The 144,179-nt window shown below is 44.3% G+C and overlaps 3 protein-coding genes across 4 annotated transcripts in view; 1 reads left to right on the top strand and 2 right to left on the bottom strand.

The window, feature by feature from the left end:
* Window positions 1-17,967: 17,967 nt before the first annotated feature.
* On the bottom strand, window positions 17,968-23,330 carry LOC137562311 (uncharacterized). Its single transcript, XM_068273647.1, has 2 exons — window positions 23,274-23,330; window positions 17,968-18,826 (listed from the first exon to the last, which is right to left on the bottom strand). The coding sequence occupies exon 2, from the start codon at window positions 18,700-18,702 to the stop codon at window positions 17,968-17,970; it is 735 nt and encodes a 244-aa protein (XP_068129748.1). The 5' UTR covers window positions 18,703-18,826; window positions 23,274-23,330.
* A 28,004-nt stretch (window positions 23,331-51,334) lies between these two features.
* Window positions 51,335-94,427, top strand: CSRP2 (cysteine and glycine rich protein 2). Of its 2 annotated transcripts, none has more exons than XM_068276642.1 (6): window positions 51,335-51,433; window positions 75,419-75,537; window positions 77,579-77,747; window positions 83,014-83,143; window positions 85,794-85,887; window positions 93,468-94,427. In XM_068276642.1, the coding sequence occupies exons 2-6, from the start codon at window positions 75,426-75,428 to the stop codon at window positions 93,542-93,544; spliced, it is 582 nt and encodes a 193-aa protein (XP_068132743.1). In that variant the 5' UTR covers window positions 51,335-51,433; window positions 75,419-75,425; the 3' UTR covers window positions 93,545-94,427. The 2 variants fall into 2 exon arrangements, with proteins under 2 accessions (XP_068132743.1, XP_068132744.1); XM_068276643.1 differs by lacking the exon at window positions 51,335-51,433 and adding an exon at window positions 73,222-73,252.
* A 21,153-nt stretch (window positions 94,428-115,580) lies between these two features.
* The window catches only part of ZDHHC17 (zinc finger DHHC-type palmitoyltransferase 17), an 85,933-nt gene continuing 57,334 nt past the window's right edge, over window positions 115,581-144,179 (bottom strand). Inside the window, exons 9-17 of the mRNA XM_068276645.1 lie at window positions 142,733-142,875; window positions 135,767-135,869; window positions 128,470-128,592; window positions 127,496-127,558; window positions 126,373-126,466; window positions 124,493-124,576; window positions 123,743-123,900; window positions 120,269-120,363; window positions 115,581-117,654 (exon numbers count right to left, since the gene is read on the bottom strand). Of these exons, the coding sequence (XP_068132746.1) occupies window positions 117,516-117,654; window positions 120,269-120,363; window positions 123,743-123,900; window positions 124,493-124,576; window positions 126,373-126,466; window positions 127,496-127,558; window positions 128,470-128,592; window positions 135,767-135,869; window positions 142,733-142,875 (1,002 nt within the window). The 3' untranslated portion in view covers window positions 115,581-117,515. The remainder of the gene's footprint in view (window positions 117,655-120,268; window positions 120,364-123,742; window positions 123,901-124,492; window positions 124,577-126,372; window positions 126,467-127,495; window positions 127,559-128,469; window positions 128,593-135,766; window positions 135,870-142,732; window positions 142,876-144,179) is intronic.

The following is a 144,179-nucleotide window of genomic DNA, read 5'->3' on the forward strand; positions in this document are numbered from 1 at the left end:
ATGGAGATTATACTGTATTATGATCACTGGTGTTTTCTGTATATTTTTAAATTGACAGTTAAGGCAGAAAAAAATGAGTTTTACTCACCTGGGGCTTCTACCAGCTCCCTGCAGCAATTCTGTGCCCTTGCAGTCTTGATTGGATCCTCCTGTCCCCTCCCGGCAGCTGCTTTCAGCGACAGGCCTGGCCACGCGTCTGCTTCTACGTGTTCCTGTCTGCAATATAGCCCTTTATCCTGCTATTGTTGATAGGCAGAAGGAACGCTAAGAAGCAGATGCGTTGCCAGGCCCGTCGCCGAAAACAAAAGTAGCTACCAGTGGGGGACATGAGGATCCGATCGAGACTGCGAGGGAACAGAATGGCTGCAGGGGGCTGGTAGAAGCCCCAGGTGAGTAAAACTCATTTTTACATGTCATCACTTTCCCTTTATTACACACGTGGTAGTTGTAGTGGAACTGTTAGTGAGACCACAGAATATAAGTGGCCAACCGGTCTTCTCCAGAGAGTCACACAAGAGTAGTCAATGGATTCTTTGCTGTCAGTGGCCATCAAGTCACTGCCCCTGAATTGTCCCACTGGAGACAGGGAGAGCAGGTGACACCATGTGAAGGTCATCCTAGAGTAGCAGGGGTCTAGTTGAGTGCAGGTACTGTAGTTGTAGTAACAAACTCAAGCCAGTTGTAGTCTTGTAACAGGCTAAGTCCAGGGCAAATATGAGATGGTAGGCTGAGGTCAAATAAGAGGTACAGATCTTAGGCTGGTCAGCCAAGGCTGGTTGACAACGGGAGTACAGAAACCATAGGGCAGATGGATAGCACATTACACAGGCATAACCACTAGAGCAGTGGTTCCCAACCTTTTCCGGCCCGGGGAACACTTTTTCTGACCAAATTTTTCGACGGGGGAGGGGTTACGGGGGGGGGGGGGGGGGAGTCAGTGCCGTGCGCAGCAGGCTATGGGGGGGGCCTGGGGTGCGGCTGCATAGCTAGCATAGTTGCCCCAGTGTAGGGAGTTTAGTTGCCTCAGTATAGCCAGTATAGTGCTCTAGTATAGCCAGTATAGTGCCCCAGTATAGCCAGAATAGTGCCCCAGTATAGCCAGAATAGTGCCCCAGTATAGCTAGTATAGTGCCCCAGTATATTGCCCCAGGATAGCTAGTATAGTGCCCCAGGATAGCCAGTATAGTGCCTCGGTATAGCCATTATGGGTAGGTGGTGCCCCCCGCTGTTATTACCTTAACAGCTGCCCCTCTCCAGCGCATGTGTTTATTCAAGCAGCGTATCACCCGGCTGCTCTGTGTGATCCGGCAGGAAGCATGGCAGCGGCTTCCTGTAGCGGCGATATGTATCGCCGTTAATATGGTAACCGAGCCCTGCTTCCTGCGCATCACACACAGAGCAGCCGGGAGATACGCTGCTTGAATAAATACATGCGCTGGAGAGGGGAGATCGGCCGCTGCTAAGGTCATAACAGCGGCGGCCGACCTTAGCGGCGGCCGTGGGGATGGGCGGGAGGGGGAGAAGAGGACGGCACACCAGGCAACGTCCCGCGGAGTGTGCCGCGGAGCACTGGTTGAAAAATGCTGCACTAGAGCTAACAGTAGTGAATGCCGGTTGGAGGGGGCTCTAATCGCCACAAACCTATTTTAACCTGCATTTTCAAGTGCCAAGTCTGAAGGCACAATGTGCATGCACATACATCTGGCTATGGGTTCTAGCGAAATTCCACAGAAGCCAAGGTAAGAAGAGGAACTGTAAGTATTGGCCAACCATAAATCCAAGAAACAACTAAAGAGAGAAAAATGAGGAGTACAGAGGTTGACATAATGTGGTTATACTTTGCCATTACATTTGCCTAGCTGATGTGCAGATTGTGGGGATCTGAGCACCAAATGAATATAAAATAAAAAAAGGAACCTCTCTAAGGCCTGGAACCCACTAGAAGTACGTTACTAAGCAGTTGTTATTTGCTAATGTAATGCTATGGGTGTGATCCCACTTGAGCGATGAAATTTTATAAAAATCCCCCATAGCATTTTATTAGCAAGAGCTTTTTCAAATAACTAGCTTAGAAATGGCTGCTAGTAGGTTTGAACCCTTAGGCAGGTTTGTAAATGGTGTGGGTCATTGAGTGGGGGAGGAGGTGGCAATGAGCATTACTTACCTTCCTTTTTGAAGGACTAAATCTTCAGCATGCATTGCGGTGGCAGGGACGGCAACTTAAAACTGCTTCGTCTGTGGCAGTGAGAAAGAAGACAGGGCTAGGGATCAGCTTCCCAAAGGTAAGAAATGCCTGTCACTCCCGCAAATGTCCACATTTTTATTTTAGTTTCAGAGTACATGATATGCACATTCTGGGTCAGTGATCCACATGGTTTGAATTTCAGGACGGTTTTTGATATGTGTATACAGTGGAACATAATTTACCTTAAAGGGATACTTAAGTCAAATAAAAAAATTTAGTTTTACTCACCTGGGGCTTCCCTCAGCCCCCTGCAGCTGTCCTGTGCCCTCGCAACATCGCTCTGATCCTCCTGTCCCCACTGGCGGCTCCGTCCGGGTTCGACGACAGCCGCCAACAGGCTGGGAACGCGAGTGATTCTTTGCGTTCCCAGCCACAATAGCGCCCTCTATGCTGTTATTGCGGCAAGAAGGCCGCAATAACAGCATATAGGGTGCCACAAACAGGAAGTTATTATCACCAACCATTCCCATTTTATTAAGATGTATCCATATAAATTGTCCACCCTGTATATATCACCAGATTGGGAACACTTTGGCGCAGTTGGTGAGCTTAAACGCGTTAAAGCGTAACCAAGAACCCCTGTCACTGTTTTCCTGTCATGTGCTACAGCCCCTCTGTATTTGTATATTACTTATGGGGACTGGGGATCTCCAGTGCTGCGTGCATGCTTTGCATAGTATTGCATAAAATTTGGTTTGTGCTGCTAATGAAAAATCCGCAACGCCAGATGGATTGCGGAAATGTGGTCGCATCCAATCCGGCAAGCGGACTTTCCAATGCGGGATGCGGAAATTTGTCCGCATCCGCTGCGCAAACCCGTCCGAGCACTCTGCTCCAAACTCACCAGCATGCTGCTCACCAGGACTCTGCCATCTTGCCTCTAGGGGGCGGGCGCGCACGACAGACACGCCTTTATACTCTTAGAAAGCGTGTCAGCTGAGCTGGAGATCAGCTGACATTTTAGCCTGCTCTGATTGGTTGCTGCCTGGGGTGGAGACTTCTCTCCCAGGCAGTATATAAGGAAGTGCTTTTCAGTCACACTTCGTCTGTGTTTGCGATACCCTGTGTCAGCACTCAGTCTCCTTGTCTCTGATATTGTTTTATATATTGGTTTATCGCCAATATATACACATATTATACTGTTTGATTTATCGTGTATGATTTTGTGCCTGTCTTGACTACTCTTCTGCTTCCTGATTTTGTACTTCGCCAGCCCGTACCGTTATCGACTATTGGCTTGGTTTCTGACTATTCTCACGTTTTTGTACTGCTGCCGCCTGATCTGTTGCCGAACCTCATTTTGTCTGACCTTTCTCCCTTCAGTGGAACGTCTCTCACTGTAGGGTTCTATCAGAGGCTTGCCTCTTTGAGACGACCACCACTAGCAAACCCTTGCTGCTAGAGGCCGAGAATCCTCCACTCCGTCCTTTGGAGGATCTCACACACAGGGTTCCCATTCAGAGGTAACCACACCTTTGAGGAATTATGGTGTGGTGGATATTTCCACAGACTTGAATTTACACTGTATATTATTATTGTTGTCTGCTGTTCCAGCTTGCTGGAGGTTGTATCTCTGTGCCCTATAGAGATACTCTATTGTACCAAGCACCCTCTTGCATACGATTGTATCGTGTCACACTATACTTGCATTATTGGTGATTCTGCAGATCACCATATAATCAGGTATAGCATCTGTATTGTTGGTGATACTGCAGATCACCAATAATCAGAATAGCGGTGCTTGCTGACACCAATCGTTACAGTGCTGCTCATCCCCTGGTATATATTTTTCCCTTGTAAGCGTGCATAACCACGCCCACCTCTAGCACAGTTAAGCATATAAATGAGTGGAGCGCATAGTTCAGTCAGTAGCTAGTAGAAGGTGGGGTGTTTTTAATTTCCTTTCTCCCATTTAGTTGGGCTTTTGGCATGGTTCCCTCTAGAACGCTGATAAAAACTAGCATTTTTGCCTGGTTAGAGTAGGACTCACCAGATTGGGGACTGCAGCCCCTCTGTGTATATATGTATGTATATTTATTTTCTGTAATGTACTGATAAACATTAGACTTTCATATAATTTTAGATTCATTACACACAACTGAAGTAGTTCAAGCCTTTTATTGTTTTTTATTATTGATGATTTTGGCATACAGCTCATGAAAACCCAAAATTCCTATCTCAAAAAATTTGCATATTTCATCCGACCAATAAAACAAAAAAAAAATCAACCTTCAAATAATTATGTTCAGTTATGCACTCAATACTTGGTCGGGATTCCTTTTGCAGAAATGACTGCTTCAATGCGGCGTGGCATGGAGGCAATTAGCCTGTGGCATTGCTCAGGTGTTATGGAGGCCCAGGATGCTTCGATAGCAGCCTTAAGCTCATCCAGAGTTTTGGGTCTTGCATCTCTCAACTTTCTCTTCTCAATATCCTACAAATTCTCTATGGGGTTCAGGTCAGGAAAGTTGGCAGGCCAATTGAGCACAGTAATACCATGGTCAGTAAACCATTTACCAGTGGTTTTGGCACTGTGAGCAGGTGCCAGGTCGTGCTGAAAAATGAAATCATCTCCATAAAGCTTTTCAGCAGATGGAAGCATGAAGTGCTCCAAAATCTCCTGATAGCTAGCTGTATTGACCCTGCCCTTGATAAAACACAGTGGATCAACACCAGCAGCTGACATGGCACCCCAGACCATCTGTGACTATGGATACTTGACACTGGACTTCAGGCATTTTGGCATTTCCCTCTCCCCAGTCTTCCTCCAGACTCTGGCACCTTGATTTCCGAATGACATGCAATAGTTGCTTTCATCCGAAAAAAGTACTTTGGATCACTGAGCAACAGTCCAGTGCTGCTTCTCTGTAGCCCAGGTCAGGCGCTTCTGCCGCTGTTTCTGCACCTGTAGCCCATTTCCTGCACACGCCTGTACACAGTGGCTCTGGATGTTTTTACTCCAGACTCAGTCCACTGCTTCCGCAAGTCCCCCAAGGTCTGGAATCGGTCCTTCTCCACAATCTTCCTCAGGGTCCGGTCACCTCTTCTCCTTGTGCAGCGATTTTCTGCCACACTTTTTCCTTCCCACAGATTTCCCACTGAGGTGCCTTGATACAGCACTCTGGGAACAGCCTATTTGTTCAGAAATGTCTTTCTGTGTCTTACCCTCTTGCTTGAGGGTGTCAATGATGGCCTTCAGGTCGGCAATCTTACCCATGATTGCGGTTTTGAGTAATGAACCAGGCTGGGGTTTTTTTTAAAGCCTCAGGAATCTTTTGCAGGTGTTTAGAGTTAATTAGTTGATTCAGATGATTAGATTAATAGCTCATTTAGAGAACCTTTTGATGATATGCTAATTTTTTGAGATAGGAATTTTGGGTTTTCATGAGCGGTATGCCAAAATCATCAATATTAAAACAATAAAAGGCATTCAACTACTTCAGTTGTGTGTAATGAATCTAAAATATCTGAAAGTCTAATGTTTATCAGTACATTACAGAAAATAATGAACTTTATCACAATATGCTAATTTTTTTAAAATGACCTGTATATATTTATATACACAGTACAGCAGGGCTGTGGAGTCGGGCAATTTTGGGTGCCTGGAGTCGGGAAAAAATGCTCCGACTCCGACTCCTAATGAATTTGTAACTGTAATTAAAATAGAAAATATGATAAAATGTTCTATTTCTCAGATAAGTCATTAAAAATAATGTATATATACAGTAATAGCTGTGCTTAGTCCACAAAAATGAAATAAACCAATCAAAATTAGTTACTTGTGCTGCTTCAATAAAGCAGTCCCCGTATTTTTAAGGTCAGATATACATATCTGATTGTGACTGTATATATGATGTGTACACAGGAATCTCTTATATATACTAAATAACATCTATGCTGTAAGAATAAAGCCTGATGTGTAGCTGTGTCACTAATAGAGATGGTCAACGAGATGGAAATAATTCTGCATTGATGCTGACTTATGCAAATGTATGCACTCCCTTTGCTGATGAAATCAAATAATTTGATATGTTGTTAAAATTTGATTTGGGGACTACAAATTAAAGGGCAACTGAGACGGATGAAAAGTAAAGTTTTATACATACCTGGGGCTTCCTCCAGCCCCCTTCAGGCTAATCAGTCCCTCGCTGTGCTATGAGTCCTGGTAATTCAGCCAGTCAGCGCTGTCCGGCCGCATGCCGCTCCCACAGCCAGGAACATTCTGCACCTGCGCAATAGTGCTGCACAGGTGTAGTATGCACCTGGCGGCGGAGTGTGTGCATGCGCACTACGCCCGACTGGCTCAAGTACCTGGACTCATAGCAGAAGATCCAGGTGGTGGAGGAGGACAACGAGGGACTGATTATCCTGAAGGCGGCTGGAGGAAGCCCCAGGTATGTATAAAACTTTAATTTCATCTGTCTCAGGTTTACTTTGTTACACAGTAGTACTATACTCTACATATGCACTCCCCACAGAGCTGCAGGGAATCCACTGAGAATGCTGTTGTAACGATCGGTGAAGCACAGAGAGGACCTGATTACCGGTGATCTGCAGTATCACTGGGAATACAGATGTATACCAGATTATAAGTGATCTGCAGTATCACTGATAATCCGATATACTCGCTAACCTCTGTTCACCTGAGTAGAGTGTAGTGTTTGGTGTAACGGTAACACTTAGAGGACTAGGCCTCAGTGCAGCAAGGAGTACTGCACAGATTCCTTCCGCAGACCTGAGCTCTCCAAGACGGGAGGAGTCAGACTGACAGTAGGAAGGATGGTCTGAAAGTGACACTCAGGAGGAGGTGTCACTGACAGGACGGGGAACCGCCTCCAATAGTAAGGTCGGTTCTCGAGGTCGGACAAGCCAGGTCGTACACACACGGACAGATAAAGTACAAGATCAGGAGGCAAAGGTGGAGTCTAAGTACAGGCAGGGTATCGGCAATGGGGTATCAGAAATATCGAGGTACAAAATCAGGAGGCAGAAGCAGAGTCTAGGAACGAGCCGGGGTTCGGCAACAGAGTATCAGAAATATCGAGGTGCAAGATCAGAGTTCAGGAGGATAGTCAGGCAGGCAAAGAGTCATAACAGATAATCACAATCAAACTAGTACTTTAGCTATCAACAGAATCTAGCTAAGTGTAGGATTACAGCTCCAGCTGGTCCCGGCACACTTGCGGATCTGACTACAGATCTGGGTGCTCCCACATATGTGATCGCAACGCAAGAACAAGAGCAAGTGAACAGCCAGCAGTATATATACACAAGGACCTTTCCAGGACCTCCCTAATTGCTGGACCAATGAGAGTTGTGGAAAATGTCAGCTGACCAGCCTGGTCAGCTGACTCACTTCTGGCTGTTATATAAGCTCTGTCTCTGTGTGCGCGCGCGCGCGCGCGTTACTCTGAATCCTGGTGGACTATCAGTCCCAGCCACACTAGAACTGTCTTGCAATGTATCCAGTTCCAATGCGGATTCCGCCGTTTCCAATGCGGATTCCGCTGTTCCCAATGCGGATTCCGCCGCTCTGCCTATGCGGCATGCGGCAGTTTTTCCCGTTGTGACGCCATGCTGGACGCGGAGACAGCCGCCTCACCTTGAGAGACGGCGGCTTTTCCGTGTTTCTTCACAGTACCCCGCCGCCGAGGAGTGGACTCCGGACAACTCCTACCAGGTTTCTCGGGATGTAAGGCGTGAAACTCCCTCCTTAATTCGTCCGCATGCATGCGATTCCCCGGTACCCATTGTCTCTCCTCAAGGCCGTACCCTTTCCAATGTACGAGGTTTTGTACAATGCGTGAATCTAAAATCCTTTCTACCTCGTACTCAGGCTGATCATCTACCAACACAGGAGGAGGAGGAGTGGGACCCACATGGACCGCTGGCTTAAGGAGGGACACATGGAAGGACCTTACCCCACGCATGCTGGCGGGAAGATCAATGGAATAAGTAACGTTATTTATCTTCTTAGCCACCGCAAATGGACCCACAAACCTGGGGCCCAATTTATCTGAAGGCTGTCTCAGGGTCAAGTGACGTGTGGACACCCAGACCAAGTCTCCTGGCTGGAACTTCCACTCCAACGAGCGTTTCTTGTCAGCCTGACCCTTTTGACTCTGGAATGCTTTTTCCAGATTCCTCTTCACCGTCCCCCAGATGCCTTTCAATGCCCTCTGCCAGACTTCCAGGGTTGGAAACGGAGAAGAGGCAACTGGCAAGGGGGAAAATTTGGGCGATCTCCCCGTTACAATCTGGAACGGAGAAAAACCAGACGACGAATTTTTCAAATTGTTCTGAGCGAACTCTGCGAAGGCCAGAAATTTTACCCAGTCATTCTGCGCCTCCGCAACATAACATCTTAAGAACTGCTCCAAAGACTGATTAATCCGTTCAATCTGCCCATTGGTCTGTGGGTGGTAGCTGGACGAGAAAGACAGCTTCATGCCCATTTGGTGGCAAAATGCCCTCCAGAATCTAGAAATGAATTGGACTCCCCTATCCGACACTGTTTTTCGGAATGCCATGCAGCCGGAAAATGTGGATGATGAATAGGTCGGCCAATTCCTGGGCCGAGGGGAGTCCTTTCAAGGGCACGAAATGGGCCATCTTGCTGAAGCGGTCGACTACCACCCAAATGACCGACATGCCCTCAGACCTGGGGAGCTCACCCACGAAATCCATGGATAAGTGGGTCCATGGCCCGGGGTGTACGTAATCACGAATGTGAACCTTGAAAAAAACAGGGACCATCGAGCCTGGCGAGGGCTTAACCTCTTAGCCCTCTCCTCGATGTATTCCAGATTCTTGTGGTCGGTAAAACCCGTGATAGTATGCTCCGCTCCTTCTAACCAATGACGCCATTCTTCAAAGGCTAGTTTAATGGCTAAGAGCTCCCTGTTGCCTATATCGTAGTTTCTCTCTGCTGGAGAGAATCTCCGAGAAAAATAGGCACACGGGTGCAATCTACCCTGTAAACCTGAACGTTGAGACAGCACAGCCCCCACCCCGACTTCTGAGGCGTCTACCTCAACAATAAAAGGGAAGGAAGTGTCTACGTGTCTTAGTATGGGTGCCGTGCAGAACAGCTCCTTCAAGGTCGAAAATGCCTGTAGGGCCTCAGGCGACCAGTGAGTAGTATCTGCCCCTTTCCTAGTGAGACTGGTGAGAGGTGCAATAACTGTGGAGTACCCCTTTATGAACCTTCTATAATAGTTTGCAAAGCCCAGAAAACGTTGCAACGACTTTAACCCCACCGGCTGAGGCCACTCCAGAACAGCGGATACCTTGGCAGGGTCCATAGACAGGCCCGAGGTGGAGACTATGTACCCCAGAAAGGTGACAGATGTAACTTCAAAAATACATTTTTCCAACTTGGCGTACAGCAGATTTTGTCTCAGCTTGTTTAGCACAAATCTGACATGGACCCTGTGCTCGGAGAGGTTGTTGGAGTAGATTAGTATATCGTCAAGGTATACAAGCACAAATCTACCCAACACCTCCCTGAATACCTCGTTAATTAATTCCTGGAAGACGGCTGGTGCATTGCACAACCCGAAGGGCATCACTAAGTACTCGTAATGCCCGTCGGGTGTGTTGAAGGCCGTCTTCCATTCATCGCCCTTTCTAATGCGGATCAGGTTGTATGCACCCCTCAGATCCAATTTTGAAAAGATCTTAGCGTCTGTGACCTGCGTGAATAAATCGTCTATTAATGGCAACGGATAACGATTCTTCACCGTGATTTTATTTAGGCCCCGATAATCGATGCAAGGTCGAAGACCTCCGTCTTTTTTCTTAACAAAAAAAAAACGCCCCCCGCAGGCGAGCGGGAGGGGCGAATGAACCCCTTGGCCAGATTGTCACGGATGTACTCCTGCATAGCCACTTTCTCTGGTCCAGACAAATTATACAAGTGACCCCTAGGAGGCATACAACCGGCACGGAGATCGATGGGGCAATCGAAAGGGCGATGAGGAGGTAACCTATCAGCAGCCTTGGGGCAGAATACATCCGAGAATTCGGAGTATTGCTCGGGAATACCCTCCACATGAACCTTGGTCTGACTTTCCCTAGACACTGTTGGGAACAGAAGTCTGACCAACTGGTTAGTTGTCCTGTCGCCCAATTAATCTGTGGCGAATGAAGCTGCAGCCAGGTCATACCTAGGACAATGGTGGAGGTGGTCATATGTAACACAAAAAAACGTAAACTCTCCCTATGCAGTACCCCAGTAATGACTTCCACCTCTGGTGTCTGGGACAGCGGACGGTCCCTTTGTAACGGGGAGTCGTCCACGGCAGTAACCTGGATAGGTGGTTTTACTGGGGTGAGAGGAATGTCCAACTTCTCTGCAAATTCGGAACTCATGAAATTAGCTGCGGAGCCTGAATCAATAAAGGCCTCCGTGGCTTCAGATTTGTCCCCCCATGTAATCGTACAGGGGAGGAGCAATCGTCTTTCTTTCAGGGGTGTGAGCTGGGCGCCTAGGGTGTCACCTCTTATCACTCCTAGGCGGTAGCGTTTCCCGGCTTATCCCTATTAGGCTTAATGGGACAGTCTCGTACCCTATGCCCCCCTTCACCACAGTATAAACATAGTTGTTCCGTCAATCTCCGTCTTCTCTCCACTTGGGTCAACTTAGACCGACCGATCTGCATCGGCTCAGGTGGAGGCAAGACCGGAGGCGATGAGACAAAAGGAGACGGAGTTACTAGGGGTGCAGCGGGAGGCGCTGCGTAAGAGGTCGACCTAACCCGATGACTGCCCCTAGTCTGTCTCTGATAGCGTAGCCTACGGTCGATTCGAATGGCCGATGAGATGGCCTCGTCGACTGTTTTGGGTTCGAGTTGGCTTAACATTAGGTCAGAGACCTCATCCGACAACCCAGACAGGAAGTAATCTAACAGGGCATAGGTGTCAAATCTGGCGGTAACTGACCACCTACGAAATTCTGCCGCGTAATCCTCGACCGAGCCTCTGCCTTGCCGCAAAAGTTTGAGCTTCCGCTCAGAGGTTGCCGCAAGGTCAGGGTCGTCGTATATCACTGCCATGGCCTTAAAAAATTCCTCTACCGAGGTCAGAGCTGTATCTGTGGGAGGCAGGTTGTATGCCCAGGACTGGGAATCACCAGTTAACAAGGTTTTAATAAAAATGACCCGTTGGGTCTCAGTCCCCGAGGATCGGGTCTCAACTCGAAATATGATAACACTCTACTCTTAAAATTCCGGAAGTCAGACTTGTGGCCGGAAAATTTGTCTGGTACGGGCATACGTATGTCATCACTAGGAGGGAATCGCACCGAATCAACTGACGTCTGAAGGGTTTGCACAGAGCCTGTTAGGGCATCAATTAAAGCTTTGTGCTGGCCCAGTGCTTGATGGATAGTATCCACCGAAGTGGCGAGCACAGTCAGAGGGTCAGCGCGTGCGTCCATCTGTTTATTGGTCTGGCGTTCTGTAACGATCGGTGAAGCACAGAGAGGACCTGATTACCGGTGATCTGCAGTATCACTGGGAATACAGATGTATACCAGATTATAAGTGATCTGCAGTATCACTGATAATCCGATATACTCGCTAACCTCTGTTCACCTGAGTAGAGTGTAGTGTTTGGTGTAACGGTAACACTTAGAGGACTAGGCCTCAGTGCAGCAAGGAGTACTGCACAGATTCCTTCCGCAGACCTGAGCTCTCCAAGACGGGAGGAGTCAGACTGACAGTAGGAAGGATGGTCTGAAAGTGACACTCAGGAGGAGGTGTCACTGACAGGACGGGGAACCGCCTCCAATAGTAAGGTCGGTTCTCGAGGTCGGACAAGCCAGGTCGTACACACACAGACAGATAAAGTACAAGATCAGGAGGCAAAGGTGGAGTCTAAGTACAGGCAGGGTATCGGCAATGGGGTATCAGAAATATCGAGGTACAAAATCAGGAGGCAGAAGCAGAGTCTAGGAACGAGCCGGGGTTCGGCAACAGAGTATCAGAAATATCGAGGTGCAAGATCAGAGTTCAGGAGGATAGTCAGGCAGGCAAAGAGTCATAACAGATAATCACAATCAAACTAGTACTTTAGCTATCAACAGAATCTAGCTAAGTGTAGGATTACAGCTCCAGCTGGTCCCGGCACACTTGCGGATCTGACTACAGATCTGGGTGCTACCACATATGTGATCGCAACGCAAGAACAAGAGCAAGTGAACAGCCAGCAGTATATATACACACAAGGACCTTTCCAGGACCTCCCTAATTGCTGGACCAATGAGAGTTGTGGAAAATGTCAGCTGACCAGCCTGGTCAGCTGACTCACTTCTGGCTGTTATATAAGCTCTGTCTCTGTGCGCGCGCGCGTTACTCTGAATCCTGGTGGACTATCAGTCCCAGCCACACTAGAACTGTCTTGCAATGTATCCAGTTCCAATGCGGATTCCGCCGTTTCCAATGCGGATTCCGCTGTTCCCAATGCGGATTCCGCCGCTCTGCCTATGCGGCATGCGGCGGTTTTTCCGCGTTGTGACGCCATGCTGAACGCAGAGACAGCCGCCTCACCTTGAGAGACGGCGGCTTTTCCGTGTTTCTTCACAGCTGTGCACATTGAACACAGAGGTGTTGTCTGTTTACAATCTCCTCATTCCCCTGCAGAGTACCTGCACATCATTCAAACATGTACCCACACTTACATTGCCTAGGGCCTGATAGATGTTCTTTGTTCCGGTTTGTACCTTTTACAAGTACTCTTACCAAGGACTAGTTTTAGTCTAAAGGGAATAAATATGGCAGTCTCCATATCCTTCTCACTTCAGTTGTCTTGTAAAATTCCTAAGCGTTGGCAGTTAAGAGACGAATTTCATGTTACATACTTTTAATCAACAAAATTGTAATATGCAAATTAGAGGAGTCGGAGTCGATGGAATCATAAACTGAGGAGTCGGAGTCGGTGGATTTTTGGACCGACTCCACAGCCCTGCAGTACAGACCAAAAGTTTGGACACACCTCATCCAAAGAATTTTCTTTATTTTCATGACTATGAACATTGTAGATTCACACTGAAGGCATCCAAACCAATTAACACGTACATAACCAAAAAGTGTGAAACAACTGATGTCCTATTCTAGGTTTTATTCTAGGTCATAAGGCAATAAATCCCACTTATTAAACCTGACAGGGCACACCTGTGAAGTGAAAACCATTTCAGGTGACTACATCTTGAAGCTCATCAAGAGAATGCCAAGAGTGTGCAAAGCAGTAATCAAAGCAAATGACATATTTTCAGTTTTTTCCCACTTATATACACACAGCCAGATGAGTCACACCAGAGTCAAAACATTTGATCTGCACATTCATTTTGGACCAATGACTAATGATGGAGGCAGGTCATCAGTGTAGATGACGGGCAACTGGCATTTATTAGAGAATGAAGATGGCAGCCTCCGTATAAGTCTCACTTCAGTTTCCCTTTGATGCTATATACAGTGGAGCTGATATACTGTAGTTGACAACAAAGAACAGCATCCACATATAATATTATATTTCTTGGCAGTTGGAAACAGCTGTTACTTCTTGCAATGCAAGGAGGTTCACAGACAGAAAAATGTCTGGGACATGGACCTTAAACTGCCCCCACTGCAGAGTCCCCACCCAGAGTCCCCACTCTCCTTCACCCCTACCGCTAACGCAGAATGTGCGCAGAGCACTGAATCCACTGCGTGTTATAACTGCCTTTTAGCTCTATAGATACTTTTTTTTTTTTTTACCAAGGGGTGGACACCCCAGAACCCCCCTCCCCCTTCTTCCCCTGGGTAATCATACCAGCCTCTGTTAGTTGAGATGGGTTATTTGATATCTGTATATTTTTACTTGTTTGTTAGTTTGTTTTGCCAATAAGGTTGTACCTCTAATGTATCTTAAAGAGGAACTGTAACATGAAAAGATCCCCTGGGGGGTACTCACCTCGGGTGGGGGAAGCCTCCGGATCCTAATGAGGCTTCCCACGCCGTCCTCCATCCGTCAGGGGTCTCGCTGCAGCCCTCCGTGGAGTCCGGGCAGCGGTGACGTCAATATTTACCTTCCTGGCTCCTGCGCAGGCGCTCTGACGGCTGTTGGCTCCGAACTATACGAAAATACCCGATCGCCGTCGGGTCCGCTCTACTGCGCAGGCGCAAGTTTCCTGCGCCTGCGCAGTAGAGCGGACCCGAATGAGATCGGGTATTTCCGTGTAGTTCGGAATGGAAAGCCGCCACAGCGCCCCCGCTGGAGCCAGCAAAGGTAAATATTGAAATGACAGTCGGCACAGTCGCCGGCTGTTCGGAGGGCTGCGGCGAGACCCCCGTGGGACAGAGGACGGCGTGGGAAGCCTCATTAGGATCCGGAGGCTTCCCCCACCCGAGGTGAGTACCCCCCAGGGGATCTTTTGAATGTTACAGAGTCTCTTTAAGATTATATATATCCTTTTGATGTCTCTTACAGCACATACATTTTTATTTAGTGAATTAGACCTAAATTTCTGGACTTATACTGGAGTATATACAGTAATTATATCACTGCAATTTTAAAGTGTTGTTGTGAGGCATCGCAGGAAAGCAGCCGCCTCTACTCAGCGTGAGGCGGCTGCTTCCCTCAAGGGCATGGCGGAGCGCGGAGAAACCGCCGCGTCTGACGCGGCTAGCACGCAGGGCCCTGAGACACCGCCGAGCGGTGCTGGTGTGGCTGGGACTCATAGTCCCTCTAGATTCAGAGTGACGCGCGTGCGCGCGGAGAAGCAGAGCATATATGGCAGCCAGAAAAAGGTCAGCTGACCTGCTCGGTCAGCTGACGACTAGGCCTCTTCTCATTGGTCCAGCACTTAGGGAGGTGCTGGAGAGATGCCTGTGTATATATACTGCCGGCTGTTCAGTTGCTGGTTGTCTGGCGTTGCGAACACAACGTGGTAGCACTCAGACCCTAGTCAGATCCTAAAGTGTGCCGGGACCAGCTGGAGCTGTAATCCTACACTTAGCTAGATTCTGTTGATAGCTTAAAGTACTGGTTTGATTGTGATATTTGTTATGACCTTTTGGCTTGCCTGACTATCTCCTGAACTCTGATTCTGTACCTCGATATTTCTGATACTCTGTTGCCGAACCCCGGCTCGCCCTAAGACTCTGCATCTGTCTCCTGATTCTGTACCTCGATATTTCTGATACCCTGTTGCCGAACCCTGACTGTTTATCAAGACTCCGCATCTGCCTTCTGAATCTGTACTTTGCCTGTGTGTTTACGACCTGGCTTGTCCGACCTCGAGAACCGACCTTACTGTTAGAGGCGGTTCCCAGTCCTGTTAGTGACACCTCCCCCTGAGTGTCACTATCAGAGAGTCCTTCCTATCTTAGCTTGACTCCTCCCTCCTAGGAGAGTTCAGGCCTTCGGAAGAAATCCGTGCAGTACTCCTTACTGCCTTGAGGCCTAGGCCTCTTAGTGTTACAGTTACACCAAACACTACACTCTACTCAGGTGTCCAGAGGTTAGCTAGTATATCGGATTATCGGTGATACTGCAGATCATCTATAATCTGGTATATATCTGTATTCCCAGTGATACTGCAGATCACCGGTAATCAGATCCTATCTGTGCTACACCGATCGTTACAGTTGTGTATTATATACACACATTCTGCAATATCACATAATAATGGTGCTCACCAATGATACAATCTTGATTCTACAATTTTACCACTTCTATGTAATAAGAGGGACTACCTTTCAAAGTATATTCACTCTGTTCACCTCTATACTACATAGATTTGGCAAACTGTACAACAGAGATTGTATCAAAAGTGGGCACCCATGATATTTTCCATATATGTATAAACGAGTACTGTATAAGGCCCGGTTCACATTAGCGGCTGCTATCCGGAATCGCCGTGCCGGAGCCGGACCGCATGCGGACCGGACGAAACGGACGCACGGCATAGCAATGAAAGTCTATGCGACCGTTCACATGCGTCCGTTTCGTCCGGACCAGAGCCGGACCGGATCCGGACTCCGGCGTCCGTTCCAACATGCGCTATTTTTTGGTCCGGCTGGTCCGGCTGACGTATCCGGACCGGAGCCGGAATGTTGCATCCGGCCAATGGAAACCAATGAGAACCGGAGAGCGCACAACACACTGGCTATAAAAACCGGATGTTGTACCACACTTCCTATGCAGACTCTATGGTATGGTGGCCATTTTGGATGGGGACCACATGGCACCAGCGTTCACAGAGTGGAGCAGCAGTGACTTCATGCTGGAGCTCTTTGGCAGCAATATGGAGCAGGATCTGTCTGATAGCGAGGGGGTGAGGCCCTACACATCAGAAGACCTCATCCTACAGGTGCAGCAGGTACCAGCCCTGTGGGACAAGGGGGATGCGGACCACAGCAACATCAAAAAATGCAGAGGCCTGTGGAAAAAAATTGCCAAGCTGTATGTGGAGGACTTTGAGAACTTGAGCAAGAGACAGCAAGGCACAGAGGGTATGTTGACTAGAAGTTTTTTTGGGGGGGCTTGTGGTTTAAGCTTGTGATGTATTCAACTTTTGCTATGGATTTGTGTCACCCACGTGTTGCCCACCCACCTGTTCCCCACCCACCTGTACCCCACCCACCTGTACCCCACCTGTGCTGTATCCCACCCACCTGTGATGTATCCCACCCACCTGTACCCCACCTGTGCTGTATCCCACCCACCTGTGCTGTATCCCACCCACCTGTGCTGTATCCCACCCACCTGTGCTGTATCCCACCCACCTGTGATGTATCCCACCCACCTGTGCTGTATCCCACCCACCTCTACCCCACCTGTGATGTATCCCACCTGTGATGTATCCCACCCACCTGTACCCCACCTGTGATGTATCCCACCCACCTGTGATGTATCCCACCCACCAGTACCCCACCTGTGATGTATCCCACCCACCTGTACCCCACCTGTGCTGTATCCCACCCACCTGTGATGTATCACACCCACCTGTACCCCACCTGTGATGTATCCCACCTGTGATGTATCCCACCCACCAGTACCCCACCTGTGATGTATCCCACCCACCAGTACCCCACCTGTGATGTATCCCACCCACCAGTACCCCACCTGTGATGTATCCCACCCACCTCTACCCCACCTGTGATGTATCCCACCCACCTCTACCCCACCTGTGATGTATCCCACCCACCTCTACCCCACCTGTGATGTATCCCACCCACCTGTACCCCACCTGTGCTGTATCACACCCACCTGTACCCCACCTGTGATGTATCCCACCCACCTCTACCCCACCTGTGATGTATCCCACCCACCTCTACCCCACCTGTGATGTATCCCACCCACCAGTACCCCACCTGTGATGTATCCCACCCACCTCTACCCCACCTGTGCTGTATCACACCCACCTGTACCCCACCTGTGATGTATCCCACCCACCTCTACCCCACCTGTGATGTATCCCACCCACCTCTACCCCACCTGTGATGTATCCCACCCACCTGTACCCCACCTGTGCTGTATCCCACCCACCTGTGCTGTATCCCACCCACCTGTGATGTATCCCACCCACCTGCGATGTACCCCACCTGTGCACATATAACATACACAATGACCAATTATTTTACATCAATTTATTGTAAAAAATTAATACATTTAAATTCACTCAAACTTAAAACTCCAAAATAAACACATTTCAACAAAACATATTAAAAACCAAACATTCACCCTCGTCCAGGTGGTGTGGTAAAATAAAGTCTCAGTTGGTCCCTGTTCCGCAGTGACACTACCCTTGGCCTGGTTGCATACCTCCGCAGGGGCATTAGTGGAAGCACATTCGGGGGTTCCGGAGTCTCTCTTTCCTCCTGCCGCACAAAGTTGTGGAGGATGCATGCTGCCTTCACCACGACAACTGCGTTGCCCGGTTTCAGCAGCATGGGCGTGTGGAACACCCTCCACTTTGACACCAGGATCCCAAATGTGCACTCCACCATTCTCCTTGCACGGCTCAACCGAGCATTGAAGTGTAGCTGGCTGGCATCAAGTCCCCTGTCTGGGTACGGACGCATTACATGGTCGGACAGGGCGAAGGCCTCGTCCCCCACAAACACATAGGGGTAGGCCGGTGCCCTTGTCCCAGGCCAGGGTCTGTCACGGGGGAGACGCAGTCTGCCTTCCTCCATCAGCCGGCAAAGGGTCGTACGCTGGAAAATTCCAGAGTCATTGGAACTACCGTACGACCCCACGTCCACGTACACAAACTTGTAGTCCGCATCTGCCACTGCCATTAGAACAATGCTGAAGTATTTTTTATAGTTGAAATAATGGCTGCCACTCCCCACGGGTTTCTGAAGCCGGATGTGTTTCCCATCCAGTGCGCCAACACAATTAGGAAACTTGCACTCGGTCCAGAAGCCCTGGGCGATCTCCTCCCATTTCGTGGTGTCCGGCACAGGCATGTATCTGGCCCTCAGTCGCGTCCAAAGGATCCTCGAAGTCCTCACGACGATGCCTGCCACCGTGCTCTTCCCAATACGAAATGTGACATGTAGCGATGTATATGTTTGTCCAGTTGCGATGTACCTACAAGAGAAATAATCGAAATCAATTTTTCATGTCGTTACAGGAGAAAGGTACAAGACAAGGTGGCGCAATATACGGGATGCATATGTGAAATGGCTACGGAAGAAAAAACTTGCCGAACGAAGTGGCAGTGGCGGGGGAAGGCGCCAAAAAGACTACCAATTTGCCAAGCAATTGTCTTTCATCAATGCAAGCCTGGAACCTAGACTGTAAGTACCACTACTGTGGGCAGGAACTGAGAGCTCATTTACCATGACTTCGGCCATGTATTGCTATGGCCTCAATTCCCATGGCTAGCGAACTTTTCTCACAAGCTTTATCAAATGTTGGGTAGAAACGGGTGATAAAGTGATTGCTAGTGTTTGCTAGCTCTGTGAATTGACGCCACATGCTGTTTGGCACACCAATAAATATTTTTTTTATCTACAGGACTGAAGACAATTTGGAGCAAGAGGAACCGACCCAGGAGGCACGGTTCAGCAGTGAGGAGAGCTTGGTGGATGATGACGTCGCCGATGTAACCTATTGCCCCGAGGCGAGGAGTAGGAGGAGGGAGTCCTTAATCACAACTCCGTCCTTTGATGATGACTTGGCAGAAGAGAGCTTGGATGTTGAGGTTGCAGGACCGAGTGTGGAAGAAGCTGAACCTCCACAATCGACCGCTATGGAAGCTCCAGGGGAACAAGAACAAAGTGAGGAGCACCGAGAGACTGCAGCACAACCAGCGCGCAGGGCAACCCCGACACAGGCCAGAGGACGGGAAGATGCTGCCACACCACCAGTGAGGACCACCACACCAGTGAGGCGTCGAGGTACCCTCCCCCCAACAAGGAGAGAGACAGAGTCCGAGATGTCCGGGGCTGTCTCCGGACTTCTCGGGATTCTTCAGAGCCACCAAACTCTCATAACCCGGCAGTTGCAAGATGAGGACAGGGGCCATATCATGGAGCAGTACAAGTCCCACATCACTACACTGCAATGTGAGCTCGACGCTGTACATGGGCACTACAGGGACGAGCTTAAAATGATGCATGAGATGCACAGAGGAGAAATCGACCAACTGCGTGCGCAGCATCATCAGTCGGTGGGCCAGCTGCAGAACATGATGCAGCAAATGCATCAACAAAGCAAGGAACTACTGAAATTGCAGGCACACCCGTGTTTTCACACTGTGATGTCTCTAATACCATATCTAGAAAAGGTGCCTTCACAAAACCTGATGGCGTGCCATTCCAATTTGCTGGAGGTGATTAAACAGCACATGGACACGCCATTATTGCAACCACCAATTTTTAGACCCCCACAACCAACAGCGGTGCCCACCTGGCAATCATCACAGATGTACACCGGCTACAGAGGCAGTCAATATGGGCCACCGCTGTCAGGGTCCAGCTCATCCACGACCAGCACCCAAGAGAGTCCAGATTTCCAGGCAGCAACTCCCACCTTTTCTAGTAGTGGTGCCGATACAATTTGAAAAAAAAAGTCAAATTGTTCCTGGACATGCTCCTCTGAATACCTCCGATCCTCGGAGTAAGGATACCATCACAGGGCTTTTTAACTTTTGGTTTTGCTGGACTTGAACTTTAGGGCCTGGTGTCCCCGAAAGACACTACCTGGGTCACAACCTTGTGCCTGTTGCACAGCACCTGTAGTCCTGCACCTGTGCCTTTGATTCCTCTTGTTCCTTACTTTGTTGATCCTAATCACTTGCACAAGACCCTTGGAGCCATGGGTGAAGGACACCTTCACTGGTCGGTGAGAGGCCTAGCCTTTTCACTGACCTGTGTCCTTCATCCATGGCTCAGAGGGTCCTGTGCCAGTCGTTAGGTTTTAGAAGCACTAATAATTTAGGGCCTGGTGTCCCCGAAAGACACTACCTGGGTCACAACCTTGTGCCTGTTGCACAGCACCTGTAGTCCTGCACCTGTGCCTTTGATTCCTCTTGTTCCTTACTTTGTTGATCCTAATCACTTGCACAAGACCCTTGGAGCCATGGGTGAAGGACACCTTCACTGGTCGGTGAGAGGCCTAGCCTTTTCACTGCCCTGTGTCCTTCATCCATGGCTCAGAGGGTCCTGTGCCAGTGGTTAGGTTTTTGAAGCACTTCAATTTTAGGGCCTAGTGTCCCCGAAAGACACTACCTGGGTCACAACCTTGTGCCTGTTGCACTGCACCTGTAGTCATGCACCTCTGCCATCGGTTCCTCTTGCTCCTCACTTTGTTCTTGTTCCTAACCACTTGCACAAGACCCTTGGAGCCATGGATGAAGGACACCTTGACTGGTCGGTGAGAGGCCTAGCCTTTTCACTGCCCTGTGTCCTTCATCCATGGCTCAGAGGGTCCTGTGCCAGTGGTTAGGTTTTTGAAGCACTTCAATTTTAGGGCCTAGTGTCCCCGAAAGACACTACCTGGGTCACAACCTTGTGCCTGTTGCACTGCACCTGTAGTCATGCACCTCTGCCATCGGTTCCTCTTGCTCCTCACTTTGTTCTTGTTCCTAACCACTTGCACAAGACCCTTGGAGCCATGGATGAAGGACACCTTGACTGGTCGGTGAGAGGCCTAGCCTTTTCACTGCCCTGTGTCCTTCATCCATGGCTCAGAGGGTCATGTGCCAGTGGTTAGGTTTTTGAAGCACTTCAATTTTAGGGCCTGGTGTCCCCGAAAGACACTACCTGGGTCACAACCTTGTGCCTGTTGCACTGCACCTGTAGTCATGCACCTCTGCCATCGGTTCCTCTTGCTCCTCACTTTGTTCTTGTTCCTAACCACTTGCACAAGACCCTTGGAGCCATGGATGAAGGACACCTTGACTGGTCGGTGAGAGGCCTAGCCTTTTCACTGCCCTGTGTCCTTCATCCATGGCTCAGAGGGTCATGTGCCAGTGGTTAGGTTTTTGAAGCACTTCAATTTTAGGGCCTGGTGTCCCCGAAAGACACTACCTGGGTCACAACCTTGTGCCTGTTGCACTGCACCTGTAGTCATGCACCTCTGCCATCGGTTCCTCTTGCTCCTCACTTTGTTCTTGTTCCTAACCACTTGCACAAGACCCTTGGAGCCATGGATGAAGGACACCTTGACTGGTCGGTGAGAGGCCTAGCCTTTTCACTGCCCTGTGTCCTTCATCCATGGCTCAGAGGGTCCTGTGCCAGTGGTTAGGTTTTTGAAGCACTTCAATTTTAGGGCCTAGTGTCCCCGAAAGACACTACCTGGGTCACAACCTTGTGCCTGTTGCACTGCACCTGTAGTCATGCACCTCTGCCATCGGTTCCTCTTGCTCCTCACTTTGTTCTTGTTCCTAACCACTTGCACAAGACCCTTGGAGCCATGGATGAAGGACACCTTGACTGGTCGGTGAGAGGCCTAGCCTTTTCACTGCCCTGTGTCCTTCATCCATGGCTCAGAGGGTCATGTGCCAGTGGTTAGGTTTTTGAAGCACTTCAATTTTAGGGCCTGGTGTCCCCGAAAGACACTACCTGGGTCACAACCTTGTGCCTGTTGCACTGCACCTGTAGTCATGCACCTCTGCCATCGGTTCCTCTTGCTCCTCACTTTGTTCTTGTTCCTAACCACTTGCACAAGACCCTTGGAGCCATGGATGAAGGACACCTTGACTGGTCGGTGAGAGGCCTAGCCTTTTCACTGCCCTGTGTCCTTCATCCATGGCTCAGAGGGTCATGTGCCAGTGGTTAGGTTTTTGAAGCACTTCAATTTTAGGGCCTGGTGTCCCCGAAAGACACTACCTGGGTCACAACCTTGTGCCTGTTGCACTGCACCTGTAGTCATGCACCTCTGCCATCGGTTCCTCTTGCTCCTCACTTTGTTCTTGTTCCTAACCACTTGCACAAGACCCTTGGAGCCATGGATGAAGGACACCTTGACTGGTCGGTGAGAGGCCTAGCCTTTTCACTGCCCTGTGTCCTTCATCCATGGCTCAGAGGGTCATGTGCCAGTGGTTAGGTTTTTGAAGCACTTCAATTTTAGGGCCTGGTGTCCCCGAAAGACACTACCTGGGTCACAACCTTGTGCCTGTTGCACTGCACCTGTAGTCATGCACCTCTGCCATCGGTTCCTCTTGCTCCTCACTTTGTTCTTGTTCCTAACCACTTGCACAAGACCCTTGGAGCCATGGATGAAGGACACCTTGACTGGTCGGTGAGAGGCCTAGCCTTTTCACTGCCCTGTGTCCTTCATCCATGGCTCAGAGGGTCATGTGCCAGTGGTTAGGTTTTTGAAGCACTTCAATTTTAGGGCCTGGTGTCCCCGAAAGACACTTGGGCAGCTATGCCCTACAACTCTTCCAGCACAAAGTTGGTGGTTGGTGTTCCTTAAAACTGACCGGGCTATACCATAGATATGTTAATTTTTTGTCTTCCATGTTGGAAGAATGTTTCCATGTTGGAAAGTGGTTGTTTTTGCAATAAAAAAATTTGTTTTTACATACCTCAGTGTGATGAGTAGTTGTTCTTGTGGTGTGACTGCTCTCCTGAACGTGGTATCCTTCTTCCTAAGGTCATCCTTCACCATCTCCAAAAGGGTATCAAACCTGTCAGGAGATGTAAAGGAAGAAGCTGTAAAGTATGTTGTGGGACAAGGTGTTGGGTGGAGGATGGGGGAGGTGTGTTTACAGAGGTTTGGGAGTGTTGTGGAGGGTGGGGGTGTCGTGTATAGCTAGGTATACAGGGGTGTGGGGGTCAGGGTGGTGTGTTTAGCTAGGTATACAGGGATGAGGTGTTGTGGGGGTGAGGGTGGGGTGTTTAGGAATGGTGGGGGTTGGTGTATTTAGGCCTATACACTTACAGGGGAATAGACATCCGAGTGTAGCTGTAGAACTTCTGTGGGTGTCGTCTGAGGTCCCGGTAGAGGGCCTGGAACTCTCCCTTCCTCTGCCTCCTGGCTAGTAGAGGGTGCACCCACCATCTCCTGCGAGGAGCACGCCTTCTCCCCACATAGTAGTAGGTAAACAACAGGAAGGAGAGAATTCCCAGGTAATAAGCGTAAAAAATGACTGGATCCATGGTCCCAACTGCTGTCTCTGTATCCAAGGATGGTCTCCACACGTCCAGCTGTCTCCAACAATGACCCCAGAGCTTCTGCTGACCTCCCAGAACCCCAGGTATTTATACCGGTTGTTATCTCTTTAAGAATCCGGATCCGGACCGCAACCGTGTTCATACCGCACGGAAACCGTATGCAACCGGATCCGGACCGGATCCGGACAGGAACCGTACGGTTCAGGTCCGATCCGGATCCGGTGCGGTCCGGACATCCGGTGCGGTTTTTGCAAAACAGCAAGTGTGAACGGGGCCTAATTGTGTAACAGGAAGCTGCATGTGTCTGATCTCTGCCTCCTGAATGCTGTTTGCAATGTCTGGGCAGGAGCTTGCAACCATACTCGTTACAATATCATTTCCTATTTTTCGCCACCTGATGGCAGCACATCTCTCCTTTACACTAACTGAAACGTTACAGTATTTTAATAAACCCAATAACAACCTAACAACTGTAATACTAATTTATTGATTATACATGTGTGCGTTGTCCACACCTTCTAGTCATTTGTAGGAAATCATGGGCAAGCAAAAACTAGATAATCCACTGAAACCGTGCTGTAATATAAGCATAGAAAGGGGGTATTTCTATTTACACACCATATTGAGCATTTAAAGAGGCACCATAATGATAAATAGTGGAATGTGCTACATTATTGTAGCTGATAGCTGTGATAAATTACTTTTCTCCTACGTTGCTGTCACTTACAGTAGGTAGTAGAAATCTGACAGAAGCGACAGGTTTTGGGCTAGTTCATCTCTTCATGGGGGATTCTCAGGGATTTATTTATTTTCAAAAGCACTTAGTGAATGGCAGTTGCTCTGTCCAACTGCCAAAAAACTGTGTAGTGAGCAGGGAAGCTGGCCAGCATCATTGTTTAAATCCTTTTTAGGGAACATCTTTATAAAGAATAAAAGCCTTGCTGAGCGCCAGTTATAAGCAATGAGACACAGTTAGTTGCCTTTGGTAGCTCAGAATTTGTTTGATAAGGTGAACCTTATAGCTCAAAATGGGCATTTGCTGACGTTTACTTATAAGTACTATGTGGAAGTATATCAATGTTGTGTGCACTTGAATACAATTGAATTGTGACTTATATAGAACAAAGTTAAAACTGCATTAATGGACCGGACGGATTACTGTACCTGTTATGTTCCTTTTTTAACGGTTACTCAATAAAAAAAAAAATTATTGAAAAGCCTTGCTGAGAATCCCCCATGAAGAGATGGACTAGTCCAAAACCTGTCACTTCTGTCAGATTTCTACTACCTACTGTAAGTGACAGCAACACAGGAGAAAAGTAATTTATGGCTCTTTTTACTCTGGAAAAAATGTACTTCTTATTTGTTTATGTTTGCACATATTTTAAATTTCACAATTTTTCACCATAGTGCTTCTTTAAGTTGGGCGGAGACACCTTGAGGGCCCTACAGGCTCTGGGGCCCTAGGGCAATTGACCTCTTTGCCTCTATGGCAGCGCCGGCCCTGTTGGAGCCCCAGCAGAAGCATATTTGAATGTCCCACTGGGGCTACCCACTTATCCGCTAGGTGGACAAAACACAGCATTTATATAACGCTTTTCTCCTGGCATACTCAGAGCGCCAGAACTGCAGCACTAGGGTGCGCTATATAGGCAGTAGCAGTGTCAGGGAGTCTTGCCCAGTGTCTCCTCACTGAATAGGTGCAGGCTTGCTGAACAGTAAGAGCTGAGACTTGAACTTGAGACTTGAACCCTGGTCTTCTGTGTCAGGGGCAGGTGGACCAATGGGAATCATCCTGATTTTTATTGGACCAATGAGGAGACTATCAGTTACCTATGATGTATAACAGCATTTGCTTTAGAGCCTGCAATGGCAGACACATTGGCTTGCGCTCCTGCTTCAGCTGGGGAGAGGAGACATCAGCTGTTAGAACTGCTAAAGTGAGCATGGGAGAATGCATCAGTAAACATATAGGATCTCTGAACATAATCTGAACATTTGTATAGCACTTTTCTCCTACTGGACTCAAAGCGCCAGTGTTGCCAACTCATCCCTTTATTTACTGACACATATGAATTATACAGGTTTCGTGGCTAGGTAGATGCAGGTAAGGCACGGATTATGTGTAAGTAGCCCCAGAACCTGTATAACTTAGATGTGTCAGTAATTAAAGGGATGAGTTGGCAACACTGCAAAGCGCTCAAGAGCTGCAGCCACTGGGACGCACTCAAGAGGCCACCCTGCAGTGTTAGGGAGTCTTGCATTAAACTCCTTACTCCTGGTCTCCCATGCCGAAGGAGGTGCCCTTAACCAGTACACTATCCAGCCACTGTGAAATAACCTTGCCAGCTGCCTTCATGGCAGCATACTCATTGGATTAGCTCTGCCCCTGTGATCTTGAACTGAGTAAAATTATTTAAAATAAGCACACGATGTACATGCAAATAAATATTACATACTTAGCTTGCTGTCAGTTTCTCTCAGAAGCTCACAATTTTCTTCTAACAATGATTCCTTACAGTTTTGACAAGATTTTGTCAGAACTGAAATGTATCAGTTGATGTCAGTTATATATATCAGTTGTTGTCAGGTATAGTTGAAAGGACAACTGATGTGCAAGGTAATGTCCATTTTCCCTATGGCTCAAGTGGGTGATATTACAGTTTAACAGTGTGCTGACCAAGAAGCTGTTACAGGGTCATTGCCATTTTTAAAATGGAGGACAGAGAATTCCATCAATCACATTGGACAAACAAGACGCAGAAGAGGAGAAAGAGATTTATGAGCAGACTACATGGGAGGTAAGTAGGACGTGTAAGTATGTTTATTTTGACTTTTAAGTCTCAGTTCAGGTATGCTTTAACTATTAAAGCCTCTGGACCTTAGTCCTCCATCCTATTTTTGTTCTCGGTCAGGACAGATTCACTATTTAGGCTCAATTTCTGAATTTCCATACTTTATTCCCACTCCATCCAAGTTTATCCCTTTTCTGGACAAGGTCACAGGCCTCAATTCACTAAGCTTTATCAAACAGTTTATCAAACGTTTGAGAATTTACCTCATTAGTAAAATCTAATTTGGAACTCACTAAGGTGTTATGGATTTATTAAACATTTTATCGATAATACATTCGACAAATTAATAACACCTTAGTGAATTCAAAATTAGATTTTACCCATGAGGTAAATGATCAAACTTTTGATAAAGTGTTTGATAAAGCTTAGTGAATTGAAGCCTGTGTTTAGAGAAATAGGCTAAATAGTAAATAGGAGCTGGCACTGAATTGCAATAATTGTTCATATTTGCCCTGATACTGTAACGATTGTGGAATTCTCTCCGTGATCAGCGCACAAGATGTGCGCTGACACTGCGGAAATCCTCCACAAGCTTATAATTTGAGGGAACCCAGCAAAAGGTGCAATGCACCTGTAGAGGGAAATTCCTGTCGGCAGGTGGAGCTGTGGAGTGCAGAGGAACAGCTCCTCTGCCCTGCCACAGACGCAAGACAGGAATTGCACGAAGGGAAGGAACGCAGGGCAAGATAGCCCTGAAAGAGAGAGATCAAAGCGACAGAGGGTATGTGTGTTCACCAATCTAGTCGCCACCCTGCGACGATGAACACACAACCAGGAAGATAAAGTGAGAAGGCTATCGCCGGAGATGGCGGTTGCTAACAGCGACACAAGACCGAATAAGCACAGATGAGGAATGTATGTATGTCCACCAATCTAGCCGCCCATCTGCGACGGCGGACACACAACAAAGGAAACCGAGTGAGAACGCAATCGCCTGAGAAGCGAATGAGATTGAGCAAAGGGACAGATTGTATGCGTGTGCACCAAACTAGTCGCCAACCCGCGACGGTGCACACACAACAGCAGATATGAAGTAGGAACGCAATCGCGAGAGAGGCGATTGCCAGAGGTGACACAAGGCTACAGCAAGGCAGAGCACGAGAGTAGCAAAGGCACGGCAAATCATACAATGAGAAGATAAGAAAAATAACAAACGCTAACTAAACGCGAACACCGCACTCATTCGCAACAGTGCATGCATTTATGCGCGGTCTCCGCGTGTTAAGCACAACAGAGACAAGCACGCCTAACTAACCACCGACAGACAAACATGAAACAGAGGACGCGAGCGCTTGCTTAACGGTTACCTCACCGAGCCTTCAGCAATCGTTCATAGCAGACAAGACAGATACACGAAAACAGGAATAAGTGAGAGATACGATCCACTGCTCTTTCCGCCAGAGCGAGTGCGATCCAAGTATAGAAACAGAGCGAGCTGGATCCACTGCTCTTTCCGCCAGAGCAAGTGCGATCCAAGTACAGCAAGAGAGATGGAGATCAGACGGATCCACAGCACTAGCGCAAGGCGAGTGCGATCCAGGCAAAACAGATTAGATGAGATAGCTGGTAGCAACCGCTGCTCCAGCTATACTCCAAGAACAAAGATCAGAACGACTTCCTGTCGACCACCGCTGGGACAGAACAATCGCAACAGACAAACAAAACAGATATGCAATCCTAACTGCACTAGGGAATCTGCCTAGTGCAGTCCCAGAAATTACTCTAAGCTAATCTTTAAACAATGAGCAAGGCTGACACTCCAGGAGTGTTTCACAGGACTAACCCTTATGACCAGCCCAGGTCTGTGATATCACATGGTATTTATAGTACAAACCTCCAGAGGACGTGGCTAGGCAATTTGCATGACAAACGTATGCAAATTCCTCAGCAGCAGCAAGCTGCAAAACTGACAAAAGGTCTCTCTTCCAGAGACCTGCAGAATGCAGACCTGAACAGTGGTCAAAAAACTGCCTGCCTGCGCAGGCAGCTGAGCGGTTCATTACAGATACTATGAGAGTCAGTCTACATGCAGAAATTGTTTAGGAATCAGCCTGCTGTGTATGGGCAGCCAATAAATCTCTCTGCAGTCAGAAAGATCTGCCCATACATCGCTAGATGTATAAGCACCTTAAAGAGAACCCGAGGTGGATCTGCGGAGGGCAGATAGGACAAGATTTGTCACTATCTCTGAGGTAACCATTAAGGAAAGGAATTCCCTGTTTAAAACACCCATCAGGGGCATTCCTACAGAGTTTCCAGTGCTGCGATTGGGCATCTCTCTCTCCTTGGCCATGCCCCCTGCCGCTGCCCCACCTTCCTGCACGCTGCGAGACACACTATTTCTCATTGCAGCATCTCATTGCACCTGCAGGTTACGAAAATGAAAGTGGGCCATAGCGGCCCACGGGAGCGGCGGTTTTTGCGGCTGCCTGATCAGCTCAGCCTAACGGATCAGGTAGCCTACTTTTTTTTGTTTTTTTTTAGCCCACCTCGGGTTCTTTTTAAGTCTTCACCTAGGAGATGTGGCGTAGCTAAGGAGCTGTGGGCCCCGATGCAAGTTTTACAATGGGGCCCCCAAGCACTTTATACATAACAATTGATACAGTGCACCAGAACCTGCCAATGGCAACTACAGTGTCAGAGGTACAAGAAGGGGATGGGGAACAGCTTGTTAATGATTACCACTATTCAAAGTATCTATAGAAGTGATTATTATGAGCACAGGACCAATAGGGAGCTAATACTGTAATTGAGGAAGGGCCCTTCGGGGCCCCTCTGTCCCAAGGGCCCCGATGCGGTCGCTACCTCTGCAACCCCTATTGCTACGCCCCTGGAGATAATTGTTCAGTTTCTGTTGAGCTATTTCAGCGCCAATGGTCTCTGGTCCCTTAAAAAGAAACCGTAACCAAGAATTGAACTTCATCCCAATTAGTAGCTGATACCCCCATTCCCATGAGAAATCTTTTCCATTTCTCAAACGGATCATCAGGGGGCTCTGTATGACTGATATTGTGGTGAAACCCCTCTCACAGTGTGATGTCAGGGCCATGGTTCTGACATCACACTGAGGGAGCCTTGTTGCATTGTGGGAAATAACAGCTGTTCACAGCTGTTTTTAACTGCCAAAAAAGCAAGCAGCATCTCCTTCCACTGACATCACCTGCTAGCAGTAGATTGTCACCATGTGATAAATGTCAGTATGTAAATCGGTGAGAGGAAAGATTTTACAATGGGCAAACACTGACTAAATCATTTATACATAATTATTGTAAAAATTAAGCACTTTTGTTCACTACATTATTTTCACTGGAGTTTCTCTTTAGGGACCAGAGACTGCTGGTACAAAAAAACAAAACAGGGCCTAGCAATGTCACGCCGCATGGACCCACCGCTACCGCCAATCACGGCGCTCACCCGTCGTTGCTCACTTGCTCTGTTGTTGCTATGACAGCAGAGCTCTGAGACAGTCAGGTGGCTCCTGACTCCTGATCCTTTGATCAATGTGAGCCCATGAGATCGGCTCACATTTATCATGGGGTGAGGAGTCAATGCAATCGGCTCACTGAGCTCTGCTGTCATAGCGACGTCAGAGTGTGTAGGCTGCAGGGATGAGAGAGTAGTGAATGGCGGGCTAATTGAAAACTACATCCTGGCTGGGGTAACAGGTCCCAAACGGCGTAGATTTCAATAAGCGCTGTCCGTAACCAGTTAAAATAACTTTTCAGCGCTCTGCAATTGAAACAATACAAGTAGGTAAAAAAGTACTGTCAAATTATTTTGAGCATTTTTTTTTGCTGGCTGGTGGTTTAAAATAAGTCAAATTTTAATGACAAGGTGTGAGAATATCACCTAGGAGAAAACTCAGGAGAAAAAGTTAATTGCATACGGACCTATGTGTTAATCTGTGATACTTACCAAGCTGATTATTTTGCCGTCTTGGCTCAGAATGTTAACTTAAACAGAAAAGTCATTTTTCTCAAAAAGAATAGTCCACAAGTGATCCACTAGCTACACAACATACGTCTGTTGTCAGGCAATAATGAAAAACCCTTCTGATCACAAAGAAGGCCTCATCTTCATCCTTCAGTTGTCTGGATGGGCAGTGAATAGGAAGAAAACTACGCACATCCTACATTTTCCACTCGCCACAATTGTGCCCTGAACCATTGGGAACAGAGTGTGATCACCCCAAAAATAGTGCAGCAAGATGACTGCGATTCAGGGTAAATGGTAACTGAGTAATAGAAAATAAGCACTGCGATTTACATGTAAACTGTGGTGTTGTTGCGATCAGCAATATGGCTGCAATCCACTTTTTGGAGCAAGTGGAAAAGCCATCTTACGTCTACTGCACACCAAAATTGCTATTGCTAGCACATACCGGTTTGCCATTTTCAGAGCAATTTTTGAATAATTGAGCGTTTTTGCACATTTATTCAAGCTGAATCTCTCCGAAAAATGCTACATGCAGTATGTTTGCAATTTAAAGAAAACATCACAAGGCTGCTGTGGGAACATCCTCATAGGGTTACAGTAAGCAAGTGCTTTTCAAAGCACTGGCGATTTGAAAAGCACTCTTGGTGCTTTCCAGCACTCACTTCCTAGCAGCTTTTGGATCTGGCAGCCCACCTCAGTACTATCAATAGGGCTGTGTTCTTTTCCCAAAGAGAAGACTTTTTTAATCATCCATTTGGCAAATCCTCTTCATGCAGATCTCTTTTTGCATCTCAAATTGTAAAACTGTTGGTGTCAATGTATTCAGTGATTCTGGTAGTGAAGTGGGATCATAGACACCTCAGTCTGTGTATCTGTGAAAATGAAATAAATAAGAACTTCTGCATTGAATGTGTTTATACAGGAAATTGTAGCGTTAAAAGGATACCTTTCAAGGGGATTGCCTAGTAAAAAGGCTTAGGGCCCGTTCAGACTGCAAAATGCGGACGGCCACGCATGCGGACCGCAACGCGTACGAACGCACACCATCCGCATTCGTATGCGTTGCGTGGCTGATCCCATCACTGAAAAGTGAATGGGACAGCAGCGCGTTTTTGTAAAATCTGCGTGCAGCATGCGTTCCCGGACCGCACAGGTCCGGAACGCATGCAGTGTGAACATCAGACATTGCACTCTATGCAATGTCTGATGTCCTGCGTGTCGGCCACCTGCATGCGTTTCCAAAACGCGGCTGGAAACGCGTGCAGTGTGAACGGGCCCTTAAGCTTGCTTGTTGTAATCTATCTACTTACTCTCTCTGATAAAATGTATTAATCAAATCAACATTTTTCTGCTTCCTCCATTGACTTACACAGTGAAGCACTCTACAGTATTTATATATTTTTATATGTAAAATGCAGATTTAAAAGTTTGTAAAATCTTTTAAACTTTCGATATTTCGGTATAAAGGACCTAAAACTTGGACTGCTTTTCTACATAGTATCTAAGACTAGCTAATTAGAAGAAGGAGCTGCTGTACATGAAAGAGATGGGTTTCTGTATATGGACATTACATGTGAAAGAATTGAGAGGGGGGCTTCTGCACATGGAAAATGGGCCTTGGGGTATGAAATGTATACATTTGGCCTTGCTAATCACCTGACCTATAAATACTGTGCTTCCCACTACCACCACTATCCCAACACCACCTGCTGTGTACTTTCACCCACTCTACTGAGTTGCCTTACCACCCCTACTGTCTCCACCCGTGTCAGTCTTCTGCACCTGTTCTAGCTCTCCTTCTGTTTGTCTCCCCCAAACATCATTTGCTAACCATCCACTGTATGTCTCTCTCCCGCCTCTCCTGCCAACTTCCCCCTTAATCAACTCCTCTTCACTTGACCAACCATCACAACTGTCATGTCTACTGTGTACCCCTCCATCTTTTCTACCATCCTCAGTATATGGTACAGTAGAATCTCGTTATAGTAAACTGACATAGTAAACCTCTGGATATAGTAAACTCAGTCCTCAGGTCCCAGCAACTGCATTTGTATAAGTGTAGAAGGTATGGCCAATTCTGATATAGTAGACTCCTGATAAAGTAAACTATATTTCCTGGTCCCTTGGAGTTTACTATAAAAAGGGATTATACTGTATCTTCATCATTGCTGATCTGTTCAAAAGATCCCTTCATCCAAAGTTCCATTTCAGTCTTGTGATAACTGCCTGGACCTCCCCATGGCTCCTTGTAACAGTGTCACTCAGTGGTCCATGCAGAGATTGCAGGGCTCACACCCTCTTAGTTCCAGTTTTATATCTAGGCTTTGCATATGTTCCTCGCATCATTTTAGCTTAGCTTTGTATTAGGCTGAGTAGTGCAGACCAAAATCAGCTGTGGATTCTGTGCTATCATCTATCCATTGTTCATTTATGTAAGCACATCCCACCTATCTTTAAATATGCAAAGGGTTCCTGTCTATACAGATAATGAAAATATTGTTTCTTCACTTTCAAAAGTCATGAAAATGTTATACATATTGTTAACAGTACAGCATTTACCTGATTATACAGCAGCCTATGCTATGTAATCTGCAATACTATACAATGCTAAACAAATTAGCAAAGCAAAAATATACTAAATGTAAAAAACACACAGTAAACCATTGTATGATCCACGGAGGTCATTATAAATGATGGCTATTGTTGCCTGCATGGGAGTAAACCCACAACTTGGAAACTTTTATTCTTCTCTTTTGAAAGAATGAATCCCCTTTGTCACTCACTGTTCAGTGGTATTCTCATACATACTTGCAAAGCATAAACATGTTTGCTAAATAGAGGTCATATCACTGCCACGTAATCTGGAATATGCATCGGTTATGATTCTGTTAATTCAATGTACACAAAAAGCATCTGACTCTCAGCTGGGCCGAGCAGTATGAACTGTCCACAAGCAACCATCCAGAAACGCAATGTTCTTTGCAAAATGTAGAATATGCAATACTGCCAACAACTGACTAAAACTGGTGTTTGGATGCACCAACGTGCATCTCCAGTTATATAGGACAGTACTGATTTATGGCCAGGTTTAAATCCAATAACCTATTAGAAACTGTTTTTATTACATCCTGAAGATCTGATGTACAAATTACAGTTAGGGCTGGTTCACACTTGCTTTAAAAACGTATCCGCGGCATACATTTTTAAAGCTCCGCTTAAAAACGCAGGAACCGGATCACTTGTTAAAAATTGGATCCGGTATATTTTCCAGACCGGACAGGACCGGAGAATGTGTCCAATGAAAGCATTTGAGAACGGGCACTGTCGCTGCATGTCATACGCATCCTATCGCCACCGCTCGGTCCCTGGGCTGCAAAAGGCCAATGGGAATCTTCAGCAGCATGGAGAATCATCATTGGTTCATGTTGGATCAATGAAAATTCTCCCGTTGCTAGGGAGAATTGGCCTGCTGCAGCCTATGGAGAGCCACATGCATCTGCCGGCCTCTAGGCTGTTGAAGGGACCGAGCAGTGATGCCTACAGCCAACATGATCAACACTGCTGATGCGAAACAGATGGGGGCGAATTGTTGCATGCGGATGCAGCATGGACGGTACGCATTCGGATGGTTTCCGTGCTGCATCTGCACAAGTGTGAACCAACCCTTTCTCTAGGATTATCTTTCTCCATCTGCCTGGACTGGATTGGAGCACTTGAGCCAGCTCAATGTATTTCTAAAGCCATCTCAGGACAGAAGGTGGTACGAGCTTAGCATATGGTACCGTTGTTTTGGCACCACAGATATGTGGGATAGGTTAACACCAGTGTGGGATTTTACGCATCTATATAGATGCCTCTAAAGAAGCCGCCTCTAACTGATTGTAAAAGAAATGCATTTGTGCCATTAATGTTGTGGTTAAGGTTTTTATGTGACTCAAGAACAATTTGTATGAATTAAATATACTTTTGTAACGATTGTGGAACTTTCTCCGTGATCAGCGCACAACGCGTGCGCTGATACAGCGGAAACCCTCCACAAGCGTATATTTGCAGGCACCCAGCAAAAGGTGCTACGCACCAGTAGAGGGAAAATTCCTGTCGGCAGATGGCGCTGGGGAGTGCAGAGGGACCAATCCTCTGTACCTCCACAAATGCCAGACAGGAATTTGTACGAAGCGCAGAACGCAATCGCAAGAGAGGCGATTGCGAATGAGAACGAGCAAAGGGACAGGTTGTATGTGTGTGCGCCAACCTAGTCGCCACCCCGCGACAGTGCACACACAACAGCAGATATGAAACAGGAACGCGATCGCGAGAGGTGCGATCGCCAGACGTGACACAAGGCAGATCAGAATAGAATACAAGGGTAGCAAAGGCACAGCAAATACAATGAGAAGATGTGGAAAATAACAAACGCTAGCTAACCGCGAACACCGCACTCATTCGCAACAGTGCACGCGGTTATGTGCGGTCTCCACGTGATAAGCACAATAGAGACAAGCACGCCTAACTAACCATCGACAGACAAACATGAAACAGAGGACGCGAACGCTTGCTTAACGGTTACCTCCCCGAGCCTCCAACAAGCGGTCGTAGCAGACAAGACAGACACACGAAAACAGGGACAAGCGAGAGATAGGATCCACAGCACTAGCGAAAAGTGGCTAGCGCGATCCCAGGAGACAGAACAGAAGGATCCACAGCGCTAGCGAAAGTGGCTAGCGCGATCCCAGGAGACAGAACAGAAGGATCCACAGCGCTAGCGAAAAGTGGCTAGCGCGATCCCAGGAGACAGAACAGAAGGATCCACAGCGCTAGTGAAAAGTGGCTAGCGCGATCCAAAGAGGCAGAACAGCAGAGATAGCTGGTAGCAACCGCTACACCAACTATGTTCCAAGAACAGAGATCAGAACGACTTCCTATCGACCACCGCTGGGACAGGACAATCGCAACAGACAAACAAAACAGATAAACAATCCTAACTGCACTAGGGAAATCTGCCTAGCACAGTTTCCAGGAATTACTCTATGCTGATCTTCAGAGAGTAAGGCTGACACCCCACCAGGAGTGTTACATAGGACGAAATCCTTATGACCAGCGAAGCATTGTGGGAAAGACATAGTACTTATAGTACACGCCTCCAATGAATGTGGCCAGGCAATTTGCATGACAACGTATGCAAATTCCTCTGCAAGCACAAGCTGCAAAACTGAAAGAAGCTCTTCTTTCCAGAGTCCTGCAGCATGCAAACCTACACAATGGTCAAAAGGCTGCCTGCCTGCACAGGCAGCTGAGCAAATCATCACAGTACCCCCCCCCCCCCCTCCAGGGTCGAATTCCAGATGACCCTCAAAACTGCTATTAGCAACAGACTCAAACTGAAGACTCATGAAGGTCAGGACAGCCCGACAAGGTCCAATTCCAGAGTCAGTCAACCCGAAACCGACCTCATCGGAAACAGAAGCCACCGAAACATGCCCATCAGCACTACAAGTCTCAGCGCAACACCCATCAGGACTGTGGATACCAGAGAAAAAGCCATCGACACCCTCCAGACAATACCCACCACCTTCCAAGGAGCGTCCGAAAATACCAAACCTGCCACAATACCTGTTCGAAGTGTCCCTTACAACACAAAAGCCACCGTTGAGCTTATCCAGGGGACCAAGCTAAATTTCTCCCGGAATCTCCCAGAACCTTTTGAAGCTCCACAGAGATCCCAAGAGGGCAGAACAATCACCAGGCTCACATGGAGAATTACCAAGAACCCCCATGGAACCAATGACAATTCCGGATTCAGAATTATGAGGACACCCATCAAGATCAAGACTTTCAGGGACCACTTCTGGGCATGCAAACAGGCAGGCTAAATCAGAACATGTCTCCACCGAGGAAGCATCTGAGTATGCTGGTAACCGAGTCACACTTGGGCTTTCTGGGTCACAGAGCACATTGGGGTACACCAGCACAGGAGAAACCCCAGGACATGTTGGGGAACTGCAGTGCCAACCTCAGAGTCCGACACGAGGAAACCAAAACCAGGACCGGGCAGAGAATCATCACGAGCAATGGTCTCAAGCACTGGACTTTCAAAAGAAGACTCGGATTCAAATTCGGAAATTTCTGTGACTGCAATATCATCATTGACTACACATGACTGAAGCTCCACCAGAGCTGAAAAGGTAGCCAGCAAGGCAGCAATGCCTACGGAAGAGGGCAACACCTCAGAAGGACTTGGGGGGCAGGAGACATCTCCTACAAGTTCTGCACCCTTTGGGAGGAACTCGGAGACCTCCAGAACATCAAACAAGACCTCAAGAACATCATTTTTCAAGTTTTCTAAGAAGGATTCTGAACTATCCATGTTACAGGGCAAAACTGGAACTTTATTTTGTGGACAGGGCAGATGTCCCAGGAATGGTTCCACCATAACCTGAGACTGGATCTCATCATCATGAGGGGAATGTACAGGTACATTTACTGGAACACACACGGACTCCCTAACTTCTTTCTCACTGTACCCAGAATTCTGTGTGGCAGTCAAACTAGCTTGTAACTCCAAAACTGCAGAAAAACAGGTAAAAATAGCAGCAATACCTAGATGAGCCTCTAGGGGCAGGCCAGGAGATATAGTACAAGGCAATATTGACTCATCCAGAGTACAGGGTGGAAAGTCAGAACCTCCCTCAGAGCAAGAAAGGGGCTCACAAACGTCAGTGTGAAAGGAAAACATGTTTTTATTCATGGTACAGGGCAGGTTCAGAGAAAGCGTCTCTGAATAAGGCAAAGAGGGTTCAGCATCAGATTCGCAAAACCGAAGCGCTGTCTCACTCTTAGATTCGGCTAACAATGTCGAATCCGAGGAATCAGAACGCAAAACCTGCGAATCAAAATTCACTTTAGGTTGTGAAACTGACGCTTCTATAGCGCAAACCTCCGCAATCAGCGGAGCAGACTGCAAGGCATCTAGGACCGAAACGCTGGAGCAACTGTCCCCAGGCAACGGGCCCTCACAGGTGAGAACAGGGTGAGACAGAGACTCATTTGCAGAAGAAATAGCGACATCAACAGGATAAACTTTATTAGGCATAATAATTTTACTTTTGACGCTGCATAGTCGAGAAATTTTCCCCATAGCAGGATCACAGACGGAAGATCTGAAAGATCTGTTTCTAAATGACAAAGGATCCCACACATCCTTGAGGAAACCGGCAGACTCATGCCGATCACAATCTGCAGGAACATCCGAGAAACAGGCATCAGATCGCACAGATTCAAACTGCACACTGTCAGGAGCGAATCCTTCAGGATTCGCACAGGAATCAACCACAGCGGCACACTCATTCATTTCAGATTGCACAAAGTCAAGACTCACATGCTTTACCCCACAAAGGCAGGAACAATCATCCGACAACGATGTCTCTTTATTGGAATCAATTGGTTGGTGTGTGTGCAACTCATCCAAAATCGTCTGCCATACATAGATCACCAGATCCACATCATCCTTGTCACATTCATCGGAATCAATCAGAAGGTACATTGAATCGAGACAAGCATTCAAGACATTTTCGCTTATTGCGATGTAAAAATCGCAAAAGGCTTTCCAATCAAAATCGAATTCTTCCAGCAAGGCCCCAATATCCCAGGAAGCAATTGGGGGTTCAAACAGGCCAGTATCCAAATAATCTCCATAGGGGTGGAGTTCAGGAACAAGAACAGATTTTTTAACTGCTTTAATATAGTGTGCGATCCTACCTATAGCAGGATCTACATGAGCTTTGGATTGGGGCAAAAAAGCCGGAGATGGAACAACATCATTACAAACATCAATAGGGAGTGTTTTATTCCGATGCTTGCGTTTTTTAGTTTTTCTCTTTTTAGCCACTTTGCATGTCTGCTGTTTAAAACCTGAAATGGCAACAGACACATTGAACTGATTGTCATACTGAAAAGTTTTGCATGGAAGGGAAAGATCAGCTGACTTAGCAGCTACACACTCAATCAGAGCAGGTGGTAAGCCAGGCAGTTTAAACCAGTGAGGGCTGGTGCACACCAAAACCCGCTAGCAGATCCGCAAAACGCTAGCAGATTTTTAAACGCTTTTTTTTATTTTTATGAGGCGTTTTGCTAGCGTTTTGCGGATTGCTGCTGCGGTTTTCAGTATAGTAGATTTCATATATTGTTACAGTAAAGCTGTTACTGAACAGCTTCGGTAACAAAAACGCCTGCAAAACCGCTCTGAAGTGCCGTTTTTCAGAGCGGTTTGCGTTTTTCCTATACTTAACATTGAGGCAGAAACGCATCCGCAATCCAAAAAATGCCTCACCCAGGCATTTTTCGTTTCTGCAAAACGCCTGCCGCTCTGGTGTGCACCACCCCATTGAGATACATTGACCAAGCAGATCCGCAGCCGCAAGCGGATCTGAAAACGCCCAAAAAGCCGCTCGGTGTGCACCAGCCCTGAGAGAATATCACTGCAAGCAACTGATACAGATTACCATTCCAAGAATTGATTTTTAACAGATTATATGCCCAGGTGAACAAATCGTCTTTTAAGAGCACATAGGCAAACAGAAGAGCCGACGTGGACGGATCAGAAATCTGAAAGGTGGGATTCAGGCAAAACCTCACACATTCAGAAAGAAATTCCGCCTTGGTCTCTGAATTAAGCCTTTTAAAGCTCTTAAAGACACAGGACCCAAACTCGACAAAATCGTACAAATCGGAATTTCCGTCTACACTGGGGTTTTGGGTTGGGCTGGTCATACTGTAACGATTGTGGAACTTTCTCCGTGATCAGCACACAACGCGTGCGCTGATACGGCGGAAACCCTCCACAAGCGTATATTTGCAGGCACCCAGCAAAAGGTGCTATGCACCCGTAGAGGGAAAATTCCTGTCGGCAGATGGCGCTGGGGAGTGCAGAGGAACCGATCCTCTGTACCTCCACAAATGCCAGACAGGAATTTGTACGAAGCGCAAAACGCAATCGCAAGAGAGGCGATTGCGAATGAGAACGAGCAAAGGGACAGGTTGTATGTGTGTGCGCCAACCTAGTCGCCACCCCGCGACAGTGCACACACAACAGCAGATATGAAACAGGAACGCAATCGCGAGAGGTGCGATCGCCAGACGTGACACAAGGCAGATCAGAATAGAATACGAGGGTAGCAAAGGCACAGCAAATAATACAATGAGAAGATGCGGGAAAAAACAAACGCTAGCTAACCGCGAACACCGCACTCATTCGCAACAGTGCACGCGGTTATGCGCGGTCTCCACGTGATAAGCACAATAGAGACAAGCACGCCTAACTAACCACCGACAGACAAACATGAAACAGAGGACGCGAACGCTTGCTTAACGGTTACCTCATCGAGCCTCCAACAAGCGGTCGTAGCAGACAAGACAGACACACGAAAACAGGGACAAGCGAGAGATAGGATCCACAGCACTAGCGAAAAGTGGCTAGCGCGATCCCAGGAGACAGAACAGAAGGATCCACAGCGCTAGCGAAAAGTGGCTAGCGCGATCCCAGGAGACAGAACAGAAGGATCCACAGCGCTAGCGAAAAGTGGCTAGCGCGATCCCAGGAGACAGAACAGAAGGATCCACAGCGCTAGCGAAAAGTGGCTAGCGCGATCCAGAGAGGCAGAACAGAAGAGATAGCTGGTAGCAACCGCTGCACCAGCTATGCTCCAAGAACAGAGATCAGAACGACTTCCTATCGACCACCGCTGGGACAGGACAATCGCAACAGACAAACAAAACAGATAAACAATCCTAACTGCACTAGGGAAATCTGCCTAGCACAGTTTCCAGGAATTACTCTAAGCTGATCTTCAAACAGAGAGTAAGGCTGACACCCCACCAGGAGTGTTACATAGGACGAAATCCTTATGACCAGCGAAGCATTGTGGGAAAGACATAGTACTTATAGTACACGCCTCCAATGAATGTGGCCAGGCAATTTGCATGACAACGTATGCAAATTCCTCTGCAAGCACAAGCTGCAAAACTGAAAGAAGCTCTTCTTTCCAGAGTCCTGCAGCATGCAAACCTACACAATGGTCAAAAGGCTGCCTGCCTGCACAGGCAGCTGAGCAAATCATCACAACTTTTATTCAAAATAAAAGTAACTAAAGTAAATAGAAGTACCCAAAGAAGCTTGTGTTGTCCGAATGTTCTTTCCAGTCAAAGTGTGGTTGGTTTTAATGTTTCAAAGTAGAATATCAGACACAGCTATTGATCTATACTCTGTTGGCATCACCTGGTGACCTAACTAACAGACATAGGAATCACACTTTGACAGGCCAGGAAATATATGAAGAAAAAAAAAACTATCCACACACTAGATATCAAAGCATTTTTGAAAGTTTTGTCCATATCTGCTAACAAAATAAGGTGACTTCTTTAATGGATAACTTAGCTCTCAAGTTCCTCACAATGCGATCAAGTTCCTCAATGGGACATGGCACATTCCGGTGATGCGATGCAAGTGCTCCAGCTGATGCAGAGTCTGCAGTGCATTGCTGCCTGTGGGCTGCGGCATTGCAAGCAATTAAAGTCAATAGCAACGCACAACATTTTACATTTTGGCGTATCTATGGTGCGCAGATGCAGATATTTAGATGACATACTTCCTGTCCAGTATAATACACATGACTGAACAGTGCGACTGGGAGTAAAGATTCTTGCTTTTGTGGATGACCAGAGATAAGCAATCTTCTACTCTGCAGTGAAAATATTTATTTAACCACTGGTTGACCTAAGCTCGTTTAAAACCGGGCTCTAGGTCTCTCTCTCACTGCTGCAGGTCAGTGTGCATGCGTGCGCTCCCGTCCGCCACGCGCACTACGGCTACAAATGCACAGCAGCCAAAAAACAAGGACAGGAGGATGACGCAGGGACAGCTAGGTTTTATTATATAGGACGGTATGACTTTTCATGGCAGGTGCCTAGTTTGTGTACAAGGAGAATATTGTGTCCGATTGGACAGTCCCATGGGAAGGAAGGTAGCTGCCAAGAGACGTTATATGTTCAGGCAGACTCCCAGACTCTACGATGTTTACTCCCATTACCCTTAGTAAGAGCATATTTTTAATTAATCTAGGGCAGCCTGTAACTAGTTTAACCTATTAATGGCCACTTGACATCCTGTTTGACCCTGTTAATGGCAACAGGACGTTTTAATAAGTCGCTCGCTCTCGCTGTGGCTCCGCATGTGTGCGCGCCGCTCCCACCGCCGTTTAACATCGGGTATCCGTGTTCAGTGCCACACAATGCCTGGAATGAATGGACGTGACCGCGATCAGCGGCCGCGTCCATTCATAAAACAGGAAGTCATCACAGTTTAGCAAAATGTAAAAAAAACAAAAGTGAACACTTCCTATGAAACGGGAATGTGTTCACTAGTGCCATCTTGTGGCCAAAAAGTAAAATTACACATACAGGCACATACATACACTTATACACAATATTAATAAAATTAATAACTTACACTTCCAAAGCCCCCTCCCCCCCGGAAAAAAAACACTTAAATAAAATAAGTTTAAAAAAATAAAAAAAAACATAAATAGTTGTTTTAGGGACTCAGCTTTTATATTTTATGAGGGAATATTACTATAACTTTACTACATAGGGGCTTGTAATTACGGACTGGACAGAAAACAGAAAAAGAACACCTATATTTCAAAATAATATATTGTCTCCATACATTGTGATAGGGACATAATTTAAACGGTTTACTAATCGGGACAACTGGGCAAACAAAATGAGTCAGAATTAACCACAGAAGAACATTTAATTTTAAAACTATAATGGCCGAAAACTGAGACATAATGATTTTTTCCATTATTTTCTTATTTTTCCTGTTAAAACACATTTAGAATGAAAAAAAATTCTTAGCAAAATGTACTACCCACAGAAAGCCTAATTGGTGGCAAAAAAAAAACGAGGTATAAATAATTTTTTTGTAAAAAGTAGTAATAAAGTTATTAGGGAATAAAAGGAAGGAGCACTGACAGGTGAAATTATCTCTGGTCCACTTTGGGGTGAACTGGTTAAAGATGTTGCAACGGTATTTGTCATTAATTCTCCCCTCCCGATATGCAGAGAAGTAGCTATGGGTGGGCAAGAGGGGACACATGTCCCCGGGCACAGCACTGTAAGGGGGCTTAGCACGGCCACTGCACCCAGGAGGGCCGGCCCTAGACTTTTTGCCGCCTGAGGCAAATTTTAAAAAAATTGCCACCGCCGCCCCTTCCCCCCCCCCCCCCCCCCGAGAGGGGGGGGGCACGCTCTGGGGGGCCGCCGAACTGGAGGGGTAGCTGGCAGGACGGGGGTATTGGGCCAGCGGCGGGGAGGGGGGGGGGGGTCGGACCCCCCCCTCCCTCGCCTGGGTCCCCCCGTCCTCCGCTCCCTTCCAGCCTAAATAGACGCAGCCGAAGTGTAAGAGGCACGGGCGGGGAAGACACTCACCTCTTCCTAGCGTGCGCTCCACTGACGTCACTTCCTGCAGCGTCCTGCAGGAAGTGATGTCAATGGAGCGCACGCTGGAGCGAGGAGGAGGTGAGTGTCCTCCCCGCCCGTGCCTCTTACACTTCGGCTGCGTCTATTTAGGCTGGAAGGGAGCGGAGGACGGGGACTCAGGCGAGGGAGGGGGGGGTCCGACGCCCCTCCCCGCCGCTGGCCCAATACCCCCGTCCTGCCAGCTACCCCTCCAGCTCGGCGGGCCGGCTCCCCGCACCCACGGACGGGCGGGTGCCGCACTGCCGCCCCTGGAAATTTGCCGCCTGAGGCAAAAGTTTCACCCCGCCTCATGAGCGGGCCGGCCCTGACTGCACCTCCACATGCATGAGAGGCGGCTCGCTGGCTGCCCGCTTATCTGCCACCCTATGCAGAGAAGCGCAGAAGCGTTAACAGCAGCAGAAAAAGCAGGGCATGTCTGCATATCTAAAGAGGGGCACATCTGACTATGTATATGGGGCACACCTCACTATCTAAATGGGGTATGGGGGGCACATCTGGCTATATATATATATATATATATATATATATATAATATGCACATCTGTCTATCTAAATGGGGGCACACCTGGCTATTTGAAGAGTGGCACATCTAGGTATCTGAACAGGGGAAGGGGGCACATTTGGGTATCTAAACAGAATTTGTACATTTGACTTCACCCATGACCACGTCCACATTCTGATGTGTGGTCATGCACATTTTGTCCAGGTGTGGGCGCAAAACGGTCTTTGTCCCTGGGCGCTGAAAACCCTAGCTACGCCTCTGCCAATATGCTGCATTTGCCTTCTTCATTTGATATTATAGGAGAGATGGAAAGCTTTGGGTCACCAAATACACCAAAACTGCTTATAAAGGTAAAAAAAAAAAAAAGAAAACACAAAAGAAACTTCTTTGTACAAGATACTAAGCCTTTTTAATAAAGGCCTTCTAGTTGTACAAAAGTGAAAAAACTGAGAAATGTCAACCAGTGGAAAAGTCATTTCCCAGCATGTTAACATCACTAGCAAGCAATGCCCAGTAGCACAGTAATGAAAGGAACAGGAGCAGCTTGTGGCTTGGCGCTTTCTTCTGAATGAAATACTATGACTCATGCAAACACTATTGTATGGAATTCCAGAAAATATGACACACTCACATTATAGACACTAAGACAATGTCAAGCTAGGAAAATGTTAACATGCACATCATTACACAAAGTAAGTAGAATAATTGGGCCTGATGCCCTAATCAGTGGTAACATTGCTCTGTGCAGGCAGCACACAGAAATGTTACCATTACTACTGCCAGGCTTGGATTTACCTCAGAGGAGCCTATAGGCACAGATGTTCTGGCACCTTAGACTCCGCCCTCTAGGAATAAACAAACCCCTGCTGAACCGCACCGCAAGTGTGCTGGCTGGCCCAGCTGTCACTTCTCCCTTACTTCCCTTGCCTATAATAGGTAGCTACAGGTACCCCTTAGTATTAAGTAGCCAGACATAGCCTCAACATTAAGTAGCTAGGGTTACCCCCAAGAATAAAGTCGCTAAAGGATTAAGTAGCTAGAGGTGCCCCTGACTGAAGGGAGATCTCATCAGTTGAATGCCGAGAGCAGGCTGAGTAATCTCGTATTTACTATCTCATCAGGACTCTTCATAGGGAAGGAGGGAGGGAGACACTCGGGGAGGGGAGTGAGCCGCTTTACCATCATCAGGCGCCTATAGGCACTTGCCTACAGTGCCGTATGTTAAATCCGGCCCTGACTACTGCTGACAATGTAGTGCGAGTTGCCCGATTCGCGTGAGCCGCGTTACCTGAGTAATTTCGCACTATGCTGCCAGCAGTAGTAATGGTAAAATTCCTCAGAACAACCAATTATCGCTACCTTTAGGTTTGTTGGCATTCTTTGCTTAAAAATCACTCCAGTTATATCAAACGCCTATTTCAATATGTTTGTAGTTGTGGAGAACTCCATATTATATGCCAGAAATCAGCATTACGTGGGTGACACTTAGGGAATTGGGATTGGGAAAAATAAGCCTTCTCAGGTAATGTGATTGGAGTCAGATAGGTCTCATGAGCAATATTCAGGTATAGTAGTACCAGAAGTGCTGTCCTATTAGTAACACACTCTGTTTAATAATCATCATGTATGCATAAGGTGCATACACACATCCAGTCTGGATTGGCCAATATTAACACTTCCATGTGGTATGAGAACTTGCCTGCACAATCAGTTCATAGTATTCAAAAACCTGACTGCATACTACATGGAAGTGGTAAAATTAGCCAATCAACACTGGATGTGTGAATGAGGCTTTAGGCCCCGATCATAGTGATGCTTTGCAGTGTGGTGTAACGGGTTCCTGCACTGTAATGCTACGCCTATGCGACATTCTCAGTGTGGCAGGTGTGTTGCAGTATCATCTGTTGTGATATGATAACACACTGCATTCAGGCATATTTTTCCTTGACTATATACTTGTAAGGATCCCTCCTGTGGCGTGTTCTGTCAGTTGCGGTGGAAACGGACAGTTCTGGCTTGTCTGCCTGCATTCGGTTGTGCATTTGCAATGAGTCACATTGTCATTTGCAATCACTCTGCAGTTCTGGGATGCTGTCATCATTCCACCAATGGCATACTACAGCTGAGATGCGGCCAGATGGCCCTGGATTTCCTGCATGCATGTTGTTACATAATACTGCATGTATTTCCTATGGGAGTTCTTTGCATTCACAACCAGCTAGCAAATGGTAATCAAGCCAGCTCAGGATTGAATGATAACCATTCAGCTGTGTGGAGATTTGCATGCTTGCATCCATTGGTCGATGCCCGCATAAAAGTCTGTCTCCCCTTTTAGACATCGCCTATCATAGCGATCGCTATGCTGGTCTGCTGGGCACCGTGCTACTCTGTATAGTTCTGTAATTGTAGTTCAATGCGACCTTATTACTTGTGCTTTAGCTAGTTCTTGATAAATATATATGCAGACTTGCTAATATATATTTATCTGTTAGTTGAGCCGTTTATTATTTTTCTTATTATTGTGTATTGCCTAGTTTCCATGTCTGATGGATGTTCATTGCATCCGCGGTGGGTCAGTGAAGTCCAATATCCTGATAGCTTGGATTCTGCCATCACCACGTTGGTGACTAGTAGTATTCCTGCTACTCTAGTTCTGGGAACATAACTATAGGCTGCGGTTGCTATTAGTTATGTTCTTTCCTGTAGTTTTGTCTGTGTAGGATGCTTGCTGGTGACTGTTGTTAGCCTGCTTGCTCTGCTTCTGTGGACGTGACTGTGAGCTGTGGTTGCTACTAGTTACGCTCCAATCTACTCCTGTCTTGTACCTGTCTGAATATCTGCTATCGCTAAGGCAGTGCTGCCATTGTGTCTTACTTGTCTAGTTACACTACAATCTATAGTCCTGTCTTGTACCTGTCTGAGTGCTTGCTATCGCTAAGGCAGCGCAACATCGCACTGCGCTGCCACTGTGTCTTATTTGTAGCGATATCGGAAACCCAGAGCTGCAGTTGCTCTGGGCAGCCTGTGTAGCCTCTACCATTAATCAGCTAACAGTCTTGTTGCTCTGGGTGGTCAAAGTTTAACCCCCAAGCATTACACTTGTGATTTGTAAACAGACAGTATTGCTTATGCACACAAGCATTACAATACTTCACTGTATGCAATGCAGCTGTAATATGCTGTGACTTTTTTGCTCTGTTATACAGGGAGCGCAACACAATAAGGGCTTGTTCACACCTAGAGTGTTTTGGGGTTTTTTAAGCGCCAGCGATTTTTAAAAACACCTTTAAGTGTAACTGTCGGGCATAAAATCAAAAATCAATTTTTTATTTCTATCTGGTAAATAAGTAATACGGATGCTAACCAGGCAATCCAAAAGTTAAAATCTCTATTACTTTTCTTGTTTATAAATGATCATTCCCCAGTTTACCTGACTCTTATTTGGCACTTTTCCGCACAAAGGAAGTTGCAGGGCATGCTGGGTTGTCCTTTTTTGCTTCTGTACTGTAATGAATGCGGAATCGTCTCCGTGGTCAGCGCACCAGACGTGCGCTGACGCAGCGGATTTCCTCCACAAGCGTATAATTGAGGACACCCAGGCTAGGTGCTATGCACCTGCAGAGGGAAATTCCTGTCGGCAGGTGGAGCTGTGGAGTGCAGAGGAACAGCTCCTCTGCCCTACCACACACGCCAGACAGGAATTGTACGAAGGAAAGAAACGCAATCGCAAGAGAAGCGATTGAGAGTGAGCACAGAGACAGATTGTGTGTGGGTGCATAAAATTAGTCGCCAACCCGCGACTGTGCACACACCACAGCAGATAAGAAGCAGGAACGCGATCGCGAGAGGTGCGATCGCCAGACGTGACACAAGGTTACAGCAAGGCGGAGCACGAGAGTAGCAAAGGCACAGCAAATAATACAATAAGGAGATACGGAAAATAACAAACGCTAGCTAACCGCGAACACCGCACTCATTCGCAACAGTGCACGCGGTTATGCGCGGTCTCCACGTGATAAGCACAATAGAGACAAGCATACCTAACTAACCATTAACAGACAAACATGAAACAGAGGACGCGAGCGCTTGCTTAACGGTTACCTCACCGAGCCTCCAGCAAGCGCAGCAGACAAGACAGACACACGAAAACAGGGACAAGCGACAGAAGGATCCCCAGCGCTAGCGAAAAGTGGCTAGCGCGATCCCAGAAGACAGAACAGAAGGATCCCCAGCGCTAGCGAAAAGTAGCTAGCGCGATCCCAGGAGACAGAGTAACAGAACAGAAGGATCCCCAGCGCTAGCGAAAAGTGGCTAGCGCGATCCCAGAAGGCAGAACAGAAGGATCCCCAGCGCTAGCGAAAAGTAGTTAGTGCGATCCCAGAAGACAGAACAGAAGGATCCCCAGCGCTAGCGAAAAGTGGCTAGCGCGATCCCAGAAGACAGAACAGAAGGATCCACAGCACTAGTGCAAAGAGACTAGTGCGATCCATAGAAGATAATAACAGAACAGAAGGGCCTACCAGTAGCAACCGCTGCTCTGGTTAGCACCCCACAGACAGACAGAACAGGCAATACAAACAATACAACCTGACTGGGCTAGAAGGGGAGCCTAAAGCAACCCCCAGGAATTAACTAAACTAGATAGCAATGGCTGACACTCCAGCAGTGTCCACCAGGAACAGACCATGGAAGGGAAATGTCCAGCAAAGCATTCTAGGAGCAGAATGCTTTTATAGTGCCAGTCATCAAAAGAAGGCAGGTAACGGATTTGCATGACTAATGTATGCAAATCCCTCAGCAACACAAGCTGCACAACTGACAGAAGGTCTCCTTTCCAGAGTCCTGCAGCAAGCAAACCTAAACAATGGTCAAAAGGCTGCCTGCCTGCGCAGGCAGCTGAGCGGATTCTCACATGTACATTAGTTAAATCTGAGGGGAAATAAAGAAGCAAAAAAAAAAAGACAACCCAGCATTCCCTGCAACTTCCTTTGTGTGGCAATGTACCAAATAAGAGTCAGGTAAACTGGGGAATGATCATTTATAAACAAGAAAAGTAATAGAGATTTTAACTTTTGGATTACCTGGTTAGGATCCGTATTACTTGTTTACCTGATAAAAATAAAGAATTGATTTTTTATTTTATGCCCGACAGTTACACTTTAAAGAGAGTTTGAAGCCAGAATAAATCTCGCTTCAGACCTCATAGATAGCAGGGGCATGTGTGCCCCTGCTAAAACGCCGCTATCCCGCGGCTTAACGAGGGTCCCTTCACCCCCAAATCCCCTCCGTACAGCGGGGGGAGCGCTTCCGCATTGGGGCAGGGCTAACCGCCGCAGCCCTGCCCCACGCGCGTCTGCCAGACGCGTATCTCCGCCTCTCCCCCGCCCCTCTCAGTCTTGCTTCACTGAGAGGGGCGGGGGAGAGGCAGCGATGCGCGTCTGATAGACGGCACTGAGAGGCAGGGCTGCAGCCATTAGCCCTGCCTCCAGGAGGAGCAAAATCACAGACCAAGTTGGTCGTGAATTTTGCAAGGGGGGGACTTGGGGGTGAAGGGACCCCCGTTTAGCCGCGGGATAGCGGCGGTTTAGCAGGGGCACACATGCCCCTGCTAACTATGAGCTCTGAAGCGAGATTTATTCTCGCTTCAGAGTCTCTTTAAGGCTCCCTGCACATTGCAAATCCAATTTGCGATTCCGATTTTGATTCAGATTTGCAATTCCGATTTTCCCTGAATGCTATCAACATAAAGATGCAGCATGCAGTAACGATTAAAAATCTGAATCGCATGTAAAAAATTATTTTTAAAAAAAATCGGAATCGCTTGCAGTGTGCAGGGAGCTTTAAAGCGGTTGTGCAATGATTTCCTATGAGAGTGTTCACATCTGAGAGGATTGATTCCGATCCGCTCACCAAAGCGCTGCCTGTACCATTTTCGGGACAATTTGCTTCAATGGAAGGTATAGAGAAATCGTTAAACGCTTGAAAAAGCGATTTGTATAGCAATTTCTCCAGCACTTTAATGAATAAATACATGGCTATCATTCATAAAGCATTTCCGCATGCGGAGATGCTTAATACCGGTGACTTTACCGACCACTCTGCAAAATCCCCATTCATAAAGGCTCTTTCCGCATGAAAAGCTGACAGAGCGATACATTTCCGCCTTGTGCGGAGTTTTTCTAGATTTATCTAGAAAAAGTTACAAACACGTCCATTCATAAAGATTAGAGCAAGCGGTATGCAGAAGGAAAATACCGCTTGCTCGACAGTAGCGATAGGCGGGCGGATTACGTGTAAATGAATGGGACGGACCTCCCAAGCAGCATCAGACAGAGGAGCGCACGGAGGGAATCGGGCAGCTTTTATCTTTCCGCATGTCTTCCGCCACGCTACCGCCAGCTTCCTCCAGAAAACCTCCGCACTTCTACCGCAACAGGCAACTTCTTTATGAATGACCACCCAGAAGTCTTAAGTACCGGTTGCGGAGAAGAACGGTGTTTTCCCGCACTACCGACTGCACCTTTATGAATGATAGCCATTGTATTTATTCATTTCCGGGCAAAAAAGTTCACTTCCTGACTAATGTCAGGATGTGAAAAAACAGAATCACTCTGCAAAAGCGCTTAGAAAAGCGATTTACAAAAAAATTGCTAACGTACAGGGAAGTGTCGGGAGGCACTAAAAAAAAAAAAAAAAATCACGCACAAAAATGCAAAACGCAAGTGCTGTCGATTTATGTTGTGAACAAGGTCTAAATGTCCCTCTGTGAACATGGCCTAAGACTTTTGTCATCGGACAGGATTGTTCATGATCACTACAGGTGACGATCCAGTGTATGCACTGGTGTCCCCTGACCAGGCCCACCATCAAAATTCATAAATATTGTGGGCTCCATAAAAAGTACACTTCAAGATCCAGCTGAAAGATGAAATTCTATGCCTACCTCCCCTTGGGCTCAGTACCAGAGTAAAATATGTTCCCACTGACAGCACCTCTGCACTTTTTGCCCACACTAGTCAATGGCAATCAGACCTGCTGGAAAATCATGCTCAACTGCTATTTACCACTGAAGCTTGCTCCTGCCCATCCTCACCTATCATAGGGCCAGGGCTGGAGCTACCATAGGTACCTCCCCAGGGACTCTGCAAAGTCTGTTAAGTTGGGAGGTGATTGGGGGAGGGTCAGCAGCCAGCTCAGGGGCCCAGGGGGGAAGTTTGGCTGCAACAAAGGGCCTCTAATGATGCTTTTTGGTCGAGGGGGGGGGGGGGGGGGGGGGGGCCAGGCTAATTTTGCCCTAGGGCCCCATTGTTACTTGAACCGGCCCTGCATAGGGCAAAACAGATTGCCTGGCAGAGGTCTAAGCAGCCAGGTTGTACAGTGATGTTCACCCAAAACGAACAATAATGGTGGTATTGTGCCATCAAAGATGTGTGCCAAGCTTGACTGCTAAAAAAACATTTCTAACTTGTGCAGCAGGAGCCAGTGTAGATATCAGCTGCAGTTAGAACAGGAGAGGTCAGGGTGTGGGAGACAAGGTGATGATCAGTGATGTCACGCTGAAGCTTGGAATGGGGACTATGTGGCAGTGCTGGAGCTTCCACTTCTCCCTCCACCTCTTCTAGCAGAAATGCTGAGTTCTGACTTGTTGTCAGGCTCCTCCCAGCCTAGCTTATTGTACTGAGTGATCTGCAGTAGGAGGCCAGTGCTCACTCTGCTGCCTGCGCTGCTCGGACCCTGCTCTCATCTGGTAAGTGGGACACCTTCCTTCATCGTTCCCAATCATCTGATTACAGGCGTCATTTGCATGCAGATTTACGTAAGATCTGGTGTGACACAGTGACAGTGCTTTGCAAGGTGCTGGTTACTAATTAGTAGTGCCAGTGTAAACATTAAACGTTACGAGAGATGAAAGTCTGCTTTGTGCTGAGGATGGCCCCGGTGATCGGGGGATGGTCTGTGCTGTTTGTTGTTGGAGAGCAGAGCAGTGAACTGTAACAACCTGAGCGTGTAGTGCGCTCCTTGCATCCTGCAATGGGATTAATGAATGACTGCTTTGCAGCGCATCACGCGTTCACCTACTGACTGCTCTGTCGCAGCTATTCATTCACATGGGAACCTTACCATGCTTTGTGTCATTATGAGAGTGCACTGTCCTATGCTAGTCATAGTCTGGTCGATAACAGCAAGATAAAACAAAGAAGGTATAAAAGGAATTGCTGTAGGCAGAACAGGGTATTTTGCACAGCTGATTAATCTGCCTAATCATTGGCCTTCTGATTAGTTATCTGCAAAGTGAAGGTATGTACACACATCCAATTCTGATTGGCCAATTTTATCACTTCCATGGCATGTGGCCTTTATACTACATGGAGGTGGTAAAATTAGTCAATCAAATTTGGATGTGTGTATGTTCACTTGTGTTCAAGTCAGGACAATTGATGCTCTTTGGTTCAAGAGAAACTAAACTATCCTGTCAGATTTCACATCACTAATGGGAAGTAATTGGCCGCTAGTCTAGTTTAGGGGACCCAGCAGATAACATCATAGGGAACAGCTGTCTAATCACAGTACCATCTTACAGCACAAAGCATTGTGATTGGCCAAATAGTGTGGGCGTATTTTACTAGTACAACCTATTGGAAACCAGCAGTTCGAGAGGGTGCCGTCCACCTAATCATGTTAGCTGAATTTCCCTATTGTGAGATTTCCTGCTTGGTCCCCATAAAGGAAACCAGTAAAATAAAAAAATGTATTACCTAGGGCTTGCTCCAGCCCTCTTCAGGCTGATCAACCCCTCGCCGTCTTCCCAAGCCATCAGGATCCTCAGCTAGACGGCCCGGTAAGTCCGTCAGTTGGAGAGTACCGCTCATGCACGCCATCACGCTCACGTCGCCGGGAGAGGCCTGTGCAGAACGCTCCTGATTTACAGGAGCACAACTCATGGTTTTCTGCACAGCCTAATGTGCTCCTAGCTTCAGTTGAACTGCTAATACTGTCCTGCCTGATGGACCACAACGCTATGCAACATCTCTCCTCCTCCTCATGGACGTATCCCAATATGCCAAATCACCTGTTCAATCTATAGACTGCCCAGAACTGATCAAAAGCTAATCAAACTGGTATTTAGCAAATTGAATAAAGTTTATTGGATGGGCTAGAAAGGAATGGGCTCTATTCTCAATGATTTTCTGCATGTGGAAATGCACTTGCGGTAAATTCCCGACTGAGAAAAAAAATCTTGACATTCACAAATGTTTACACATTACCCGCATGCGTAAAAAATGCGGTAAAAGTCGGTAGTTTCCGCAAAAAAAAGAGGCGCCCTATTTCTGACTTAACTACTGAATTTTTATCACCTGCTAGTACTTTGTGATATATTTCGCTTCCCATTGACTTAAATGGAGTCTGAAGCCTTGAGTGCTGTGTTTGCTGGACTTTAATTTTTTAATTTTTTTTTTGGACAAGTTTTTTTTTTTTTTATGCAACTTTTTTTCCGCATGATTTCCGGATGTTTACTATGTCATTACGCATGTTTCCCAAAAATGTTTACGCATTGTTCCTGCATGCGGGAAACATGCGGAACATTTTTAGTGTATGTGGAAATTTTTTGGTGTTTTCCGGAGGCGGTAAGTTTACGACCAAAAAAACATTACCGCACATGGTTTTGTGAATAGAGCCCGTTGTGTTTAACCAACCCAAATTAATTGAAGGTGACTGTACTGTGGATAGAAAAGTGTGTATGACCAACTTTTTTAGCGTATGTATTCCTTCTGTTGTTTTCCAGTGAAATGTAGGAGGAGTTTTGCACATCTTGAGAATACCTGCTATTTTTAAACTTTCTCTAAACTTTAGTTCTTTGGACAGGGTAATATTTAGTAAGGTTACACCTTGGTGAGTCAGATGTATCGTTTTGTTTTTTTTCTTTGTATGTATACATTATTCTGTAGTGTACAATAGAAACAAAGTAACTCATGTAACCTTTCTTGTAAATACATGCTTAGATAATAACTGGAAAAGCAGTATCCACTGTAGGATTTTTGTTGTGTTCTTAGTCAGATGATGATTCAAATAAAACAGTTAAGTCAAGGAAAAATCTTTATAAGAACATGGGTGTTTTTTCAGTATATTTTAAAAATCAAATCATTGTTCTTAAAGCAATCCTGAAGTGGTTAAAACAATGTATAAGGCCTCATTCACATTGTTAACGCAGAATAGCCGTGTGATTGGAATGCAACACATGATCGCAAGCCATCTGCACTGCTGATCTCATTCACTACAGTGATTATTGGTCAGCACAGTGCTTGGCTGAAAAATGCATGCAGCAGTACTATAGCGAATTGCACTGCTGCGCAGCACATATGAGCTAAACTTCAGAAGGGCTGTCTATGCACTTCTGACGTTTTTGCATGTCGCACAGCAACGCGTATAGTATGAACGAGGCCTAAAAGCTAGATACTTAACTTGCCTCATTAGTGGGAAGACTCTGATCCAGCACTAGGCCCCTCTATACCTATTTGATCTAGCAGGTTGTATAGGCTTCCTCTAGCCAGGAGCGTCCACACTGGGCATGTGTGAGTAAGATCTGTGTATGCCCAGTAGAGGGAAGTAACCATGCAGGGAGGAGAAAAATATGCACAAGAGCCTCCTTATACTGGGTGTGCACAGACCATTCTCGTGCATGCCCAGTCTGGATGCGCTCATTCACAGCTGCACTCCCAGCCAGAAGAAAAGGATTATAGATTATCCAGAGGCTTCTCACTAATGATCATTTTTTTTGTTTTTTTAAAGTACTTTCCTTTTTTTTCTTTTGTTTTGTTTAAAGAGACACTGAAGCGAAAAAAAAATGATGACATTATGATTTGTATGTGTAGTACAGCTAAGAAAAAAAACATTAAGATCAGATACATCAGTCTAATTGTTTCCAGTACAGGAAGAGTTGAGAAACTCCAGTTGTTATCTCTATGCAAAAAAGCCATTAAGCTCTCTGACTGATGCTACGTACACACATGCGACAACGATCGTTCGTTGAGAACGACGAACGAACTTTTAATTGATGAAAGAACGACCTAAGTAAAGATAGTTTTAAAAGGTGTGTAACGATCTGATCGTTAGAACGAACGTTACATTACGTAAAGCAACTATTGCGCCTGCGCATAAAAATGAGAAGTTTCACAGAGAAATAGTGAAATGCGCATGTCAAGCCTAGTACGAACGACCGTTTTCAACGATGTACTACTTTTGCAAACGATCGTCGTTGGTTAAAATCCGCCGAGACAGAACTTTCTTTTGTAGCGATTTGGCTCGTTCGTCGTTTGCCTTAATAGTCGGTGGTTCGTTTTTTGTAACGATCGTCTTTGGTAAAGATCGGGGAACGATCGTTACAAACGACTATAGTCGCATGTGTGTACGCACCTTAACTTGGTCGTGGAGAGGGCTGTTATCTGACTTTTATTATCTCAACTGTAATTGAACTGTTTACTTTTTCTCTGCTAGAGGAGAGTTAATTACTTCACAGACTGCTCTGAAAGACTCATTTTGAATGCTGAGTGTTGTGTAATCTGCACATATTATAGAGTGATGCAATGTTAGAAAAAACACTATATACCTGAAAATAAAAAATGAGAATATTTTCTTTGCTGCTAATCTTCTAGTAATTCTTCATAGTACACAACCAATTCACTATATCATATTTTTTTTCCCGCTTCAGTGTCTCTTTAAAGGGAACCTAAACTGAGAGGGAAATGGATGTTTCCTTTTAAACAATACCAGTTGCCTGGCAGTCCTGATGATCTCTTGAACTGCAGTAGTGGCTGAATCACACACCAGAACCAAGCATGCAGTCTGACTTTAGTCAGAGCACCTGATCTGCATGCTTGTTGAGGGGCTGTGGCTAAACGTATGAGAGACACAGGATCAGCAGGAGAGTCAGGCAACTGGCATTATTTTAAAAGTAAAAATCCATATCCTTTTCAGTTTGTTTCCTTTAAAGGACAACTGTAGTAAGAGGGCTATGGAGGCTGCCATATTTCCTTTTAAGCAATACAAGTTGCCCGGCTGTCCTGCTGATCCTCTGCCTCTAATACTTTTAGCCATGGACCCTGAACAAGCATGCAGCAGATCAGGTCTTTCTGACTTTTTTTGTCAGATCTGATGAGATAAGCTGCATGCTTGTTTCAGGCATTATTCAGCCACTACGGCAGCCAAATACATCAGCAGGGCTGCCAGGCAACTGGTATTGTTTAAAAGGAAATAAACATTTTCCTCTCACTTCAGTTGTCCTTGGAGAGGAGATCGTATATTTCGTATTTTTCAATATAGAGTTTTAGATCCCGGGAATAAAATGGTTCAGAGTGGTGCGGCATCATGGCAGTTTTGTAAGACGACTTGCTGCACAGCAGTGCACCACCTAGGGGACATTCACAGTGGGCTGCGTGTATTGCAGTTTACTGGCATGTAGCATCATAACATGCTGCATGCAATGCATTACTGCAAAACACACATGGTAACAGAGCCATACTTTTCAATGACTGTATGCTTCACTGCCTCTGACGCAACATACCGGTAAAGTTCCAGGCCGTTTTCCCTTTCTGTTGCATTCCTGCTGTTACAGGAAATGCAATGCAATGGCTACTGTGAACGTAGCCTAAAGCCTGGCACACACTTTCAATTTTGATTGGCCAATCACTGACCAATTTTACCACCTCCACGTAGCATGAGGTTCAACAGATGTTGAATACTATGAGGAGATTGAGTAGGTAAACCCTCATATCACATGGAGGTGGTAAAATTGGTCAGTAATCGGCCAAACATAATTGAAAGTGTGTACCAAGCTTTAGGCTAAAACCTGGTATAAGCATCCAGTGTTGATTGGCCTATGACTGCCAAATTTTACCACTTCCATGTAGCATGAGTAGGGATGATCACTGAGATGCAAATTTTTCCCAAAGTTATGCAAATTTTTATGCAAATGTATGAATTTGAAAACGGACCAATCAATTTTTGCCTAGGTTTAAATTGATTGGTCCATTTTCAAACTGCATATATTTGCATACATTTGCATCAACTCTGAAAATGTGCATATCTGTGATCATCCCTAAGCGTGAGGGCCAACAGATTAAAGGTGGGTACACACGTCAGATAAAAGTCTTTGGAAAATGAAAGATCACAGATTAATTTTACCCCCTTCCATGTAGTATGGGAGCCATACTCTACACAGTCTATTCTATGGAGCTGAACTCCCCATCAGATAAAATCTTTGCAAGATGCTGCACACAAAGATGCTGTACACATGAAACAGATCATTATCTGCAAAAGATCAGTTCCTGCAAAAGATCCATTCCTGCAAAATGCATTCATAGTCTATGATATCTGCAGATCTCATACACACCTTGTTTAACGGACATTCATCTGCAGATCAGATCCATCAGGTTGGATCTTCAGATCTGCAGATAATGGTCTGAAAGAAGGAGAAGGAGCAGGAATGATCGGCACTGCAACGTACATTTATTCTTCAAAAAGTACATTTATTCTTCTCATACTACATGGAAGGGGGTAAAATTGGTTTGTGATCTTTCATTTTCCAAAGACTTTTATCTGACGTGTGTACGCACCTTTAGAATACCATGAAAAGAATTTGTAGGTAAACTCTCATACTACATGATCAAATTGGCTTAGTGACTAATTTGGGTGTCGTTACAACAACTCGGAGGGGGAATAACATTACCACCACCTCCAAGTTTTCTAGCCTATTTGTGGCTAGATTGATCTAGCCACAAGTAGCCTTGCAACTATTATTGTTATTATTTAGTATTTTTATATAGCACCATCATTTTCTGCAGCACTGTACAGAGTATACGGTCTTGTCACTTAACTGTTCCTCAGAGGGGCTTACAATCTAGTCCCTACCATAGTCATTTGTCTATGTATGCATCGTGTAGTGCATGTATCATAGTCTAGGGACAATTAAGGGGGAAGCCAATTAACTTGTCTGTATGTTTTTGCCTTTTCCTACAAGTCCTCTTTCAATAAATAATTATTGAGCCAGCCCAGAGAGGTCGAGCAGCAGAGCACAGTGTAATTTTAAAAGGCATTTTTATTGGCCCGAGGAAGCGGGCTCAGACCCGTGAAACGCGTTGCCTGTGCTTTATTAAAAATTCTTAGTCTAAGAATTCCGTCTCTGAGCCAGGAAGCGCCGCTGCTGCCTTCACTGCCATTGGGACGGAGCTACTGTTGGAGCGCAAGGAAGCCAGTAACAGGAAGTTCGGGCATCAGCTGACCAGGGGATCACATGGTCAGTTCCCATCCACGCTGAGCAGAGCATTATCGCGCTCCTGGATATCGGGATTACAGCAAGATTGTATTTTGCACAGAGAGAGAGGTACTAACCACACGCATGGCTGGAAGAGGTACTGTATTGCTCCTTATTCTCATTACATCGGCTGGCCTGGCCTGTTGAGGTGACAGCACAGTTGCAGGAAATGCCATTTCATATTTACTGTCACCGGTGCGCTGAGGTATTACTGTTTTTTACCTTCCTCCACTTAGCCGTACCTGCCGGTGGTAAGTAAATAAACAACAACAAAAAAAGTGCAGTTTTCGAGAACAGCATCCTAGGGGCCAATTGTACTTATTGGCAAGCAGGGGGAATTAATTCTGGGCATCAGGGCTGCCCAAATGGAGGTTTGTATACTTGCCATCAGCAGCGCAACTTTGAGAGGGAGTGTTGAGTTTGGGAAACAATGGGCTCAGCCAGTGCTCCAGACTGGCTTGGCTTTCCTGTCCCTCAGAGAAGCTCCAGTTTGGAGGAGGGATAATCTAAACTACCTTATCTGTACATTTTTGGGATGTGCTAGGAAACAGGAGATCTGAACCAGGGACCTCAGGACAAGAGTACCATCATCTATGCCACCTTAATACTCTGATTCCCTGCTCCAGAATAAGTATGCTAATTCATTGTACTGACTGCTGTATTCAGGTTTCAGGTGTGTTACTTGGACAATTCTGAAGCCAAAAGCTGGGTGCAAATATAAAAAGGGGGAGGAGAGATATCAACCTTTTATAGGATTTTAGATGCCAATAAATGTATATAATTTTAATGTAGGATTTGTGTGTGTAGATGACCAGAAGAATTTTTGATAATGACTACCTCGTGAGTTCGGAAAATCATACATCTGCAGTGTGGATGCAGGAAGGCGTTGGCCAGAGAGATTGTAAACATTAGCTTTTTTTTTTCTTTTCTTTTAGATCAAAATAAGTAGAGTATTGGAGTATTGTGAGTCTGCCCCCCTCCCAACAAAAAAATACCCTTCTCTTTTAAATTTGTAAAGTTTTGAAGTACATATGAAAATCCATTTCCCACGGCCGTCTAAGTACTGGATTTGAAAATTAGAGGGAGGATTAAACCACTGGCTGGGTGTGCATGGATGAGACAAATCCCTCACACACATTACAGCTTGTGAGAGGTTAAGTAGCTTCAAGCTCATAGAGTTAATTAGGCTTTGGTTCAGTTCCATTGTTCTGGCTTGTGGATCTTGTTGAGCCTTGTCAGTGTTGCAAGGCCCTCACGTATTTTAAAACAAACTTATCGCTAAAGTCAGACTATACAGACTTCAATAGGATATAGTCCATAGCAGGACTTTCTGGTGCAATATTCTGGGTACCTAAACTGTTGTGTGCACGCAGTTGTACTACTGCATGCCAGATAGTATGGAGACAGCAGAAGGATAAAGAGAGATGGGGAGGGGTTAAGGGTCAGGGATGCATGAAAGAGTAAAGGTACATTTTAAGGTTCATACATAAGGTACTCTTGACTAATGGTGGTCAAGTAGATGCAAATTTTATGCAGCTTGAAAATGAACCAATTGAATTTTACCTCAGCAGGATTTGATTGGATCATTTTTAAGCTGCATACATTTGCATAAAAATGTGTGTCACGGACGGTTGCGGGGCCGCAGGCGCGTCCTGTAACCGCCCGTGAAGAAAAGCGATCGCACTCGATTCTCTGCATCGATTGCGCTTCAAATCGATACAATCTGGGTTGAGTGTGTAGGGGCAGCTGGAGTCTTTTCCCAGCAGAGAGGTAGCATCAGCCGAACTGCAGGATGGCTCTTTTGATATGCTAATGAGCCTGGGCCCAGAGAGTCCCTGGCTTCAAGCTGTGCTGATGGCCCATCCATCAGGTATAGACCATGACAGAAGCAATCTAGTTGGGAGAAAAGTCAGACCCTCCGGCTCCCTCCCAGCAGGGGAGCTGACACCTAGCTAGCTGCCCAAACTTCAAAGAGCCTTTGCCTGGAAATGACCTGCTATCAATCCCAAATGTAGATCATATTCCATAAACGGCTATATGTATCATATTTTCTGTGTTGCCAGGCTGGCAGACCCTCCAAACTAACAGAGCATGTAGGGCCCGGTCTGGCGTTGGTTCTGAGAACATTTCAGAACCTTCTGAGGTAAAGACTGCCCGTTAGGCAGTTCAACAGTGCCCTAATGATACCACAGGGGTCCCACCCCTCAAGTTTGGTATCGGGCTGCTGGGTACATCGAGGCAGACCTGAAAATATTAGTAAATCTGCCCTGACCTGTACGGTTCTGTGAGATAGAGCCCATATATGGTTAAGGCATGATTTCTGGTCCCCTAGGACAAGGGGAGGACTCATCTCATGTTCTAAGGGGGTGTGTGGGCCCGCCCTCACTCCCTCCTACTGAATCAGGGGCATAAGAATGGCAGAGGAGCCAAACTCAGTGTCCTCCACCCTGAAAACATCTTGAACTCATCGGTGCCAGCTTGAGGATATGCTGGCATCCACCTGGTCTGAACTCTGAACTTTGATTGAAACCCAGAACTCTGATTTTTCCCACAAAAAGGACATCTTTCCAGGAACTAAGTATTTTTCTCCCTTCTTTTATTTTTTATACTGGCTATTACTGTTTTTAATAATTGTTGATTTTAATAATTGTCTGTATATATTAATTATTTATATTGCGTGAATAAACGACTTTCTCCAAGTCATTCACTGTCCGCTACCCTGCTTATCAGCACACACAGAACTGATCCCGGGTCTCTGAAGATACGCTACTGTTTGTTTGTTGTTGGCTAGACAGAATACCGTGTGTTTAACCGTTTTATTCGCAGGACTAGTCAGTCAGTAAATCGGGTCCACTGGCCCATACCAGTGGTGGTGGCAGATACCGTGGAATCGTGTGTACGTTGTAATTACCCGTGTCTCACAGGCGCCCTTCTGGGTTGTCTGCGGCTAATTCTTAACGGTTCCTGCGCATTGACTGCGACCAGAGTTCGCACGATCTGTGCGCTGACACAGTTTAGAAGGCTAAGTGCGGTCAGCCACTAGGGCTCCTGTGACAATGTGCATACATTTGTATCAACTTGAAGTTATTTGCATCTACTTGACCATCACTACGCTTGACTAAAGTAGGCTGAGGTGGCCGATAAGAACTGTACTCCTTTTTTTTTTTTTTTTATTTTAACCCTCACTGATAAGTAATTACAGCCATAAACACTTTCCTGGCAGTACATGACTTCTGTGAGCAATAAAAAGGGTCAATAGTTCATACATGTTAGCTCTGGCATACTTCATTGTAGGTGTCATTGAGCAGAGACAATGAAACAGTAAAAACTAGATTTAAATATAACATAAAACTGTGGGATATATAAAAGTCATTTTTAGGAAGAGGAGGATAGATACTATTGTTTATCTTATCAGTTTATTTTCACATTGAATGTCCTTTAACCACTTAATGACATGCTGACTTATAAAAACGTCCTGCTAGAGCCTCTTAATGGCTCCAGGACATTTTTATAAGTCAGACAGTGCTGCTGCTGCCGCTGTGCGCGTGCACACTTCCGTGGGTGCACATGCGCGTTCCTGCGGGTGCACGTGCACGTGAAAATTGTGGGGGGAAAAAAAAGCCACACAAAAAAAAATGCACCTTTATTTCCAAACGATATATTGCCACCATACTTTGTACTAGGAACATAATTAAAATCTTGTCATAACCAGGACAAATGGGCAGAAAAAATATGTGGGTTTTATGTACAGTAGCAGTGTTTTATATTAAAACCATAGGGGATGAAATTGGAGAAATAGTGTGTTTTTTTTTTTTTTTTTTTTTTTCGTTTTTTTTTCCCTTGTATTTCCCTTTAAAATGCATAGAAAAGAAAGTAATTACTGAAAACAAATATTAACCCCAAAAAGCCCAAATTGTGGTGAAAAAAACAAGATATAGATCATTTCATTGTGATTAGGAGTGATTAAGCTATTGGCAAATGAAAGGGATGAGCACTGAAAGGTGAAAATCGCTCTTGTCCGTTAGGGTAAAAACCGCCTTGGGGTGAAGGGGTTAAAGGAAACCTAAACCATTCTTATGGTATGTCAGTGCTTACCTTTTTAAATATGAAATTATTAAACATGTTCGTCTGTTTCTCCTCTCCTCATCCTTTCTTTCATCTGTTCGGCCAATGTTGTTTTTGCCTAACGGTCCCTAAGATGGCGCTGCAGCCATTCTGCTTTCATTTCCAGAGCGGCTGACAGAGCGCAAATTCCCTTTCCCCTGCCCGTGCACTGTTTGAAGTGCACAAGCTTCTTGTAGTAGTGCACACGTCCGTCCAAACCTTCCATGCGCAGCCTGCGCATGACCACAAATTACAGGGGGATGGCTTTATTTACTGAAGCACGAACGCCTGGGGCGGGCAGAAGGAAGCGTGCAGTGACTGCCGCGATCACGTGAGCACGCGCGCATGTGACGCAAGAGGTGACGTGCGCGTAGGAGAAACAGCCGCGTGTCTGAATTTTGAAATAAAGGACACACATCGGCACTTAGACCCAGGAGGGTCATGCTGAAAGTCAGAGACTAGCACATCAACTGGCCAATCGGTGAAAAATGCTGAGGGGGCACCAAAGAGGGAGAAAGCAAGGACGGCACAAAAAAAAGAAATGATCAGATAACAAAGTTAGTGCCTATTTAACAACTACAATAAAGGGGCTGTGATTATTTTGGGGGAAATGATTGGTTTAGGTTTCCTTTAAGGACTGGGACCCACTACAAATCACAATCACTAATCATTAGTATTTGTAGTCTTTCACAGCAATTTTTGAGGGAATGTGATTTTTTTTTTCCTACATTCCCTAAAACTAAATCACTTTGAAAATGCTGCATGCAGCGCAAATGTGATTTGCTTGAAATCGCAAGCATTGTGATTTCCTTAATGGAACCACCCTCATAGGGTCCCACCGTTGCAGCATTGCAAAAGTGCTTGTAGTGGGCCCTGCTTTTCAAACACCTGAAAATAAGGAAAACAGAAGGAGACTATTGGAGTTTGGATGTAGGCACTATTTTAGGAGATAGGTGTATGCTATAATCCTTGGGGCGTTGTATGTAGCAACTACAGTTAGGATATTGGGCTTAGATGGAGGGGGGTTAGGCATTGGGCAACAATTAATTTTGAAGATATGGGGGAGGTAGGGTTAGACATTAAGAGGTGGTCGTTTACATTTGGGGTGAGATTACTAAGTTTGAAGGAGAACTACATCATTTAGGTATTGCCGATCAACAGGCAAGGGTACCGGGTGGGGCAGGGCCTTAGGGCACGCAGAATGGATGCAGAAAAACTGATTCCAATTAATCCCTATGGGCCTGTTTCCACTAAATGCAATTTTTCTGATGCAGATTTTCCAATAGGCATTCATTGGAATCAGTTTTTCTGCATCCAATCTGCGTGTAGTAGAAACAGGCCCTTAGTGTTAAGGTCCGTATACATGCTCAATCAAACCGCCTGATTGTCGTCTGATTTTGGTCTGTTGGACGACAATCAGGCTTGTGTATGTGTGGCATAATTACGACTAGACGAGCAACTGGATTGCCCGATCCATTCGGTGGATAAACTTACACTATTGTTATGCTGATATCATGCAGTTGGCCGTGTGTGTACAACCTAATTTGCCTGATGCACTTGTTTTTAATGCTGCCATATTGTGCAGTCCATCATTTCACTTGTGTGTGCAGTATGTTAATGAGTTTGTCATTCATTTGGTCATTGTGCGCAAAATACAAGATGTGTAAACAGTTTTTCGTGGGTTTGGTCATGTCATGGTGTTGGTCATGCACTTTGTTGGATGTGTGTATGTACATTTAGGCATGGGGGTGTTTTAAAGTTAGGCACCACCAGGGGAGTTTTAGGGTTTGGCATTGGCAGGAAGGGGGGGTCCTTAGGGTTGGGGAGCATCAGGGGGAACCATATTAGGCACCACCAGGGGAGTTTTAGGGTTTGGCATTGGCAGGAAGGGGGGGGGGGGTCCTTAGGGTTGGGGAGCATCAGGGGGAACCATATTAGGTACCACCAGAGTGGTTTTAGGGTTTGGCAGTGCCAACAGGGATTGGTTAGCTTTAGGCATCAACAGGAAGGGCTAGTGTTAAAGTAAGGTTAGGTCATAGTAAAATATCAGTAAAGATTACCAATATTTTTACTGCTGAAATTAACTGGTAGAATATCAGTAATTTTACCGATATTCTACTAGTGGCTATCTCTGGAGTCCTTTTTATCGGGAGCCCTTTTAACATGTACGCTAAATTCCCTACAGAATTCAGTGTACCTGAGAGTGATGTGTGACGAGATTATTTTTGTATATATACAATCTCCAACAGTTTTATTTGAGGTTTAAAAATGTAAAATGTAGATCTGTTTAATTTTCTCTGCTCAATGGCACAGTCTTTCAAGTGTCCCAGAGCTAAAATTATATAAGCTACAGGTAGTCCCCGACTTACGAACAACCCGCCGATACGAACGGCATGGATTCTGTGTTTCCATGGGAACAAGTTTAAAAAAAATTTAAAATTGGAATTGTAGTTTTTTAGAAAACCGATTTTTAAAAATTCAAAGAAAAAATGGCTTTTAAACTTATATAAACGGGCACAGAGTGCAGAGGTGTCACAGAGGGGGACACTGGAGGAACAGGGGGCACAGAACAGATTCAGGTTAAGAACGAACCTATAGTCCCTATGTCGTTCGTTAACCGGGAGCTATTTGAATTGATGTGTTATCTAGGAGGATTTATACAATTATCTTTAAGTTTATTTTTACCTCAGGTTTACTTTATTCGAAACATTCAGGAAGTACAGCGTGTGCTCAGATGCTCAGAACACCCAGCTCTGTCTCATTAGGCAATATCGTGTATGTCAGAATCCAGGAATCCCTCAGGAGCGTGACTGCTGTATTGTCAGACCTGGATTGTGTGATTAACATAAACCAGCTAAATGCATCTCTACAAACCTTCCCACTGATGGTGTCCTATTACAGATTCCTGTCTTGTTCCAGTTTCCCATTCATATTTACATGTGTAGTCACCATCCATCACCTAATTTACAAAGCAAAGTGAGAATGGTACTTCTTCCCTTGGCACCAGCAGTCCTTGTACCATTCTGGGAAGTAAGGCAGTCTGTCTCCTCCTATTAAACCTTCCCTATTTTTTTAGTATGTGCACTGCTACTGCTGTTCCGGTCTTTAGAGCTTGGAGAGGAACACTGCTGCCTTCTGGAAAACAAAGTTAGTGCTTACTTAACATGCATGGCATGACTTCTTTACCACGGTCAGATTGCAAAATAATTCAGCAGGCCTATGCTTGGTGTTTTCCATTACTTGGTTTACCACAGTTTAGTATCGCTGCCATTTATGATAGAGCAATCTATACCATAGCAATGTTAGTTTTGATTCCATTTCATAGAGACAGTTCAAGGCATCAAAGTACAGGGGGTTCTTGTTTTATAGATTTATATTAATTCCCCTATAGCATACATGTCAAACTCCGGCCCATGGGCTAAATCTGGCCCTCAGAGCCATTAAATTTGGCCCTCAAGTGGTTACCCCACTTTGCATTAAGTTTGGCCCAATCTAGACCACCAGGCAAGTTATATTGGAGGTGAAGCCCTGGAACAGCTGGGAAGCCATATGGGTGATGGAAGGGGAAAGCACTAGACACCAGGGAACTGTGCAGGGGAGGGAGAGGGGCCACCTAAGAACTTTATAAGGGAGGAAGGTGGCCAGTAGAAATTAAGGTTGGCCCGTGACTAGGTCCCAGTGTAACATTTTGGCCCACTTTGTATTTGAGTTAGACACCCCTGCCCTATAGTAACAGTATCACATTGCTGGTGATCTGGTGAAATGTGCACTTATGTTACATCTGACCTGATTATAACTTGCAGATCTTGTCTGTTCAAGCTGCAGCCGTACTCTAGTCACAGAGAAACCTACCAGGATTAAAATGGATTTGGAACTAATGGCTATTAATGAAGGTCTATTTTAAGATTGCTTGGTTTTTATAAGTGGTTACCGTAAATAGGATTTTAGTGTTTAGGTCCATTTCACACAAGCAGATGGGAGGCTGAACTGCCCAACAAGCCTGTAGTTCCCACGTGAAAGAGGCCTTAGGGCCAGTTCGCATGGATGGCTCCCAGCGGCTCATTTTGTCACAACCAAACGCTTTTCTTCTACTGCCCGACCTCACATATTTTTGGCACAGCTCAAATTAATTGATGGAACTAAATCAGGAAAGATGTGGTTCTTCAAGTAGGACACATTTTGCTATTTCTCCGTCCATGCTAAACACTGGCATGGATATGACCCCCGAGGACAGGGGTTGGTGCAGCCCTGCAATAGGTGAAACAAAAGTGTGTTTCTTCCATCATGGAGGAGTCACAAGTTCATTTTCATGTTTGCAGGCCTCCACTGAGGGAATTCTATGTACCAGTTTCTTTTCACTTTTTATTAGACTTAGTTTTTTTCCCCCCTCGCAAAAAAAAGAATTTGCTTTAAATATTATTTATGGCTGATAAATCAAGCTGGTGCCTCGCTGGATGTTTTCCAGCCATCTTATTTAGCCGAGTTGCTCCAAACTCTGTAATGAAAATGTGGGGACACAACCTACTTTGTCTGTGGTGAGTCCAAGCTGAAGTGGGGTTGTCCAGTAAGACTAAGGGCCATGACACACTAGAGAGAGTTTTGTGGGTAGTCTTTCATTAACTTGCATTAAAATCGCAGCGCCATCGTGGCTATTTTGCTGCGACTTTACGGTTATTTAAAAAACAAAAACGACCCGCAAAATGACCCTCTGCCTACTTACATTGACTCCGGCAGCTAGCTATAGACTGGTATGGGAGCTACCTATACAGGGCTTTCTCTCTTTCTACGTACACTGGGGCTCTCTGGCTACCTATACTGAGGGGGGTACTTCTGGCTACCTATATGGTGGTCATTACTGGCTACCTAACTATACTGGTGGGGGGGGGGGGGCACAAAGGTGCCTTATAACTCTTTCTTTGGTGGAGGGGGCACCACAATTTTGCCATGGGGCCCCATGATCTCCAGCTTAGCCCCTGACTCAACAATAAAGTATGTCATGTACTTTATTTATCAAAGTATTACAAAGCAGAGACGTAGGAGGCAGCATCATTTAAAGCAAGCTCCTTTGCTCCTCCACTCCTCCACCCCATTTTCATCAGGCAATCTTGCAGAACCCCGGGTAATGAATTGCGTACCACCTTCTGCTTGCTGACTGTTTCACTCCTATTATGCTGTTCCATCTGGCATCATCTATGAGAAGCACCTTTAAGTGGACCCAAATTAAAAATACAAGATTTCAGAAATAAAATCTATTTTCTGAATTATTATAATAAATAGCAGCCTTTTTTCAGCTGCACGATGACAAATATAAAATATTTTACATTTATTGGAGGAACCCCTCCCTTCCTTTCATATTGCAGGGACAGAATCCGGCAAACTGGTGGAGTAGGTGGTGTCCGGCAAAGGAGGAATTGCTAATGGCTGCCACCTGTATAACCCTAGTTATGAAAAGAGAAGGGTGAAAAGCATGCACTGAAATGCTCATAGGCTTGGAGTGTTTATTTATCCTTGTATGTGTCAGAGTGGTGCAACTAAATATTTTGAATTAAAAAAAGTTTAGTTTGGGTCCGCTTTAAACAGTATGTGGTTTGTTAATGTATTGCTCATACAGCACTTGTACATGCAGTACTGTTATTGTTTCAGGTGTGTTCTTGCTTTCTTTTATTATTACACAATGTTCCCTAGCACACTCTTTTCATACTAATGTCTATTCTTTTGTTAACATTTAAACCGCTTCAGGCCTATCTCAGTATCACACAATTCTCCATAAACTTTATTCTTTTTAAAAGGAAAACCTAAAGCCCAAGGTTGAGATACGGTAACTAATTCACAGTAGGCAGCAAGACAACATTTAGGGATGTTTTGAGTGGGCGGTATATTTTTTTGTATAAAGTAAAAAAAATTGATATTTAAGTAATAATAATAGCTATTAAATATTTTAGTAATCAATGAAAGGACACCTGAAGTGAGAGAGGCATATATGATGACTGCCATAATTCTTTCTTTTTAACCAATACCACTTGTGTCTGATTCACATACCTGAAACAAGCATGCAAAAAATCCAGTCAGACTTCTGTGAGAAACCTCTCATCTGCATGTTTGTTTAGGGTCTATGACTAAAAGTATTAAGGGGCCTATACACCTAACGATTTTCCCGCCGATATACAGCAGATTCGATCACTGTGATCAAAGCTGCTGTGAAATCGTTGCGCAAGCACTGACAGAACGATTTTCCATCCGAAATCAATCGTTTCCGTCGATTCCCGTCGATCCGTCCGTGCGGAAGATTTTGCTCGATCGCCGGCGGGTCAGGAGTGTGTCGATAGCGGTGTTCGAATGCCCGACGACCGACGCAATACATTACCTGCTCCGGCCGGCACAAGTTCCCCCGGTCTCCGCTGTCTTCTTCTCTGCTCTGGGCTCCAGGGCTGCAGCTTCACTGAACTTCCTGTCTCGGCAGGAAGTTTAAACAGTAGAGAGCCCTTTACTGTTTAAGCTTCCCTGGACAGAAAGAAGTGAAGCCAGCCGGTCCGGAACCCAGCGGAGAAGACGACAGCGGAGACCGGGGGACTCGCGCCAGCCGGATCAGGTGATGCATGCAGGGGGGCGGCGGCAGCTTCACAGATTGTGATCGGTTACATGCTGAAATCGATTCACAATCTGTTTGCAGTAAAGGCAGCCATACGATCCCTCTCTGATCAGATTCGATCAGAGAGGGATCTATCTGTTGGTCGATCTGATGGCAAATCGACCAGTGTATGGCCACCTTTAGAAGCAGAGGATCAGCAGGACACCTGGGGAATTTGCATTGTGTAAAAGGAAATGTTAGCCTTTATATCCCACTCTTCAGATGAACTTTAAAGTGCACCTGAGGCGAATTACGTCTCAGGTTTTCTAATCGCCTGGAGCTTCCTCCAGCCCCCTGTAGGCCTATCGGCCCTCTGCATTTCCATGGCCTGCTGCTGTTCCCCACTGGACAGACCACTATTCTGGCCAAGTTGCGCTTTGTCGCGCATGCCTAGCAGCACACTCTTTTGTCAGGGTCCCACAGCCAGGAGTGTTCTGTGCAGGACGCTCCCAGCCACAGGAGCGCAAGGCAGGGCCATGCAAGTGCGATGAAGCGCGACTCGGCCACAGTACCGGGCCATCCAGCGGGGGACAGGAGCGGCCTGAGGAGACATCAAGGGACCAAGTGGCCTCGAGGGCTGGAGGAAGTATATAAAGGTAAACGTAGTTTGTCTCAGGTGCACTTTAATCACCTGAAGAGCAGTATATTAAAGCTGACATTTCCTTTTACACAATGCAAGTTCCACAGGTGTCCTGATAATCCTCTGCCTCTAATACTTTTAGCCATAGACCCCGAACAAGCATGCAGATCATATGTAGGAGGAAACTGGAGTGCCTGGAGAAACCCTACTGAGAAATTCTGTGCTGAGATTTGAACCAGGGACCCAGCGCTGCAAGGCGAGAGTGCTAAGAACTATGCCACCGTGCTGCAATTTTATTCATTATTATTTTACAGTTCCTCTTTAAATTACAAAAAAAAAATCCTTGTGTGGCAGACAGAAGCAAATAGCTGTTAGTCTTGTTGGTGGAGGTTCATGTTTATGCTACTGAACGAACAGTTACCAATGTTCTGAAGTCACATGACAAGTGGTGCAGAGAGAGAGAGGGACAGAGGAAGGGAGAGAGATAGATGCAAGTTGCATTACACAAAATACCTTGCGTACGCACTACTGTGAACAGGCCCATAGAAGGAATCCTAAGGGACCTGGCCAAATAGTTTTACTAAATCAGATTTTGTCATACATTGTATATTTCTACAGGCTCATAGCTGGGACCTGGTGACTGTTTACCATGACCAGAGGTTTACTAAATCAAGGTTTACTATAACGATATCCATCCCCACTGTCTATCAACTCCTTAACATGTCCATGGTGCAGCCATTGATTTCACAAGTGTTTTTACGGATTCCATCCAGTGTCCCTGTAGACATAATATAGTGTGTAAACAAGTGCCCCTGTGCTATTAATAAACATCTGCTGCTGTGCTCTGCTTTACCCCATGGTTAGACTATGGTTACATATATTTAGCAGTCAGTCCCTCACTTTGGTAGTATCATCTTTTGCTAAATACAGTATCACCCTTGTGTTTTAGCCCCTATAAATAAATTATGAAAAAACTGCCCACATGCTTTAAGGCAGGGAACTCACTTGACTGTTTTCGTGTACGTTTTCTGCACAGAAAAACTGAGAACTCATGTTAATCAATGGGGTAGTGCACACTTACTGTGTTGTTCGCGCGCAGAAAAAAAACTGACATTCTGCATGATGACTCTGCACATTTTGGCAGTTTTCTCTATCAACTACATCAGCTGCTGTGAAAAAAACGGGTGCGTTTTCCTGCATAGAAACACAATTGGTGTGCAGAAAAAGTATGCAGGAAAACGCGCGCAGAAAACTGAAAGACAAGTGTGTTCCCTGCCTGACACTGGTCTGCTGTAGTGAAAAGTAACTGACACCTCATAACGGCTGCCTTGCTGAGCATAGTTTAAAAATGCTAACAGAAGATCCCAGTATGCGCTTCATTTAGGGTAGCCGACATTATTCTAACACAAATCAATTTTCTATGATCTAGGTCAGATGCTATTTGGTAGTTTCGCCAAATAGTTGCTAAAAAGAATGTTAATCTTGCAGCTGCTCCTGCTTGCCAACAAATTCTAGAACACTGGATCACATCATTAGTAGTTGTAGACTTTCCATCCATCCTAGTTTTATGTTGTTTTTTTTCCAGACCTACAGAGAAGAGCTGATGGTGTAAAAGTAATTCACAAAAAGAAAAGTGATTCATTGCAGTGTTGCTACAACACCTAGTCCGCTATCTGCTGCAGCACAAAACGCCTAGTTTGCACTGCATAGGTTGTGCTCCTACACTTTGTCCTGTCAACAGTGCAACACTGCAGTACCAGTACTGTAATATCACTTAATTATTTAAATTAAATTAAGTTTTACTGCATTTGCCACATGCTTGTTTCAGGTGTGGGATTCAGATACCAATGCATGAAAGCAAGGCAACTGGTATTGTTTAACCACTTGCCGACTGCTCCACGCCAATTGGTGTAAGCAGTGCGGCAACCCCAGGACCACTCCACGACCATTGGCATGAACTGTCCTCTATGGGGCTAGCAGGAGATCGCGCGCTGCGCGCGCATCTCCTGCTCGGGTGAGCGGAGCTCTGCCCCGCCTTCAGTCTCCGTACGGCGATCGCCGCTCGGGAGACTACTAGACGGCGGATTCACCGTCTAACTGCTTTGTACAGCGCTGCGATCAGCAGCAGCGCTGTACTGTGGACAGCCGTGTGACACGGCTGTCCCCCTGGAGGATGAGAGCGATCGGCTCTCATAGGCAGAAGCCTATGACAGCCGATCGCGTGATTGGCCAGCAGGGGAGAGGGAGGGAGGGAAAGTTTAAAAAAAAAAATATTAAAGTTTATTGAAAAATAACAAACATAAATATGTATTAAAAAAAAATAAACAATGTGGGGACGATCAGACCCCACCAACAGAGAGCTCTGTTGGTGGGGAGAAAAGGAGGGGGGAATCACTTGTGAGCTGAGTTGTACGGGCCTGCAGCTTTGCCTTAAAGCTGCAGTGGCCCAATTAAGTAAAAATAGCCTGGTCACTAGGGGGGGTTAACACCGCAGTCCTCAAGTGGTTAAAAAGAAATAAATATACCGGTAGTAACCTTCATATACCCTTGACTTTAGTTGTCCTATAAGTTAATCACACACACTAAATTGGGATGCATACACACATCCAATTTTGATTGGTCAATGATTGGCCAATTTTACCACTTCTGTTCATAGTATTAAAAATCTGTAGGCTCTCCTACTACTTGGAAGTGGTAAAATTGTCCAATCCAAGTTGGATGTGTGTGTGCGCACCCTTAGGTTAAATGGAGGAACTAGTGTTTCATTTCAGTAACCCAAAAATAGATGTAATAATTGCCCAAAAATTATACTTTTATGATTGATTTGCAAGTGTTGGATATATTGTAGCTTTCAGTTGAGTTTGTGGAACTGATAACTTTCATTTATTTTTATTTATTTTTTTGGGTGTCTTTTTCACAAGTTCTGTTTAGTATTTTAGTTTTCAAGAACTTGACACGTTATGGGTTTATTTAGAATAAAAATATAATACAGGTTTAAACCTTGTGTAAAGTGTCCATTTGTTTTATTTTTATTACTCAGCCCAGCAGTCATGTCTGTGCAGTGTTTATGGAACATTCCATGCTGGACACTCACATGTAGTCACTGAAATGTGTGTTCAGTTGAGGGAACAGAGGGTGGTCTACACCAAATGTGAATCCCTAGCACATAAATAAACAGTGGGGAACACTGATTTAAGGGCTGGATTCAATGTAAGGAAATCCTCACATATGGCAGCATCTGCCTTCTTTTTTGGTGATAAATTTCCTGTTTTAAATATAGCTCAGTTCCTTTTCTGCTGTGGAGATGATCGGTGAGTTAGACATTAGTTCTTGAGTAGCCTAAGCGCTTTGAGTCCTATGGGAGAAAAGCGCTATAGAAATGTTATTGTATTGTATTGTATTGTATTGAGTAAATGAGATGCTTAGTACATGGGATTGTACCTTGTGCTGGCGTAATAGTCACACCAGTAACTATAGAGACAAAACATCCTAGAATAATCATTCCTATTTGATGGGTGGTGTTTTCATTTGGCTTACTTTTAACTGACTCATGGGAAGTGCTTTTGTATGTCTTGCTAATAGGCTTCTCTTTATCAATTGATATTAACTTTATCAATTGACAATCTTATCCACACTACGATGAAACCTTGCACATGCTCCACAGACTGGAGCCAAAGCTCAGGAAGCTATATTCATTACAATGAAGCTAAGGTATGTTCATTACAAGTGGCACATTTTCAAGGGAATTCAATTGATAGTTATTTCTGCAAGACGTGAGGGCAAACCTTGAGCAACACTGTAGATATTGAAGGTCATAATTCCAAGAGATTTTGTGTCAGCTCTTGCCTGCTTAGTGCTGGTTTGTATCTATAAGGTACATTTCAAGGAAAAATCAAATGTATCTTATTTTAACAGTTATCAACTGCACAGAATCAGACCAAAACAGGTAACTCAAAATAATAAGCAAAAAATTTTTTTCCAAAGGCCCCTGTATTAACTGCATAGGTTTTTGTGTGCCATGAAATGTTAACCTACCTGCCTTTTACCCAAAGCAATGTTCACCCTTGTGAAAATCATAATCCTCCAGCCTCCCAATCATCAGGCAATATACCAGAAGGTGCTATCTTGTAAAATGATATATTATCCAAGCAGTCTTGAAAATACATTAATATCACTGTAACCTGCACACAGAAATACTCTGTAGTCAGATATATAGCAAGTTAGCAACAACCTATTACAGCACCTGATAAGCCTCCAAGGAGAAAAGGAAAGTAAGCCTGTTAACCCCCTTAAGCACAATGAGTCGTTGTTTTTTTTCTAGTTCCTAGAACTTATGATAGTGTGGCTAGCCTATGTTAAGCCCCATCTACACGATGGGACATTGCAGCGATCCGGCGGCTCGATTAGCCGCCGGATCACCTCTTCCGCGTGCCCGCCGTGTCCCTGCGCGTGCATCAATACCCGCTCGATTGCCGCTCGTCGCCGCGCCGCTTATCTTCCGCTCGATTCCCTGCCATTGTCCCCTAGCGGGGAGCGAGCAGGGAATCGGCGGAAGCAAGATCCGTCCTGTCAGATCTTATCAATCAAGCCGCATCAGCGGCTCGATTGATAAGGAGCATCGCGGCCGCATCTACGCGTGTAGATGCGGCTTTAAGTCTGTAAGAAAAAAGTGCTCCTGTGGGGTACTTTCCTCTGGAGGAGGAAGCCTCAGGATCCTAATGAGGCTCTCCCCATCCTCTTGAGCCTCGGTGGATCCAGTGCTGGCTCCCACGAAACCTCCCTACCCCCCCCCCCCCCCCCCCTACAAGCTAGGAGCAGTAGCGTGCTGCAATATTTCCAATCTGCGTTCTTGCGCAGGTGTAGTATCAGCTTTCCGATCGGCTCAGGCAGAAATGGCCGTGCCCGATTGGCTGTGCTGTGCAGGTTTGAGACGAACAAGTCCAACACTTGTGCCAGGTAGTCTTGCCAAATTGATCAGGTCCCGATCCCCACTGATGACCGTTATTGTGCAGGTACACACCTACACACCTATACAGCATGCAAAACTGTTTTTTTATTTGGATAGAGTTGGAAAGATTTAGAACCTCCTTTTGGGGATAATTTGCTGTGTAAGTTTCAGTTAGAATTGCCCTTCTTACCTGATCATGACTCTGATGCACAAACGTTATTTTGTGATATCTCACATTGTGTTTTGTATTTGTATACCATCATTTAAGTGTTGAAAGAATAAAAAGGCGGGCAAAGTAATATGAGTGTTGACAGAATTAGGAACATTTCTGAAACATGCGGTGCACCGCTCTGGTCATAACACTACTAAACTAATTGACTTTACTGGATGAGTCTCCACATCCAGCAGTCAAGCACCCATGGAAAGGTGTGCAGCTGAATCTGCACACTGGCATCGTCTACTTATGTAATGAGATATGATTTTATAGATAAGATGAGCTAAAGATGAGAACTTGTGAAATAGGTAGAGCTGGATCTTTTTAAAAGTTGACACAAGAACCAACATGTTTTCTTAACTGCTGTTTCTCACACAAGCAATTTTGATTGTTCATTCATTGGCCAATTTTACCACCTCTATGTAGTATGAGAGCCAACAGATGTTGAAAGCTATGGACAGATTGTGTAGGTAAGCTCTCATACTACATGGAAGTGGTAAAATTGGCCAATCAAATTTGGTTGCGTTTTTGTACCGCCTGGTACACCTATTGTATTTTGATTAGCCAGGTTTACCATTCCATGTAGTATGAGAGTTTACCTCCACAATCTGCTCATAGTATTCAAAACCTGTTGGTCCTCCTACTACATGGAGCTGGTAAAATTGGTCATTGATTTGGCGAATCAAAATTGGATATAAGGTATAAAGGAAGAAGAAATCTTCCTGGTGGAGACTTTGACAGTAAAAAAAAAATCTCAACAGAAATTTTCTCACACTGTTCAAAACATTAAAAATGATTTGACTGGAATTTCACCTGAAACATGGAATGTGCAGAATCCATTCCGCATTACAGACTGACTGATGAGAAATGACTGTTTTCCTTGTATGTATGGTTCTAGGATCTGCCTCGTACTTCCTGATACTGACATCCAGTCTGTTTTTGCTCTATAGCTGCGAGATGCCTAACTGGGGAGGAGGTAACAAGTGTGGAGCGTGCGGCAGGACTGTGTATCATGCTGAGGAGGTGCAATGTGATGGAAGGAGTTACCACAAGTGCTGCTTCCTCTGCAGTAAGTTCTCACATCTGCTTTTTGTTAATGGAAATTTTATGAGACACGACAATCTTTTGGTAAATTGACATAATATATGATGTGTTATCCTGTTCTGAAACGTTTATATTAAGAATACTGTAAATGGGACCATTTTCCATAGCACATAGTGGAAACCGCATATGTGATTCTGCCTAGTGTGTTCCTACCCTAATACTTTTAACCACTTGAGGACCCTATGCTTACACCCCCCTAGTGACCAGGCTATTTTTTGCTATTTAGGCCACTGCAGCACACACAAGTGATTTCCCTCCCAACCCCCCCCCCCCCCCCCCCCCTTTTCTGCCCACCAACAGATATTTCTGTTGGCGGGCTCTGATTGCTCCCCCAATATTTTTCTTTTTCTATCAATATTTATTTATTTCTTTTTAAATAAATGTTACTATTTTTTTTTCTAAACCCCGCCCTCCACCCCCACCCCCACCTGCCAATCAGCGGGATCGGCTGTCATAGTCTTCAGCCTATGATAGCGCATCGCTTCCCTGCCTCCAGAGCGGACAGCCATCTCACATGGCTGTCCCCAGTACAGCGCTGTCATAGATCGCAGTGCTGTACCATGTAAAGAGACGGCGGTTGGGCATGTGTACGTGTGGCAAACTAGACGAGTGCTAAGAGGTGGTTTGCCCGATCCAAACCGGCAGATTAACTGACCAACTACCGTGCAGATTGGCCACGTGTGCAAATCATTTGAATGACTTTTTTTTTTTTTAATGTGGATATGTTGAGCGTGCAGTATTTAAATGAGTTGGTAGGGTTTTTTTTTGGCCAGCGTGCATGTATGTACTGATCATGCAAACAAATAGTCCTGTGGTTCATCGTGTTGGGCGGTTGGTTGTGCATGAAGTTGCACGTGTGTATGTACCTTAAGGTCTATAGTGTTTACATATTTTTGCCTGCTCATTTGTGAGCTGTCATGTATGTTGTATGAGACAGGATTACATTGAGAAAAGCGAGAGCTTTTTCCATTTGGTGAATGACAACGTGCTCTGGAGGCTGTTCATGCTTCTCAGCTGGTAAGAGGGATTAAGCTGCAGAGAGCCTGGGATGTGAGATCACTAATGGCCCCTGGCACTGACTTGGCACACTTGGTACAATTCTAGTTTTGTTTTAATAACTTGTAGATTTCCACTGGAAAAATTGAGCTGGAAATGTAACATTTAGTGGTATCTGTAGAAAGTTCTGTGCAGCCGCAATACGAATGAACACACATTTTCCAATGAATGAATGGTGCTATTATTCCTCTTGTTACACGGACTACAGTAAGCTGAACTAGCTTTTTTTTTTTATAAGATACTAGAATTACAGTGGGTAGAAACGCTCTTTGCTAGTATTTGAATGGTGAAAATTTATGGACTCTTACGTTATGGATGCCGAAGCTTACGTTGATTTAACAATCAATTCCGTGAACTGTTATTGGTCTAGACACTAAATAAGACTAATATTTGTAATGTCTTCTCTTAAAATAAATATTCTTTCAAAAGTAAGGGGTTTTAAATACCCCTAGTTCACTTGTCTAGCCAGATCTCGAGGTGCCACACACATGCAGTTTGTCGCCCACAGGGTTTGAGATTCAATGCCTCAGGTGATGGTTTGGAGGATAAGTGCTGTACAGACATGTCACAGCCTACAGGTTAGCAACACTTCCTGTTGCCATGAAGGAGGGGGAGGAGAGAGTGGCTTTGAGCAAGCAGGGTGAGCAAGGGAACAGTGGGCTCTGGCACTGCAAATCTTTCAGTAACTCATCAGGACCACTGTACACACGTTAGATTCTCGGCAGTGGTACCCTGCCTGAATTTTTCCTTTTTGTTCCATTAATAACATTTGCTGTGGAGTTTGACTTGTTTTGTATCGTGTGATTTGATTGGATGTAATCAATTTCAGTACAATTCAGTCCATTTTATTACCGGTTCAATTTTTTCCAGTTATCACACTGCGATAAATAACTGGTGCTTTCATGTTGGAAATTCTGATAATTGATTGCTTTATGTTTTTTGCCTGTCAGTGGTATGCAGAAAGAACCTGGACAGTACAACAGTTGCTATTCATGATGACGAGATTTACTGCCGGTCTTGCTATGGGAAGAAATATGGGCCGAAGGGCTATGGCTATGGACAAGGAGCAGGTACCCTGAACATGGATCGTGGAGAAAGACTCGGCATTAAGCCAGAAGAGTAAGCAAATGATTTTCTGCCTTGATGATTTGCTGGCATGCACCAGCACTTCCAGTCACGTGAGCATGTGTGTACAGTTGGCTTTAAAGTCTATGTGCCATTTGTTTTGGCGCAGGGACTGGCATCGCACTGCATTGTAAATGTGGACAAAAGCTGGCTATTAGTGTTATCCCCACCTCAGCCATGATCTCTTCCTGTTGTTTATTTATACAGCATTGACTTCTGCGCTTTAGTCCTGTTACTAACTGTTCCCCAGAGAACTCCCTATCATACTTCTAGGGCAATGTGCTAGGAGAACATACTAACTCCATGCAGTTTCATGGCCCAGATTTGAAGAAGGGAACCCAGTGTTTCAAGGAGAGATTGCAATCCAACTTCACTCTTCCTGGACAACCTGGCCTCCTGGCTCCCCCACATCCTGTCATCTGACCTCCCCACCATCATACTCGGGGATTTCAACTTACCTATCGATGAGCCTATCTCCACTGCTGCCAAGCAGCTACTCTCCCTCACCAAATCCCTTGGTCTCTCTCAGCACACAAATTCCACCACCCACCGCGCTGGTCATACTCTTGACCTCATATTCTCAAAGTCCACCTCCCTCAGCAACCTGGACATCGCACCTTTCCCTATCTCTGACCATCACCTCCTCACATTCACTATCTCCCCACCAACAACTTCTCTCCCCACCCCTCAGCCTGGTCGATGGCAGAGAGACCTACGTAATCTCAGCCCAAATGTCCTAGCAAGTCCCCTTCTCTCCCTCTCCTCCCACCTACCCACCCTAACATGCCCCAACGAAGCGGCTGCACAATATAACCTTGCCCTCTCATCTGCTTTAGATCAAGCTGCCCCCTCAATCTTCCGCCCTATCAAGCCCCCCAACCCCCAACCCTGGCACAACACCCACACACGTAACCTCAGGAAAGAAACTCGAGCAGCCAAACGGAAATGGAGGAAATCACATCTCAATGCTGACTTCCTAGATTACAAGGCCAAACTGTTACTCTTCCACACTGCCCTCTCCGAGGCTAAACAAAGGTACTTTGCAGCACTGATTGTAACCCAAGCTTCCAACCCTCGACAGCTTTTTGCTACCTTCAATTCCCTCCTCAACCCCACTCCTCCCCCTCCCAGCTCCTCCCTCTCAGCCAATGACCTTGCCAACCACTTCACCACTAAAATTGCAACAATACGCAATGAAATTTCCCTCCTCCATCCCTCCCTTACCAATGCGTCTCAGGTTGTCCCCTTGCCTTCCCTCCCAGCGGCTCCCTTGTCTCATCCACCCCTCGCCTCTTTTGCTCCTGCCACCATTGATGAAGTCAGCCTGCTGCTAGTGGCTTCCCCCCCCACATCCTCTCCCTGTGATCCGGTACCCGCGAATACTCTTCGTCCCCACTTCTCTGACCTGGCCCCAGTCCTCACCTCCTTGTTCAATCTCTCCCTTTCCACAGGCATCTTCCCCAAAGCATTCAAACAGGCCACTGTGCTTCCCCTGCTGAAAAAACCCTCACTCGACCCATCCCTACCCTCAAACTACCGCCCAATCTCCCTCCTTCCCTATGCTTCTAAACTCCTCGAACGCCTAGTCCACCAGCGCATTACCCAATACATCAACACCAATGCCCTACTTGACCCCCTACAGTCTGGATTCCGACCTGCGCACTCAACTGAAACAGCCCTCGCCAAGGTGGTCAACGACCTTACCCTTGCCAAGGCCAAAGGCAGTTATTCCATCCTGCTCCTCCTTGACCTCTCTGCAGCATTTGACACTGTTGACCACTCCCTCCTCCTCCAATCACTACAGTCCATGGGCATCCATGGGCTTGCCTTGGCCTGGATCTCCTCCTACCTATCCAATCGCTCCTTCACCACTTCCTTCAATGGCTCCTCCTCAACTCCTGCCCCTCTTTCAGTTGGGGTCCCCCAGGGCTCTGTTCTAGGCCCCCTTCTTTTCTCCATATACACTTCCTCAATTGGCAAGCTTATCTCCTCCCTGGGCTTCAATTACCACCTTTATGCAGATGACACTCAGATTTACCTCCATACCCCCGATCTCTCAGCCACCACCATAAACAAGGTCTCCTCGTGTCTCTCAGCAATTTCCTCCTGGATGTCAGCTAGGTTCCTAAAGCTTAACCTAGACAAAACTGAGCTCCTGATCCTTCCACCCCATGCTGCTGCACCCATCCCAGGTTTCCACCTCACAATCGACAACACAACCATTCTCCCTACCTCCCAGGCCCGCTGCCTGGGTGTCACCTTGGACTCTGACCTCTCCTTCATCCCACACATCCAAAACATCACAAGAGCCTGCAATTTCCACCTCCGTAATATCTCCAAGATCCGCCCATTCTTAACCCCGGACACGACCAAACTGCTCATCCATGCCCTCATCATCTCCCGCCTTGATTACTGTAACTCACTCCTTTCTGGCCTCCCCCTGAAACGCACTGCCCCCCTTCAATCAGTGATGAACGCGGCTGCAAGACTCATCCATTCTTCGCACCGTTCTGCATCCACATCTCCCCTTTGTGAATCCCTGCACTGGCTCCCTATCCGTCTCAGGATAAGTTTCAAGATTCTATGCCTGGCGTATAAATCTGTGCACAAAACATGCCCTACCTACATCTCGCAGCTTGTTCACAAGTATACACCAGGTCGCCCCCTCCGTTCCTCCAACGACCTTCGCCTCACCACCCCGCGCATTTCACACTCCCATGCCCGCCTGCAGGATTTCTCAAGAGCTGCCCCCACCCTCTGGAATGCCCTTCCACCACCCATCAGACTTGCTCCCTCTTTCAACACATTCAAGCAAGCCCTCAAAACCCACCTCTTTATGATGGCCTACCCACCTCCTACCACACAGTAACTCTCTAAGGAATATTTAACAGCCCCACCTAGTGTTTCCACCCCTCCCTTTAGATTGTAAGCCTCTGGCAGGGTCCTCCACTCCCTAGTGTAATCTACAGGATCATGTGCTCCTGTCCTATGACAGCCTGTACTTGTATTACTGGGCCTACCTAACCAGCCCATATTGCATGATCATGTATTTTGTACAATTTGTATGTATAACTTTGTTCTATGTGTATAACCCTATGTATGTCATCCTTGTATCATTGTATATATTTATTGTCCAGCGCTGCGTAATATGTTGGCGCTTTATAAATACAATAAATAATAATAATAATAATAATCTACCACACCACAGTACCATCCATATGCCTCCATGCTTCCTTTTACATATAAAATACTGATTCAACTCCAAGTCCTAGCAACCCTGCCCCCAACATAAGAAAAAGTATTTCCACTCCATGTGTTCTTGCAAGCCCCCTGTAATATAAACTTAGTAATAATCCGTAATCACAAGAAGCACAAGCTAATAAGCAAATTACACACTAAATCATTCACATGGCTGTAGAGATCACTGAGGAATTTACCGGTAATTGATTTAAAAATAACAAGCTTGAAGACAGCCAGCTGCTGTACAAGGTAAACAAAGCAGAGGGAGCATGTCATAGCACAGGGAGGTATTCCATTCTTTGTCACAGGGGATACATATCGCCAAGTGATGGAAGGCTGCTGTGTTTTTGCATTATGCCACTTACATTGGATTATGATTGGGTATGGGATACTATTGGACTATTGGAATTTCACGCTGTAGCTGAATTATGAGAAAACCATTAAGTTTCCTCACACATGAACATGTCCAACAAGTTAAGTTGATGTCTGACTAGATCACGCCTTCACCTTATCTTTGTATACACATGTGGGATTACACCTATCCAGAGCTGGGACAAGGTCCTCCAGAACCCCAGCCGTCACACACTTATTGCTAAGACTAAGAGGCCCCCCCCCCCCCCCCACACACACACACACACACACACACACACACACACCTCTTAATCTCTAGTTATCTGGCTTGCAGTCACTGCTATGTATCCCCTTTTCTTGTTTCTCTCTGCTTCAAACACTATAGGGGATTGATAGCTGAGTGAGATGTGCGCCCCCTCCTACACTGCGCCCTGACGCTGGAGCCTCTCTCGCCTCTGCCTTGGCCCGACCTTGCACCTATCAAAGTGGTCGTCATCCATATCAGGGCCAGTTGTAGACTTTTTGCTGCCTGAGATCAAAGAAATAGGCTTTTTTTTCCACAACAATGCCTCTTGTACATCGTCTTATTATCTTTTGCGAGACACCTATGTAATTTCCAGTCAAATTACTTGCTGCTGCTGGTTGCATAAAAGTAACTTAAGTAAAAATTTGCCAGGGGTATGAATAATTATGGGCGGCACTGTGTGTGTATGAGAATAAATATATATATATATATATATATATATATATATATATATATATATATATATATATATATATATATATATATATATATATATATATATATATATATATATATATATATATATATATATATATATATATATATATATATATATATATATATATTTATTTACACCCACCAAGGGAATACAGAGGGGCTACAGCACACAACAGGGAAGCAGTAACAGGGGCTCTTGGTTACGCTTTAACGCGTTTATGCTCACCAACTGCGCCAAAGTGTCCCCAATCTGGTGAGTCCTACTCTAACCAGGCAAAAATGCTAGTTTTTTTTTTTATCAGCGTTCTAGTGGGACCCATGCCAAAAGCCTAATTGTCAACTAAATGGGAGAAAGGAAATTAAAAACACCTCACCTTCTACTAGCTACTGACTGAGTATTGTGTGGCTAGATAGTGTAATGGTTAAGGGCTCTGCCTCTGACATGGGAGACCAGGGTTTGAATTTCGGCTCTGCCTGTTCAGTAAGCCAGCACCTATTCAGCAGGAGACCTTAGGCAAGTCTCCCTAACACTGCTACTGCCTATAGAGCACGTCCTAGTGGCTGCAGCTCTGGCGCTAAATACCAAGGGATGAGCAGCACAAACCAAATTGAATGCAATACTATGCAAAGCATGCACGCGTAACCAAGAGCCCCTGTCATGTGTATATCTGATTGTGTATGTGTATATGTGAGTGAGTGAGTGTGTGTGTGTGTGTGTGTGTGTGTGTATATATATGAGATAGACAGATTGAGAGATATATATATATATATATATATATATATATATATATAATACACACACACACCAGTTACAGCTGTACTAGGCATTATACGGTATTGTCATTGAGGTGGAGGGGATTAGAAATGTGCTGCCTTTTTTGGACCTGTATTTGGATATCTAGTGAGCCTTACCATTGTTCTTTGCAGAGCGCAGACCTACCGTTCAACTGTCAGTACAAATCCTTCTAAATTTGCCCAGAAGTTTGGAGGTGCTGAAAAGTGTCCACGTTGCGGAGAGTCAGTCTATGCTGCGGAGAAGATCATGGGCGCTGGGAAGGTAATGCCACTGTACTTGTGTATGAGCTACTGTGCAAGGCAGTTAATGGCTATACTTTGCTGTGGGGGCAAATGGACAAATCAAGTCCTGTTGAGGTGGAGTTTGATTGGTCTATTTTCAAGCTGCATACATAAGTCTGCATCAACTCGGAATTCTTTGCATCGCAATCTTGACTCTCCCTACTAAAGAGCCTATAGGCGTAGAAAACCTGATACCCTAAACTCTGCCCTTCACCCAATGCCGCACCCTAGGTCACTGCTGATAAACAGGAAAAAAATGATATACAAATACACTTTCATTTTATAGAGGAGGTTACTGTTACATGATTGTGCTGTCTTGTATAAGTTTTTTTGAGGTGAAGGAGCAGGGAGATGGCAGAGGAGGGGGAGGGCTTGCCATATTTGATGGACATTTTAGCACTTGCTTTAGGTTCCTGTTGCAGGTGGCCAATACTTTGTCCTATCATAATGCTACATAGACCAAGATCTGTGTATTGATGAAAGTCAGGCTGGAGAAAACTCAGCTGTTTGTCAGTAGTAAGTGGTAGGCAGCACTGTCCAACATTATAAAGCCTCTGACAAGAATGGGAGCTTAGTCCTTTTGCCGTTACCATTATATGGAGAATGGCTGGAGAGCCTGTTGGTTTCTGTACTAGTCCTTGGGTCACCAACGTGTAAACATCAGGCATGCTATCCTACAGATGGAGAGACAATCCAGCAAATACTTAGAAAAAAGGCATGTGGGTTATAGTGAATGTATGTGTAATACCAGTCATGTGTACAAATCCCCATCTCCTTCCTTTCACAATATATGTGGACCAAGCACCTCTTTCACCTCCATGGAGAGTGTTTAGATGTATATAGGTGTCTGCTTCATAGATCCTGCCTTTTGCTCTGTGGCTTCAGTCTTTAGAAAAGGACAGATGGAGTTGATCCTAACAGCAGGCTAAGTTCAGTACAAGAACTCCACACTGTATGAGAGATACAATTAAAGCAGGCCCAACATACAGAACCATTGCTGCTGTTTCCATGCCAAGCTTGTTATAGTCCACACAAAGACCCCCCCCCCCCCCCCCCTTCCTCTGCATTAGGTAAAGCCCTTGGGAATGTGTGGTATTAGCTATTACAAAGATTAATGTATTCAGATTTTGGATGCATTAAACCTTATCTTGAAATTGTTGGTTTGCATATATTTCTACAATCTACATTTAATTATTGGCCTCCATCTAAGCTCTGTCAACACTTAGGCCCTGTGCACACCAAAACCGCTAACAGATCGTCAAAACGCTAGCGGTTTTGGGAGCAGAGAGCAGATATTTGGCCGGGTGCACACCAAGCGGATTTTGTATGCGATCCACCAGCCGCATCAGCCAGTGAAAACGCTTGGCTATTGTATTTCAATGTGTGGTGCACACCGGCGGTTTGAGGTTTTTTAGCAAACCGCAAACGCGCAGCAGGAGGCGCGTTTGCGGCTTGGCAAAAACCTCAAACCGCCAGTGTGCACCATCCCATTGCAATACATTAGCCAAGCATTTTTTCCAGGCGGATGCGGCCGGCGGATTGCTACAAAAACCGCTCGGTGTGCACTGGGCCTTACTTATATCATTTTATTGGAAGCAGGAAATGTGGGCGCCCGCTAGCGGCAGAAAATAGTGCCCCACCATAGACCTCCAGGGCTGGGCCGAGGCAGAGGCGAGAGAGGCTCCAGCCTTAGGGCGCAGTGTAGGAGGGTGTGCAAAACTCACTCAGCTATCATTCCCCTATTGTGTTTAAAGCAGAGAGAAATAAGAAAGGAGAATACACGGCAGGCAGTGACTGCAAGACAGATAACTGGAGATTAAGGTGTTGGGGGGGGGGGGGGGGGAGCCAGTGGGGCCTCTTAGTCTAATAGCAATCAGTGTGTGACGGCTGGGGTGGGAGGGATGGAGGGGCGCACTTTGGTGTCTCAGCCTTGGGTGCTGAAGGACCCGGCTCTGTAGACCTCTCTATAAATAGTGTGACATTTAGGCACCCGCAGCACCTAACAAATTGCAGAGGATGCCACCCGCACTGCAAAACATGGCTACAAATAGTGGGCACTTGTATAGGATTTTTGCCCAATTTAATGTTTTTGTCTAATCAAATGTCTAATCCGGAAAGAAAATGTATATTGCATATCACCAGCTCAAGTGACAAACTGGGTCCCCACTTGTTCAGACTGTAAAGCAGCTGCTAGACTAGGGCTGATCAAATCCGCATCCGGCCCACCGACAGGCTGCCGGATTCCTCTTCCCCCCCCCCCCCTCCTTCCTCCCGAGTTGCGAGCGGCAGGGGATTTGAACCTCACCTCAGCGCTGATTCCAGCATTGCGTCTCCGTGGCAACAGGGCATCACATGACTCGCAGTCAGGACATGTCAGCGTATAACAGGCTGGCAACGTCCTGATGGCGAGTCATGTAATAAGCTGGAATCTGGGCTAGTGAGTTATAAATTCTGTGTTTGCCGCCCGCACGCATTCTGCAGGGAGGAAGAGGAGAAATTTTGAGGAGAGCGGTCTGCAGCATGCAGCCCAGGCCGCGAAAAGTTTGCCCAGCCCTGTGCTAGACTATTGCTCATCCTCTAAATGCATGTATTTGTTTAAGTAGTGTGCTAAAACTCTGATACTTTTACAGCCATGGCATAAAAACTGCTTCAGATGTGCAAAGTGTGGCAAGAGCTTAGAATCCACCACTCTGACTGAGAAAGAAGGGGAAATCTACTGCAAAGGTGAGCAAGCCAAGCTGTGCCTCTGTCCTATTCCCCTAATATGAGGCGACTGTGTAAGGCCTGTACAATGGTGAGGAATACAGCTGCACAATGCAGGAAATTGGAAAATAACAAGGTAAAGACAGACCAGAGCCAATATCAGGAAATGTCTGTCTGAAGGAGATACAACAAGCACAGCCATTTATTGGCGTCTAGTCGGATTCTGCTGAATGAAAACTTTTAAATGATCTCCTTATTGAGAATATAATTAGAACAGTCAGGTTGCGCATTGCAGCATCTGCAAGCAGACTTGTAAAGGAAGAGGCTCATAGCAGACAGGTTTTTGTGCAATATGTGCTGGATGGAACTGCATGAGGTAAATGTAACTTCTTTTATAGTTCCAGCTTCCTGAAAAGTTAGTGTTACTTTCCATTGTGTTCTACAAAAGGAGGCTTTCAGAACACAGCAGGATGTCTATAGACAAATGAAAAACAGGAATTGAAAAAGTAACTTCTCTGGGAACATTCTGAATTTTTTTTTCTTATTTCTGATTTGTAAAGTCAGCTTATCACGAAGGCTTTATTTCCAGTAGGGTGCTGCGTCCATTTCCGAAGTGGACGCGGCAAAAATCACATCTGCACTGGAAAAATCCAGCATGCACTATGTTTTCCCATATGCAAATTAGGAGACTTGGCCTAAAGGAGTGGGTAGACTTGCAACTTTTTATATCACAAAATAATGTACCTAGGCTAGCATTGCTGTACTATGGTATTGTAGAGTATTGGCCCAGATATAGCCAGCACTAAATGCAGCAGAAGAGTCTTATTTATCCAATAAATAAGGTCCTTGCTTTCAGTTTCTCCTAATACCTAAAATTCATTTTGAGGACCTTCCATCTCCCACTTACTTTGTCACTGGAACCATTGTGTACCATGACAGCTGGTTCTTCCCCAGCTGCACCCAATCTGTAAATTTTGTACCACTACATGCTGAACCCGAGCACCCCAGGAGACAACACTGTAAAGCATTCACGGTTTGTATACACTGTTACAGAGGCGCCAGTAGTGTAAAATATTGATAAAACATTTAAAAAACGGGGGGGCTCGTGGTGGACTTACCTCCCCAATGTAGACACAAGATAATGTCGGTTTTTCAACAAAAGAATTTACATACTCCAAAAAACTTGCAACGCGTTTCGTGGGCACATCCCACTTCATCAGGCTATAAACAGCAGTACAACAACTTGTGCTCCGGGTAAATCAGCTTAGCGCATCATTCACGGTTTTGACAAATTACCCTCTCTGTGTACCTAATAATGGAATCCCCTACCACCAGTATCTGTCTAGCTTTTGCTGCACTCCTGTTCCCATTTTCAATGCAGCGGACTGTCCCTTGGTTGCTAAGGGACACATCCAGCTGCAACATCGCTACTCCAGAATCATCCTCCACAATATTACATAAACAAGCATATTTATTAGGGAGAGACAACGTGAGACTAGCCTCCCATTTTCCCCCTATCCCTTCTAACTGTAACCCAAGTAGTAGCAACCTCAGCTTCTTGCTCCAGCTGGGCTCCACCCTCACGCATCCTCACTGGTTCCAGTCAGGGTCTGAATTGTGAGATCCAAGCTCTTTTCCCTGTTTATGCATCTTAGTGTTGCAAGGTGCTCATTTAGCTTTCTGACCTCAGCCTCTAATTGAGCAACACACACACACCAAGGGTAACAGTATGCATCCTCAATCTGCTTATCAAGGCATGTATACATGTTGCAGGATGCACACTGTGCTGCATGGTCCAACAGGAGGACCATGATATTTATTTAACGTAAACTGTGGTGGTTAAAGAGACACTGAAGCGAGAATAATTCTCGCTTCAGAGCTCATAGTTAGCAGGGGCACGTGTGCCCTGCTAAAACGCCGCTATCCCGCAGCTAAACGGGGGTCCCTTCACCCCCAAACCCCCCCCCCCCCGCAAAATCAACGACCAAATTGGTCGTAGATTTTGCTGCTCCTAGAGGCAGGGCTAACGGCTGCAGCCCTGCCTCTAGTCGCGTCTATCAGCGGCGCATTGCCGCCTCTCCCCTGCCCCTCTCAGTGAAGGAAGACTGAGAGGGGCGGGGGAGAGGCGGAGATATGCGCAGACAGACGCGCGTGGGGCAGGGCTGCGGAAGGTAGCCCTGCCTCAATCCGGAAGAGATCCCCGGCTGCTCGGAGGGGATTTGTGAGGTAAGGGACCCCCGTTTAGCGGTGCGATAGCGGCGGTTTAGTCTATGAGCTCTGAAGCGAGATTTATTCTCGCTTTAGAGTCTCTTTAAAATAAAAAAAAAAACCTATAGAAGTAAGAGGTATGAAAATTTTGAATGTAGTGAATAAAATAGAAAAGACCAGAAACGGAAGATATAGAGTGAAGTGGGGATGGAGGAGAGAATGATGGAGAGTCAGTGCAGGAAGGAGGGAAGGGAAGAGAGAAAAAAAATAGATAAAACTTACCCTACAAAGTGACTATCGCATTCTAACCAATGCAGAGAACTCCAATTTTGGGGCAACTATATATATATATATATATATATATATATATATATATATATATATATATATATATATATATATATATATATATATATATATATATATATATATATATATATATATATATATATATATATATATATATATATATATATATATATATATATTTTGGCACACTGTTTTCTTCCTCCCCTTTTGCGCCTATTCTAACACCTACTTATAACGCCTATATGCCACTTGTTGCAAGCTCAGTCCTGGACCTGACTAAATAACACCTGTACTAGCTAACCCCTCCCCCTGATTGATCCCAGCTGCAATTCAAGTTGGCAAAAAACAAACTGCAAGGAAAAATATTTGTTTAATCACATCTGCTGATCTCGGTCTTAGATGTTAAATAAACAGCAATATAAATCAATCGACCACAGTTAATTCAAGTAATCAGCTCAGCACATGCCAACCCTCTCCAGCAGTGAAATGTAGCCTTCCCACCAGAATAGGCATTTTAACCAGTTCTAGTTCTTCTCATCTATAGTTTCCTCTTTTATTTTATTTATTTTTATTTATTTAATTTTTTTTAAATTTTTTTTTTATACAGGCCAATTAGTGTTCTCTGTTTGAAGTACTTCCCTTTATGATGCCCCCTTAATTGCTACCCTCCAAAACGTTTGTGTCCCCTGAAAGGGCTCGTTTCCACTTGTGCGGCCTTTTCGTGCGAATTTTCGTGCGAATTCGCATGAAAATTCGCATGGATGACGATGTATGCGAATTTAACCATGGCTGTACTGGTGTGCTTTTCCGTTGTTTCTATGGGAATTCCTATTAACTACATTGTATGCGATTCGCATAGCGGTATGCGGTATGCGAATTCTGATGGCTCTGCCATGCAAATTTTTTCTGCACAGAAAAACGCAATGGAATCCTGACAAGTGGAAACAGTCCCATTCACTTGTATTGCTATGCGAATTTGCATGCGAAAAACGCATGCAAATTCGCGATAGTGGAAATGGGCCCTAAAACACAAGGGTGATACTGTATTTAGCAAAAGATGATACTACCAAAGTGAGGGATTGACTGCTAAATATATTTAAACATAGTCGCGATAGTGGAAATGAGCCCTGAGGGCTCTGCCATGCAGAAAAATCCTGCACAGAAAAACGCTCAGGAAAACTGACAAGTGGAAACAGGCCCATCCACTTGTATTGGCTGTGCGAATCTGCATGCAGGAAACGCATGCAGATTCGCGATAGTGGAAACGGGCCCATAGTGGTCCCCATTAGTATAGTGCTTTCCTTTAATTATTTTGGCCTTTAATTATTTTGGCCTTCATCATATTTCCCTGCCACCTCACCCACTGCAGATCTACCTGTCCTTCTGTAGCCACACTGTTACTGTTTACACTAGTCACATGGCCATCAGACCAGGGAAAATTGTAGAGGAAGGGGATTGGTGTGGGGCACTTAGAAAATTAGCGAATCAGCAGTGCATGAATGAGAAGAGGTAGATATAATACATGCCAGTGCTCTCCATATCCATGCAGGAAGAGAAGTGAAAGTAGACATCCTTGATTGGTCTTTTCTTGGGCACTGAGAGGTATGCGAGTGGGCATGTGCTATCCGCCCCCAAAAGCTCATTAAAATATTTGTTTTCATAACATTGCTGCAGTCAGAACTGGGTAAAAGCATCTACCCACTTAGCAAATGACAACTTTTGATTGCATGAAATCGTTGTGGTCAAGAATTGCTCCCCTATAGCAGCCCTAGTTAACCTCCTTGGCGGTAATCCCGAGCTGAGCTCGGGGTATGCCGCCGGAGGTCGCCGCTCAGGCCCTGCTGGGCCGATTTGAATTCTGTAAAAAGCAGCACACGCAGCCGGCACTTTGCCAGCCGCGTGTGCTGCCCGATCGCCGCCGCTCCGCGGCGATCCGCCGCGTGCAGCGGCGAAAGAGGGTCCCCCCAGCCGCCCGAGCCCAGCGCAGCCGGAACAAACAGTTCCGGCCGGCGCTAGGGGCTGGATCGGGCGGCTCTGACGTCAGGACGTCGACTGACGTCCATGACGTCACTCCGCTCGTCGCCATGGCGACGAGGAAAGCGAAACAAGATAGGCCGCTCATTGCGGCCTATCTTGTTACTTTCGATTGCCGGAGGCGATCGAAAGTACGCTTCCGGAGCGCCCTCTAGTGGGCTTTCATGCAGCCAACTTTCAGTTGGCTGCATGAAATATTTTTTTTTTTTATTAAAAAAAAACCACATTGCAGCCTCCCTGGCAAAATAATTAAACCGCCAGGGAGGTTAAAACTCAAGTTTACTAAAGCTTCTAAGGATGTACCCCTTTATAGTCTATTGGTTAAGTGCTCTGCCTTTGACATGGGAGACCAGGATTTGAATCCTGGTTAGAGTTAGTATCTATTCAGTAAGGGCCCGTTTCCACGCCGAATCCGCAGAGTCTCCCCGCAGGCAAATCGCGTGGGGTAACTCTGCCATAGGGTACAATGGCGCCACCGGCCAAATTGCTTGCGATAGCGATTCGGCCGACATTGCCATCCAAAATGGTGCAGGAGGCTCTGAATCCCATAGCCGTGCGGCTGATGGGATTCATCTGTGTAGCCGCAGACCCAGAAGTGCCGTCGTGTGTCTCGCAGACGCGTGCGGCTCAAGTGGAAATGGGCCCTAAGGAGTCCATGGGCAAAACTCCCTAACACTGCAAGGTGGCTTTTTGAGCACACCCTTAGTGGCTGCAGCTCTCGAGCGCTATGAGTCTAACAGGGGAAAAGCACTATACAATATTATGTAAATGATACTTGTGTACCTAAAAAGAAAAAAAAAAAAGCAATTCTCTTAAGTGCTCCTTGATGCACATTTTTATTAGCAAAACACTCTTCTGTTTCAAAACTAATGTTTGGAAAGTATTTCTATACAATAAAAGTACTTTACTTTATTGAAATGTAATTCATTCTTGTATGAAGCTGAAAGCTTGTGATGATGAATTAACTTTGTGAAGCAGAAGTATCATCTGCACAAATCAGAAGTGCTCCACCGGGGTACAGGTGCTTTGTGTCCTAAGGGCCCTTCATTTAAGAGCCTCATTTACTAAGGCCAGGTCCAGATTTAATAAGAAGTATACTCTCGTTATTTTACAACTCGTGTCCTCAAGCTGGCACTCCATATAAAGCACACTAGACAAAGGAGTCTAGTTCGTTTTTCTAATAATATAATCCTCCTCCTTTCTTTTTTTCTGCTCTCTTTGTGTGTGTGTGTGTTGTAGGACGAGTTTCAAGGACACTTGTGCTGTCACTAGGTATGCAGTATTCACGTGTGGGTAGATGGATGGCATAGGTTTACCGAGATGTGTATGGTTCTCCTGTTTTGAAAAAGGAACAGAAGAGCCCCAAAAATAAAATGGTTGAAATTGTATGAAGAGAACCTTACATTCCAGAATAGATCCCAGCAACATTGGCAAAGACATCCAGGCTTTATTATAATTTTTGTGTGACTTCTTCATCAGTTATTTCCACTATCCAGCTAAAAACAATACTGTATCCCAACAAAGAGGAGGGGAATAAACAGGTCCACTTGACACTTAATAAACTAAGCAAACGAAAAAAAATCTGAATGCACAATAATAGAATTATATAGAGAAAAAGGCCACAAACCCACTAGCAGTGCTTTTCTAAGCATCTGTGATTTAGAAAAGCTCTTAGGGCTGGTGCACACCGAGCAGGTTTTCTGGCGTTTTTGCAGCCGCTTGCGGCTGCAGATACGCTTGGTCAATGTATCTCAATGGGGTGGTTCACACCAGAGCGGGAGGCGTTTTGCTGAAACGCATACTCCCGGGGTAAGGCATTTTTTGGATTGCGGAGGCGTTTCTGCCTCCAATGTAAAGTATAGGAAAAAGGCAAACCGCTCTGAAAAACGGCAGTTCAGAGCGGTTTGCAGGCGTTTTTGTTACAGAAGCTGTTCAGTAACAGCTTTACTGTAACAATATATGAAATCTACTACACCAAAAACGCTTCCCAAAACCGCAAAATGCTAGCTGAAACGCTACAGAAAAACAAGAAAAAGCGTTTGAAAATCTGCTAGCATTTTGCGGATCTGCTAGCGGGTTTTGGTGTGCACCAGGCCTATCTGGCCGCATCTCAGCTGTAGTAAGCCATTGGTGGAATGATGACAGCATCCCAGAACTGCAGAGTGATTGCAAATGACAATGTGACTCATTGCAAATGCACAACCGAATGCAAGCAGATAACCCAGAACTGTCCTTTTCCACCGCAACTGACAGAACACGCCACAGGAGATTGTTATATTAAAAAAAAAAAAATCACATTCCTCAAGTGGAATCGCACACAAAGCATTACATTAGCAAAAGCTTCTCAAATCACATGTACTTAATAAAGCGCTTCTAGTGGATCCCAGGCCAAAACATAATGGTGAGATTGCAAAGCTTTTTTTTTTTTTTTTCTTTTTTTTTCTTCAGGTTTTATTCAGGTTCTAATCACTATCAAATTAACATTCAGCAATTTTATAAATAAAATATATTATATTTAACACAGAGCTAAACCTGACTGGACGTCATTTAGTGGCTATATGTTTTTCTGTGAAGGATAGCCGAAATGTAAACAAGCTTAAAGGACAGATGCAAGCTAAAAAAAACAAAAACAAACAAAAAACGAGATCTGCTTATCTTGGGATTTCTCCAGCACCTGACAGCTGATAGATCTGTCCCTCACCACAGCTCCACTCCCAGCCAGAGTCCCCTCCGTTGCAGATGATTACCATCATGCATTGCGCATGCGCGAGTGCCACTCACGATCACGTGGTCTGGAGTGTTCTGCGTAGAACGATGCTGACCTGGTGAGGTCGGCATCTGCAACAGAGGAGACACACCGGCTGGGTAAGTAGATTTTTTTTTTTTTTTTTTTTTTTTTTTTTTTTTAATCTGCTCAGACCTTCCCCTTAAGACGCCTGGAGTGAGAGGGATGTGGAAACTTCCACGTGTTTGCATTGTTGAAAAGCAAATTTCCAATCAAGTGTATAATTTGTTTTGTATAGTTTCTTACATTTCTTCTCTTCTACTAGCTTGCTATGCAAAGAATTTTGGACCTAAAGGATTTGGCTATGGCCAGGGGGCCGGTGCCCTTGTACATGCACAATGAATGGAATACGGCAGAGAAGGATTCCAGAACACTTATTGAACATTGCATCTCTTTATTGCCGAGAAGAGGGGTTTTATAAACTAATACTAATCACTGTGAAGTCCTTCTGATTTCTACTCCCTGAGTGTGTTTGGACTTTGGTTGCTTTGTTTTCATTGTACCTATTTCTGACTAGTAGAAAAATGACTTCTACGGTTAATTTTTGTTTTGTCTGTTTCCTATTTGTAACATATATTAGAGAACAAATCTACACTTACTGAGAACATATTTTCTTTGTTTAACAGTTTCTTAAAATAAAAGAAAAAAAAATGGATTTCTTTTTATTTCACTTAAGGTTTTTTTTTTAATTTACTGTATATTCCTGCGTATAAGACTACTTTTTAACCCTTGAAAATCTTCTGAAAAGTTGGGGGTCGTCTTATACGCCGGGTGTCATTGATGCCGGGTGATACGCCCTATCCTGTTACCGCCTCTCAGATCATCTCGCTGCTGAGGGAGCGCAATCTATTCTTCCATACCGCTCTGATAAACAGGTAGACAAGGAGAGCTGACCAGTCTACTTAAGGAGAGTTGACCAATGCAACAAGTCAATTGACTATATACTGTTATATACTGGGTAACACATACAGTACAGCACCAGTATCTGTTTATACATGGCACCAGGATATGATTTTTTTTTAATTTTATTTTAATTTGGTGTGCATTGGAAGAGGGGTAGTCTTATACGGCGAGTATATCCCAAACTCTATATTTTAACTGGAAAAGTTGGGGGGTCGTCTTATACGCCCAGTCGTCTTATACGCCGGAATATATGGTATTTCAGTTGTGGAATTTCTCAAACCCTGCTGTTGAATATTTTATGTATTAAAAATATACCACTAAAGCCACTATATATGTATGTATGTATGTATGTATGTGTGTGTGTGTATATATGTATATATAAATCAATTATTGAAGAGAAAGTGAAGGTATTCATTTAACTATCCTATCACAGGAAGTGAGAAACAAAAAAAACTGAGTACAACCTTACTAGTGTTCCTGTATTGGTAGATGATGGTGTTGGCAGTTCTGATGCCGATAGCAAGGTCTTGGGGAGTTAAGATTGCTCCAGGTGTCAAAATAGATGTGAGGCCCAGTGCACACCAAAACCGCTAGCAGATCCTCAAAACGCTAGAGGTTTTTGGAGCAGATTTCAGAGCGATCCTAGGCATGTTTAGAGACGTTTTCTAAACATGCCTAGGGTTTTTGGGAGCGTTTTTGTGTAGCAGATTACAAATATTGTTACAGTAAAAGCTGTTACTGAACAGCTTCTGTAACAAAAACGCCTGGAAAACCGCTCCGATGTAGCGTTTTCCAGAGCGGTTTGAGCGTTTCCTATACTTTACATTGAGGCACAAACGCTTCTGCAAACTGCAAAAGTGCTGCAGGACCCACGTTTGCGGTTTGCTAAAAACCTCAAACCGCTGGTGTGCACCATCTCATTGAAATACATCAGCCAAGCATTTTCACAGGTGGAAGCGGTTTGGAAAACGCTACAAAAACCGCTCGGTGTGCACCAGGCCTCAGTCAGGGATGGCCAATGAGATGAAAAGTGTTCTGAATTTATGCAACTTGAAAATGGACCAATGGGATGCCACCTTTGCAGAATTTGATAGATTTGAATGCAAGATCTGCATGACACTGGCCTCAATTCACTAAGATCATGCTGGAGATAAGGCAAGAGAAAACTTACCTCCACACGTGAGAGAGTTATCTTACCTCTTCATTCCTTAAGTTACCTCCTCTGTAGTTAATTTACCTCTCTGTAGTTCTTTTCACATGCAGCTAATTAACAGCCTGTCTTTAACTCTGGAGTTATTTTAAGGGTTGGAGAGTTAATTCAAAGACAGAAGAGTTAACTTTAGGTTTGCCTGAGGTAAAATGTTTCCTGAATACTACATGCCTTATCACCATGGTAACAACTCTAGAAGAGTTATTAAAGACAGGAGATAAGTTTAGTGAATTGAGGCCATTGTGTCAATGATTAGCATTTCATTGACCATCCCCAGTATCAGTAGCTTGATGGTAGTGTGTAGGACCGATAAGTTAAGCTGGCCACTAATGGTCCAATTTCTAGCAAAAAATCGTTCGAGCGATCAGAAATTCTGATCGGACGAAAAATCGTTCACTACACCACCAACTAACCAATCATTGCTTCCTATCTATCATGACCACCAAGAAAATCCAATCATTCGGGCGACATTTTTTTCACTCGTTCATAATCGATTGTGTCCACCAATAGAGATTATTTACAACCAATCCGATCAGAATTTCTGATCGCTCGAATGATTTTTCGCTAGAAATTGGACAGTTAGGGCTCGTTTCCACTGTTGCGACGCGATTTCGGCCACATTCCGACGCTTGTAAAAACGCATGCGGATGCGTTTCCACATGCGTTTTTACCCGCGATTTCGCATGCGATTTCGCATGGCAGGGTGCCATGCGAAATTAACCATGACACTGCCAGGGCTAAATAAAATTGAAAAAGGTGCGAAATCGCATGTAACAAACGCATGCGTTTTTACTATTAAATACATTAGCGGCGATTCGCACGAATTCCCGACGCAGGCGAAATCGTTGGCTCTTTTGTGCGTTTTTTTCACGCTGAAAAAAACGCACCTCAACAATGCTACAGTGGAAACAGGCCCATCCACTTGTATTACATGTGCGGATCTGCATGCGTTGGACGCATGCAGATTCGCGATAGTGGAAACGAGCCCTAAGTGGCCAGCTTTAGGATTGGGTAAATAAAAAAAAAATTAAGGTTAAGATTAGACACGGGATAAATTCATGGTTAAGCACTAGGCAGGGAAGGGGATTAAAGTGGACCTGAACGCAGAACTTCCTCTCTGCTCTAAAAGCTAAGCAACAGCATAATAACCTTTAAAGAAAAACCTTTTTGTTACAGCTGATACAAATCCTGCAGTTAATCATGGAAGCAGACATAGGGTTAACATCCTTTGTTTACAAAGTAGCTGCTCTGCCAAGGACGTCCGAGATTCCTCAGCTGACACAGCTGAGAGATCAAATTTCACTTGTGATTAATCCCAGATGACAGGGAATTAGAAAGGGCTAAACTCTCTAAATACATACAGGGTGCATTTCTCTGTTGTCCTCCTGTCCTGTGCAAGAGTTCAGGTCCACTTTTAAGGTTAGGGCTATTTGTAGGATGATAGCAGCAAGTTAAGGCTAGGGTTGGGAACAGGGCAGGGGGATAAGGTTACATGACAACTGAAGAAGAATATGGAGGCTGCCATACTTATTTCCAATAACAGTTGCCTGGCAGCCTTGCTGATCTGGCTACTGTAGTGTCTGAATAACACCAGAAACAAGTTGCGCCTAATCTTGTCAGATTTGACTAATGGCAGAAACACCTGATCTGCTGCATGCTTGTTCAGGGTCTATGGCTACAAGTATTAGAGGCAGAGGAGCAGCAGGACAGCCAGGCAACTGGTATTGCATAAAAGGAAATTAATATGGCAGCTTCCATATCCCTCTCACTTCAGTTGTCCTTTAAAGTTGGGCTATGTACTGAAGTTAGGGAAGGGAGGAACTTTACAGCCAAGTACCGTATTTTTCGGAATATAAGGCGCACCGGATTATAAAACGCACCTAGTTTTAGAGGAGGGAAAGAAAGAAAAAAAAGATTTTGAACCAAAAAGACTCCTAACATATTTCATCAGGTGCTGTCATATCCCTCATCTTAGTGTATTCAGTCTAGATACCAGTATAGTGATCTGCTGTGAGGTTACATGAAAGCTAGACTAAATAGCAGCATATTGTATATTCTCACCTCTCACTAGATGCTGCTGCTGCTGCTGCTAGTCTCATCACAGTGTGACATGGGGGTAGAGTGTATCTTCTCCCTGGGGAGCCTTCTCAGCCTATAGGAGGATTAGAAGTGGCATTTCAAAAGAAATCCCTGCATGTAGACTCTACTACATGCTATATAAAAACATTGTGCAGCACTGCTTCAATGTGTTGCCATGGTAACCTCCAGCTCTGCTATGTAAAAGCTTTACCCGCTACATAAGAAACATTTACTGTTAAATAGATATGATGAAAATCGCAGCTTACTGTGGGTTGAGCGGCATTGCATATCATCCCCCACGTGCTCTGGCCAGCTTCGGCTGGCTTTGCTGCATGTCTCCCCTGTGCTTCGGTCAGCTGCGGCAGGCTTTGCTGGGCGCAGTGTCCTCTACATGTTGCCGGCTTTGCTGGGCTTCTTGCCTGGCTTTGCGTTAGGAAAACATTGCCCCCGCTACATTGGAACGGCCCGCTGCGCTGATTTATGGCATTTCCCGTCCTCCCCCCCGGCCCGTTTTGGGGGAGAAAAAGTGTGTCTTATATTTTGAAAAATACGGTACTTAAATTGTACCATCCGTACTTATTATAATGCATTTGTGTAGTGCTGACATCTTCACCAGCACCTTATAAAGATCTTGCAGTATTGTTGGCATATAATACACACGTTTCCCCAAAACCAGGGGGGAAACGTTGGTGCGTCTTATATTCCAAAGATATGGAACAAAGTGTAGCAGAGTGCTAGGGGCGTTGCTAGCTTCAAAGATCAGTGGCACGTGCCCCGGATCTATACTGGGGTGCCCCGGATGTCCCCCAGGCCGAGTCAGCTGCAGTGCCTCAATGACGGGCATGCTGGGAGCTGTGGTACATCAGTCAGGGTTATGCTGGATTCTGTGGTGCCTCTATGTGGGCATACTAGGTGCTGTGGTGTCATGCTGGGCACTGTGATGCCTTTATGGGGGCATGCAGAGCGCTGTGATTCTTCTATGGGGGCATGCTGGGAGTTGTGGTGCCTGAATGGGAGGCCAGTGGGAGCATAGGAAGGGGGTCTACTAGATGGTCAGGGAATGCTATGGGGGACTGCCAGATAACCTGGCACCAGGCCAGCCTGCCCAGCAGAAAGCCAAACCAGCCAGCACAGAAGCTAGGTAACTCTGCCTAGTTATGTTTAAATGTTTAAGTGTGTTTACCAGACCGCTGTTCAGTTCATGTAGATTTGGCTTTACCCATGACCACACCCATATTCTGGTGCGTGGCCACACCCATTTTCCATTTGGATTGCCCAAAAGTGCCCTGGATCTCTTAGGATCCTAGCCACGCCCCCTGCAGAGTGCACAGGGAAGGGCTTACCTGATCCTGCTGCCACAATAGACTCCTCCTCTGTCTCGCTCTGGTAATCCAAGGGTGCCATCCTTCAGGACCCCAGCCACCACGCTCCTCTCCCTCTGTAGGCTACAGGTGCCATCTCCTTCCGCTGAACATGTTGAACACTGCTGTCCTTCCTGGTTACAGCCTCCTTCCTCTGCCCTCCCTAGTTACTTTTCCGCTATTACTACGTGATCTGCAGTGCCTGTGAGAAATTTTGTGGGGAAATCTAGTAACCCCGTAGTATGTTTTTGGAAATGGGGAGAGCACTGGAATACATGACTAAAAAACACCTTCAGAATGCAGAAAATGCCATGAAGATGGTGTCCTGGATGATGGTTGAACATGGGATTCTATTGCTAAATGAGTGCTAGCCACTATGCTTTTTTTGACTAACTTTTTGGATGTTCTTAGCACAGAGGTTCCTAAGTCCCTGTTCAGACTATGTGCGTTCCTAGTCGTTTTTACAGAACGCATACAGAAAGATTTTACGCATAGAAACGGCTACTAATGTTTTCTAATGGCCTCGTTCTCATGTATGCGTATGAGACGCATACGTTTCTCATCCGCATTGCTGCACCCAGTTCTGTGCGTCACGCACAGAAACGGACGCAATGAAAGTCTATGGACATGTATCAAAAACGCGTACTATTGCGTTTTAGCGTACGTTTCCCTGTGCAGTTCCCATAATTCTTTTTTTTCCCGGGTCACGTGTGTGTGCAAAACGCAATAGAAAACTCATTTGAACGCAAGAAAAACGCATGCGTTTTTCAACTTGTGTTTCTTTGAATTTATACGCGTTCTACAAACGCTGACAGTCTGAACAGGGCCTTATTCCCTTATCTGAGATTGGATATTTGCAGTTAATTCAGGAACACTTCATATGAGCTTAGTAAACCAAACAAGCAGCTTTACTTTCGCAGTAAATTGTCACTGAACATTCTGTACAGCTGGCTAACATGCATGTTTCCACTTTGAAATTAAATTCTCTGAGGTGTTTGTGTCTGAACATGTGGCTGCAGTGTGTTGAAAGACCTTTTATGTGTGGTTTTTCTGTGTTTTAATAAATTAAAAACATTTCAAAATCAGAGTAGTTCTAGTGGTAGACACTCACATGGTGAGATTACTAATAAACTGCTGATTGGCATGTATTGGAAGAGCTGTATGTGTGTTGTTTTAGGGTGGAGTATGTCTCCATTCACACTGGATTTTTTTTTTTAGGACAAACAGAATGCATGCAAACGGACCAACTTCATCTAGCAAATAGTTGCCAGGTTTACATTTAAAGGGACTCCGAGCACCTCTCATGGGCGCACTCCTTTAAGCCAGACGACTTCCAACAAAGTCATGCTATGACCCCTCTGGAGGAGCCTCTTGCAATGGCCATGTGTGTCACTTCCTCTTCCTGCTTCATTCATTAACCACCCTGGCGTTCTGATTAAATCGCCAGGGTGGCTGCGGGAGGGTTTTTTTTAAATAAAAAAAAAACTATTTCATGCAGCCAACTGAAAGTTGGCTGCATGAAAGCCCACTAGAGGGCGCTCCGGAGGCGATCTTCCGATCGCCTCCGGCGCCCAGAATAAACAAGGAAGGCCGCAATGAGCGGCCTTCCTTGTTTTGCTTATATCGTCGCCATAGCGACGAGCGGAGTGACGTCATCGACGTCAGCCGACGTCCTGACGTCAGCCGCCTCCGATCCAGCCCTTAGCGCTGGCCGGAACTTTTTGTTCCGGCTACGCTGGGCTCAGGCGGCTGGGGGGACCCTCTTTCGCCGCTGCTCGCGGCGGATCGCCGCAGAGCGGCGGCGATCAGGCAGCACACGCGGCTGGCAAAGTGCCGGCTGCGTGTGCTGCTTTTTATTTGATGTAAATCGGCCCAGCAGGGCCTGAGCGGCAGCCTCCGGCGGTGTTGGACGAGCTGAGCTCGTCCAGACCGCTCAGGTAGTTAATGCATTTCTCTAACTGAGAAGACAGGGGTGACCCGGAAGTTATAACATAGCCAAGATGTCAGCCAGGATTTTAAAATTGAACGAAAACTGTTTGGTGTAGAACGGAGATTCAGGCATCAAATGAAAGAGGAGAGCACAAGCTACAGAAAGGTATGCATCTTTAAGTACTTTGCAGTACTGGTCGGAGTCTTAAAGGCATGCCTATGAGAGGCGCTCAGTCCCTTTTGAGTAACCTTGTTTTTCACATATACAGTTAGCCCCTCACTTACGAACGGGTGACTTACGAACAACCCGCCGATACGAAAGGCATGGATTCTGTGTTTCCATGGAAACAAGTAAAAAAAAATTTCAAATTGGACTTGTAGTTTTTGACAAAATAGATTTTAGAAAATTCAAAGAAAAAATGGCTTCTAAACTTGTATAAGCAGGTACAGAGGGCAGAAGTGACACAGTGGGGGACAGAGATGGCCCAATGTTCTGACATAAGAACAGATCCAGGTTAAGAACAAACCCACAGTCCCTCTCTCGTTTGTTAACCGGGGACTACCTGTAATAGATTATTCTGATGCTAAAATGTTTTAAAATTTAATCCAAAATATCCCCGGCAGAAGAGTGTCATCCTCTAGTAAGCCTTTTATGAGATTGCATTTATAGTGGAGCATCGCAGACACTGTTAATCCACCTTCTTGTAAAAGGAAGGCTTTCATGCTGAAGAGAACAATCATTATTTCAGTATTTGGCATTTGTAAAGGCTCACAAAACTGCAATACTGAGCTTTATTTTATGACTATCTTTATGTAAGATCTTAGTCATAATATCAAATACAAAGGAGATATTTTATGAGCAAGACATTCCGTTTATTGGGGTGGGAAAACTGATACAGCTTAAGTGCTCTTCGCCAGCCATCAGTTATGTATGGAAGTAAAACAAGTGTCTTCAATAGGAAGAAAAATCCTGAGTGTTTCTTCTTTCCAGAGAATTCTGCTGACTGCCAGGGCTCTGCTATGGCTGCCCATAGGCACTCCATCATATTTGTGCTGTATACATGTCTGCTTGTTAGATGCCCCGCCTCTTATTTAGTAACCACATACACCAGTCTTCACAAATGTAGGAGGTGAAATTTCCACCCGACCCCTTTACTTGTTTTTTTTTTTTAAATTACATATAGCATGCTATACTTAAAGAGACACTGAAGCGAAAAAAAATATATGATATAATGAATTGGTTGTGTACTATGAATAATTACTAGAAGATTAGCAGCAAAGAAAATATTCTCATTTTTATTTTCAGGTATATAGTGTTTTTTCTAACATTGCATAATTCTATAATATGTGCAGATTACACAACACTCAGCATTCAAAATGATTATTTCAGAGCAGTCTGTGAACTAATGAACTCTCCTCTGGCAGAGAAAAAGTAAATAGTTCAAGAACACTTGAGATAATAAAAGTCAGATAACAGCCCTTTACACGACTTTGAAAGTCGTAGAGCTTAATTGCTTTTTTGCATAGAGATAACAACTGGAGTTTAACTCTTCCTGTACTGAAACAATTAGACTGATGTATCTGATCTTAATGTTTTATTTCTTAGCTGTACTACACATACAAATCATAATTTTTTTTCGCTTCAGTATCTCTTTAAAGGGGAACTATGGCGAGAAATTTGGAAATGTAAAGTACATATACACTTGTCCTATAGTAAGTGCACCATTCCTTTTTTACTTACTGTAAAGCGGTCACTGTAAGTATTGTAATCTACCCACTCAACCTCTTACTTACACATTTTGGATTAACCCAACTACTAATGGGGAATTCTTAAAGTTTCTTTTTATTGTTTAAAAGGCAGTTCCTGAAAAGGGAGTGTGCAAACATGCTTGCCAGCCTGCCAAATCGTGTGCCGCTATTCTGGTAGCTTGACTGTGCTACTGCCATTCAAGGAGTGCCTTGGAAAATAAAAGAAACACAGAAATTACCCTATGAGGAGATGGAATACTCCAAAACCTGACCTAAAGGGCTTGTTCACACTAAGGGCACTTTCAGGATTTTTTTTAAGCACCAGCTATTTTGAAAATTGCCCTAAAAGCACATGTGCAATGATCCCCTATGAGAGTGTTCACATTTGAGTGGTTCGATTAGGATCCTCTCACCAAAGCGCTGCCTGTACCATTTTCAGCACTTCAAGTGCTTTTAAGAATAATTACATTGTATGTATTCTTTTCCAGATCAAAGAGAGTGATGTCAGGAAGTAAGGGCTGGTTCAGACGGACGCTTGCGGAGCGTTTACTGCCAGCGTTCAGGGCTTGGCGTTAAACGCTCCCATTCAAGTGAATAAGAGCGTTTGTACCAAGATTTCACGCGCGTTTACACGAACACGGCGTTCGGGTCCCGATTTTCACTGGCGTTCAAGGAGCCCCTGGAAGCTACATGTTGCTTCCAGGGGCGGTTAACCGCGATGGGTAATGTCCCCCTAGGGGAAGAAAAACCGCGACCGCATCCAAACGCAATGCGAACGCTGCTGAAAGCACGAACGCATTGCCACCGCGACGCCTCCAAACGTCCGTCTGAACCAGCCCTAAAAAAAACAAATCCCTTAGAAAAGCGCTGTAAAAAAAAAAAAAAAAAAAGCACAGGTAAGCACCTGGTGGCGCAAAATGTTGGCGTCAGTGATTACGTTTTATGATGTGATCAAGGCCTAAGAGGTTCAGAGTCAGTAGGTTATAACAGAAGTGAATGTGAAGCTGCCCCCACCCATCCTTTGCACATACCTGTTGGTTTGCTATAGCAGTCATTTTCCAGTCTCTGGATTCACGTTGACTGACCAGAGTTCACGAATCTTTACTTCCCGGCTACTGACGGGCCGGAGATGAGGTGCCAGTGAGGCTGTGGGGTGGCCAATACTCCAGACACGCTAACGGGCCCTGAAGACCACTGCATTCGGTGATTCCCCACCTGACGGGAGATCCTGTTTTATCTTGCTGTACACCCATCAGTATAAGCACAGGCACTCATAGAAGCGCTGCTACCAAACCTGTATAGGTTATAACAGCTGCTGTGGCAGCTACATAAAAATTGAAATTATAACGCATTTACTCTGAAACAAATGACAAATCTTATTGGTATGTGTCCATATTAATATATGTTGGCGCTTTATAAAGCATAATTAAAAAAATGTAAATTTTAGTTATTGCAAGAGTGCCCCTTTAACCGATAGTCTCTCTGATTTCAGTATTTTTCTTCTGACTTAGTTTTCAAATGATACCCAAAGTTCCCAAAAAATAAAACAAAAATACCCGAATCTGTTCTTAAGTCGGAACTGTGCTCTCTGTGCCTGTGTATACATGTTTATAAGCCATTTTTTCTTTGAATTTATTAAAATTGATTTTCTCAAAAACTACAAGTCCAATTGGAAAAAAAAAAATTGGGACTTCTTCCCATGGAGACACAGAATCCATGCCGTTCATATTGGTGGGTCGTTTGTAAGTCGGGGACTACCTGTAATGTAAAATGGACAATTTCCATTACTCTTCGTTTTAGCCTGGGCTTTGCACCCGCCCACGGGTAGGATAATCAAGATCCTGCACATGCTGTATCTCCTGGAGATCCTCTAGCCAATTTTGCAGTCAGACAGAATCACGCTCACTGGCTGGATATCATGTGATGCAGGTCATTTTGTTGCCCACTCTTCCCCATGCTGCACCTGACCTGTGCGTCGCCATAGACATGATATGTTTATGTTCACGCAGCAGTGCAATTTGGGTGCCGGTGTTGTGTCTCATTACGCTGCCTGTGGATTTGCGCTGCCCCACATGCGCAGTAGGAGACTGTGCAGTCACATTTCCCATTTCATAATGCTGCTGATGGTAACATAATAAATATCTCCGCTTCCACACATCCTATACTCCTCAAATTTTCAGGGTAGGGAGAGGATCCCCCGAACTACCTCTATACCAAATTGCAGCCCCCGAGCCCCACTGGTACCCGAGATCTATCTCCTGAACCAGCGGCGCTCGGGGGCTGCAATTTGGCATATAGGTAGTTCGGGGGATCCTCTCCCTTTCCTGAAAATTTGAGGAGTGTAGGATGTGTGCAGTGGTGTAGCTAAGGAGCTGTGGGCCCCAATGCAAGTTTTACATTGGGCCCCCCAAGCACTCTATACATAACAATTACCACGGCGCGCCAAAACCTACCAATGACAACTACAGTGTCAGAGGTGCAAGAAGGGGATGGGGAACAGTTTGTTACTGATTACCACTATTCAAAGTATCTATAGAATTAATTATTATGAGCACAGGACCAATAGAGAGCTAATACTGTAGTTGAGGGAGGGCCCTTTGGGGCCCCTCTGGCCCAAGGGCCCCGATGCGGTTGCTACCTCTGCACCCCCTATTGCTACGCCCCTGGATGTGTGGAAGCAGAGATATTTATTAGGTTACCATCAGCAGCATCATTAACTTCACACTGCGCATGTGTGCTACTCAGTGTGTAGGGGAGCTTCCGGGCAACGCGATCAGACATTACACCGGCGATGGTAATGTTATACACATATCCTGTATCAAAATATGGTTATAAATCCCTGCTTGGCCAGGAATCCCTATAAAACCTCAGTTTTGTTATTAATAGACCACAAACCAGCAGCCTTCCCCTCCCAGAGCACTCTGGGAGACCAGGTGTTTCTGCTCACTTCGGAGCACCCATACATTCCTCAGTGATGCACCTTGCCAGCAGTAAAGATGTCACCATGTGATACATTTAACAATGTAAATCAGGGTGAGAAAAGGTTTTACAGTGGGCAAACACTGACTAAATTTCTAAAGTAATAGTGTACACATTTTTATCTATTTTTTACAACACGCTATATTGCGTATAAATTCCTCTCTAACTGATACCGTAATTATCAAATAATTTTAACCCTTCATGTCCGTATTTAGTACCATAGTGACTAGAAAAATGTCATTTTCTAGCACTGACATTCAACTGCTAATAAGCTTTTAACAGCTTTATTTGCGAGGGAAGACAAAGCTCTCTTTCGGGAATGCTTCACAGATATTTTAATCTCTGCATTTTCAATAAAAAAATATAGCAATAATGAGAAAATAAGCAGTTTTCTTCAATTCACCCTGCAACATTTGGTCAATAGCATCAGTTTGTGCAATGTCTAACATCTATAAATTGCACAGCTCTGGTCCATAATCTTTCATGTCAACCCCCCCACAGCATTCTCTACAGAGTCCTAGCCAGAACTTGGCAGACCAGAATGGGACAGCAGCAGCAGTTGAAGACAAGGATGAAATGGGAAAATTCTACATATTAGGCTTACCCAGCATACCTTCCAATCTCAGCGGAAAGGGAGGCTTAGACTTTAGGTAGTGCTTTACTGATTAGTCCACTCCAGGGGTGAGGCAGGCAAAAAGGGCCCCGGACATTTGGGCGCCACCATAGGCTGCAGTGTGAATTACATTACAGAGGGTAATATGGGCGCCAGCAACATACAGAGCCCAAATTATGAAAACAACACTGCAATTCAGCAACAGCTGACAACCATATTGCATCTTTCCCCTGATTCCACTGACTAGTAATTAACTGGTTCCGGACCGACGCAGTTGAAATCTACATCCTGCATGTGGCTGCACAGGATGTAGATTTCAACACTCATCGCCGTGCGGTTCGGACGCTCCCTCCCCACTGCAGATCACTCTCCCTGCAGTCTATATGACGGCAGAGCTATGCGAGTCTGTTTTCATTGGCTCCTGACCATGTCATCACTGTAAGCCAATCCCTTTGGCTTACATTGATTGACAGCATCAGGAGCCAATGAAATCAGCTCCTGACCGGCGCATAGCACACTGCCGTCATAGGGATGGCAGGGAGAGTGACCAGCGGAGGGGGGGGTTTAGGGGTTGGGTTATAGAACGGCGTGACCGGCAGGGGCGACAGGTTAACCTCCCTGGCTGTCAATTAAAACCACCAGGGGGCAGCGCAGCAGTTTACATTTTTTTTTTTTAAATCATGTAGCTAGCTACATGACAGCCGCCTCCCCCCCCCCACCCCCTCCGGTGATCAGGCCCGTCAGGAAATCCCGTTCCCATTAGATCGATGAGTTCACGCAGCTAGCAAAGTGCTAGCAACAACAAAAAAATTACGCAAATCGGCCCAGCAGGGCCTGAGAAATACTCCTGCGCGGCATAGCCCGAGCTCAGCTCGGTTAAGAGGGCAGAGACTGGTGGTGCGTAAGTAGTTAATGCTGCCGGGATTTTTGCAGAAGCAGGGAGAACTGTTGCCTCCAGGGGTAAGGAGCACAAGTGTGTGCGGGCACACCCTGTACTCATTGATAGCTACAAAGTTCCTTACATTGGGAGTTGCTTACATTGATAGACACGGCCAGGAGCCAATGAAATCGGCTCCTGACCGGCTCACAGGGCTCTGCCGTCAGAGACTGGAAGAGCAAGTGAGCGGCGCCTGCGACAGGACGTTGCAGGGATTCAGCGGCGAGATTGGCGGGAGCGACGAAAACAGTGAATGCGCGCTGCGGCTGTGATTGAAATCTACACCCTGCCAGCCAAGTAGCCAACAAAACTGCATAGATTTCAGTAGATACAGAGGCGCCAGCAGAATAAAACAAGGACCAATATAAAAAAGCAACAAAATCAGGGGGGTAAGGGTGGACTTACCTCCCCAGAAGCCAAACACAACCACTATGATTGGTTAAGGCAAATTTTAATTTTAATCTTAACCAAGCATAGTGGTTGTTTTTAGCTTCTGGGGAGGTAAGTCCACCCTTACCCCCCTGATTTTATTGCTTTTTTATATTGGCCCTTGTTTTATTCTGCTGGCGCCTCTGTATCTACTGCATATTGTTATCCACCTAGTGGATGGGTGTGAACACCCCTTCTTTTCCTACTAGAGAGAGCGACTTCTTAGCCTGATTGGGGACAGGCCTAATATCCCCATATTCGCAAAGAGTGGTTGCCTGAAACCCGGCAACCCATGTTTGTGAGTATATCTATCTGCTGTTTACATTTGTATCTTAATACCATCAATAATACACTATTGGGGGCTCCCGATTGTTTTTCTTTTTTGTTTTTGCAGGGAGTAGATTTCAATCCCCTCGGTCCTTAAGTAGTTAATTATATTGTGTCTTTGCTCTTCTGGAGTCTAAAAATGTAACAGATAAGGTGAAAACAGGTGAAAAAGCTTTGTGCATCAACCCCGATTTGTTGAAAACTTGACAGTCCTCAAAATATGAGACATGCTAAACAGAATTGTCAATATTTATTTGATTAATAACTTACAAAAAATGATGAAATTAACTTATGTAAGGAGCTAAATTGAGAAATGTACAATTTCTGTTGCTCACAATGTAGTACATCAAGACAGACAGTAGTAAAATAATACTTGGCACAGTTAAATAAATACAAAATGAAATATACATACAGTTCAATAGCTTTAAAAAAAAAAAAAAAAAAAAAAGTATTGCAGTATTTTGTGGACTTGCAAAACAAAAAACGAAAAAAAAGCAAAGGAATAAAACAAGGACGCACAATTTCCTATGTTAGGTTTCACTGTACAAAAATGTATAATTTCCAGATATGATTTTCCACAGATACCACTGCCCTCCTTTTCCATTCGTGCTTTTTCATGTATGCTGTACTGCTTGAGGCCAGGCAGCCACTCAGTGTAACCACAGATTATCAGTGCATATAGTTAAACAGTCTAGGCTGCTCTGTAGACATCAGTTTATTAAAAAAACGAAAACCAAAAAACAAAAACACACACACTAACCAAAGAAAAAAAAATACCATTTATGTGCAAAAAATTCTGACATTTAAAAATACATAAAAAAACAAACCAAACAAAAACAGATATACAAAACAAGTACAATGCAGAAGGTTGTGAATGTAAAATCCTGCACACTGGAGACTGAACACCTCTCCAGGTCTATGTATTGTGAGTACCAACATGGTTGCCTGTATTTTATCCTTTGGAGGATTCAAGCAGCAGTCTACCCATGCTGCATAGGCAGCAGGTAAATAGCTGCCCTTACACCAAAGACATTTGGTTGGCACAGGGATCAATGTTCCCTGAATAAGGTATAGCTGCAAAATTCCAAGCACTGCAGTTCACAGATCAAACTGGGCATTGTGGTTTGCTTAACTAACACCATGACTAGACAGTAATTATACTTCCAAAGGCTAAAAAGTGAACCAGAATTCTAAAGATCTAAAACTTGACCCGTCACCAAAAATTGGATATGCGACAGATAAAAAGGCACCCCAAGTTACCTATATTAGTTAGGCTTCAAAGCCACTCATATGCAACAAGTCATCTTGGCTGACAGAAGTGCATGAGGTATGCTACACAATTTCATGATCACAAATTTCCAATGGGCGTGGTGCGAGGTGTGTGTGCGTGTCTTACCAGTTACTGAAAGGGGGGTGTTGGGCAGAGTTTGGATCCAAGAAAGGAGTTTGATTCTTGGGAGAAAGGGGGTCCCATAAGTTATTCCTGCACCCGGCTGCATGTTTCAATCAGAAACATGGTCACCAGTGTGCTCCTCTGGACGGGAAGGCAATGCACAGTCTTTCTTTTGCTGCTTACAATGATGGACATTGGAAGCTCTCGAGGGCAACATAAAATAGAAAGAAGGGCTGCATTCGGCCTACCGGGCCTTGTGTTTGACACCTATGGATTAGAACATAAAAGGTGCGGAGTTGAGGGAACGGGGGTTTAAGGGACTACATTTTAAACTAGATTAAAGGCAGCCATCTGGTACAAATTGCCCATTAGTCTACAAACCTATAGATCCAGCATGTATGGTATATAAGCTAGACAAATACGGACAGACAATTAGAAAGTCTTATTTTTTCTACACAACAAGTACCCTTTTTTCTCCCAAAAATATAAGAAATAACAGAAGCTGACAGCTGAATGCAGAGCTGGACTCACTCATAGGTTAAAAGCATGCATGGCTATGTTGAGCTATGGTAATATATCATTGTGAAGAAGGGTGTGTGTATGCACAGGACTTCCTTTCTGATGCCTATAGCCAGCTTCAGTGTGGTATCAAATGGGCATTTTGTAAAGATAATAGGGGGGGGGGGGGGGGCACGTAATGTTACCTGTATATTGTTACAGGCTATGAGAAAACTGTTCAGATTTAGAAAAGCAGACATTGCAATGCATTTCGTTTGTACGTCAAAAGAAATAAATTACATGTTGGGCTCGGATGGTAAATGCTGAGGATAATCTGGAGGTGTGCAGAGACATAACCTCCACCTGTCCCCATTCATTTTGGGTTATCCTACCACATCTCCATGGGATGCATCGAACATGAATAGGTGAGGATGGGTGGAGATGCTGACCCCATACACACCACTAGAATACTGTATAGCCTTTATCCACGTGGTATACCTTACAAGACAACTGAGGTGAAAAGAATATGGAGGCTGCCATTATTTTAAACAATACCAGTTGCATGGCAGCCCTGCTGATCTATTTGGCTGCAGTAGTGTCTGAATAACACCAGAAACAAGAATGCAGCTAATCTTATCAGATCTGACAATGTCAGAGACATCTGATCTGCTGCATGCTTGTTCCGGATCTATGGCTAAAAGTAGAGGCAGAGAATCAGCAGGCTAGACAGGCAACTGGTATTGCTTAAAAGGAAACAAATACGGCTCTCGCTTCAGCTGTCCTTTAAAGAGACTCAGGAACTTATAGGATAGAAGAAATAAGGCTCAAAATTTTGTTACAATTACTGTTCTAATGTGGTCTGTCTTACTGCAGCCTTTCCTAGTTGCACTGTCTCTGTAATAAATCTTATCTCCTTTCATCTGTCGGCTGTCGGGCTTCAAGCTGGAATGTGTGGAATGTGCAGCACTGCTTGTCATTGGCAGAAGCTATACACACCCTCTCCAAGCTCTGCATGAGTCACACAGTAAGCTGTTCTCAGGGTGGTTAGAAGCCATGTTTTTTGTTTGTAAACACTGCATAAAAATGGCAATTTCAAGCCAGGATTGCAGCAGGGAGTGGCAGAAACAGCACAGAGGGGCCCAGGAGAACATAAGGAATAGAATGGTATGCTTTTTATTGTAAGAATTTTAGAGTACAGATTCTCTTTAAGGCTTATGCGCATTCTTGTGTTGCTTTCTAATGCAGGCGACTGTGTGTTTTATAGAAATGCATGGGCCCCATGTTTCTCTCGGTTGCAGTGCAGACCCCATTCAACTATACCTAGTGGGACAGTGCCGAGTTGTGTAAAGAGAATAAGTGCGGTTTCAGCAGGGCAGTACATACTGGGCAAGACAGTGCTCTCTATGCACCGTCTGATGTCCTTACAGATCACACACAGAAATCCGTTCAGCAATGCAACAGCGTGTCCAGGGCCTTACTTTAGACAAACTTGGGAAACTGAGGTTTTGGATACACGTGACCACCAAAGAATTTCATAACAATGAGTCCCGTCACATATGCCAAGAGGAAAATCTAACAGAGGAGTTCAGCATGCTACATTACACAGCACTTTAGCATATAAACAGGGCCCACTGAAGTGAATTCAGTTTTGTAGAAAATGTTTAAAAAAATGCCTCTAGAGAACAGCTTACAGGTGCTAAAGTAATAGTAAACATTGGACCTCTAAGCAAAATATTCTTTGGCTCATACTTCTTTAAAAACAAAAACAGAATTATCACCCTTTGAACTTTGAGACATTTATACAAAGTGAAAAACTGGGGTGAAAGGGGAGTGTATAATGGCATTGTGTAACAAACCAGTGGCAAAATTGTCAAAGTGGACCTGAAGTTCCTGGCACATTTTGCCACTGCAAACCATTTCCCAGTATTAACACATCCTCTGCATTGTCAATTCAGGTTTGTAATCTCCAGGAATAAAAACTGGTCACTTGGATATATGGTAAGCAGTGGTACATAAAAGCATATATCCCTTGCATCTAGCCTAGTGTATCCACTTAGGTTGCTGAATCAAGAAGACTGTTTCTTAAATATGGAGAGTGGAAATGGAAAAAGACACATGAAGAGTGGAAGATCAATCAACATGTAAATAAATCCTCATTCAGAGATAGCAGGAAGGGGAAAGCAAACACATCATACCTCGTCAGCAAAATATGCACTCATTCGCAACCGTAGTGGTGAGGTCCTACTGTTATTTCAGGGTAGAAACCTATGCATTTATAAGGTCCAAAGCCCTGAAAAATGTAGGCTGTGAAGTTATGGAAAGGACTAAAATCACTATCGTATGTTTTTAAGTTTGGGCTTAAGGTTAGAATGTATTTCAGGATCTTAAAGCTGGCTGTATCCTCATTGGGAAGTATTCCAATTTTTCTACTTCCAGGGCTCACAGTAGAGTCCTACGTTGCTATAAGGGGAGATGAACTAGGGCAATTTTTTCAGTAGGGAGGCTGGTTTAAAGGAATTATCAGGCAAAAAAAATCCTGTGACTTCATAGTCACTCACTGCTGCTCCAGTCCCCCGCTGCCAGCTAGTTTTGTTTTTGCCGACCTCAGGGTCAGTGGGCCGCATTGCGTACATTTTTACACATTCCCGCCGGTGTAGAAACATTAACACATACATTTTTATGCGTCGGTGGTTCAATGCGTAAAAATGTACGAATTAAACCACTAACGCATAAAATGTACATGGTAATGTTCCTGCACCAGCGGGAATGCATGAAAATGTATGCAATGTGGCCTGCCGACCCTAGGGTCGGCAAAAACAAAACTAGCTGGCGGCGGGGGACTGGAGCAGCAGTGAGTAACTACGACGGCACAGGATGGCTGCATGGGGCTGGTAGAAGCCTCAGGTAAGTGAAACATTTTTTTTTGTCTGATAACTCTTTTAAAAGTCACAATGGTGATAAAGGCAAATGAAAAACCTAGATGACGCTCCAACCCCAGCCCATCCACCTGATGCGAAATCAGCTTTAGATGCAAGTGGGTGGACAGAGCTTCAAAGTAGCCATGTGCCTCTTTCTATTTGCATGACTATAATCTGGTCTGCACCAATGCAAAGCTACCTTATGGTCAAGTAGATGAGGTGGTGTTGTGGCTACAACTTATGGGATTTGGCTCCGGTACCAGGAAGTGAGCGCTGTAATAAACGCAGGAGATTTGAGCACAGCCGGCGCCACCTTAGACCGTAATAGGAATTACGGCTATAGCGGCGCACAGTGAGCAACTTCGGCGTCATTAGAAGAAGGAATTAGGTTACTTTTAAAACGCTGTAGTTCGGCCTCCAGCAATAGCTGGAAGTCGAATTACATCATTCCCTACTATCCACGTGGTCCTAGAGGGGGAATAGTATTTAACGCCGCCAGGAATTGTGCAGCAGCAGGATAAGCCATATACTGGCTGTATCCTGCGCCCAAGTCTCCTGGTGCCGATTTTATACACGTCCAGGAAGTACTGACCGCAGAGTTACCAGCAACAATTCTCTCTAGGGTGGTTTTTCTTTCCCCAAACCAGCACGACATGGGAAGACATACACTATATCAAGTTTAACATAAGGGCACCTTAAACTTTAAAGTGATTCCAATTAAATACTATTGGCTCAACTCCATGCCACTTTCATTATGTATAAGCAAATTAGCAACTAAAATCACCAACACTATATAAAACACCTAACCAATAAATTACAAAGGTCTCCTGTATATACCCGTACGTAACACCAAACTAATGTGTAGCTATCACTTAACTTTTTACTGCTTCAGAATACAGGTATTTGAGCTTTAATTCAACATTTATAGATAAAAGTGGTTTAACAAATATCATGCAACTTTTACATTATGAATCCCAATTTATCATTTAAACAAACATATTTGAGAAATTTTTATGTGGCCAAAGAAAGAAACCTAACACTAACTTAGATATGTAAAGTTAGAACCTAATAAAGCAGATCAGGTGTAAGTGCCGAAAACGTAAGAAAGTATCTTAGAAGAAGCAGTCTTAAACCTCATTTAGTTGGACTGGCTTTTAATTGGTTTGGCATCACTACATCAAAATAGCTCAGTATGTTATAGATGCCTATGAGAGGCAGAACTACAAATCATGCTTCCCCCCTTCAATGTTCACACCCTTTCCCTTGCCTATTCCATGGGTCCTCACAGCCTGGGGGCCTGTTTTGTAAAGGTCAGGTGTAGACATCATAATCTTCACACCCATAGCAAGTGTAGCCTCAAAAACACCTGATCTGAAGGATCAACCCCTTTATCGAAGGGAACAATTTAGTAATTGGGGCCTCTTTACAGTTCTGCCCCCCCCCCCCCCTGCTGCTCCACTGTAGTTATGCCCCTGATGCCTATGAGTCTGGAGAGAGATTTGAAGACATCACCAAACAAAGCATCATTAATCAATCCACCGTCCAATCTGATTATCTTCAAAAAAGATGCCAAGCTGCCAATTTGCCCAGGCTATGCCAGCAGATGATGCTAGATGCTGAACCAAGTCTCTAAGAACCCAAGAATTGAATCACTTAAACTGCAAGTAGCTCTTACAACAAATGTTAAAGAGCACAAGTCTACCATGAGAAACAAGCTGAAAAACGAAATCAACAAAAAGGTGTGACAGCAGGAAACCATTGCTGTTGAGAACAACTAAAGTTTGCTCATGAACACCCAGGCACCGACCAAGCCCATTGTACCATTGTGCATTGGTATCAGATTGCTACACAAATATAAAAATGTCCTACTAAAATGAAATACCATATATTAGAGCATCATTATTACATTATACCTCTTGCATAATTACTACATCCAGAGAAGAGATGGCATACCTGTTTACTTTGAGGAGTAAGAATGACTAAAAAGGCAGATTTTTGTTCAGTTATATCACTCCTAACTTTACATACTGTTTGAATACAGATTAAACATTTGTCCATACAGTAAGAAAATATACACTTATCGTGAATCAGAGGTCTGTCTCAGTATCATCATTTACAGTCATCAGTGTTGAGCAAACCATTTTTTCCAAAAGATTGCCAAATGAAAAAAACTTGAGTTTCTCAATAGGCACAGAGTATGGCAACAGTTCAGTGATTGTACAGAGAAAAGCCATGAAAGTTGAGTTTTCCCATGACCTGCCATGAAAAACAGCTGCTAATGCTAAACTTTGCCCAGCATCATGCTGATCAACAAAGAGTATTATATATTTTGGAATGTCAGTCTTCTTCCATGAACTGTTACTTAATGCTTGAATGTTGTGGCAATGTTACACTGAACATCTAAAGCATTACCGTATACAGGATCTGTGGAGCAGCAGCAACACTAAATAAAATTCTAACCGCAAATCCGCATGTACTAGGAAAACTTGCATTTTGAACAGTTGTAAGTATTTTGGAACTATACGCTGGTTATAGCTTCTTACAAAATGAACAGTACATTAGGTATTGGGTCACAGACAGCCAACAGCCACTCATGCCTATCAGTATGTGGCATACAGTATTTATGAAGACAGATGGAAATAAAATTGAAGCCAAAGTGATGCAGCTGCCCACAGCAACTAACTACTTTTAAAAGAAACAAGGATTATAATTAGTTGTTGTGGCGAACAGCAGCTTTTGCTTCATGTTTCCAGGTACTTGTCTTGATAAGTCAAGCCCCTACATGTTAGTGTCCTATTGTAGCACATTACTTACCATCACATTGTCAATGGAATCCATTGGTCTGTCATAAGGTTTACTGCTTGGCTAATGGATATCATCTGATACACGTGCCTCATTTGCCAAGTCTGATAAAACCATTACCATTGGCCAATGAACAACTTATAATATATATATATATATATATATATATATATATATATATATATATATATATATATATATATATATATATATATATATATATATATATATTTTTTTTTTGGAAAAGGACAGTTCATGGCAGATTGGATCAACACTATGAATTACAATAGCTGTAAGTTATAGCTTAACTGTCTCATGAATTGCACAGAGATCGGTATTAGCAGGTAACGCCAAAACAGAATATGCCAGTACCATTTGTAGAAGGAAAGTTGTAAGGTTAGGTGACAGAACGGGTGGAAACAAGCCTGGTGCATATTAGGAATTCAGCCAACACAAGAACCACAAATGTCAATCACAAACACCATTTTCAGTCTTCCGAAATCTGAGACCTCCTGCACTATATTTTTCTTTGTTCTTATAATCAATCACTACATCACTGGCCATTTTGGGCTGATCCCTCTTGTCCCAGGAAACTTGTTATTTTTTTTGAAAATATGTTTGTAAAAACTATTAAATGTTCTTTAGTAGGAATTACTTTCTAATTTATGTGCACACTTTAGATCATACTCTGCCAAAACTATTGTTCCTCACCTTCTCCTCTGGAAATTTAAAATGTATCTCTGCCCTCCCCTGTAAAGATCAGCTCTCCCAAATCCTTTTATTTTTGTGGGCTCTAAAAAAAAAAAAAAAGGAAATTACAATAGTGTGGGGACATTCGTGCACCTTTTTCCTCTGTAAAACAGAACATGCTTCTCAGCAGGGGTGCTGAACAGGGAACGTACCAAAACTTAAAGATCATATCTGGCAACACAAGTGGAAAGTCCTTTTGTTGCATTAGGCTTAGCAACCTTTCATCTAAACCCGTAACTAACTTGTTTATGGCTTACTTCTAAACTCCAAAACTACGCTAGCTTGATAGTCCCTTGAATCTTTTTTGAAGAAAAGGGAAACTGACCAAGTCAACTGCACCGAAGGAACTTTGCAGCTTGTCATATTCATAAAACATTTATAAAGTGTCAGCTTTACAAAGCATTTTGTTATATTTAGAGAAGTACAATCTCTTCCCCTGCCCACTTTACACAGGAAGAAACTTTAGTTTGCATAATATCAAACAAAAGAAAAGAAAGGAAAAAAAAACAAAGAGCGACCACCGTGTTTCCTTGATTTAACATCTATGTCCAGCGCTGTCCTCCCAGTGCATCGTGAAATTATATCCAGGACGTGAGCATATACAGCCATCACATCCGTTCTGAACAAAACCTGTGATTTATTTGGTGATTCGTTATGAAGAGTTTCTTCACTGTCCTATAGAACACTACTTGCATGCATCTGCACAGGGCTGCTCTACTGCAGTGAGGGAAATTTAACATTGGATTTCCACAATGCAGAAACCAGGTGGCAAGGAACAGCTGACAGTCATAAAATGTAGGAAACATACATTCAGTTGTTGTATCCTCATGTGCCCGTCTCGCCAACTTAACCCAACAGGCTGAACAGCCAATGGAAATACATGATTCTTCAGCCTGGCATCAAAATTCACATTATCAACAGCACAACAACAGAGCACAACTGTGGGAGATCACATTACAGGAATAAAAATGCCACAGTATCTTAGCTCAAGCCAGGCCACATTGGGGGGAATTATGATGGTGTACTACAAAGCGTTACTCCACTGGGTGCATTTAGAAAGAAAAATGGCAATGGATGTTGTTCAAGCAGAAGACGAATGACACGTTGAGAGAGCAATGCCATGCGTTGTTGTCAATGGTGCAAAATAAATAATCATAATAAAAAATATTCATAATCTCAGATTTACGGTTGTTCAAAATAATCCCAAGGATTTCTTAAAATCCTCTCCAAAGTATCTTCTTTCTCTACATCAGTGTGGGCAGAAGGTCCTGTCCAAGGTCACTGTGGTTGATAAAATGCTGACAGAGAAGGTACTGTATTCATTTATAGCCCTACAAACAGCATGCTATAGTTCAAGGGGCAAGTTTTCGCGAGAGACAACTAGACGTTTTCAGGCACCACATCGGAGGTGGGATCATGTGGCGCTTGTGTGGAGACTACACCAGCTGGTAACCTGTGCCTGATGTTTGGTCATACTCTATTGTGTATTGCCTAGTCCAGTCCACAGCAACAGGGCGGAAGAGGCCACAGCATCGGAATTCAAAGAAGTCTATGATATTTCTGATACATCCATGGCTGCAACATAAAGATTCAGAACATTAGAAAGAGTCTGTACAAAATGATAAATGAAACATTCACATCTGTTAAAGTTTACAACATAAATGCTGTAATTTATAACAAACTAAACACTGTTTACTTTAACTGAAAACATTAAAATGGCTTTGAAGTAAAGGAAAGAGGATTCTCATGTGACAGAACATACCATAGTGCTACTCATTAATAAGCTGATCTATGGTCATATGATGAGTACTTAAGCATTAAAGAAATCTCACACAATACAGATTTTGTCAAAACTACATCAATAAAACAAATTGTGCTCTAAACCCGTAGCTGGACTCCGGTCCCCTACCTTTCGTGTCCCTACCTCTCCCTCTAGATTATAAGCCTTCAGCAAGGGTCCTCCCCCTTTTGTCTCGTACCTGTTCATGCATCTACATTACTGTACACCAATCCTATGGATCTGAGTGAACTCTTGAGTGAACTCGACTGGCCTAATCTCCATGCTCCCATCCAATGACTGACTAAGCATTACCTTGTGCTGCATGATCTGAGTTGCATGTATACCTGTATTGTCTTATTGCTGTTTGTCACCCCTAAATATTGTCTGTAACCTTAACTACAAGAACCTTACTTGTGCGTGCCCACTCCGGATGCAGGTGGGAACAAGAGAAACCTATGTGACTTCTGAAAGACAAGAGGACCAAACACTGGAACAATGTAGGAGGATTTGAGTAGCCTATAGACCATCCAGAGGCTTCCCACTACTTTATTTCACTTAAAGTGAACCTCCAGACTAAAAATCTACTCAGCAGCACTGAAAATGCTTGGTGTTTCTTTAACAGTTTCACAGCATCAGAGCTTTGTTTTTCTTACCTAAGCCTTATTTTTAGCTGCACAAAAGCTAAGCTCCGCCCCATAAAACAAAACTGCCCGGGCGTTTTTCCCCTGATGCTGTGCAAAGTATGATCGGATTTCCTATGTTATTCACGTTGCCTAGAAACTGGGAGGGTTGATCAGCACACAGGACAGATGGAACTGTCTCTTATGCTCCCTGTCACCTCCTTTCAACCAAAAAGATGGCTGCCCTCATGAAATCAAACATATGCCTGCTCTTTTAAAACAGGGTGGGTAAGATATTATATTACCTATCTATTTTAATTAACATAACTAATGTAACTAATGTAACTTAATGACAGTATGCTTGTTTAGGCTGAAGCTCCTCTTTGAAGTGAACCTTAAAGGGATACTGTAAGGGGGGGGGGGGGAGAAATGAGTTGAAGTTACCTGGGGCTTCTAATGGTTCCCCACAGACGTCCTGTGCCCACGGAGCCACTCACCGATGCTTCGGCCCCGCCTCTGGTTCACTATTGGAATTTCAGGACACGGCAACGCAGGCGCAGTGGCTTTCAGACTTTAAAGTCTGAAATTCCAGAAGTGAACCGGAGGCGGGGCCGAAGCATTGGGGAGTGGCTGCGGGGGCACAGGATGTCTGTGGGGGGCCATTAGAAGCCCCAGGTAACTTCAACTCATTTTCCCCCGACCCCCCTACAGTATCCCTTTAAGTCAGAAAAAAATGAGTTTTACTCACCTGGGGCTTCTACCAGCCCCCTGCAGCAGTCCTGTGCCCTCGCAGCCACTCACTAATCCTCTGGTCCCCCGCTGCCAGCTAGTTCCGTTTTTGCCGACAGGCCCGTCAGGACTGGCCAAGCGTAGCTTCTTTCGCATTCCCGACTGCAATTAGCGCTATTGCGGGCCGCAACGCGTACAAAAATACGCGTTGCCGCATATCTATGTGCTAGTAATGTGGCAACGTTTTTTTGTACGCGTTGCGGCCCGTGATAGCGCTAATTACAGTCGGCAATGCGTAAAAAGCTACGCGTGGCCAGTCCTGACGGCGAAAACTAAACTAGCTGGCAGCGGGGGACCAGAGGATTAGCGAGTGGCTGCGAGGGCACAGGACTGCTGCAGGGGGCTGGTAGAAGCCCCAGGTGAGTAAAACTTTTTTTTCTGGCTTAAGTGTCCCTTTAAGTACTCTAACAGTATTTCTTCACAATTTCTTAAAAGTTACTTTTTCAACAAATATATGTTCACAGAAAAAGACAAAAGTACCTTCCCAAGTTGGTGGTATTTGAAACCATCGGTATGGTTCAGATGCCAGGACCAACTTTGTGGTTGGGTTCACCTTGAGTCACTTCTGACATTAAGAGGCAAATCGATTATTTTAAAGCATAAAAAACTTCATTGAGGTTTGGTCAAAATTAGCATACCGCAATCTGTCAATTGCCATGGTTGCAATTTATGCAACATCATTATCGCTTGCCCTGCATGGGATCAGTCAGCCAGCCAGCCCAGACCAGCCCAGTTATTAATGCTTCCATCACAGCATACTGAAGACTAGAGCAGCTGGATTATTGTAAAACCTGATAGCACACCACTGTAAGGTTTGAAATATTTAATGCCATTTTTGTTTTGAACTCTAGTTACTCTATACAAATATGCAAAAATACAAATATTGAAATTCTAGGAGATGTTAATCACACATACTGGAATATGATGCTGCCATGTTCACAACTATGTTTCCCTTTACTGTGATTCAGCAGAAGAAAAAAAAATATAAACATAGTCTTACTTGAAAGGGCTTTCAATGGATGTGGTTGTGACTTTGAAGTGTTTATATCTCCTTGCATTCATCCTTTCATTTGTAGTAATACCCAAGCAAGATATCTGCAGATGACAACAAAAAGCTAGTAAGACCTATAAAGACGTAAACAGCTGGCCACACACAAACAAAAAAATAAACAAATGCAAACTACTGTATATACTCGCATATAAGCCGACCCGCATATAAGCCGACCCCCCACCTTTTACCTGAAAAACCAGGGAAAAATGATTGACGCCCATATAAGCCGGGGGTAGGAAATGCTGGATTGGTGCAGGCCGCGTGATCCCCCCAGTTTGTCTCAGTATAGCTAGTATAGTGCCCAGTATGGGTAGGTAGTGCCCCAGTATAGCCAGTATAGTGCCCAGTTTAGCTAGTATAGTGCCCAGTATAGGTAGGTAGTGCCCCAGTATAGCTAGTATAGTGCCCCAGTATAGCTAGTATAGTGCCCAGTATAGCTAGTATAGTGCCCAGTATAGCTAGTATAGTGCCCAGTATAGCTAGTATAGTGCCCAGTATAGGTAGGTAGTGCCTCAGTATAGCTAGTATAGTGCCCCAGTATAGCTAGTATAGTGCCCAGTATAGCTAGTATAGTGCCCAGTATAGCTAGTATAGTGCCCAGTATAGCTAGTATAGTGCCCAGTATAGCTAGTATAGTGCCCAGTATAGCTAGTATAGTGCCCAGTATAGCTAGTATAGTGCCCAGTATAGCTAGTATAGTGCCCAGTATAGCTAGTGTAGTGCCCAGTATAGCTAGTATAGTGCCCAGTATAGCTAGTATAGTGCCCCAGTATAGTGCCCCAGTATAGCTAGTGTAGTGCCCAGTATAGCTAGTATAGTGCCCAGTATAGCTAGTATAGTGCCCAGTATAGCTAGTATAGTGCCCAGTATAGCTAGTATAGTGCCCAGTATAGCTAGTATAGTGCCCAGTATAGCTAGTATAGTGCCCAGTATAGCTAGTATAGTGCCCAGTATAGCTAGTATAGTGCCCAGTATAGCTAGTATAGTGCCCAGCATAGGTAGGTAGTGCCCCAGTATAGCCAGTATAGTGCCCAGTATAGCTAGTATAGTGCCCAGTATAGCTAGTATAGTGCCCAGTATAGCTAGTATAGTGCCCAGTATAGCTAGTATAGTGCCCAGTATAGCTAGTATAGTGCCCAGTATAGCTAGTATAGTGCCCAGTATAGCTAGTATAGTGCCCAGTATAGCTAGTATAGTGCCCAGTATAGCTAGTATAGTGCCCAGTATAGCTAGTACAGGGCCCAGTATAGCTAGTACAGGGCCCAGTATAGCTAGTACAGGGCCCAGTATAGCTAGTACAGGGCCCAGTATAGCTAGTACAGGGCCCAGTATAGGTAGGTAGTGGCCAATATAGTGCCCAGTATAGGTAGGTAGTGGCCAGTATAGTCCCCGCTCCCCCCGCTGCTATTACCTGTTTAGGCAGCGGCTTCCTCTTCCCCGCTCTCAAGCGCATATGAAGTGATCACAGCAGCGCGCCCGGCGCTGCTGCTGTGACGATGCAGGGGGCAGGAAAGAGCGCGGCTCCCTGTAGCGCGCGATGTGTATCGCCGTTACCAGGGGAACCGCTCTTTCCTGACCCCTGCATCGTCACTGCAGCAGCGCCGGGCGCGGGGGGGAAGGGATCGGGGCAGGGAGGGGGGTCCGCGGACCACGTACCACCAGGAAAGACTCGCATACAAGCCGACCCCCCAACTTTTGACCCCCTTTTTGGGGGTCAAAAATTCGGCTTGCATGCGAGTATATACGGTAGTTAACCTCCCTGGCATTAATTTCCCCAGGATTTCTGTCCAAGAGGAGATCCAATTAATTTTCATAACCTTTTTCCCTGTAACTTGTCAAAATGTGTCAAGCAAGGGTCTAGTATACAGTGCAGGAGAGTATTGGCGTGTATGCACATCAATACTGCTCACAGCATGTTTTGTATTGACGTGTATTACCATCAATGCCACTAGGGAGGTTAATAATATGCAGTATTACAAAAAAACCTATTTGGGGCTAAAAAGCACAGCTATATGATTTCAACAGGAGTAATAAGAGCTTCTGTCTGGGAGGGTCATCATCATCATCATCATCATCATCAATGTACACAAAAGCCACACTATGTATGTATAATGCACTAATAAAAACCACAAATGTGCCAGTAATGGTTTCCTTTTAACCAAACACCAATTCGAAGGCAATTATGTAACATTCACAGGAAATGGTGCAGAGGTGAACCTCGAGGGTGTTCAGCATTTGGTCAGCTTTTGAATAAACTGTTTAGTTGCGAAATTAAGGATAAAAGTAATGACTCCAGAATTATTAAAGGATAACCGCGGTGACATGATGAGATAGACACGTGTATGTACAGTGCGAAACACACAAATGACTATGCTGTGTTCCTTTTTTTTCTCTGCCTCAAAAAACTAAACACCAGGTATGCAAGTAGCAGTTTCTGTCTGGGTTGGGACCGGGTCATCTTATCCCTCATGGATAAGGAATTACAGCCATAAAACACTTTCCTGTCAGTAAATGGCTTCTGAGAGCAGGAAAGAGAAAAAAAGGATCATAGACTTGAGCTCTGGCATACTTCAATGAATAGGTCATTGAGCAGAGACAATGAAACAGAAAAAGCTCAAAAACTAGATTTTAATATAAAACTGTGGGATATCTAAAAAAAAAAAAAGTAATTTTTATGAGAAGGAGGATAGGTACAATTGTTTATCTTGTAAGTTTATTTTCACCTTGGATGTCCTTTAAAGAGACACTGAAGCGAAAAAAAAAATATGATATAATGAATTGGTTGTGTACTATGAATAATTACTAGAAGATTAGCAGCAAAGAAAATATTCTCATACTTTTATTTTCAGGTATATAGTGTTTTTTCTAACATTGCATTATTCTATAATATGTGCAGATTACACAACACTCAGCATTCAAAATGATTCTTTCAGAGCAGTCTGTGAAGTAATGACATCTCCTCTGGCAGAGGAAAAGTAAATAGTCCAGGAACAGTTGAGATAATAAAAGTCAGATAACAGCCCTCTCCACACTAACTTAGTCGGAGAGCTTAATGGCTTGTTTGCATAGAGATAACAACTGGAGTTTCTCAATTCTTCCTGCACTGGAAACAATTAGACTGATGTATCTGATCTTAATGTTTTATTTCTTAGCTGTACTACACATACAAATCATAATATCATAATTTTTTTTTCGCTTCAGTGTCTCTTTAAGGACACATTTTGGAAAGGAAACCTTTTTATAAATGCCCAGATCTGTAGATTGGCAGAGAAGTTCCCACCATTTCTACGGAAATAAAAGCACTGTCATGGCAATAAGCCATGTTCATAGCCAAGCCCATTCCTGATAATCTGTCATGGGATTATATATAATCAGTTTACCCATGAAAATATTCAGGGACTGGAACAGAAAGAGCTGTAGTACCTGGTACATCTGACACATCAGTAGCACGGCCACCCACATTAAGTGAAACACACTATTCAGGAACATCCAGAACATCCATGGAGAGCAAGTGGCAATCTGCGTGACATATGTCCAGAAGCCATCCTTACTGTACGTTGTTTCACAGTGTATTCCCCAGTCTAAGAAGAAAGACAATTTGCAGATTGTAAAACATCAGTTTATTTCAAAATACATAAATATAAATTGTTCATTTCACTCAGAGCTAAATGCATGATATGTTGCCATCACTTACAGGTAGTAAAACGCTGACAGATCTGACAGATTTTGGACTAATCCATCTCCTCATGGGAGAATAACAGTTTTACTTTTATTCTTTACAAAAGCATGACACGGAAAGGATCTATATAAGGGTGTCAGCCAGCTTCCCTACTCAGTTGCACACTATTTTCTGTCTGTGGGACTAAAAACTGCAGTTCAGTAAATGCTTTTGTGAACAAACAAACAACTGAAAATTCCCCCAAGAAGAGAGGGATTAGTCCAAAACCTGACCGATAGGTCAGAATTGTATTACCTCTGAAAGTGCCAGTGAAAAAAGTAATATATAGTTAATATAGATTTTTTTTTTTAATAGGTGTCCTCTAAGTGACTGTTTCATGTACGGTGGATTGTATCGCATATCGTATACTCCCAACAGCACACTGGATGCATTTAAATTCCTTCTATTTGTAGAATAAATGATTGTTAATCTAGAGCTCTAGAACACATACTTACAGGAAATACAACCATAGATCATCCAACAAATCATGCAGAGTAGAAAAAACAGATACCCCATGAAGTAGCGATGATTTCCTGCACCTTAAGGAGAAAAAACACAAAAAACTAAGAGCAGTTCAGGCTTTGTCTGGATTATAGGAAACGGAACTGAAAAGCATCAAAATCTAACTCCATATACCAATTTCAGTATTGTGCATGTGAGGATGTGAAAGGTGATCAACTCTGCAAGCACAATTGTAACAAAATCTTAGGTTCTTTAATTTATCCAGGCATATCACGCAGGTTTCAAATGTTTAGCACCTGTAATCTGTGTATGAAGTGGTTACTTGGGGTCGGCACTAGGACTGCTACCCCGCATTTTGATGGAATGGGGAACAGAGTCAAAATGGAAGGTTCCCAGATGGTAATGATATTCTATGAGCTGGTTCACGTTCATCCATTTTTATTAGGTCTATTTTTGTCTGTTGCATTTCTCAGCAAACAAACCCGGCACTACTTTTTCAGATGACAGACTGCATCCCCATTCATCTGATGAATGGCATACATTCTCGTCCAAGTGCCATGAATGTGTAATGGACCAATCTGCACATGGTACTCTATACATAAACTGGGGTAAGGACATTTAACAACTAGATAAACAGTCTCTACCAGTTCATTTGGGCAGTCACCATATTACATTTATACATTATTATTTATTTATTTATTTGTTGTATTTATAAAGCGCCAACATATTACGCAGCGCTGGACATTAATTTAGGTTACAGACAATATTTAGGGGTGACAAACAGCAATATGACAATACAGGAATACAAGAAAACCAGATCACACAGCACAGTATGAGTACAAGGTAATGCTTAGTCAGTCACTGGATGGGAGCATGGAGTTAGGCAAGTTAGGTTCACTCAAATGCATAGCATGGGTGCACAGTAATAGAGGTGCATGATCAGGTAGGACACAAAAGGAGTGAGGACCCTGCCCAAAGGCTTACAATCTAGAGGGAGAGGTAGGGGACCAGAGTTCGGCTGTGGGTTTAGAGCAATTGTGAGGGGTGGTAGGCAAGAGTGAAAAGGTGAGTTTTGAGGGCCTTACATTACATATACACACACACACACACTCTCTATAGTTCTGTAACACACAAACACACGCTCGCTCTTTAGTTCTCTAACACACACACACACGTACTGTTTTTATTACGTTACAGTGTAGTATGAACAGTTGTAAGTTGAAAACAACAAAAATGTGTTTATACTACAATGTATGTCCGAAAGTAAATCATTTAACCACATGTATAAAAATGTATAATACATATACCATGGTAGCCAATGCAATATGACTGACGTGCCTGATGCATGTTTTGCGACCAAACTTCCTCAGAGACTTTGCAAGTGTAATGAAAGGGATACTGTGGATCAATTGATAAAAAAGGTTGTTCCTAACAATGAGAGATAGACATTGAATATTGTTGAAATTTGTTGGTGGATGCTAGGGTGTCTGCTAAACGCTATTGTGTGTGTCCAAACACAGGATATTTCTGGTGTGCAGTGTGTTCACTCGGTAGCTGGCATGGGCATGCCAGCACGTCATCCATGGGAACATCCTGCACTAGCACATACACAATAGGATTTAGGGAATGGCTCATTATTCACACAATCCTTTTCATTGCACTTATTAAGCCTGCGAGGAAGTGGCATGGCCGCAAAACGTACGTCAGGCACATCTGCAAGTTGGGGTTGGGCAATATGATGGAGGCAGGGAGGAGAAGGAATGCAGCAGAAATCATGTTCTAGCCGTCACTGACCTAATTTTTACAAAAACATCACACCACATATTATAATCCCCAGAAAACATGTTTTATGCAATGAAACTGTTGTACTTACCCACACAATTTCCAACCCAAGGACAATGGTGGTCGAATTTTGCTATACAGCGATTACAAATGCCACAGTGCTTAGACCTCACTGGCTTCCTGATCTATAGACCAATTTAAGTAACATAAAAAAACAACAGGTTAATGCTTTGCAGCCAAAACATAATAGAGGCCATACAGCTAGCAAAGTAAAAATAAGCTTGTTGATCTTCCCATAGCCTGGATATTTCATGTCAAGTAAATTCATGGCGCTAGAAAATACACTATGGCAATAGGTTAACTGAAAGGAGTGCCACAGTAGTCCATGACTTGCACTAAGAAGTGGGCTCAGGCTACTATACTTAGTGCGAAAATTAGGTTATTTTAAACAAGCGTTGGTCAATGAGATGCTAATAATTGTGAGTTGATGCAAATTTTCAGCAGCTGCAACATTTAATTTGTATATATTGAAGCTGCATAAATTTGCAGAAAATATGCAGCAACTTTGAATTATTTGCTTCTCATTCACCATCCCTCCTTTAAACATTTATCTTTTAAAGGGAATATGAAGTGAAAATAAACTTGATATAATGATGTGTATGTGTAGTACAGCTAAGAAATAGAACAGTAGTAGCAGAGATACGTGTCTCATATTGTTTCCAGCATAGGAAGAGTTAAGAGACTTCGGTTATCTGTGCAAAAGAGCTTCTCTGAGCTCTCCGACTCAACTGGGCCATCTACAGTGCTGTTTTCTGAAGCACGTATCTCAACCTGTCTCTCACCGTTTGTGTGTTTAAAAGTTTTACTTACAGGAAGTTCAAAGGGTCATTAGCTCTGCTCGGTTTCATCGTTTAAAATACAGAGGGTAATAAAAATACCAGACTCCTTTCTTTGCTACTAATGTTCTATGAATTATCCGTACTACACACACACAATTCATTATATCATACGTTTTGGGGGGTTTTTTTCACTTCAGTGTCACTAGAAACTGCTACAATCAGATTAATCGTATACTTTACAAATATCAAGAAATTCTTAAAATATAATTTGTCAGCAAGCCCCAAGGGATACTGAAGGGTTAATACTACAGGCTACAATCACTTCTCATGTCATAACACATCATGCAGGAACATATACATCAGCAAGATACTCACTAAACAAGTACTGCAGAATATACTCAGATCCAGGCTGCCAGTTTCAGCAAGCTCCACAATTGTCTAGAAATGACATAGTGCAGGACATGTTTTCATAAGAAAAGCAATGACACAATATACACATGCACAAACAAAACAGACAAGTCGCTGAAATATGCATAAATTACATAAGATCTGTGTTGTAATTTAAGATCATTTAAGTTGCCGTCTAAACAAATGTATTATTCACATCAGTTTGCTGCACTATCAGGTTTCCTCCAAAAAGTGAATACTGTACACCCTAATTACGTGTGGGGGCAGCAGTCGATATAGGTGGCTACATAACTGACTGGGCCTTTGTCACAGTGTTATTGTAATTCATCTTCAAACATGCCCCCCAATTTATAATGCACTTTGTGAGATCTCAAAGCCCATCTCTATTTCAGAAGTTTTGTAAGTCTCCCCTCCCCCCCCACCAGGGCCGGGCCGAGGCATAGGCTGGAGAGGCTCCAGCCTCAGGGCGCAGTGTAGGAGGGGGCGCAGAATTCATTCAGCTGTCATTCCTAATTGTGTTTGAAGCAGAAAGAAATAATACAAGGGGATACATGGCAGTGACTGCAAGCCAGATAACTAGATATTAGGGTGTTGGGGAGGTTGTGGGCCCTGTGGCGCCTCTTAGTCAATAGCAATCAGTATGTGACAGCTGGGGTGGCAGGGATGGAGGGGCGCACTTTGGTGTCTCAGCCTTGGGTGCTGGAGGACCTTGTCCCGGCTCTGCCCCCCACTCCACCAACTGGAGGGAGTGTGCCGCGAAATATTTAAACATGCATTCCAATGGTTCCTGTGGTGACATCACACTAGGACATCTGATCAGTCCCCAGTCCACTTCTGGAGGTGGGCAGCTACATTACTGCAGAGGCCTAGTCTCCTGTGGTGATATTTAGCAGGGACATGGCACCCACCATTTTTTTCATCAACATTATTCCTACATGTACCTTTTTCTTTTGTTCCTCTGTTGCCTTGATAATTCCAGGATCTGATTTCCAGGATTTGCCAAAGTTGTAGAATAAGGCAACACTATTAGCCAGAAATGGAAGATGGATATACACAAAGTTCAGATGTGCAACAGAAATTAAGGAAATACAAGAAATGTCAATGTCTCTAGTTGGCATTTTAAGTCTCATGGATGCTACGAGCACACTTAAATACGTGTTCCTTTAGTTTTCTAAATTTAAGTAGGTGGACTATAGTTCAAGAAATGCTGCAAGATGAGCAACAGGAATTGTCACGCTACACGCTTGGTATCATATGACAACTTGCTTTTGAAACAGAGCTATCAAGAGACTGATCTCTTACAACTTCTAGTCATAAGACTATCACAAGAACCCAAAGAAGATATTGCTGTTCATAAACTTCTTGTAACCTCATTGAGCCTAAAACAGATGACCACATAATTTGCTATTGTATACAGTTATGGTGCCCATGCACGGAACAATTTTTTCATTTTTTTTCTCCGATTAGATAATTTCGTTAGAAAATTATTTATATTCGACCTAACGGAATAATCTAACATGTCTGATCTGATTTTTATTTTTTTTAAACAGCATAATCGTTTGTTTTTCTTGATCGAAAAAAAAAAAAAAAGATTGACTTTTTGGATTCGATTGTTTTGGTCGAATAAACGGGAAAATCAAACATTTGATTGAAGCGCGTATGGGCACCATAGAAGTGCATCTCAAGTTAAATGTGAAAATAAAATTGAAAACTTGTCATTGGGGAATAGAGCATTTACTTCCAGTTTTCATGTCCGCAGATCTCTCAGGGGTCTGTCCCACATTACGGAGATTCTGAGTACTGCATCTGTCAGCAGAGATCACACTGCAGTTTTCAATTTCCACTCCAGTGCATAAGAGTGAATGGAGCAATGCCCAGTTGCCACCTGCATAGGACACAGCATCACGGCTAACTGACTGCCTGGCCAGAGCGGGGTATTAAATCACTGTATTAGGAACTACAAAACAAACAACTAAAGGTGGCCTTACGCGGTCAATATTTCCAGAGGATCATTTTACTCAGGTCTTCCTGTAATTCACCAACAGAACCCATAATTAAAACGTCCAATCAATTTTGGACAGTTTATTCATTATATTCATACAAATAGGCAGCGCTCCAGGCTTCAGATAAAAAAACAGTACTGTATAACCTGATATAGATCAACAAATAGTCCTGAGTCCACTTCTATCAATGATGCAAAGTTCCAGGTTCCTTTGGCAGTTTTTCACATAGGGCCAACGCAATACATGTAAAGAGAGAGATAAAAGACCAATAGTGTAACTCCGTCAATTCATGAGATCCACCACCTGGATATAAATTTATGGTCAGTCGACCGTGAAATACATTTTTTTTCAGTTCAGCAACAAATGGGAGGGAGTTTAAGATCAAGAATTGTATTACCTGCGCTACAATAGGGGTGATTTATGTGATCTGGTGTGAGTGCGGCCTACAGTATGTGGGTCGCACCACCAGAACATTAAAAGAAAGGATTGGTGAACATATATCCAATATCCGAAAGAGTTTTGAACTGCATAGTGTCTCTGCATTTTAAGCAAAAACATTCTTGTAACCCAAAGAGTATGCGTTTCTGTGGAATTGAGAAATTGATATTGGCATGGAGGAGTGGGAATAAGGTGAGGGAAATCTCTAAAAAGGAAACACGCTGGATATTTGAATTAGATACATTAGTACCACATGGATTGAATATTGACCTTGATTTAAATTGTTTTATAAAAAATGATTGAATAGTGGGGGTCATGGTAATGTGATAAGCCTGGACTATATAGTTGAGCGTCAGTGTGATAAGCTTAGATTATATATTTGAATAATGAAGGGAGAAATTTTGTGCAGTTTTTTGTGTATAATCTATGATGTAAGTGATCTCCCTGCTAGCTGTCAGCTGAGGATCGCGGATTTTGAAGATTTAGGTGTTTTTATTTTTTAAAAAGTTTTTTCTGAGCTCGTTTTTCCTCTGATTTTTTATTTTATTTTTTAATATTTCAAGGTTCTTTTATGCAAGGAGGTTCTGGTGGGGTTGCTGTATCGGCTGCGATATGTAGGTATGCAGCGGATGCGGATATCTGAACAATGGAAAGGGTTGCTAGGTAACGGGTAAACATAACTCCAGTTCACGTCTGTAAATAATGTATGTGACGCGTGCGCTCTTAGAGTACGTGGGGTGTTGATGGTGACAGTCCCGTACACTAAGGCGCATGACGTGACGGGTGATGCGCGCGTATGGTATGTAAATGCCACAAAGAACATGTGTGACGAGTGTGCTCCATGAGTCCGGGATGATGATGGCAATACTTCCGGATAATGAGGCGCATGACGCGATGGGCGGTACGCATGCATATTGATGAGGCAGGGGTATGGAGTATTTAGAGGCCAGCGTAAGCGTCTTTTTGTGAGTGAACTGATGAATTTTAAAGTTTTTTATTAAAATGGTTTTATGCTATGAGGTGTTGTTCCAGTTATAGATTGGTGTTGCTGATTGGACTGAGACTGTGATTATCCCCCCACACTATCAATCCTGCCTCCGGAGAGTATTGGAGGATTGCGGGGTGAGTGCGGACATTGAGGGGGAGTGTTGGGGTGCTCACCAGAGGTGCAATCATAAAATTTTATTTCATGGTCGACTGACCATAAATTTAAATCCGGGTGGTGGATCTCATGAATTGACGGAGTTACACTATTGGTCTTTTATCTCTCTCTTTACATGTATTGCGTTGGCCCTATGTGAAAAACTGACAAAGGAACCTGGAACTTTGCATCATTGATAGAAGTGGAATCGGGACTATTTGTTGATCTATATCAGGTTATACAGTACTGTTTTTTGATCTGAGGCCTGGAGCGCTGCCTATTTGTATGAATATAGTTAAACTGATCGAGGATCATCAGGTTGAGCGCGCACCGCATATTGAAGTAAATAGAGGTCCTCCAGGAGCGCTAACCCTTATTGTGCTATATATAATTTCCAGTTTATTCATTAAAAGCGCTATCAAATCAGTATTCAATGCAAGAATTATGAAAGGATTAAAATTCAAAATGATGGTTTGAGCCATTGATTAGCAACATTGCTTAAATAACCATTTTAGAATCAGCCCTTGAGAGGCCCTTTTACACAGTTTAAAGCCCCATCTACACGATACGATTCTTTGTGCGATTCGATGATGATTCTATTTACGATCCGATTAAATCCGCCATGTCCAATCGGGATTTGATTCAATTTGATTTGCCATTGTTTTGCCATGGCAAATCGAATGGAATTGAATCCCGATCAGACATGTCTGATTTAATCAGATCGTAAATAGAATTGCAATCAAATCGCATAAAAAATCGTATCGTGTAGATGGGGTTTTGGATAGAAAATTTACAATGGTTTAATCCTATTGGGATAAGGGATATGTCAAGGAGTCTTCATTTTGCTAGGAACAGTCTGTTCAGTCACCACTATCATAGTTTAGGTCTATTAGCTGCGTACCACTTGACTGAGCTGCTGTGTATTTTTCTGAGAAAGGTTATATACGTTTAGAATCAGTACTACATTCAAAAAATCCCATATGATTAGAACTGCGTGTGCTGCAGCATGTGCCTTTCATTTCATGTGAACAGAGGAAGAAGTCCCATGCCAAAATTAAATACCCACATTAGAAATGCAGCAAGGACTATTTCACTTAACCTCCAGTGTGTATAAGGTCTCTTGCACACTACATGCGATTCCGATTTTTTATTCGTGCAATTTTTGATTCCGATTAAAAAAAAAATATAGCAGCATGCAGTATATTTTTTATTTGGAACCAAAAATCGAATAAGATAAAAAACAAACAAACAAAAAAAATCGTAATCACATGTGGTGTGCAAGAGGCCTAACATGTAACATACAGTATATGGGAGAGTCTTGGCTTCAGTTCCAGCAAAACAAAGAAAATCTAAATTACCACTAATACAGTACAGTGGATAAGAAGAATCCACAGTGTTCCAATGAAGTCAGAGCCACACACAGCATTCTTCTCCCTTGAGCTTCACATGCACACACAATTTGAGAAGTGAAAGCATTATTAGAGTCCTAATAAATCATATTAGGTTTAAAAGGGATCACCGTCTTGACATGGAGGAGATACAGACTAACGTCATGTATGATTCACTGAACACTGCAATATGTATACAACACCTGTCTAGACAGACCTCACCATTTAGCTATGTAACATCGTAATACTTTACCAGAATACGAGTGAAATAGATGTAATTTGAGAACGCAAACGGCTCATGAGTCAAAGCTGGGAGTCAGCAGAATAAAGAGCATGAAATCAGATGAACGCAGAGTGACGGTAGGAGGAGGGAAAACTAGTCTAGCTTCTGCAATAAATTGTCATTTTCCCAGACTACACTCCAGACATGAATGTGCTGCACAGGATCCAGTCCAAGCGCCTCTAAAAACCACCTGTTTGTGTGTAATGGGAGGGGAAGGGGACATTCTTAGGACAGTTTGTGTGTTTGTATGTGCAAGGAGAAGTTCTAAATCAGGATGGTACCATTTATTGGCTAACTTAGAAGAAAAAGCAGTACGCTTTCGGCTATGAGGGCTCTTTCACAATAGACAATGGGTGCAGAAGCCGTTCTCCTGCAGACGTTGAATGGCCTGCGGCGTGTCATCGGGATACTGCGGTGCGACGCAATCAGCGGGGGTAGCTATTAATTTACCCGGCGGGAAAATGCCGGCTTCCGGCGGTTCAACACTCCTGGGTGCGTTGAACGGCAACGCACCGAAACACAGCGTCGGGTGTGAAAGGTAAAATAAAAGTCTATGGACTTTCATTTTACCTTGGTTAATGCAAAGTATTGACTAATGTGAAAGAGCCCTCGTGCCTTCATCAGATTGATACCTGTATCCTGACAAAATTTAGAACACAGTTTATATACATTGGACACTTTGGTGAGAATAGGATTTAAGGGTGAACAGTGGGCATTTGTGTTGGAAGCTTGCCTTAAAGCCCAACTCCAGCCACATATACTGCATGACAGCTAAGAAGGCATTGTTCAAGTCTTGCTTTTTGTCAAAGGGTGGTTTATGCAGCTATAAATTACATTTCAAACATTTGGTCACATGACCTACATCAGCAAAGCTGAAAAGGTTAACAGGGGCTCTGTGGGAGGAGCTAAAGCTTAGCCCAGCAACATGATGCTGATGAAACTTAAAGAGGAAGACTGAGCACTCACACCCCTCTCTCTCTCTCTCTCTCAATACCAAGATACCATAGAAGAGAAGTCCCTACTCATTCAAGTTTATTAATCAAGAGAAAGGTTAGCCACAAAATGTAAGGGGCACTTGTAAGCTGTAAATATGATGGAACCATGAGATTTAGGTATAGGCTAGTTAAAAGCAATGATGGTTCCCTAGCCAGCTAAAATTGCCCAGAACAAATTGTGTGCTGGACCGAAAGGCGAGTTGATAAGTCATGTTTGAACATTAGGGTTTGGAGTGTATAAAGTTGATTTAGGGAGGGAGTTCCAGAGGAGAGGAGAGGCAGATGAGAAATTCTGTATGTGGGAGTGAGAGAAGTGACTATGGTGGATAAGAAGCAAAGATCGTTAGCAGACCTTAGACTGTGTACGGCCCCATGCACACTGCAAATCCGATTTGCGATTCTGATTTGCGTTTTTCCCTGTATGCAATAAAAAAAAAAAAAAAACGCAGCATGCAGTACCGATTTAAAATTGCAAATCGGAATTGCATGTAAATTCCGATAAAATCAGATATCTGGATATGAATGAAGTATTTTATAGTAGGGTCAGAAAGGGGAAAACTTTGTTGGCAAGAGTTCCAGGCTTGAACAGTATACTTTATTTGATAAGCAACCAGTGGAGAAGAGACATTAAGCAGTATCGTTAGAAGCAATGGAAAAATAAAGCATCAAAGCTCAGGATGGACTGGTGAGGTGCCATCCAGTTTAATTGGGACAAGATGAGAGTGCTTTTTAATTGCATCCTGCATTCACAAGGACCAGGGGAAACAGCTTACGCACTGTAGCTCCGCCCATTTACATGCCTGCCAGCGTACTTACAGTATTATGCAGAGCAGTGCGGTAACAAAGGGGATTAAAAGATCAAATATTGTCTGACACTGATCCACATAGGCTGATGCTCTGCCAGACTAGACCCAGCAATGGCGCCTCTAGCGGCAATCCCAAAAGCACTCACATAATATTTAAATTATGTGGCCCAGCGGTAGTCCGTGGGGCCGGAAGTGATCAGAGTGTCAGACTTAATAAACCGCTTTGATACAAAGTGCTGTATTTTATCTGGCAACAGTGTCCCTAGCGGCAGCCATGTTTTCCTATGCCCAACATTGGAGCTATAGTGGAGAATGCCAATGTCGGACAGAGACCGACACAGGATTGGAAAGGGTTAACTCCTAAGCATTGGGGAGACCAATTTATCCAAAGCACAGCAGCAGACTTTCCTTACTTTGTTACGCTTAGAGTGACAAGATACTCCTGTAAATTGCATCTTAAATTGCTTTCAAATTACAATCTTACTGGAATATTCCAACCAAAAGGAAGTGAAGAGAGAAAGAGCTGGCACTCGATGGTGGCTAACTGCAAGGTGATCCGGAAGGGCTCAGCAGTGATGTGCTCTCAGCCGTAGTGATTCGTAGGCAGTAAAGAAGAAAACAGCGCCAGGCACCAAAACTAATGCTTGCTATTTATTCCAGGATCATACAGACAATCAAAGTAGGGGGGGTAACAAAAGGTCTAACAGCCGTTTCGCGAGATAAAAGTTGCCCGCTTCCTCAGAGTCTCTGAGGAAGCGGGCAACTTTTATCCCGTGAAACGGCTGTTAGACCTTTTGTTACCCCCCTACTTTGATTGTCTGTATGATCCTGGAATAAATAGCAAGCATTAGTTTTGGTACCCGGCGCTGTTTTCTTTACTGCTTACTGGAATATTCATTTGCATGAAGGAATGGCCAGTTAGAGGCAAATCATTTAGAGATGATTCAGAATTAAGGAAATATATGCAGCTTGAAAAGGGACCAATCAAATCCAACCTCAACCTAATTTGACTTTCCCATTTTCAAGCAGATTACGTTAGCATACTTCTGCATAAACTTGGAATTTTTCTCACTGACCACCCCTATTTGTATGTAAATGTTACAAACATTCAGCTTTTATAAATGACCTTGCAGCAAACAGAAGTGGTACAACCATAGTCTATATAATAACACGCGGCAAAGGATATCGTTCCAAAACCAGAAGAACCAGGTGATATACATCCAGAATTTGGTTGCCAGGTATATCCCAAGAGGAAGTGCACTGTGCATCGAATGATCAAAGAATGACCTGGGGGAAAAAATAAAAACTTTATCCAGACACAAAAATTGCATTCTCCCAAAAGCTTCATTTTCCCATTACTTTTCATAATTGTACCTGTGCTGGAAACGTATTGGCTGCTATGGAGAACACACAGATGGTAAATGGACATTCTAAAGCTTGAAAATATTAAAAACAGCCAAATTGCTGGTTCTAATGGACTCCCAACTGACCATATCCAACCACTGCCTGCCAGACTGAGGCCACATACACACATCAGACCATAGTCTTTTGAAAATGAAAGATCACAGACCAATCTTACCACCCTTCATGTAGTATGAGAGCCATACTCTACACAGTCTTTTCTATGGAGCTGAACTCCACATCAGAAAAAAATCTTTGCAAGATGCTGCACACACAGATGCTGTACAGACACAAAAGATCAGTATCTGCAAAAGATCTGTTCCTGCCAAAAATCCATTCCTGCAAATTGCAATGATAGAATAAAACACTTCAGCGCAGGCTCACTTATGTCCACCACCGAGAACACCATAAAAACAGATGCGCTTACCAGATCCTTACAGACCTTAACTACAGGGTCTGTAATAAAGCTTTATGAGGTCAGCAGCAGGTGTCTTCACAGCCGGCCTCCTCTCCAGTTTGGACAGAATAACTCAAATCCTCTTATGCAGTGTTTCACCAAAATTAGAGGCATGCAAAAAAACAATGCACATCTAAGCGTATCTGTAGCAATTTTAATATAGCGCAGTAAAAAACAGCATAAAAAATTTTTTTTTTAAAAAGGGTCACTCACATCAGGGTCCTTGTTACAGGGACCCACAGAGAAGACAGCACATAAATCATGGGACGCCGTCCAGCCACACGTCCACCTCACTCGACCGGTTTCACTATAAAAGTTTCCTCAGGAAACTTTTATAGTGAAACCGGTCGAGTGAGGTGGACGTGTGGCTGGACGGCGTCCCATGATTTATGTGCTGTCTTCTCTGTGGGTCCCTGTAACAAGGACCCTGATGTGAGTGACCCTTTTTAAAAAAAAAAATTTTTTATGCTGTTTTTTACTGCGCTATATTAAAATTGCTACAGATACGCTTAGATGTGCATTGTTTTTTTGCATGCCTCTAATTTTGGTGAAACACTGCATAAGAGGATTTGAGTTATTCTGTCCAAACTGGAGAGGAGGCCGGCTGTGAAGACACCTGCTGCTGACCTCATAAAGCTTTATTACAGACCCTGTAGTTAAGGTCTGTAAGGATCTGGTAAGCGCATCTGTTTTTATGGTGTTCTCGGTGGTGGACATAAGTGAGCCTGCGCTGAAGTGTTTTATTCTATACTGACTCAAACGCTGTACTGAAGTGTTGGACTTTGGCTGCGACACACATATATTGTTCCACAAATTTATGATTGTTTGGTTGCGCTGATAATGTGGTTTTGATTTTAGTGTAAATTGCAATGATAGTCTATGAGATCTGTAGATCCTCATACACACATGATTTAACTGACATTCATCTGCAGATCAGATCCACCAGGGTGGATTTTCAGATCTGCAGATGAGTGCTTGATCTGCAGATGAATGTCAGTTAAATCATGTGTGTATGATGATCTGCAGATCTCATAGACTATCATTACAATTTGCAGGAATGGATTTTTGGCAGGAACGGATCTTTTGCAGATACTGATCTTTTGTGTCTGTACAGCATCTGTGTGTGCAGCATCTTGCAAAGATTTTTTTCTGATGTGGAGTTCAGTTCCATAGAAAAGACTGTGTAGAGTATGGCTCTCATACTACATGAAGGGTGGTAAGATTGGTCTGTGATCTTTCATTTTCCAAAGACTATAGTCTGATGTGTGTATGAGCCTTGAGGCTGAACATATTCCACCTCACAGTCACTGTACTGGAACTAGGATGTGGGTCCTGAATCAGAGACAGCAGCTTTTATTAAACACTTCTAAGACGGTGTCTATTTTGTGGACCATGATGCTTCAAATTTAAACTTCAGGCAATCAGAATTCAATGCATTTAGTCATTAAGCTTTAAGGGTGCACTTTACATTACTTATTATTATGACCTGATCAACCTTTTGATTCATTAATTTTCTGGAATTGGAAAAGAATCAGTGCCTCAACATAACCACCCAATAGATTTTTTGATCAACTTGTATCCCAAAAATAAATAAATAAATAAAAAAAAAGAAAAAAAAAAAAAAGGCGGTCAACTGGTTCAATCATGAATGGCAAAAACAAATCTTTGTCACAAAGGCTTGATAAGGTGCACATTGGTAACAGCATTTGATATCGCGACAACCAATGCGATCCCTGGCCAGTGTCCCCTCCAATTGTATAAGTGTGTGTACCCTTCATCAGCTTTTTCAATTCATTTTTATAGGACAACTGAAGTGAGAGACATGGAGGCTGCCATATTAATTTCTTTTTAAGCAATACCAGTTGCCTGGCTGTACTGCTGATCCACTGCCTATAATACTTTTAGCCAGAGACCCTGAACAAGCATGCAGCAGATCAGGTGTTTGACACTATTGTCAAATCTGACAAGATTAGCTGCATGCTTGTTTCTGGTGTGATTCAGACACTCTTGCAGCCAATTAGACTGGCAGAGCTGTCAGACAACTAGTATTTTTTAAAAGGAACTTCAGTTTTCCTTTACACACTTTGCCTTTTCTTATAATCAGCACCATGACTATTTTGCCTGGGGTCCTGGGGGATGTGGTTATGCCCCTGGTTTAATGTACTCTGTAAAGTGTTACACATACTATGTTAGCACTGTATAAATACTGGACAAACTACTAATATAGCTAAAGACAACAGGATGCATATCATGGGCTGTTTTACTGAAGTTCCCCTGGCCTGAGATAAGAACATTTTAGTAACCCCCCTAAACACCACCTTGGATAGCAAATTTAACAAATCCAGGCCAGGTTTACACAATTACTCATGATTTTAAGCCCAGAACAACATTTTATAAATGAGGTGTGTGTATATATATCTGTATATATGAGCAGTTGTCCATAGGAGAGGGTGGGGAATATAAATGCAGCAATACCTGAACCACTAGTAAAAGGCAGCCTTGCCCATATGAGATCACGATGTAGGATCATAGTGTGGTAACAAGAGGTGAGGAATAAAGGGAGCTTGAGGTGAGAGGGATAAGGAGACTGCCATATTTATTTCCTTTTTAAACAATACCACTTGCTTGGCTGTGCTGCTGATGTCTTTGGCTGCAAAAAAAAAGTGTATGAATCCCACACCTGACACAAATATGTGGCTAATCTAGTCAGACTTCAGTCAGAAACACCTCATCTGCATGCTGCTTGTTTGCAAGGCCTTGTTTGGAAAGTAAAATATGTAATAAGAACAGTAATACTTTGTAATCAATGTAATGATGCATTTATTCATACCTTCTCCAGTGCACTACATGAAAGTCACCATGACAAAACACACATTGGTTTATCTGCACATAGCAGATCATGGTTGTAAGACATGGAACGCATAAGCCACACACATAGCTGGACTAACGCAGATGATGTGCAGCTTGTGCAATGCTAAGAGGCAGCAAGTGAAGAAAGCACACATGGAGTTAATCGTTACCTCAAGTGAACTTGTACTGAAGACTCTTTCAGGCACAGATGGCATTGTACCAACAGAATCACAAAGAAATGCCTTTCAACAATTATTAGTGCTTCTCTATAAATATGTCAGCCTATTGTGCTCCCCAGATGGAAAAAAGACGATCCGCAGGTTTTTTATCATACCATTAGGCAAGTGCGTTATCTCACGTTATATATCTACTAAAAGGGGATAAAGTGTGAAGGTTCCATTTATATTATAATCCTGGCATATATGTTATTTGTAAAAATGTAAGCAGGCAAGATTACATACTTTGTCTTGACAGCCCTAAACATATTTTACTGACAGACAAAAAGGTAGCAGAGATATTTTTTATTGGTATACCGTGTAATACTACGTAATGCTTATCTAATATGATTCGGATGAAACCGATTTAAAGAGGAACTGTGGTGAAAATAACCTTATGAATAAAATTGCTTTTTATATACAATTCTCATTTATTATTAAATCAGTATTTGCCTACTGTAAAATCTTTCATCTCCATGATTTGTATCAGATGGTGACATCTGTAATCCTGTCAGGGGATCTCTGCTGAATGTTCAAATCTAAAAATCGAAATCGCTGACCCCAGCGGTTTTTGATTTTTAAGCAATATTTTTTAAGTGCCTCCCGGCACTTACCTGCGCTACGATTTTTATAAAGCGCTTTTCTAAGCGCTTTTGCAGAGCAATTCTATTTTTTCACTTCCTGAGTCAGTCAGGAAGTGAAGTCTTTCAGCCAGAAATGAAATACAATACATTTATTCATGAAAGAGCTGGGGAAATCGCTATACAAAGCGTTTTTTCAAGCGCTTTGCGATTTCCCCTTCTCCTTCCATTGAGGCAAATCGCAAAAATGGTACAGGCAGCGCTATGGTGAGCGGATCGGAATGGAACCACTCAGATGTGAACACTCTCATAGGGAATAATTGCACAGGTGCTTTTAGGGTGATTTTGAAAATCACCAGCGCTTAAAAAAAGCCGATAACGCCCTAGATGTGAGCAAGCCCTTACTGAGAGTGTTAGGCACAGAGGTAGATGCTGCTTTCTTGGCAGTTGGAAATGGCCGTTTCCCACATTGCTTCGAGGGCCATGGCCCTGACATCACACTGTGGGAGGGGTCTCACCATAATATCAGCCATACAGATGTCCCTGATGTTCTATTCGAGAAAATGTAAATATTTCTCATGGGGAAGGGGATATCTGCTATTGACTGGGATGAAGTTTATTCCTGGGTTAAAGTTCTTCTTTAGGAGAAAAGGGAAAAAAAGTGGTAACTCAGATCAAGGCTCTATTTTCAGTTAGTGTTTTTTTATAACATTGCATCATTCTCTAACATTTGCAGTTTTACACATTACTCAGCATTCTAAATTATTTACAGAGCAGGCCAGTGAACTATTGACCTGTTCTATGCAGAGGAAAAGAAGATACAGTGACTGACAGTTGAGGAAACACGCTTCAGAAGACAGAGCTCTCTGCAACTTTGAAAGTTGTAGAGTTCAATGGCTTCAATTCATCAAGCATTACCGCATTCGGTAATGCTAAAAACAGCTGACTTAAGGGAGCACTTTAGAAAATGTTAATTCATCAAAGCTGTTACCGAATGAGAAGCTGAAATGACACAGCAATGAGATAAATTACCGACATGTGCTCAACAAATGTTAATTCATCAAGGTTCCCACATTCGCTAACACATTCGGTGTTTATCTCAAGCTCTCCCCTGTCCTTACAGGCTTCGAAAGCCTTCTGTGTGAATGTTTTCATGATTAGCAGGAGCAGGCAGCCAATAGAAACAGCCCCTGTTCTCCTGCAAGTGCCGCTGATAGGTCACACAGGCTTCTCCACACAAGCTTTCAGACCCCCCAAGCAGTGAGCAGAGAGAACAGGTCAAAATATATCCCCAGATTCCCTTCGGTGGTGTAACCCTTTCAGGCCCTGTTTGATAATGCAAAGATGCTGGTGGTGAAATCACCAAGCATGGCATTTGTAATGTCTCCAGGAAGTTCATCTACGTTGTGGCAAATAAATACAATGTTAAGAAAGACTGATGGACAGATTCAGAGCTGCAGAGGCAGTACAAGTAACAGTAACTATAACACGTTTACATGTAAAGGGATGTCTGGATGCCTTCTATTGTTATCAGCTTGTAACAACACAGAGACATTCCAAGCTGCTCTGCACCACTCTGCTGTTATCGAACAGCCTTTGATGAATTGAAGCCTAGTAGTTCGGTAACTTAACGAACCTCTACCGCACATGGGAAAATATTGATGAATTAGCACAGTGAAGTGTAAAATACCGAATGCGGTATTTTAAGGACTGGGGTTTTGTTATCGAACACCCTTTGATGAATTGAAGCCAATGGCTCTTTTGCATAGATAACTGGAGTTTCTTAACTCTTCCTGTACTGGAAACAATATTAGACTTATGTCTCTGCTCCTAATGTTTTATTTCTTAGCTGTACTACACAAACAAATCATATTATTATTATTTTTTCGCTTCAGTGTCTCTTTAAGGTAAGAAAAGTAATATTGTAATGCCGTTAATCAGGAACAATTTACTCTGAGGGATTATTTTGCTTGTAAATGTGCTGAAAGGTTTTTGTTTTTTTCCAAATAGGCGATAAATATGTCATTTATGAGAAGTTTTGTGAATAGATCCCATTGTTTTATTATGCAGCTGGCTGAATTTGCAGGGCTAACTTTCAGCGCTAATGTCAGGTGCTGCTTTGCTGGACTGAACAGCAGTCTACCTTCCCTACCTTGGCAGTGCAACTTACCTGTGGCTTTTTCCAGCCCCCTTCTGTCCTTGTGTGCCCTCACCATCGTTACATGCTCCTCTAATCAGCTGCAGTGCCCCTCTGAAAGCTGGCTGACTCAGCCAGTCGCTGGCTACAGCACATGCCTGCCCCCCCCCCCACCACCTCAACTGCGCTTCTGTGTCTGAAAGTATTATGTATATAGTATTCTATATCATGCACAGTAACAATCTTTACATACTGTACAAGCGCAGTCAGTAGGCAGGCGGAGCTGTGCATGCAGCTGTCAGAAAGGCACTGCAGCTGAACAGAGGAGCGTGGAATGACGGCAAGGGCACAGAAGGACTGCAAGTTAGCCTGCCCACTTATATTTCCTTAAAGGGAACCTGAAGTGTATTAAAAGTGAACAAATGCCAACAGTGAATATCAGTGATATCTGACTTTGACTTGTGATTTTACCATTTATTGTAATCAACTTTGGTCATAAAGTTACTTACTTTGACAGAAATTGCACCGTGGCCCAAACTCCACCATACATAAGACCTTTAATTAGCCAGGAATCTATGTCAAGATCGGCAATAAACCCAACCAGCCAAATCACCATGAAAGGTGTTCCCAGCATCACCTTCTGCCGAAACTCCTGAAAATTTAAGACAATGCTGGTGAATCCAACTCCGTAGTACTGCGCTACACAGAATAGCAAGCTTCAGCAACAGTATGACAATTTACAGACAAGACAAACACACACAATAGCAGTATGTAGCATTGTTTATTTTATTTTTGTTTTAACTTCTGTGATTATTATTTAAAAGGCTTTTATTAAATATCAGCAACATAAACAAGGTCAACAACAATATTCAGCATACTAGCTCAGAATATAGGACAACCATGGCTAAAATAATCAAAGCAACAGTATTCCAAATGGAACGTTTGGAAACATTACACAATGCAAGATGGTTTATAAGAATATATTAAGACTCATTGCATCCATAATCAAAGCAGTGTTCTCCCCAGAGCCTTTAAGCCGGAAGCTTCGCCCAGCTAATTCACGCAAGCGCCCCAGTTGTCCTTTGCCCCGGTCCATGGCAGAATTACTTTCCTCCTCCCCCTTGTATCCTCCCGCTGCCTGCACACCTCACCCATCTGCAAATGCCAGTGAGAGACTTGCTCAGCTGTCCTCCATAAAGATCCCCTCGCTGCACTGCATATGCAGATTGGAAGATTATCAGCGGCGCCGGTGGCTTACAGTGGCGAGAGCAAACGTTGCCCAGTGACCAGTGGTCACTGTTCGCTCTCATCACCACCGTCAGCCACCAGCACCGCTGATTATCTGTCGGTCTGCATATACAGTGCAATGAGGGAGGGGATCTTTGCAGAGGAGAGCATGTCACTCATTAGCATTGATAGATGAGCAGGCAGCTACAGAGAGGAATTCGTCAGGAACAACACAAGAAAGTAGTTTGATCCTGATGGGAATACAGCGCCAGGACAGAAAAAAAAGCGGCTGCACAGAGGTCTTGCCACGCCGGCAGACATAGATCAGAAACTCCCCAGGCGCAGGCACAGATTGAGGCACAAATCAGAAGGACCACAGCAGCCATTTGTCTCTTCTCCCCCCCTTCCGAGTCCCAACTGCAAAGCGTGGGGAGGGAGAGACTGATCAGCTGACCATGACTGTAGCTCACATGGGGAGAAGCAGAGAAGCATGGCTCTCAGTGCAGCCTTCCCCAGTGCACAGAGGAGAGGCACCACAATAAAGGAAGCTGAAGCATCAGATTGCTTATTGGGAATACTTTCTGCTGCTGTGATTGATTGCATGTTTGTAAGTACTCGCTTGCGAGTAGCCGGTGTGATTGCATGCTTGTGACTGAGAATGCCCCTTTCCCAACAGCATTACTCAGTGTGAGATCACTCTCTCCAACCCCCCCCCCCCCCCCCCCCCCC

This window comes from Hyperolius riggenbachi, chromosome 3, assembly GCF_040937935.1.
Source record: "Hyperolius riggenbachi isolate aHypRig1 chromosome 3, aHypRig1.pri, whole genome shotgun sequence".
NCBI classification, from domain to species: Eukaryota; Metazoa; Chordata; class Amphibia; order Anura; family Hyperoliidae; genus Hyperolius; species Hyperolius riggenbachi.

Bases quoted from the DNA above. Each gene is read 5' to 3' on its own strand.
- LOC137562311 (XM_068273647.1), bottom strand. From the start codon at position 18,702: ATGCCTGTGCCGGACACCACGAAATGGGAGGAGATCGCCCAGGGCTTC.
- CSRP2 (XM_068276642.1), top strand. From the start codon at position 75,426: ATGCCTAACTGGGGAGGAGGTAACAAGTGTGGAGCGTGCGGCAGGACT. The intron at 77,748-83,013 runs GTAAGCAAATGA...TGTTCTTTGCAG, and splicing joins CTCGGCATTAAGCCAGAAGA to AGCGCAGACCTACCGTTCAA. The intron at 83,144-85,793 runs GTAATGCCACTG...ATACTTTTACAG, and splicing joins AGATCATGGGCGCTGGGAAG to CCATGGCATAAAAACTGCTT.